The 144,179-nt window shown below is 38.5% G+C and overlaps 1 protein-coding gene across 3 annotated transcripts; it reads right to left on the reverse strand.

Moving 5' to 3' along the window:
- Positions 1-6,657: 6,657 nt before the first annotated feature.
- ARMC3 (armadillo repeat containing 3) lies at positions 6,658-105,378 on the reverse strand. 3 transcript variants are annotated; one of them, XM_064368439.1, is made up of 19 exons: positions 105,298-105,378; positions 101,534-101,582; positions 89,196-89,313; positions 80,648-80,773; positions 77,144-77,212; positions 76,717-76,892; positions 74,260-74,454; positions 71,998-72,181; positions 62,122-62,274; positions 61,914-62,019; positions 44,865-45,114; positions 40,916-41,052; positions 39,550-39,718; positions 36,325-36,422; positions 35,251-35,349; positions 34,721-34,816; positions 14,366-14,566; positions 12,170-12,332; positions 6,658-7,915 (listed from the first exon to the last, which is right to left on the reverse strand). In XM_064368439.1, the coding sequence occupies exons 2-19, from the start codon at positions 101,579-101,581 to the stop codon at positions 7,706-7,708; spliced, it is 2,598 nt and encodes an 865-aa protein (XP_064224509.1). In that variant the 5' UTR covers position 101,582; positions 105,298-105,378; the 3' UTR covers positions 6,658-7,705. The 3 variants fall into 3 exon arrangements, with proteins under 3 accessions (XP_064224509.1, XP_012305546.2, XP_064224510.1); XM_012450123.2 differs by having other exon boundaries at positions 34,721-34,837; XM_064368440.1 differs by lacking the exons at positions 74,260-74,454; positions 76,717-76,892; positions 89,196-89,313 and having other exon boundaries at positions 34,721-34,837; positions 105,298-105,343.
- Positions 105,379-144,179: the final 38,801 nt, after the last annotated feature.

Here is a 144,179-nt window from a genome sequence, read left to right on the forward strand (position 1 = left end):
GAATTTCTGTATTTTGACATTCTATTCTACAAGTTCAAAAGTGACTGTGTGATGCCAGGCACCATGGCTCATGCCTGTAATCCCAGCCCTTTGGGAGGCTGAGGCAGGTGGACCATTTGAGGTCAGGAGTTCAAGACCAGCCTGGCCAATATGGTGAAACCCCATCTCTACTGAAAATACAAAAATTAGTTGGGTGGTAGTGGCATGCACCTGCAATTCCAGCTACTCGGGAGGCTGAAGCAGGAGAATCACTTGAGCCTGGGAGGTAGAGGTTGTGGTGAGCCAAGATTGCACCACTGCACTCCAGTCTGGGCGACAGGGTGGAAAAAAAAAAAGTAACTGTGTGGTCATCATATTTGCTACACTGAAAGGCCAGAGGAAATCAATACCTAATCAGAGATGGGAGTGATTTTCTTTACCACTCAACTACTTTCAAAAATACCCAGAAGAAAATAAAAATGAATTAGAATTCCATTTTAGGCTTTAAGATCAGTTAGTTTAAGGCATTCAGATAGTCAACAAATATTATTCACATTAGCCCTTGCTAGGAGCTCTGATAGTAAGGTGTATGCCCAACATAAAATAGCTTTCCACTTCATTGGGACAGATCAAAGCGCAATAGCTAATAGTTGGCAAATGCTTACAATTAAAGCAAAATAATAAAAATGGAGGCCACCGTTTAGGTATGCCCAAAAGCCAACTGCCCGTAGTTGTGTAACCAAAACTTAACATCATCCTGATCTTCCCAAAACTTTCCCCATAAACACAACACAAATGTAAGCTTTTTGTCCTTATCAGCATGATTCAGTGAAATTAAACCAATAACCTATCAGCAAGTCAGCTTAAACAGTTTGGTTTGGCTTAAAAAAGACTATATGACAGTCGATGATGAAAACGACCAAAACGCTTCCTCCTTCGTGCTCTATAAAATTCGCTGTTACTGCTGTAAAATTGAGACATCATTTGAGGTCTCCCAGTTTGTGGACTCTTCTTTTGTATGCAAGATAAACTCTTAACGTTCTAACTGGATCTGATTTTGTTTTTGACGCTGTGTTCAGCACTGCACGTGCACTTACTTACTCCTGAGAGCAACCTTATGAAGTGTCTACTATATTACATCCCCATTTTAAAGTGGTAGAAACCAAGACAATTGCAAAAGATCCCACCTCTAAGAATGACGTAAGGACACTCCAATCCTAGTCTCTCTGACTCCAAGTATCTGCACGCTTCTAACCATGATATGACATACATGTGCATTAAGAAAATAGCAACCCCAGGTAGTAAGCATATGAAAAAATGCAAAATGAGTGCCAAAGATGCTGATAGAAGGTCATCAGTAGAGCATAAGGCCACAGGGGAAGCCTAGGGAAGAAGGTGAGGCTTGATCTGAATTTGGACTTGAACTTGTAGACAAAAGATTAGCAGGGTGATGTAGTAGGATATAGAGGATAACCACCATACTTTTTCATAAATACTCCTTTGGGGCTGCCAGAGAAAGAAAATTGGCCTTAATGACTTATGAGGCCAATCTGTTGTGACCTTTTTAATGTAATTATAATAATATACATATATAATCAGCTTTTATATATCTGCATAAACATATGAATATCTATATTTATACATACAGGGATACTGGTTAGGGTAAGTTCATATAACTGTGTATGAATCATCTCTATTTTATAGATGAGAGATTCCATAAAGACTGTTAAGAATTGATGAAGCTGTTGGGATACAATGCTCCATGGGTCTCCCTCATTCTGCACATTTTCCCGGTTGACCTTTGTTCTAGACTATCTTTTCAAGGATGTGGTTGAATAGCCTTGGAAAATAATATAGTGTCTCTTTTACTCCTCATTATAAAGGATTTGGGTTCTCTAAGCTCAGAGTTCTTCTGTAACACAAACCACTGCCATTTGTAGGCATCCATCTGGATCTATCCATGTTTTCCCCATGAGACTTGGGAGCAAGGAGATTTGACACCAATAGCCTGGCTCATGCTGCTTGCTGTGCTGTGAGTAATAAAGTCTTGTCTCTGACCCAGATGTCTTATGTCTTATTCCAGCAACAATAAAATTGGCAGTTAGCTTGCAAGTAGGGTAAAATCTCAGACCCTTCACAGTTCTTGACAGAAGATAGGAGGTTTATTTTCTTATGTAGATTGGTCAAATTTATCCTCATCCTATTGAAAAATAAGGCATCTGTGTTGGCATCCATTGGAATAACATCAAGCAGATCCACCTTAGAGCCCAGAAAAACCAGGAAAGACAAATGCCAGGGTGGGAGTCTCCCCTGAATACTTAGCTAAGGTGCCCAAGGATTGTACTAAGTGAGGTGAAGCCTTTCCATGTCCATATCCTCAGAATGCTCATCGTCTAAAGCAAGGGCTGACCAACTATGGTCCATGAGCCAATCTGGCCCCCTATCTGTTTTAGTAGATACAGTTTCATTGATTAGGTATTATCTATGGCTGCTTTTGTGCTGCAATAGCAGAGTTGAGGGCTGCGGCAGAGATGGAATGGCCTGCAAAACCTAAAATATTTACTATCTGGCCTTATACTGGGATCTAAAGAGAGAGATAAACACATGAAGAATGAGGAATTCCCTTAAAACATGCTAAAGGCAAACAGAAAAGAACATTATGTGTGTATAGAATAGAGAGCTACACACACACACACACACACACACGTGCACTCACATATACAAATTCACACACCACCCTCCACCTATTATTTATATGCATGGTCTTATTTCACCCTCCCAACGGCTTTATGAGACACATAGGTTGGAAGCATGGCCTCTGTTTAAATTGAAAGCTTTGCCACTTACTAGCTGGGAAATCTCGGGTAAATTACTTAACCTCTCTGTGCCTGAGTTTTCTCACTTGTTAACTGTAGGTAGTCCTACCTGTGTATCACAGGATTACTCCAAGAGTTGAAACTACATAGAACAGCCTCTGGCACATTATAAACAATATGTAAATATTTGCTATATTTTTCCTTACTTTCCAGAAGACTAAACTGAGGGAGAGAGAGGTTAAGTAATTTTCTCAAGGTCACATGGCTAAAGTGAGAGACAGAACTTAATCTCAGCTCTGATTCTAAAGAGCTGCTATTATATTGCTTCTCAATAATACAGGCTTATTGCATTTTTTATCCCTGCCGTTATATTAATTCTCAATAATAAAGGCTTATTGAATTTATAAGTAAAGTCACCACAAGAAAATTTCTTTACCTTTTCCAACTATGCTTTTTATTTTTTAAATTGTGATTTGTGGTTTATTTATTGGTAGATCCTAACAGGTCTCTTGTACTGTGTGAGTTCCACAAGAACTTCATTTGAATCCACTATATTAATATATTCCCACCTGACACTTTGATGATTGTCCTTGGAAATAAAGTCCACTTTTATTATTAAGCTAATTATATTCATGGCTTTAAAGTGATAAACCTAAGCAAAGATTTTGCTAGTGATCTATATGATACTACTTGGGTAATTTTAAATAAATAGGACTTTGAAGTATTAATCCCTAAATAAGTGACTTGACACTATTGTATTGCACCTAGTATATATCAAGAACAGTGATATTTTTCCATATAGTCTTTAGCAAGTTCATCCTACCCCTGTATTCACTTAAGTTTTAAAAACAAAGAGTGGCTTGGCATGGTGGTTCATGCCTGTAATCCCAGCACTTTGGGATGCTGAGGCGGGTGGATCACCTAAGGTCAGGAGTTCAAGACCAGCCTGGCCAACATGACGAAACCCCCATCTCTACTAAAAATATAAAAATTAGCTGGGCGTGGTGGCAGGTGCCCATAATCCCAGCTACTCAGAAGGCTGAGGCAGGAGAATCTCTTGAACTCAGGAGGCGGAGGTTGCAGTGAGCTGAGATGGCACCAGAGTGAGACTCCGTCTCAAAACGAACAAACAAAAAAAGCATGTAAACACAGCCTCTCTCTAGATAGTTCTAAGGAAAATGTACCACCTCTTGAAAGTCCCCATCCTTTATCTTCAGATTGCCGACTTTGACAGAGGAATACTATAAGAGATACCTTGCTGAGAAACAAGTTACTTGCAAATAAAAGTAATAACAAAAACCATAAATTACCTTTGTACCAACCTAAAATGTATAAGAATTCTGTCTCAATAAAAAGAAACAATTTGAGCTTGGGCAGCATAGCAAGACCCCATCTCTACAGAAAATGCAAGCAGCTGGGTGCATGCCTGTAGTCCCAGCTACCTGTGAGGCTGAGGGGGGATGATCACCTGAGCCCCAGGAGGTCGAGGCTGCAATGAGTTATGACTGTGCCACTGCACTCCAGTCTGCGTGACAGAGTAAGACTCTGCCTCAAAAAAATAATAATAATCCATTTGATTTGACATATTATTTTGAGCTTCTGGAAAAGTATTTCTCGTGGATAAAATCCTGCTTCTTTGGCAAGGAAATAATACATTTGATGTGTACTTATTAAAAGTATCAAACACATTTGATGTGTACTTATGAAAAGCACAGTGCAAACTTGAATTCTCATTTATGATGCTTGCTTAAAGACCGAAGCTTGTGAAAGAATTTTATTTACCTGTCCATTTTCCATTTAATTAATAGCTATTTAAAAAAATTAGATATTAATTTTAATGAAATTTTTTGATTTCCGGAAGTGAAACTCTGGCTTTTGACTCTGACAGAACAAATACAAGTTACTTTATGTAAGTTGGTTTGAGACATCACAACCACAACAGTTGCCAGGGTTTCCAGAGTGTTTAAGGGACACTCAGGATTCTGAGTCAAATCTCTGTAGTTTCACACACTGCCCCATATGGTTCTGACCAAATTACATGTTATTCCAGCCCAAAGCATATAATTCCTGAAGGAGAGACTTAGCACTTTTCCCTCTTGCTATAGCAACTGAGAAGGTCTTGTATTCCAAATGGAGACAGGTACAAAATGGTAGGAACTTTTGTCAGCCTGGGTCCTTGAATCACTGCATGGAACCAAGCGAGTTTCCTCTATTGACCTATGTTTGATATGCAGTGTGATAAAAGACCTAAGCCACTGAGATCTGAGGATTGTTTATTGCCCCTATAGAAAAGTATTGTCATCTCCATCTATTTTCCAAGTGGATTGTCTTTTTCTTATTGATTTTTAGAAGATGTTTACTTAATATTTGCTTGTTAAATATGCTGCATTTTTTTCTCCCTGTCAATAATTTTGCTTACAGTGTATTTTGCTGACAGGGATTTAAGAGTTGCAAGTAGCCAAACTTGTCAAATATTTTTTTTATGACTTCTAGTTTTTTTTGGCATAAATAGACTCTCCCTTGTCAAGATTATAATTTTCCCAACACCAGTTACTGAATAGGCTTTCATTTTTCCACTGGGCAAAAAAGCTACTTTTAACAATGCTAAATCCTTCCTATATGTATGGATTTGTGTCTGAAGTCTTAATTTTTAAAAAAATTTTTATGCCTGTACCATACTAATTTGCTTTTTATTGCTTTTTAGTACATGTTCTGATAAGTGAGACAATTGCTCTATATTTTTCTATTTCAAAACATTCTTAGTTTTTATACACATTCATTTTTCTAAATAAATTTTGCTGTTTGTCAATTTTAGAAAAGAAATGTGTTGGGATTCTAATAGAAATTATGCTAAGTTTATATATTAATAATGGGGGACTGAAATCTTTATACTGCTGAATTTCCCATCAAAGAGCACGCTGTTCCTTGAAAGGACATCTCCATTTATTCAGGTCTCATTAAAATTCTATAGTTTTTCTTGCATAGTTCTTGTAAATTTATTTCTAGGTATTTTATAACTTCTGTTGCCATTGCAAATATATTGTCTTCGTATAAGTGGCTGATGATTAAATTTTATGGCTGTACATTTAAACTAACTAAAACAGAACAAATGAACTTTGAAAACCTATATGAGAATTAAATTTAAACCATCTCTGTTCAGTAATTATCTAGAAACTAGTTGAAAGAGACATTGTACAGAATAGTCTCAAAAATTAAAAAACATTATCTTTGGCATGCACTAGATTTTAAAAAGTGGTGTGTACCCAGGATCTATCCTAGTGGCTCTGCATAGAACATTTGCCTAATTCCACTTTACTTTGACGTTAGGGCACTGGACTGTGAAACTTCTTTTCAGAACTTATTAGGAGATTGTTTTTTGACGATGTTATTTTCTATATAACTCTTTCCCATCTCTATGAATCTACCAAAGAGAAATTTCCCTGATGTTGGTTTTTCCTGAGAAACTGGTCCGTGCTTTTATCTAGTAGACCCTAGTGTAAATCACATCATAACGGATAACATTTCTCCCCCACACTGGCTGCCAGTGAGAATACAGTCAACTTTCCATTCATATCTCACAAATGCATTGCATTTTTGCAAATTCTAATCTTTGAGTTCAAATCTTATTCCTGCTTTGATGGACTTTCCTACACTTACGCCTGTATTTCATTTATTTTTTTTCTTCATTTATCCTATGAATCTTTGTAGTCCACTTTAAATACTTTCTGGATCAAAACAAACTTGAAAATGCAGAGGAAAAACCTACAAATTTTTATAAAAACAGAATTACATAAAAATAGGATTATATCCTATAATCCATGCTCTAATTTTATAAAATTGCGTGATAAATATAATTATCACACCATTTGAAATAAAGAAACTTATTCTGAAATTAAGAATTATATTCTTTGAAATTACAAATTGGTTAATACCAAATAATCTTAGCTTTAATTTACAAAATCAAATTCACTTTAAAACATCTTCTAGGAAAATGACTATACAGGTCAACATTGGACTCTCAGCCTGACTAGGCAACGTATACTTCATGAGATTCATTACATTACTAGTTTTTATTTCTCTTATCATTTGAAATGTGTATTTATTTACTCCCCATTTTGTGCTCAATACTGAAAACACAATTCCTCAGCAAAGACTTGCTCCACCTTTATGCTTCAAAGTTTTCCAAAAAATAAAAATTTTTTAGTTCTGTAAATTGAAAATAATATATTGATGGCCCAGCATTAAAATGTGGAAGAGCAAATCAGAATTGTTTTTAGCCGAAGGTATGTCTCCAAGCTAACACAGACAAGATGAAAACAAAAACATTTTCTGGAAATATATTTTAGAACTACTTTAGATTCACTATATTAAACTTATTAATGATGAATTTTTTTAAATAGAAACACATTTTTAGAAAGCAATTTGTAATACTCAAACAGATCTGTATTTATTCTATCTAAACTATCAAAATCTTAAATGAAACTGAGACAAGGTGACTGCAAATACTAAAAATTCACTGAGTTTACTTAACCGAGCATGCCTGAAGTATTCTGGGCGAGAAGGATGACAGTCATGAGGCTGCAGTGTTGTCCTGGGTGCAGCAGCCGAGAGCTACATGTGATCCCTAAATGACAGAGGTACTCCTCAGGACACAGTGGGCTGGACAAATTTCAACAGCAATCAGCCTTACGTGAGGGTTAGTGAGCAGAAGATGACCTATTAAGACAGAACTCTTGCCAAAAGTCTGAAATCAGAAACGCAGCAAAGTTCACTCCAAGTTTCCTAATTTCTAGGCAGAGAAAACATTTCTAATACTTTTATTTAAAGAGATAAAATCAATTTGGTGAACGTCTTAGAGAGTGTACACAATGAATTTCTTGTTTGAGCCTCTCTTGTTTTCATCTGATGGTTTAAAGAAATCTGTAAAGATCAGCCTCTCGACTTCTCAACTTCATCAGTCCACCTGGATGGAACATGAGATCAACCACGTACAACTCAGGAGGCGGGAGGCTCCCGATCACTCCCTTCTGAGATTCGTTCAGCAGCTTGACTTCATTCCATGCTCTCCCATACTCTCCGCGAACTAGGGAGCAACCGATGCCAATTCTATCTGCCAGAGCCTGCAGGAGAAAACGAGATCTACCAAGGGGATGCGGAAGAGGGGTGGGGAATATCCTATTTGTAATTGCCCACTTTGGTTGAAAGTGAAATACACAAGTCTTGCCAAGAAATGTTTAGATAGGAGGCTGAAAGATAAGAACTGTTGGTATAGGGGCCAATCAAATGTGATAAATTCCCTTTATCAAATGTGATAAATTCACTCAAGATGCAAAATCTCTGTGTAGGTCCTGCTGGGAAGTGACTTTTTCGGGTAGTTACACTATTGTATCAGGTGGAGAAGGCGGTTGGAAAAAAGCTATTCTGTGCGCTCTCAGCACTAGTGCATCTATCCATCTTTCCAAACTTCCGGTCTCCGCCTGGCTGTGAAACGCAGTGGGACTGAACGGAAGCACCACCCTGAGGTGGGAACTGTTTCCAGCTGAATTGCTCTGTGTGCTGTGGAGCAGGAGTGGCAGAACTGTGGGTGCCTGGTCCTAGGGCTCCTTGTTGCCACCTCACCAGAGACCACTTAGGTTCCTTGTAAGTTGTCTCTTTAATTTGCCCTCTGATAATTCCTGATTTTGAGGTTATTTAAACAAAGTATCTTTAATCTGGAGACTACTCGGACACTTTATAGCGAACAGGAGAGCTGGCTCAGCCTGCCTGGGTTTGGACTGTAGCCCAGACCTGAGATCGACCAGCTGCGCACCACAGCCAGGGACATGGCATCTCTGGGCTTCCATGGCTTCATCTGAGAAAGGAGGAGAGCAGCAGTACTTTGCTTATAAGGTGTTAGGAAGATGAAGTCAATTATCTGTCCAGTGCTTACAGCAGCGAACACCGGCAAGGCTGCATACTCAGTTAATGCTACATAGCACCAGAAGGCAGGGATTGTGCTGTCTTAGTACCCTGTATATGTATATATTAATTAATTGATTACTTACAATATAATGACTACATCAGGTCACTGTGTCTTGGGTGGACCATGATGATTAAGACTTGGTTATCATTTTCAGGGCCTTACATTCTACATAGACCTACTGTAAAGCGTCAACTATAACACAAACAGTGTCTGAATGTATGTCACTCATAGGTCAGTGGGGTAGAGAGACAAAAGTAAATATATAATTATAAGATGTTTCCAAAAGTAACACCCCCTGTCAAAGCCTTGTAAATCATCAAAACGGCCACCTCTGTGGACTAGAGGCTGTTGTTTCCCCCATTTTGAAGAGGGTCAAAACTGAGGTCGCATAATTTTCTCAAGGTCACGGTATGTGGTGACCAAAAGTGAGAGCAAGGGAATCTGTCTCTGGAGTCTGAGTTTTTAATGTCAGGGTAACAACTGCTGCTGATTGAGGTGAAGGAATTCCCATATGAAACGTTCTGTTTTCTTTGTGAAGCAGGACACAAGTCACCTGCTTAGAAGGAAGCAGTGCAGATGGAAGGTCTTGGGAAAGGGCAGATGTGGGGCCCAGCTGCTGAAGGAAATAGGAAAAAGCCTGCCACTAGGAGCTGGGAAAGGGTGGCCTATGGGAGTGGCCTGTAGGTGGCATGTAGGAATGAAAAGGATAGACAGTTGGAACAAGGCCGGGATGGGGTGGCAAGGGAGAGGGTGGAAGTATGTGCGGAGAAGGAATGGGGGAAATTAGTGAGTGAGTAAATTATTAGGGCAGTGGTCTATTTGTGTAGTCTGCCTAGGGAAGAAAGTAAAGTCAAACAGGCCAAAAAACTGGAAGAAAATAGAGGAGATAAAGATTTAGGAGGGGTGGAAGGATAACATATTTTATCAGTGAGCATTGGTGTTCAGAATTTCAGTGGTGGAAGATTTCTGGGTAATTAATTGCATGACTCGGTTGAGACGTGAGGGTAATTCCGTTGGAGGCATCTTAATGAGCTTAAGATGCCTACTATGAACTGAATGTTTGTGTTCTCCCTCAAATTGATATGCTGAAGCCATAATCCCTATTGTGATGGTGTTTAGAGGTGAGGGTCTTTGGAAGCTGATTAGGTTTAGATGAGGTCATGAGGGTAGACCCCACAATGGGATTAGTGCCCCTATAATAAGAGACAGGAGAACATACTCACTCTCCACCATGTGAGGATACAGTAGGAGCCCTTTCCCTGCCATAGGAGGATACCAGCAAGAAGGTGGCTGTCTGCAAACCAGGAAGGGAGCCCTCACTAGACACTGAATCTGCTGGCACCCTGATCTTGGACTTCTCAGCCTCCAGAACCATGAGAAATAAATGGCTGCTGTTTCATCTCCCAGTCTATGGTATTTTGTTATAGCAGCTCAACCTGACAAATACAGTGCTTATGAGACACTCATATAGAGCTAGCTGGATAGTAATCACATATATAGATCTGGATTCAGGGGAGGCTTGAAGGATGAAGGAAATGGATCTGTAGATTTTAGGCATTTATGTACTATTTAAGGCCACATGAAGAAAGACCTCACCCTGCAAAGTACATAAAGGGTGAACAGAAGAGTGTCTGGGCCAGACCTTGAGGAACCCCAATACTTAAGAGAGGCCTGTAGGTGTTCTCCAGCTCTTTGACCTGTTAAGCAAGGCAGACAATAAGGAGATCACTAAGGTCCTTATTGAGAGAGTGAGAGCAAAGGCCAGATGGCCATGAGTTAGGACAAAAATGAGAGGCATGCCAAGGAGTGACAAGGAGCTAAGATGACTCAGAATTTTGACCAGGAATGAGAATTCTCTATGGGTAGAATTATCTATGGGTAGGTCTTTTATTCAGGTCAGCATGGGCTCAAACTTCAGCTCCACCTATGGTTGACCTTGGGTAAAATTATTTCTCCAGGTATCAATTTGCTCACCTTTAAAGCAAGGGTACTAATTTCTGTATTTGGCATTTTTGAAACTCTTCACAATTATAGTTATCAAGTCCCTGGCATATAGTTCAAAATAATGTCAGTCATGGTAATAAGATTTAAGGTTGTAATTGTAGCTATTAAGAGAAAAATATTTCTATTTTCTCTTTATATACTGCAGACTTAAGCATGTTTAGATTTTAAAGGGGAAAAGAGCTAAGAGAGAGAAGAGAGTTAAGAAGGGAGAGAAGAAAGAATTGATAGAGCAGTCAGTCCAAGGGAATAGGAAAGGCTGGCCCTTAGATAATAGAATTAGCTCGGAACTGGAGGTAAGATGCATGTGAATACAATGATGTTTATAGGTATTTGGGAAAGGGCAGGAAATTTATGCATTTAGTCTATAGTTCACATTTTCCCAGCTTCCATTACATGCTAAACACTGGGTAAGATGGAGCAAAAGATCACCCCCGCTCTTCAACCTGATCCTTCTCTGATGTCCCCATATGAGGAATTAATGCCATCATTACCAGCTGTCCCACTCAGAGCCCAGAAATCCTTTTGGTCTTCTCATGTACTCTCTCTCTCCATGCCTGGGCAGTCACCAGCTCCTTTCAGTTATGTCCCCTAAATTCATTCCCTCTTCCACATCTGCATGTCAGGATTTAGTATAGATCAACCTCACTTCTGGCTCGGTCACCTTCTAACTGGTTTTCCTGTCTCCAGTCTTACCCCTGCTCTAACTCATTCCCTGTTCTGTTGTCTGAATGGTGGTTCAAAATGATGTTACCCCCTTGAAAGCTGTCAGTGGCTACTGTTATATTTTAGGGTAATAAAATAATACACAAACTTCCATGGTGCATTGTGATCTGGCATCTGCCCCTCCTCTTTTCCTCATGCATATGAACTATTCTACCTTCCTCAAATAGACTACTGACTCTCATCCCTGTATTGTTTTGCATAACATGTTTTCTCTGTTTAAAATACTCTTGTTTTCCTTCTTTACTTGATGAAATCCTATGCAGCCTCTTACACTTGGGTTACTTATCAGTTCTTTCTCTGACATCTTCCCTGACTTCACTTTGGAACCTGCAAGTCTGGTTTAGGTACCCCTTGAGTGCAGGGACTGTCATTTTAGTATCTTTGTACTCTCAGGCCCTGGCAGAGGCCCTTGCCATAGTAGGTACATGATCAATATTGAATAAATATGCTTCTAGTAGTCTGGTGACTATATGGGCAGGTATGTCTGTGTAGGCACATATGTACACATTTGTATGTATGTATGCTTATATGTATATATGTATATATATACATATATGTCAGATACAAGTAAATCTAAATGGTAAAATTAATAATATCCAGTTAAATGTTAGCAACTGGCCTACTCCAATATGATAAAGACAAAGCATTTTTACTTAATGCAAATAAGGCAAAATATCTTACATACCTTGAAAAGCAAAGCTCGATGGTAGAAGATTCCTTTTTTGACATGTCCAATTGGTATAACATTGGATTTAAGTTGAAATTTTAGTTCACTTATGTGAAGTTCCCAGCTGAAGTCAGGTAGTTTCTCTTTTGGAATCTTACCACCCATTTTTTCTGCCACATACCTGTGTCAATTACATTGAAATCAAATCAGTCAAGTTTAATAATTCACTTAGGGTGTCTTGAGTGTAATTACATGTAAATATACATGTAAAATGACATTTGTTGTGATTTTTATTGTGTTTTACTTTGAGAAGGTGCTTACAATAAGTAGGCTACATGCTTACTGTATGTAAATCATCACATATAAACTGAAATGCTAGCGATTTCATTCCATGTGAAGAAGAAAATGAGTGCTAATTTTTCCCAGTGTTTATAACAAGATAAAATCAATGTAACACTAAATATCAGTGCAATTTTAAATTTTTGTCTTTTGAAATGTATTTTTAAATATTTTAATCTGAAATCCAAGGAAGGAGTTGAACTAACATATGGTTCTTCTTTCAAGGAATTTGAACTCAGAGACAAGACAAAAACACAGAAAATTTTCCCATTAGATTTACAAACATTTTCAAGTTTTATAATTTTATTTTTTCTTTTAAAATTTATTTTAATTTAGAGAAAGATGTAGTAAGACAACACTGAAGTCAGAGGAGCAAGAAATAAGAAAAGGCAAAAAGAAAAACAAAGTCACAGATCTGTGGGCAAGGCAGGATAAATGTGGTATACTTGGCTTGTGGATTTCTCCTAATGTTAGGCTCTCACTGAAGAAGTCAGTAAACGCACCTGCAATACCTTTGTCTATGAAGACCACGACATCCTTGGAGTGAAGGCAGAACTGCAATTTTATTTGTTTTTTTATTTGTATTTATAAAGAGAGACGGGAGTCTCACTATGTTGCCCAGGCTGGTCTCAAACTCCTGGCTCCAAGAAATCCTCCCATTTCGGCCTCCCAGAGCCTGGGATTACAGGAGTAAGCCACTGCGCCTGGCCCAAAATGCGAATTTTAAAGAATTTTCTCTTGCTGCATGAGAAACCAAGCAAAGAAGAACAGTGGTTTAAAAAAAAAAAAAACAAAAGAAAGAGTTGGGGAGAAAGCTGTTGAACTGATGCAGTTCCACCAAGGCAGGGGTGGAATGCCAAGGAAACAGAGCCATGGGGACAAGTCTGCATCTCTCTGTATCTTGGTGTGGGCTCAGGTTAAAAAAACAACGATTGTCTGAGAATGATGAAAAGTGTTTCTGATAGGAACAAAGCATGAAGACATTTGACAAATGTTCACATAAGCCAAGGCAGAGTTCCGCTTGAGCCATCACTTCTCAAGGACATCAGGAACACTTCGCTAGCCAAAAATGTTCTCTTCCAGTTCTGGCTGACAAAAAGTCAATGATCTGGCAGCTGTGTTACTTACAGTTGTCACATCCAGGTTTCATGATAGCAACTCACTGCTATTTGGAGGAGATGCAGGCTCCCACGGAGACCGCAGCTGTTGCACAAGCCAGCAGCTTACCTACTGAATGGTGTCAGTCACGAAGCCTGTCCTCACTTCTGGTGATTGCTAACCTCTTACAGCTACCGAGTCAAATTCCAGCCTTTGCCTGGTGTAATTAAGCACTCTAATGAAGAGGGCAACTTCATTGGCTTATACAGAGCCCTGAGCCTGCCCAAGCAGCCATTGCTTAGAATGCTTCCATCCCACTTAAGAGTAACGTGAAACACAAAATATCAGACACAGATCAGAAAAAGAGACATTGGACATTTGCATTAGAAAATATATCAGTTTACAAATAATTCACAGTAGGATTCCTTTAACTTATGAACGCTCCATCCACCTGAGGGATAATTATATTTTCAAACTTTTGACACATTCATAACTTCTACAGAATCACATTGAAATATATGTTTAATGATCTAGCTGAAGAAAATGACAGGCATTTTTCCTGAAGCAATTTCCAGCTCCTATGTCTGATTCTTAGTTGACATATGACCTGAGTAGAAATTAAGGACTTTCCCAATTCGTTGTGTTTCTGTGTCAGAGTCAGAGTGCTTTAAGGTTCAACTTTATATATGGTATGTTTGTCTAAAAAATGGCTATAATATATGTGTCACTAACTTTTTTTTCAGAAATTAAAAACATATATATACATAGATGACTTACTTTGCAAGAACCTCAATCTGTTCCTTAATACTGGTTATGGGCAGTATTGATTTGGTCACCTCATACACATACATAGAGAAATCGGGATCAGAGGGAGGACACCATTCTTTGTCAGAGCTTTCTTCACCAACAAATTTGGGTACTGCCATAACCTCTTCCTCCTCTTTCACTTTTTCCTCTTCTTTTTTTCCTCTGCCTTTCCTTTGAGAGTAAACAAGGGCAATCAAAATCACATCTCCTGCTAAACAAACAGACAAACAAACAAATGCTCTTGCATTTCTGAGAACAGCATCACAGAAATAAGGTACACTGAATCCTTGGGCAACACGAGATTGAACTGTGTGGATCCACTTATATGGGGATTTTTTTTTAGTAAATACAGCTGGCCCTTCTTATCCATGGGTTCTGCATTCCACAGCCAAATGTAACTAAAAATACAGTATTCGTGCTATGTAAAACCCACAGATACAGAGAGCTGACTTTTCATATATGTGGGTTCCATTGGGCTGACTGTGGGTCTAGAGTAAGCATGGATTTTTGTATCCACAGGGCTTTGTGGATACAATATAGTCCCCATGAGGAATGACTATATTGTATACATACATAAAGTTTTCCAATTTTCATTTTCAGTGATGATGAGAGAATTTTACAGAGTCTATATTAGGCAGGATATACTAATTTTCAAGAGAACATTATGTGATTGGTATATCTTATGAAAATCATATATTGGTCTTCTGTACAATCGCCTAGCAAGGTGTCTGGCACATGGCAGTCGGTATGTAACACATACTTATTGAATTGGAAACAATTAGTTTGACCCCTCAGAGTCTAAGCCAGCTACGTCATCTCTTACTTCAGGTAAAACCTTCTGCAGGAATAATTTTGATTGCTATTTTTAAGAAAAATTATTCAAAACAAGAAAATTAAGCAAAAAAAAAAAAAAAACTTCACAAAATAAGAATGGCATATAATCTCCATGATGTACGAGAAGAAAGACTCATCCAAGGTTTATCTAGGGAAATGTACTTAGTTCAGTACTTAGTACAAATATAATTTTAATTAAAAGTTCTGGACTTAGAGAATTACTAGGTAACATGCATATTTTAACACGTAGATATGCAAATAATTTCTGTCCAATGGAAAAGATACCTCAAAGTTTACAGTTTATTGTCCTCTAAGATGTTAGCCAAAGTGGCATGTAACTCAGCAACCTTTTTCTAATATTCCTTAGTTAAATTGTATAGAAATACCTTCCACTCAACTGTCCTTTGAACCGGTGTGAACCTCCTACTGGTTCCCCCCCACCCCGCCCCCAATTAATGAGTCAAACACAAACAGTAACATGGGATCTTATTCCAGGTAGAGTAAGCACATTTCACCCTGTCTGTCCCAGTGAATACAGTCACAAAAGCTGGACAGGATGCATGCAACAGCTATTTGAGGACCCAGAAAAGTAAATAGCAGCGGGAAGAGCAGAGAACAAATTTCAATTAATACTCTACTGATGATCATTTTATCCTTTTATTGAATTCCACAATTCACCATGCTGAACTAAACTTAGCCCAGTAACTGGAAGTAAACATCAGCATAGACAGAGAAAGCTCAAGAAGATGCCCTCTTGAGAGACAAAAAAGAGAGAATAAAGGAAAGTCCCCATTTTAATTTTTTTTCTTTCTAATTTTTCTTCATTCTTGTGCATTCTAAGCCCATGAGGAATCCTGTGACAGTGGTGGCACTAGTGGCACTGGGATCTTTTAAGAGCCTAAAATTGCTTTATACTCACTCAGACCTTCTGCTATTTGGCTGTAGATATGGGTGTAGTCATGGCAAGAGTGCAGTAGATCAAGGTAAATAAAGTTTTCTGGCTGGGGAATCTAAAGGGAAGCCCCCAAAGAATCAGAAAAGGCAATGAAAATCATGGAAAAGAAGGAGCTTAGAAAATCAACCCCATAAAATTATTTATAAATTCCTAGGTTTTTCCTGAGTTGTGGATGCATGGCTTGACCCTCAACAGCACATACACAGACTTTGAGAACTGAACTATGGGATAGACTGCCATCCAAGTCCCAAAGTGGATACTGATTGGCATACATGCAGAACCAATCCAAATAGCACTGCAAAGACTTTGAAAATTGAACTGACATTGTAATGACAATCACAGAAGCCTGGTTAGAATTGGAAGCCTGAACTCAACTTGGTTAACTGCCTACTAAAACACACACAAAAGGAATATTCTTAGAATGTAAATAAAACCCATAAATAAGACCCATAGGACTTATAACTTATTATAATCAAAAATTACTCATTATATGAAGAACCAAGAAAATATCAACTTATATAGGCAAAGACAATCCATAGACACCACTGCCTAGATGACACAGATGTTGATCACACAAAGACGTTAAAAATGCTGCAAGAAGTAAGGTGCAATACGCTTGAAATGAATAGAAGTTTAAAACTCTTAGGAATAGAAGACATAAAAATATAATTTTGGAACCGAAAATGGTATAATCAAAAGCTTAAAAGAACACAACTCCCTAAATGGGTTTAATAGTAGAAAAAAGATAAAAAAGAAACTAGCCAATAAACTTGAAGATAGAACAATAAAAATCATGCAATCTGAACAACACAGAGAACAAAATTTGCTGTTGTTGTTGTTTGTTTTTGAGACAGGGTTGCACTTGTTGCCCAGGTTGGAGTGCACTGGCTGCCACCACTGCTCACTGCAGCCTCAAACTTCCAGTGCTCCAGTGATCCTCCCACCGCAGCCTCCCGAGTAGCTGGGACTACTGGTGCGTGCCACCATGCTCAGTTAATTTGTTTTCTATTTTTTGTAAAGACAAGGTCTCACTACGTTGCCCAGGCTTGTCTCCAACTCTGGGGCTCAAGCGAACCTCCTGCCTCAGCCTCCCAAAGTGCTAAGATTACAGGTTTGAGCCACTGTGCCTGGCTAGAAAACAAAAGATTGAAAAAACAATTGACAGATGCTCAGGGACCTGTGGTAGAATTAAAAAGGTCTAACACTGGTGTCATCAAAGTCCCAGAAAGAAAAGAGAAAGGGTACAGTATAGAAAAAACACACTGAATAAAAAAGGAAAGGCTGAGATGGCCCCCTCAATTTGGGTGAAAACATAAATCTACACATGAATTTCAGTGAATGCCAATAAGATAAACCCAAAGAAATCCACTCTCAGATATATCAAAATCAAACTTTCGAAAACTAAACACAAAGCACATGACATGACTGTCTATGTAGGAACTCCCAAGGAAGCCTCCAAAAAAACTATCATAAATGAGTTCATCAAAGGGTCAGGATATGAGGTCAACAGACAAAACCAATTGTGTTTCATAAAGTAATAAGGAACATGTGCAAATCAAAATTAAAACCAAAAAAGTGTTTGAAGCATTTACGATTGCTCCAAAGAAAATACTTACATACTTTGCAAAAGCATGTTGAATTCCTATATGATCTGTGTACTGAATATTAAAACTGCTAAGGGAAGCAATCAAAGAAGACTTAGATAAACGATGAGACATATGGTGTTCATGGATTTGAAGGTGTAATGTATTAAAGATGTCAGTTCTCCCCCAAAATGATCTCTGGTTTTAATGCAATTCCTATCAATATCCCAGCAGATTTTTTCTAGAGATATAATAGAAAATCTTATTCTAGAATTCATATGAAAAGGCACGGGCTTTAGGATAGCTACATCAATCTTGACAAAGAAAAATACAGTGGGAAGAATCACTGTACTTGATAGTAAGGCTTACTAGATAGCTACAGTAATTCAGACGGAGTGATACTAGCAGAGGGATAGACACATGGATGGATGTAACAGAACTGAGGATCCAGAAATAGAAACCAAAAAAATATGCTCAACTGATGGTTGACAAAGGTGCAAAAGCAATTCAATAGAAGAAGGATGGTCTTTTCAACAAATGGTACTGGAGCAATTCGATTTGAGGGTCCACGTGGTGATGAAACTATTCATTATCTTAACTGCGCTAGTAGAGGCATAAACCTACACATGTGATAAAATTGTGTAAAACGAAATACACTCACAAGTAGAAGAAAAATGAAAAAACTTGAATAAAACCATTGGATTGTATTGATGTCAATATCTTAGTGATGATATTCTATAGTTTTCAAAATTGTGTAATTAGGGTACATGGGATTTTTCTATGTTACTTCTTATAACAGCATGCTATTACCTCACAAAAATTTCAGTTAAAAACTTCCTTGGTCTTACTTTCGTCATCTATTTCTAGGCTGTATTTTGTTCATTGATCTGTCTAGCCCTTCACCAATATCACACGGTCTTGGTTATTGTGACTTTATCGTAAGTCTTAACATCAGGTGGAGTGATTATTTCAACTTTATTTTCCTTTTTCAAAATTCTTTTGACAATCATAGTTTATTTCCCTTTCCATAAAACTTTTTAGAATCGGCTTGTTTATATCTACAAAAAATCCTGCTGGAATGTTACTGGAATTGTATCAAATCTATAGAGCAATTGGGGAAAAATCAACATTTTTACTATTTCGTATTTTCCAATATTTGAGCCTGGTTTGTCTCTTCATTTACTGATTCTTTGATTTCTTTTGTGTTTTTATAGTTTTCAATATACAAGTCCTGGACATGTTTTGTTTCACTTTCATTTTTTATTTCATATTTCATTTCTTAGAGCTATTTAAAATATTTACAAAATATTTGGTTTTCAATTGTTTATTGCTAGCCTATAGAAACATGATTGATTTTTATATGTTGACTGTATTGACCTTATATCCTGATATATTACTGAACTCATCTATTAGTTCTAAGAGTTGTTTTAAAGTGGATTTCTTATGGATTTTCTATTTAGACAATCATGTTGCCTGCAGATAGAGGAATTTTTTTCCTCCCACACTTTCCAATCTGTTTAACTTTTAAAAACTGCCTTATTGCAATGTCTAGGACTTCCAATACAATGTTGAATAGGGGTGGTAAAAACAGATGCTACCTTGTCTTTTTCATGATCTTTGCAGTCTTTTATCATTAAGTATGATGTGATCCATAGATTATTCTGTAGATGGCTTTTATCAGGTTGAGGCAATTTCCTTTTATTCCTTTTTCCAACAGTTTTATTTTTATTTTTATCATATCAACGTCATAAGTAGATGTTGAATTTTGTCAAACGCTTTTTCTGTGTCAGTTAATATAAGTTGGTTTTTCTTCTTTATACTGTTAATATGATGGATTCCATTGATTGACAGGCATGACACAGGCTTGCATTCCTAGGATAAAGCCCTCAAGTTGCTGAGATAAATTATTCTTTGCGTATACTGCTGAATTTGATTTGCTAATATTTCATAAAGGATTTAGGCATCTATGTTCATGATAAATATTGATCTGTAATTTTCTTGTAATGTCCTTGTCTGGTATTGGCATTAGAGTAACCTAATGCCAATAGTTTGGCATTAGATGCTCATGAGTTGAGAAGTGTCCTCCCTTTTTCTATTTTCTGAAAAAAATTGTGTAGAACAGATGTTAATTCTTTAAATATTTGGTGAAATTTGCCAATGAAACTATCTGAGTCAAGAGATTTCTTTTTTGAAAAAAATTTTAATAAATTAAATGTATTTAGTAGTTACAGGACTGTTCGGTTATCTATTTCACCTTTGGTGAGTTCGGATAGTTTGTAGTTCTTGATAAATAATCAGTCCATTCATTGCATCTAAGTTGCTGAACTAAGTTGCTTATAGCATTTCTTTATTATCCTTTATTGTGTTGGCGGAAGGGTTGTAGTAATAATTCCTAATTTCATTCCTTGTTTTGGTAATTTGTGTCCTCTCTTTTTAATTGTCATCTTTGCAGAGGTTTACCCACATTATTGAACTTTTTAAAGAACCAGATTTTTATTTCATTGATTTTCTCTGTTTTAAATTTCATTGATTTCTGACCTTTATTGTTTCCTTCTTTCTGTTTGTGTTGGGAGTATTTTGCTCTCATTTTTCTTGTTTCTTGTGGTTGAAGCTCAGACTATTGATTTGAGACCTCTTTTTGTTTCTAATGTAAGCATTTAGTACAATAGATTTTCCTCTCAACACTCTTTGAAAAGTGCCCCACACATTTTAATATGCTTTATTTTAATTTTCTTTCAGTCCTATGTTCTTAATTTCCTTTGAGGCATCCTTTTATGTCCCACGGATTATTGGGAAGCGTGTCATTCAATTTTCACATGTTTGGAGATTTTCTTGTTGTATTCTGTTCTGATTCTATCATGATTATTGCACATATGTATAATTTTAAGTATTTTAAGTTTCCTGAGGTTTTTTTTTTTTTTTTTTTTTTTTTTTTTTTTTGAGACGGAGTTTCGCTCGTTACCCATGCTGGAGTGCAATGGCGCGATCTCGGCTCACTGCAACCTCCGCCTCCTGGGTTCAGGCAATTCTCCTGCCTCAGCCTCCTGAGTAGCTGGGATTACAGGCACGCGCCACCATGCCCAGCTAGTTTTTTGTATTAGTAGAGACGGGGTTTCACCATGTTGACCAGGATGGTCTCGATCTCTTGACCTCGTGATCCACCCGCCTCGGCCTCCCAAAGTGCTGGGATTACAGGCTTGAGCCACCGCGCCCGGCCTCCTGAGGTTTTTTATATGACTCAGGATATTTGTAAATTTTCACATGCCCTTTTAATGAAACATGTATTCTGCTGTTATTGTTGGCATGTTCTACATATGTCAATGAGATCTTGTTGGTTGCTGGTATTGCTCAAATCTTCTATATCCTTGCAGATCTTCTGCCTAGAAGTCCTACCATTTGCTGGGGGTGGGGGGAGTGTTGAAGTCTCAATTATAATTGTGAACTAGTCAATTTCTCCTTTCAGTGCTATCAGGGCTTTTTTTTTTTTGGCTTCATTTATTTTGAGGTTTTTTTGTTTGGTTCACATGCATTAGATCATTATGTCTTCCTCATGGGTTAATTCATTTGGTCACTATATTAATATAATGTTCCTCTTTATCTCTAGTAATTTTCTTTGCTTAAAATTCACTCCTGCTCCATAAAAAGTTAATGTTTACATCGTATTTTTGTCCATCCTTTTACTTTCAACCTACCTATGTCAAATGAATTTGAAGTGAGTTTCTTTCAACAGCATATAGTTGGATCATAACTTCTTATCCCCTCTGCCAATCTGTCTTTCAATTGGTTTTTATTCCTCTGCTCTTCTTTTCTTGCCTTCTTGTGAGTTACTTGAACATTGTTTTTAGGATGCCATCTTGACTTATTTATGGTTTTTTTGAGTGTAGCTCTTTGTATAGGTTTTTTAGTGGTTACAGTAGATATTACAATATACAGATATGGCTTATCACAGTGTACTGGTATCCACATTTTACTGCTTCAAGTAAAGTATGGAAGCTTCACCTCCTTTTAGGTGTCTTATTTCACTTTAATATCATTGTCTTGAGTATCAGATATCAAACATTTTGTTTCAATCATCAAATGTGACTTATGAAACTCATGAGGAAATGGATATTCTACTGCATGGATCTATCTATCTATCTATTTTTTGCATTCCTCTTTCTTCATGATCCTTCCAGATTCTTTCACCATTTTCTTTAGCCAATCTCTTAGTGTAGGCCTGCTAACTGTAAGTTGTTTTAGTTTTCCTTTACCTGAGAAGGCCTTTATTTGTCTTCTTCGATGCTGAAGGACGGTTTAACCAAATACTTGTAGTTGACAGTTCTTTTCTTTCAGCACTTGAAAAACATGCCACTTCTAGGCTTCTATAGTTTCAAATAAGAAATCCACTGTCACTTGAATTGGTGTCCTCCTACAGGAAATGCATAGTTTTCTTTGGCTGCTTTCAAGAGATTTTTGTCTTTCTATTTCAGAAGTTTAATTATAATAAACTTAGTGTTGATTTATTTGGGTTTATCCTACTTGAAATTTTTTAAATTTCTGTTATCATATTTTTCAGTTCTATAATTTCTATTTAGTTCCTTTTTAATAACTGCTGTTTTTGTTGCTGAGATTTTCTACTCTTTCAGTTATTCCAGGAAAATTTGTAATGGATTGTTGAAGCACATTCATGACTACTTTAAAATCCAGGTCAGATAATTTAACATCTGATTTCTCTTCATGTTGGCATTAACTGATTGTCATTTTGCATTGGTATTGTGATTTTCTTTGTTCCTGATATGATAGGTCTTTTTTTGGTCATAATCTGGATATAATGTCTATTATATTGGGAAACTCTGGATCTATTTATTTAATTTAGCAAGCAGTCTTTCTGGAGTTCTGCATACAGGTCCTGGAGTACTTTTGTAGGCAATGATTCCTATGACACGTCAATTTGCAGAGACTTTGTGTATATGTGTTTTTCTGCTTGGTTTAACTAGGCTGCTGGAACTCCCACTGGTCCCTGCTGGTGTTATCTGAAGGAACACAAGGGGTTTCCCCATTCTGGGACTCTTTGTGAAGGATAGGTATTTCAGGGCTGCAAGGACCCAGAGGCTTCCCTAGGCAGGAGCTTGTTGTGTCTGGTTTCCCCCAGCCTGTGTAAGATAGATAGGCCTTGTGGCAAGATTTCTCCCTACTAATATCCTCCACTCCTTGTCCGTAGGTGAGGAAAGGTAGCCTCGATGCCATGGGGACAAAGAAGTGTCCTGTACCAGGGTACTTATTGTGCTTAGGTCTCTCTTGCAGGTTCTACCCACCTGTCAAATGTTTCTCAGTGGAAGAGGGAGTCTCAGGTTTATTGGGACAAAGAAGCTTCCCAGGCTAGGCCACATCCTAGGCTGAGCAGGTCCCTTCTGGCCACTCCAGTATCTCTGGATGGGATACTGGAGTATCTCTTGGCAGGTCTGAGAGTAGACAGGGGGAAAGGGAAGCCTCTCTGGCTGTCAGCAGAGGCATTTGCTTAACCTAAACTCCTAGTGTTAGTGGGGCTCCAATCAACCCCCTTGTCATTGGCACTGAGCTTGCCTAGTGCTGTCAAACTACTACTAGTTGCTTTCTGTTGCTAGGCTGGGGGACCTTCTGTTAGGTGAGGGAACATAAGATGCCCGGCCATGCTGCGTTTTTCCCCCAGTCATAGGGTCCCCAGCCAGTTCACCTTCTTCTTGCCTCCTTTGGAGTTCTCCTTTGTTTGCCTCTTACATTATTTCCAGGGTTAATAGTTTTATTTAGCAGGGAGGAGCAACGTAAAACTAGTCTATGCCAACTTGATCTGCAGGAAGTCAACAAGTGATTTTTGACAAAGGTACAAAGATAATTCAAGCGAGAAAAATGTTACTTTTCATCAAATGTTCCTGAAACAATTAGTCATTCATATGCAAAGTAAATTTCAACATAAGCCTTATGTTGTATATAAACATTATCTCAAAATTGATGCTAACCTAAATAGAAAACCTAAAAGCATCCAGTATTTTGGAGAAAACAACAGAGGGAATCTTCTTGATCTGGGGTTAGGATATATATATATATGTAAAATATACATGTGAACATATATATATATAAAAACTCTATTGCTATAGTTATAAATATATGTATTTTTTCAAGGCATTCATCAAGAAACAGGGAATTTTTAGACATGACACCAAAAACACAATCTATAAAAGAAAAATTTGACAAATTTGACTTCATCAAAATTAAAAACTTTTGCTCTGTGAAAGTTACTGGTAAAAGAATAAAAAGTCAAAGTACAGCAGAGTGGGAGAAAATATTTGCAAGCGACATGCTCAACAGAAGACTCATACCTAAGAGAAAGAGTGCTCAAGATTGAACAGTAAAAAAGCAAACAGCTTCTGCACAGCAAAAGAAACTATCAACAGAGTAAACAGACAACCTACAGAATGAGGAAAAGTATTTGCAAACTATGCATCCAACAAAGGTCTAATATCCATAATATACACAGAACTTAAACAACTCAACAAGCAAAAAATGAATGACCCCATTAAAAATGGGCAAAGGACATGAACAGACACTTTTCCAAAGAAGACATACATGCAGCCAACAAATATATGAAAAATGTCCAACATCACTAATCATTACAGAAATGCAAATCAAAACCATAATGAGGTACCATCTCACACCAGCTAGAATGGCTGTTACTAAAAAAAAAACAAAAAATAACAGATGTTAGCAAAGTTGTAGAGAAAAGGGAATGTTCAGTCATTGTTGGTGGGAGTATAAATTAGTTCATCCACTGTGGAAGCAAGTTTGGAGATTTCAAATAACTTAAAATAGAGCTACCATTCGACCCAGCAATCCCATTACTGGATGTACACCCAAAGTAAAATAAATCATTGTACAAAAAGACACATGTAGTCATATGTTCACTGCAACACTATTCACAATAGCAAATACATGGCATCAAGCTAGATGTCCATCAACATTGGACTTGATTTTTTAAAATGTGGTATGTATACACTATAGAATACGATGCAGCCATAAAAAAATAAAATCATGTCCTTTCCAGCAGCATGGATTGTATAAGAAATCAATTTTAAAATAAACCTTGCTGTGTATTCACTTTATATTTACATGAGAGTTATTATTTTACTATTACATCAATTACATTGTAACACTATAGATGGAATGCCTGTCTGTATTCACTTTCTGCTTCTCACCCTAGGGGATGCTGGTGTGACCTGATGACCTACACCCCACTTTTTACTCTGCAGCAAACACACCTAAACAGCTTGACACAAACATGAACATTTTCAGTATCAAAGAAGGCAATCATCATTTTGCTAAAATACTTCTGGGCTGATAAATAATGGCTTATCTGTCATTTGTGCCTTGGCAAGGCTTACTTTCTCTTCTTTCCACTGCTAGCTGAGAGCCCACATTGGTAGAACCTGCAGTGAGGCTGGACAGCCCTCTGGGAGAAGGTGGGGAGGATTTCCATGGCCACTCACTAGAGCAGCTTTGCAAGGAACTCAGGGAAATCTGACGGGGAAGATGCAGGGGTCAGGGGAGTCGCAGCCTTCTCACTTCACAGCTGTGCCAAGACACAGCCTATCCTTTTCCTTAATAATTTTTTTCCTTAATAATTACCAAGGTGCAAGTCTAATAAATGATACCGCCATAGATACCTTTTTTGTTTTGAAGCACACAGGCTCTTGGCTGACCCACAGTCACACAGAGAGATCAAGAGGCACCATCTATGGCCAAACATGACCATCGGCAGAGGGGTCTGAACATGAATGAAACGAGAACCTAAGTTTCCAGGACCCCAGACAGTGTGGTGACTCCAGTGTGGACTGGGAGGCTGTCCTATAACCGCAGCCGTGACCACAGACCTGCTTCCCTGCCCAAGGCCTTTAGTTCTTTTGAATGATGAGAGAAGTCTCCAGAACAGGTCTGGGTGGGACTTTGAGGAGGTGGAGTTCCAAGGAGGACAATGCTGTTTCTAACTCGCCAGCAGCTCAGCCGGCCCGTTCTGCTTGACCCTAGCTCTAGAGTTCCATTTTTCCAGCAGAATTTTGTCAGTTAACCAATGATATACAAATAAATGCTTCTGTTTATGATTTAAAAGAACTGTTACCTTATCTAAATATGTACCACACTGCTCTCTGTGACATTTCCCTGAGGGCAGATTTCTTACACAGCCTGTTCATTGTAATAGGATCTGACAATATTAAGATTGAACAGCAGCTTTGATTGCAGCTTTTATTTTGTTACCTTATTGAGAACAAGGAACTTAAAATAACAAATGTGTCAGAGGGTCAAGAAAATCAAGAAAATTGGGCTAGGCCAGACCAGGCAGGTGAATCACCTGTTTTGTTTTGATTTTTGAGATGAAGTCTCGCTCTGTTGCCTAGGCTGGAATGCAGTGGGGCAGTCTTCCCTCACTGTAACCTCAGAGTCCCCAGCTCAAGCAATTCTCCTGCCTCAGCCTCCTGGGTAGCTGGGATTACAGGCATTCGCCACCACACCTGGCTAATTTTTGTATTTTTAGTAGGGACAGAGTTTCACCATGTTGGACAGGCTTGTCTCGAACTCCTGACCTCAAGTGATCTGCCCATCTTGGCCTCTCAAAGTGCTGGGATTTCAGGCATGAGTCACCATGCCTGGTCAACTACTTGTTATATACTCATGAGTACTGAGCATCTGTTACACTAGCAGTAAATTAGGGGGGGTGGGAATAATTTATCTTTAAGTATTACTAGAAGCACAATGTGAAGGGGAAGAATTGGCTGAGGGCCAGATGAATTTTCTTTTTATTTTGAAGAAGAGAATAGAAAAATAATCCTGCCAACTGCTATTTGAGAATTACAAAGCTCCATATTATTTATAAGTAGTAGTAAAAGTTTTATACTTTCTAATTAAATATATTTGCTGCAGCTAACAAGAGAGGTTAGTCATGTATCATTGAATGCACCCACCATACATTATGATAAAATCTCTAAGCAAAAGTTAGTATTTCCCAGAAGGATCATCTTAACCCCTTTCTCTTATTTGTAAATAATAATAATTATAAATTGGACATTGTCACATATGCAGTTATGATTTTAGTAAATTAGAAGCCAATACTAGGAAGGTCAGTTAGAAGTGCAGGAAGCACAAACAGGTTGACCTGTTTTCTAAAATTGCAAGGTAGCCTTGTAAGATTGGAGAGCTCAATTCCAATAGTCAGTCCAATACTCAGGCACTGAATAGAGTGACTATTCAGAGTTACCTACAAAACAGAGGCAGGAGTGTTTCTCACAGAGCATGCTGTCTGGTATAAGAACAAGGAATCATTTGGCATGAAGGAGAAAATATCTGATATGCCTTCGGGAAGGGCAATCTTACGAATGATTAAAAAGAGAGAATTTCCTGGAACTCCTGAAATGCAGTTTCTTATTGATAGAAATAGAAGCATTTCTTTTGGACTTCTTTCCCATGAAGCCTGCCAGGTTATATTAATAAGGGCTTCAGTACTTAAATAAATTTCATTTCATGCTGATGGAAATAAACACTTGGAAATTATAAGATTAACTCTGGCAAAATTAATTCTCAGAAAGAGCATCAGTTTATAGTTAAAGACAGCAGAACTTTTACCTCTCCTGCAGAAACTTTAGCAAAACCACTTCAGGAAACAGGGATTTACTGTGGGATCCAAAGCTGTAAGGGCATTTTTCTACATTCATAGGTGGATGAAAAGGAGAGCAGGTAAACATATGGAATATTTGGCTGGCCCTAAGTCGTGTATTGACATTTTCAAAGTTTAATCCTTTGCTCCTTTTTGATACCATCGACTATTTAAATAGGACAAGGCTGGTGGAAGAAATACAGGTCATGAACCCAGCCCACTTGGGGTTTCAATTTAAGCAAGATTTTATTATGTGGAAAATAATCACAATACCAGGCAGCATTCAATAAATTCCACATGAGTGATAAAGATATGAAAGTCTCCAGGAGTTCAATGTTGAAAGAGATGTTTTCAAACTGGGGATCTATTCCACCCAATCTATTCCAAAAGGATGGGAACAAGGCATTGTTCAAATTAGAGATAGGATTTGTTCTGGGTAGTGTCTGATTGTGTGATTGTGTGTGAGAGAGAGAGAGAGAGAGTGTGTGTGTGTGTGTGTGTGTATTTCTTTGTTGTCTGTCTTCCCACTAGGATGTAAGTTCTGTGAAGGCAAAGGTTTTCATTTACTGCTGGATTCCAGCACTGGAACAATTCCAGGCATATAGAAGGGGCTCAATAAGTATTTGCTGAATGAATGAATGAACTGTAGAAAAGAAGGTGAGAAGGTGTTTATATGTGACTAAGAAACAATATCTGTTTCCGAAAGACTTTAGTAGTCAAGATTTGGGGGATGAAACAGCAACAGTTAAGTTATGGGTAAAAAGAGAGAAGTGGGAAGTTATTTTTAAAACACAAATGTTTTAGGAAACCATTATCCTGTAGATCAGGATTGTGTGAGTAACAGAAACGTTCAAGCATTTGCTGTAAATATCTAAAAGGCTTCAGACACAAGCAGCCTGGAAAGAAGATATGAAAAAGGAGACAGCAAAACAACTGACTTTTAAATGTGTGTAATAAACTCATGTTCAATCAAGTGAACGTTTATGAAAACTGGTCTGAATACAAAAGAACACTGTAGATAGAACTTATCAGACATTCCACGAACAGGTCTAGTGAATGCTGTTTTTAAATGTTTACATTTAAATGTCCTCTATAAGGAAAAGCTTTAGAAGGAATGTTAGATATCTTGGTTTCCGTGAAGACTAAGGAAGGAGGGAGTGGATAAACAGGAACAAATTAATCACGTCTCCTGTGAGTGTTTTGTCGTGAAGGGGAGTACAACTAAAGCCTTCAAAACCAAAAGTAATACGGTGCCTGGTCACCCAGGAGACAGCGATTTGAGTTTCCATGCTGCGTCGTAATGATGCTCGTCAGGAAAAAGAAATCCACACTTTCCCTTTCTCTTCTCCATTTTAGAACACTTCACATGTAATTGATCTTACTTCTTTCCCATCTCCTCTCTCCTCTCCCTTTCAAAAATGTAGCCACTCCACAATTCTCAATGTCTCAGTATTCTTTGTCAGTATCTCACACTCTTTTTATTTTTTTCCTTTATTACCTTCTTTTAAAATTTTTTTTAACTTTTATTTTAAGTGCAGGGATATATGTGCGGGTTTATTACATAGGTAAATTTGTGTCATGGGGGTTTTTGTACAGATTATCTCATTGCTCGGGTATTAAGCCTAGTATCTACCATTCGCTGTTTTTCCTAATCCTCTCCCTCCTCCCACCCTCCACCCTCCAGTAGACCCCAGTGTGTGTTTCTGTTCCCCTCTATGTGTCCATGTGTTCTCATCATTTAGCTCCCACTTATAAGTGAGAAAATGCAGTATTTGGTTTCTGTTCCTGCATCAGTTTGCTAAGGATAATGGCTTGCAGCTCCATCCATGTCCCTGCAAGGAACATGAGCTCATTCTTTTTTATGGCTGCATAATATTCCATGGTGTGTATGTACCACATTTTCTTTATCCAGTCTATTGTTGTTGGGCATTTAGGTTGATTCCATGTCTCTGCTATTGTCTCACTCTTTTTTTTTTTTTTTTTGAGATGAACTTTTGCTCTTGTTGCCCAGGCTGGAGTGCAATGGCGTGACCTCAGCTCACCACAACCTCTACCTCCTGGGTTCAAGTGTCAGCCTCCCAAGTAGCTGGGATTACAGGCATGCACCACCAAGCCTGACTAATTTTGTATTTTTAGTAGAGACAGGGTTTCTCCATGTTGGTCAGACTGGTCTTGAACTCCTAACTTCAGGTGATCTATCCGCCTCTGCCTCCCAAAGTGCTGGGATTCCAGGCATGAGCCATCGTGCCCGGCCTTGTCTCACTCTTTTTAACATAAAATATTCTCAATGGCCTTATCAGATGAATAGAGTTAAAATATTTTATTCTGTTTCTAGGAGTCCAGAGTTTTAATAGTCACAAGACAAGAAGGGTTGACCAGGACAACAGGGCTATGGCTAATCTATCCCTGAATGGACCAAAGGCTAAGCAGGGAAGAGAGAATGGGTGCACACTGAGCCCCTAAGTGTGCCAAGCAGTGCTCAGGCACTTTCCTGACACCGTCTCTCCTCTTACAGCAGCTCTGAGGCAGGGATCATCATTTTCATTTACAGTTCAAAAGACCAAGGCCCAGTTGTGTCTGAATTCAAAGTCTCTGTGTTCTCCTTCAGGGTTTACCGTCAAGTGGGGAGTGAGCTGCCAGAATGTGCAGAGAAAGAGGGAGAGTGAAGACAGTACAGAGAAGGAATAATTATTCTCATTTGTTTATATTTGTTCTCCCTGGGCATATTGTAAAGGAGTCAAACATCTGTTCCTTTCAACAAGCAGCATTCAATAATTGAAGTAATTTTAAATATTTAATCAATAAATATTTCTTTACTGCCTCTGATGTGCCTGACACTATTCTAGGCTCTACGGATAAAAAGATTTAAAAAAAAGGCATGGTCCCAGATCTCAAACAGCTCATTGTTTAGTAAGAAAGACAAATAAATCAACACAAATCAGTGCAGATAGAATCCATTCACAGAGCAGTTTCAGTTTTGTGGGCTGACGAATGACTGTGTTCTGGAGAGCTAATGTATAGCATGGAGACGTTATATTATATCTAACAATACTGTACTGTATACTTGAAATTTTCTAAGAGAGTGGATCTTCAGTGTTCTCACCACAAAATTACAAAAAATGACAGGGAACTCTGTGAGGTGATAGAAGTGTTAATTAACTTAATTGTGGTAAACATTTCACAATGTACACAGATATCAAAACATCATGTTTAAAAGCACATAATAATTCAGTGGTCAGTTTTGCCTAGATAAAGTGAGAAAAAAAACATAGCTAACTAAATAATTAAAAACCTAAATTCACAAAAAAATGGGCACAAAATCAAGGTTTCCCCTGGCGTGATCACAGAAAGCTTTACAAAAACAAAACTAGGAAGAAAATGAAGAATAAATAGGAACTCTAGGCCCACAAAACAAGAAAGGCTATTCCAGGGCAGGCCACGGTTGGAGTCTGGGCTTCCTCTGTAAGATGAGAGGGAACTTTATTTTAGGCAGAATCATATGATCTGACTTTCATTTAAAAAGACGTGTAGCAGCCGGCCATGGTGGCTCATGTCTGTAATCCCAGCACTTTGGGAGGCCGATGCAGGCAGATCAAATGAGGCCAGGGGTTCGAGACCAGCCTGGCCAACAGGGCAAAACCCCGTCTCTAATTAAAAAAAAAAATTAGCTGGGCATGATGGTGAGCACCTGTAATCCCAGCTACTAGGGAGGCAGAGGCATGAGAATTGCTTGAACGTGGGAGGCAGAGGTTGCAGTGAGCCAGGATCGCACCACTGCACTCCAGCCTGGCGACAGAGTGAGATTTGGTCTAAAAAACAACAAACAACAAACAACAAAAATAAGGTGGGGGCGAGCACCTCCGAGGGTGCGTGCATGGAGGACGCGTTTATGGAGGGTTATGCAAAAGTGGGAGGATTTACAGTATAATAAGAAGGTTGCTGTGAATGATATATAACAAAGTCCTGAACTAGGGAAGTAAAAGTGAAAATGAAGGGAAGAAATGGACATAGGAGAGTTAAGACATAGAGTGGATAGGACTCTTTTGGTCATTCTGTATTAGGGATAAATGAGAAGGACTTCAAGATGATTCCTAGGCATAGGTGATTGTACGGGAATATGGTTAACATGAACCAGCACAAGGAAGCGGGGGCGGGGGCTTGGGAGCTGCGGCGAACAATGAGTTCAGGTTGGAACATATTGAACTCGAGGTGCCTTCAGAGTGACGGGGCAGAGGACTCTACCAGGGAACTGGACACACAGGTCTGGACTCGAGAGGGGTCTCAGCTTTGGAGTGCGAGCTAAAACTATGGAGAGTAGGAATCGGAGGAAATGAAGAACCCTGGAGAACACTGGTATTTACGGTATTGCAAAGGATGAGAAGATAGCACCAAGGGCCCAAAAAGAAGGGACTTATCCGTAGAGCAAAGTGACATGCATCTAATGAGATCAAGCTGTGGGTGCTTCACGGTGTTACAGAAAATGTCAGCGTCAAATATCACAATAAAGCAAACCAGAGCTGTGTGGCGATCAGCAGCTTGATATTCACAAGCACACAAAATGAGTTCCCACCCAGGAGGATTGCCCAAAAGATCTAGGATTAAGAACCAGATTAAGCTGTAAGAAAAGTAAGACAATTTTTAAAAGCCAAGAAGAGCAGAAGAACCAAAAATGAGAGCTGATGTTCACCAGGCTGGGAAAGGCACGCTTTAGCTGAGGGACTATATACACACCGGGGTCCTGTGGCTGCTCATCAGTCAAGTGGCTTGTCCCTAGCAAAAGAGCAGAAGGCTGAGTCTTCCCCAGGGCCATAGCTGGGTGGACTACAGGGGACACTCGTCTCAGAGGCAGCCAATGTTCTGGCTGGCCTGTGAAAATAAGATTGTGTCTCCTGAAAACACATGAAGAGACAGAGATTGTACTTGACTGCTTCCAGGCTTTTGAACTGGAAGGCTGCTTTGGAATTGGGGCGCGACGTGGTCCCTTAGCAAACCAAGGTCACATGCAAGCTACAGTTAGAGGTGAGGCTGTAACAAAAAGCCAGCGAGGAAGATACCATGCGGGTGGAGAGAGAAAGAAAGGGGAAGAGAGACGGGCGGGCCCTGCAGTTGTCACCTGTCCCCTTGAGGACCCTCTGCATCCCTGCACTGGATTCCTTTACATGCTTGTATGGCTGGAGTGGGTTTTGGCTCCTTGCAACTGTTTAGTACAACGATAATAATAACAATGGGAGCTGACATTTGTTGACTGTTAACCATGCGCCAGGCACGGCGCTAAGCATTTCACATGCATTGACTTACTTAAGGCTTACAATAGCACTATGAAAATGGTTCTATTTTTATTTCAGTTTTACGGATAAGGAAACAGAGGCAAAGAGAAGGTAACCTATTTACTCCAGATGCATCATTTATAAGTACGGAACTTTTCAGAAATAACCTTTTCCTGCAAAAGTTTGCATTTCTGTTCTTTTGAATAAGTGTGAATGCCTATGAGTGCCAGCCAGGCACGGCGCTAAATACAGGGATGAAAAGAAAGTATTCAAATAAGTACATGTCCTTATTCTTGAGGAGCTTTTAGTCCAGCGGGGAGAAGCTCAGAGAGGCCAAAGGGCAGGGCAGAGCAAAACAAAAAAAGGACAGGAAGAGAAGGACAAGGAATGGAAGGGAAGGAGAAAGGAGAAAAGGGAAGGAGAGAAGAGAAAAGGGAGGGAGAGGGGAGGGAAGGGAGGGAGAGGGGAGGGAAGGGAAGGAGAGGTGAGGGAAAAGAAGGAGGGGGAGGAAGGGGAAGAGAGGGGAGGGAAAGGGAAAGAGGGGTGAGGGAAGGGAAGGAGAGGGGAGGGAAGGGAAGGAGAGGTGAGGGAAAAGAAGGAGGGGGAGGAAGGGGAAGAGAGGGGAGGGAAAGGGAAGGGGGGTGAGGGAAAGGAAGGAGAGGGGAGGGAAGGGAAGGAGATAGAAGAGGGGAGGACAGGGAATGGGAAGGAAGGGGATAGAGAAGGGAAAGAGGGAATGGGAGGGGAAAGGAACGGAGGAAAAGGGAGGGGAGAGGAGCACAGGGAGGGGAAGAACAGGGAAGGGGAAGGAAGGGAAGAGGGATGGGGCGGAAGAGAGGGAGATGAAAGGGAGGGCAGAAAAGGACAGGGAAGGGGAAGGGAGAGCAAGCAGAGGCTAGGGAGTGGAACCACAGGAGCAGATGAGAAGCAGTGATGAGAATACTGAGCACCAGAGACTGTAGCAACAAGAAAGAAAGCCAGAGACAGAAAATGAAGAGGTCTGAGGAGGAGGGCAAGCCACTACGCCTTGGGAGCTCCCCGGAAAGCCGAGGTCTGGTATCCTCCCCACGGCCTCCAGTGCCCCGCGGCCGCCACAGGCGTGTCTACCGTAACTCAATACAGCTTTCCAAAGAATCCGGCAAAGTTCCCACAGAAGTATGTTTTAAAAGTGCGTAAACGTGTAGGGCCAGGCACCGTGACTCATCCCTATAATCCCAGCACTTTGGGAGGTCGAGGCGGACGGATCCCGAGGTCAGGAGTCTGAGACCAGCCTGGCCAACATGGTGAAACCCCGACTCTACAAAAAATACAAAAATTAGCCAGGCATGGTGGCGCGCGCCTGTAGTCCCAGCTACTCAGGAGACTGAGGCAGGAGCGTCGCTCGAACCCGGGAGGCAGAGGCTGCGGTGAGCCGAGATGGTGCCACTGCACTCCAGAGCGAAACTGTCTCAGAAGAAAAAAAAAATGTCAACATGGAGAAGAAAAAACGTTTAAAATACACAGGCCTCAAAAGCACGTTGTAATTGTCCCAACCAAGTAGGCGTGTTGTCGTGTCTTTCCTCCTCCTCGGTCCTTCTCCCATGGAGGGTAGAGACTGGGAGGGAGGCAGGGAGCTCCGTGGAAGCAAAAGGAATGGGGAAAGGGGGCGTGGGACCGGCCCGGGTGTGGGGCTCCCCACCTTCAAAAGGCAGCCGTGGGAGGCAGAAACCCTCACACCAAGTTGGTTACCCAGGGTTGGGCTTTCAAAGGATGGACCAGAGACTGCTGTCCCTTTTGTCATTTTTTAAATTAAAGCGACTGTAGGACCCTGTTGTTCCTACAAGTGATCCAAGTGACCCGAGTTTTCAGCCAGAGCCAGAAGACAATTCTCTCCGGGTAAATTTTAAAGAGATGGTAGGAGGCAAAGATCAAGTTCCTTTTTAATTTCATCTCATGAGTCTTGCCTGGTTCAACACACTGACGGCAGAAGAGAGCTTCCTACTGCCACCAGCCTGGCTGGGTACCGAGGAACTCAGGACACTTTCTTACCTCCCTCCTTTTTCCTTGGTGGCGCTTTTGCTGAGAACAGTATTTCGTCCAGAAGCTGGCTCCGATTTGTCTTCTGTGGGAGACCCAAATCCGGCACTAAAATGGTAACTACTTTTTCTTGTCATTTGAAAAAACACCACAACCAATTTCAATCATATGGAAAATAACAATACATTACATTTGCATTTAGAGTTTACAAGGCATTTTTACTTCATTATATGATTTGATTCCTTTCCCCATCATGAAGCTGGGGACCCAGCATTATTTCATCTGTAGCTGAGGAAATAAAACTCACATAGACACTAAGTCATGTGGCCCAAATCACTGCAGGTCAGCGGTAGATAGAATGTAGAACCAGATTTCCTGGCTCCTTTTCCAGAGAGCTTTCCCACAGCAATGTAAAAGGCAGTTGTGCAATTGTATTACCATAAGAAGAATGAAAATCCAGTTGCCCAAATCTAAAATCTAAAACACTTTTTCACACTCAAAGGGGGAGTTATTTGCGTATAGATAAAACATTCGTTTCTTACTTGGTCTTGTCTTTACTTGATCTTCTTAAGGAAGACGAAGAAGAAATACTTCGTCCATAACCAGCATCTGACTTATCTTCCATAGATGAAGGTGGAGAACTAAAATTTTACACATTTAAAATTATATATAGATTAAAATAATCTATTTGTCAATAGATTATTGTTTTATTCCACAAACCAGAATTTTTTCCTGAAAGTCATAGCTGGAGCTGACTTTTAACAGTGACATACTATTTTTAAAGTATAAAGGAGGAGTTATTTTTTGTTTGTTTTTTTGAGACAGGGTCTCTGTCACCCAGGTTAGATTGCAGGCATGCGATTATGGCTCACTGCAGCCTCGACTTCCTGGGCTCAAACAATCCTCCCACCTCAGCTGTAGCTGAGACTACAGGCATGCACCACCATATACAGCTAATTTTTGTGTTTTTTGTATAGACAGGATTTTGCCATGTTTCCCAAGCTGATCTTAAACTCCTGAGCTCAAAAGATCCACCTGCATCAGCCTCACAAAGTGTTGGGATTACAGGTGTGAGCCATTGCCAAATGACTATTATAAAGCCTTTCATAAGCTAGAACAGAAATTCTTTGTATAAAATGTATCACATAAGTACTATATGGCTATATAGATATACATGATCTTTTTTTTAGAAGACCATGGAAGCTTTCATTTTTAGCTCTACCATTTACTTCTTATATCAAAGAGAAATGCTGGGTGGTAACTGTACTCCAGCACACAGTCCTGGAGAATTGTAAACACGATTCATCTTGGTTTGCTGCTGTTTACACTTTCTTCAGTGACTCCTGGGTAGGAGGCCTTGGCTTCAGAATGTGCTTGAAATTAACTGGTAGTATGGAGTCAAAGGAAGGGAGGAGAGAGCTCATTGATTTGCGGTGGTGGCTATTTCATGGTTATTCCACGTCAGGCTACGAGTTTATAAGCCAGTGTTTATTTTCACGGAGGTGCTAGATACAGGAGAAAGGAATCTGGGAATCTTTGCATGTTCACATGTTGATGGAGAAACAACCACCACAAGTATGTGCTTCCATGCAACCCCTCTGCCTGCAAAGACTCACACGTCAGATTTACTGTTGATTAAGAGTATAGCCCGTAGGTCACTTGGTTCCTGTAAGCAGAGCTCCTTCAAAGGCAGCAGTTTGGTGCCGGGATTTATCTGTAAGATAATTTAAGGGCTAAAAAGTAGTATCTGTATTGGGTCATATTTTTGAAAATGAGTACAGACAGAACATGTTCTCAGCTGTTTGCAGTGTCTAATTTCACGCACACAAACACGCACATGTATAATATGCATATATAAAATTAGAAATAGGAAGCTGAAGCTTGTGGATGTTCTTGCCTTTGGGCAGGACAGATCCAGTTCCTTATCATCTCGATTGCTTTACACTCAGCTGCTTTATGTCATCGTTATCATCCTGGCCCCTGGAAGTATTTGGATTGGCAAATCCATCTATATACCTAAGGGAGAACTGACTGCCTGCAAAAGTAACTGAGTACTGGAACAGATGACTAAAAGTGTTGTGAGTGTATCTAAAAGCAGGCCAGACAAAGCCCTGTGCAGGCAGTTTCGCCAGCCTGGAGGAAGAGGGCTAGACTAGATCAGTTTTGAGGTATTTTTCCAGTTAAGTTATAGTTGAATCCCTTTCTCATCCAAGATACATTTCATGGTCCTTTGGAAAGAAGGCAAAAGTGAGCCTTTTAAAATAAGACTGACCCTGCCATTCTTCTGCCCAGGATCCTGCCATGGTTCCTGTTGCATTCAGAGTAAAGGCCATGTCCTTCCAGTGTTCTCCAAGACTCACATGACCTGGCCTCCGTTAGCCCTCTGGTCTCGGGTCTGCTCTCCTCCCACTTTGCTGGCCCAGCTCTAGCCGCACCAGCCTTCTTGCTGTGCCTAGCACATGCCAAGCGTATATTCATTCATGGCTCTTGCAATGATTGTTTCCTCTGCCTAGAAAACAATCCCAGATTTGCCCAGAACTAAGGCCCTCATGTCCTGCAAGTTTTGGCTTAGAAATGATCATCCTATCAGTGAGATCCACCTGACCACCATTTCTAAAATTGCAACCGCCCACACCTCAGGGGTCCCCAGCATTTCAGAGCGCCTCACCCTGCCTCTGCGCTGTTCTCTTCTCCCTCCCTGGTGACTTTTATTTATTTATTTATTTATTTAAGATGGATTCTCACTCTGTCACTCAGGCTGGAGTGCAATGGTGCAATCTTGGCTCACTACAACCTCTGTCTCCCAGGTTCAAGTGATTCTCCTGCCTCAGCCTCCCGAGTAGCTGGGATTACAGGTGCATGCCACCATGCCTGGCTAATTTTTGTATTTTTACTAGAGATGGGGTTTCACCATGTTAGTCAGGTGTTCTCGAACTCCTGACCTCAAGTGATCCACCCGCCTCGGCCTCCCAAAGTGCTGGGATTACAGGCCCGTGCCTCTCATTTCTACCCTGGGATAGGATTTGTTTCAGTATCACGTTAGGTGTTTATTCTCCGTCCCCGGCACTGGTACCATGGGAGCAGAGACCTTGGTCTCCATTGTTTACTGACGTATTCACAGGCTCCAGTATCAGAAACTTGGAACAATATTTACTGAATGAATGAATCAGAGCATCCCCATTCAGAAAAGAAATTGTCTCACTAAATGTTTTAAAACTTCATGACCAAACACCTTTTGTCACAATTTAATCTGATCAATGGCAAGGTGTTCCTGGTTTTTCTGCGATCGTTTTTTGGCTTTTTCCCTCGGTTTTCTTGTTTGTTTTTCCCCCCTTGGTTTTCTTAAAGCAGCTTTGTCCTGATGCTGCAACATTCTTTTTATCACCAAAGGATCTGGGCTTCCCGGGAGCGCAGTCTCAGTGGTTCGTGTGTGTTGCAGGGTGTTACAGCGCACGGCAGTGGTGGCAGGAGGTCGGGGAGGCGAAGGGAGAGTGAGTGTCAAGTTTTAGGTGAGCTGTTGTGAATTATTCAAATTTTCTCTAGTTCTCCACTACCGCTATCGAGTGTTTCCTGCAACCGAGACTCAGTGATTCACTTTTATGGCCCTGTCTCCTCTGCTTCTTGGAACTGAATCGGTCAAGAAGGCTTCTGCTGTCAGCCTCACTCCCCGTGTCCTGAGTTCTTACACCTGCCTGGAAGACAACTCTGAACAGCTCTTACACTTCTGAGTTCTCCCGTGTCCTCAGGAAGTACACAGCGCTCATGGTGCTTGCTTTCTGAGCTCTGCTTTCATTAGCTCTCTTGTTCCTGTCTGTGATTTTTTTTTTCCTTTTCCTTTTTCCTCCTGCACAGCTTCTGCCTGATCTTGGGAGCTTTTGGCAACTCTTAAAAACGTTTTAACTCTGCAGACCAAACTTCCTTTTCTGCTTCAAATGGAATCTGTGGGCTTTTGACATTTCCTCCATTCTCCTCATTGCTTTCGGTTTCCAGAAAAAGTAGAAAATACTGACTAAACCAGTCATGTAAAAAGTGTCCTCAAGATTCTAATTTCTAGCTTCTCACTTCTCTCAACATTCATGTAATAGAAATAATAGAGCCCCCAAATTTTAAATGCTACTTTCTTTTTAAAGACAGTTTGGAGGGCAGTGGTGTGATCATAGTTTACCACATCCTCGAACTCTGGGCTCAAGCCATCCTCCTAACTCAGCCTCCTGAGTAGATCAGACTACAGATGCATGCCACCGTACCCAGCTAATTTTTAAAAGTTTTTTGTAGAGACAGGGTTTCACTAAGTTCCCCAGGCTGACCTCAAACGCCTGCCTCAAGTGATTCTCCTATCTCAGACTCCCAAAGTTCTGGGATTACAGGCATGAGTCATGTGACCTGCTCCTCCTTTCATATCTTTTTTTTGTTTTGATAGGGTCTTGCTATGCTGCCTGGGCTGGAGTGCAATGGCTACTCACAGGTGCAACCATAGTGCACTGTAGCCTCAAGCTCCTGGGCTCTTGGTCTCAAGCAATCCTCCTGCTTTAGCCTCCCAAATAGCTGGAACTCCAGGTATGCATCACCATGCCCACCCAGCTTTTCTTTTGTATCTTATCTGAAACTTGAGACTGCCACTAGCAAGCTGATTTAATTACAAGTAATCACATTCTAGTTAAAACTGAACAAAAAATGCAAAATCTTATAACCAAAGTTAAGAACGAAGTGCTGATTTTTTAGTTTCTGCCTGTGAAATATAAATCACATTAGGTGATTCTGAAATTGCAATGTAATGGTATCAGGATTAAATAAAAATTATTATCCTACATACTAAACTACAAATAAGTGCTGTCACTTACCCGACCATAATCATAGAATCCATCGTTAATTATGTTACTTGATGACAAATAGCCGGTCTGGCTGTATTTCAGGGAAAGATTGTTGTTGAGCAACTTATTATAAGCTGCCTCGCTGAATTTATTTTTCCGACTTCCTGATAGGTTAACTTCTTCAAGGACATCTAAAGCCCTTTCAATAAAAGCAAAAAGCATCATTTGCTTTATACAAGCCAACCAACACTGAGTCTCCATTTATATACTGACTTAAGATCCTGAAGGCAGAATGCAGATGGAGCTTAAAGCCTCCCCCACCCTTTTAGATAAAGTAATTCTGACAGAATTATAAAGACAAATCTGCCCTTCTTAAGGATACATATGCCAAGTAGTAACTCATATTGAAACAGGTGAAAAGGACACTTTCAGGAGAAAGAGATCTTTGATCATCTAAAAGCAAAATTAGTATAAGACCTCAACTTTTTCATCTAACTAGATGCAATATATGCAAAGAATCCAAATGTTTAGAAATTAATAAAGGAAACCTATCTATAGAAACTTAAAACCTGGGGCCAGATGTGGTGGCTCACCCCTGTAATCCCAGCACTTTAGGAGGCTGAGGCGGGCAGATCACTTGAGATCAGGAGTTCGAGACCAGCCTGGCCAACATGGCAAAACTCTGTCTCTATTAAAAATGTAAACGAGTAATCCCAGATACTCGGGAGGCTGAGACAGGAGAATTGCTTGAATCCAAGAGGTAGAGGTTGCAGTGTGAGATCAAGTCTGGGCAACAGAGCAAGACTGTGAAAGAAAGAGAAAAAGAAAGTAAGAAAGAAAGAGAGAAAGAGAGAGAGAGGGAGGGAGGGAAGGAAAGAAGGAAAGGAAGGGAGGGCGGGAAAAACCCTATTTGCTGATGTGCTGAAGTCAACAAACTCATCTGCTTTTGGTCAACAGAACTCATTGGTGAGGGTGGTTAAATGCGGAATTCTGGTGAAAAGGTTTGGATGGGTGGGGAAGAAAATAGAGGTGATAGTCACAGCTCACCCATTTAATTTTAGCCTTGAAAGTTGGGAGAAAAATAAAATTTGTTTGGCAGTAGCAGAAGAAAGTAGAAGAGAAGCATTTCTCAAGATAAAGGGGTTAGAAAAAAAAATCAAAGATTATTTTTTCAAGGGCAGTGGGGGAGCATTCAGATTCAGTGAATGAGGACCCCTCTGCCTCCAGGTGCTTCCTTCTAGCCAAGGCTGGTCCTGGGGACATGCAGAGCTCCTGAGTGTTCTGCGGACTGACAGAGCAGCACAGACTCTGCTTGAAATTCCTTGGGCCTGAAGAGTGTGGCTTTCCATCATCTGCTCTTCATCTGAGCCAGAAACTTGAGATGGCATCCACTCACCCGAGCCTGCATAATTCATTGGCCGTCAGCTCGTCACCAGCACAGACCATCACTGCCCAACTGGCGTGCTTCCTGACTTCATCATTCTTGGAGCGCAGCAGCTCTACCAGGGGCTCCAATCCACCAGAATTTCTTAACTAAAGCAGAAACCAAAATGTCACACATTAAGAGTGTAGAATGTTAAGTATTTGTGCTTTTGAAAAAATCTCATTATTTGATTGCTAAAAGGTTTTAACTATGTAAAAATACTTTAGAATGTGTCTATCTTTAGGTTTATTAAATTCAGAGGGAAAAAATGTATTGCAATCCCTCACATGCAGGAGCCCAGTTTACTGGCCCCAGGAAAGTATCCTAGGGAGGTTATCCTGATTTTACGTGGGATGGGGACTGCGGCAGTCTGTCTTCTCACTGCCCGCACATGGGATGCTGGGTGCTTATTCACTCTGCTCTTGAACACTAACTGTTCCTTTGGCTCTGTAATTGGCAGAATAACGGTCCCCTAAAGATGTCCTCATCCCTGGAAGGGACTCTGCAGAGGTGATTAAGGGTCTTGAGATGGGGAGATGATCCTGGATTAGCCAGGAGGGTTCAGTGTAAGCACAAGGATCTTTATAAGACAGGAACAGAGGTGTGGGAAGCAGAAAAAAGAGACATGATGGAAGCAGAGGTTGGAGTGACACACTTCGAAGATCCAAGAAGGGTCACAAGCCACGCAAAGCAGAGAGCCCCTGGAAGCTGAGAGGGCAAGGACGTAAGACACGTCTTCAGGCTTCTGACCTCCCAATCTGTATGATATTAGATTTGCATGGCTTTAAGCCACTAAGTGGTGGTCATTTGTCACAGCGGCAATAAGAAGTTAACACCATCTCTGAGGCTGGGGCAGGATGAACCGATGCTGGCAAGGACCCCCCAACGTCACCGTGCACGGCCACCAAGTCAGCAGTGCAGCCAGAGCAACACTCAAGCAATTCTCCAGAGAAAGACCCATCTTTGCTATCCGTACAGTGTCTTCTCTTCCTTTCTCCAAGGACTGAAGAGGAGAAGAAAATAATTGCATAGAACTTCATTCATTACATTATTAAAAGACATCACTCACATATAAAATCATTCTGGCCAGGTGCAGTGGCTCACGCCTGTAATCCCAGCACTTTGGGCGGCCGACAGGTGGATCACCTGAGGTCAGGAGTTTGAGACCAGCCTGACCAATATGGAGAAACCCCGTCTCTACTAAAAATACAAAAATTATCTGGGCATGGTGGTGGGTGCCTGTTAATCCCAGCTACTTGGGAGGCTGAGGCAGGAGAGTCACTTGAACCCAGGAGGCAGAAGTTTCAGTGAGCTGAGATCTCATCATTGCACTTTAGCCTGGATGACAGGACAAGACTCCCTCTCAAAAAAAAAAAAAAAAAAAAAAAAAACTTATTCCAATCAGAAAAAAAGAAAGATTGGGCAGAGTTTTTGTCTCATGTCTGAAATGTAATGCTAAATTATCTATGTGTCTGGAGGAAAAAAAGAATATTCTTATTCTACCAGTTTGAATGTTAGTATCCGAAGGCAAGATCCCTGTGGAATGCATTCCACTTTCAGGCACTCTCATCTCAAACACAGGGGCCCTGGTGGGGCTTACATTTTATCACGTATTACTTGGACAGCTTAGAAAATTCACTTAAATCATCCTAACACTTAGCAAGCCAACTTTCTGATCATTTTTGTATCCGGGTATAATATAAGATAGTAATCTAATACCATGTGTCCTTTAGGCAAAGATTTAACTTATTCATTAATTCCTTCATTTATTCATTCATTCATTCATTTAACAACTGTTCATTCAGCATGTATTATGTGCCAGGTACATATTAATGACATGGACACAGGGACAAAAATATCTCAATTCCTTTCCCTAAAGCCTCAAGGAGCTTGTAGTCTTTTACACAGAACCATACCATTCAGAAAAGGAAGACCAGGTGTGCAATGGGAGCATAGAGAAAGATGCACCCCAGTTTGAAAACTAAGGAAAGGCCTCCTGGGGGACAGGAGGGTAGAGCTGAATTTTGTAGGAGAAATAGGAATTTACCAGGTGGGGAAAAGGAATAAAGCAGAAAAATCAAGCAGGTACAGCTCTGAGAGCAGAGCATTCAGATAGAGTAACAGGTAGTGTGGCATTTCTGGAGTGTAGAGTTCCACCTGGACAGTTGGAGCTTACACCCTTAGGTAGGCAGGTGCAGGTCATGGGGGCTCCTGCAGATGGCGCTGAGCAGCACACTGGGGATTTGCAATGATGTGAAGAGGGTTACACGTTAGAAAGATCAGCCTGGAGCCAGTAAGGGGAATAGGAGGGGAGGGTTGAAAAAAGTAAAGGGTCTCCTGCATATTCCAGGAAATAGGTGGGTGCCCCTGCAGGCTGCACGGATGCATAAAGAGGACCCTTGTTTGTCACTGTGCCCATGGTACCCAACAGAGCACCTGGCACACAGCAGGTGTGTCTACCACTACCTGCATGAGTGAGCACAAATGAAGTGAGTCAGTGGGAACAAAAAAGGGAGGCAGAGTGGACATCAAGGAGACAGACGAAAAGGATTAGGCGGTTGTTTGAGCAGACAGCCTAGTGTGAAGCTTGGACTCTGGACTCAGACGAGTTCTCATATCCCTGACTTGCCACTTACCAACTCCGCTTTCAGTATATTTCTTTAAGCCTCATTTTCCTCATCTGTAATATGAGGATTACAAACATACGTATCTCAAGTGAGGCTTAAATGCATGTAAAATGCTTAGCACACATGTAGCACACAGTAGGTGCCCATAAATGCTGGCTTTGTTATTTTTATGGGACAGAGAAGAACAAAGTCCCAGGATGTTCAAATGAGTCCCATGGTGACAAGAAAATGTGAGAAAATTGAGAGAAAAAAAGAGGGTGATTGTTGATTTAAATCCAGCTGTATTTTTATTCTTTTAGGAGGCAGAATCTTTTTGTAGAGATGCGGATCTCCCTAAGTTGCCCAGGCTGGCCTCAAACTCGTGGCCTCAAGCAATCCACCTGCCTTGACTTCCCAAAGTGCTAGGATAACAAGCGTCAGCCATTGCACTTGGCCTAAATGAAGTTTTTCTGAAGATTTAATAGGATCACCATAAGTTACCAAGGACATTTTTATATCATAGATTTTCAGATAAATGCAATTGTATATTTTAAAAATAGGAAATACAAGAGAAACACAAGAGTACACATCATAACCCACATGCATAATTTAAAGAATTCTGGTAAAAAGCACACCTGTTTGTCTACTACCCTGTTAAGAGATGACCATTTCAATGCCACTGAACCCTGTGTGTTCCATCCGATGACATGCCCCCCTTTCTCCCTGCAGAAGCAACCACTTTCTTGAATTTCAGATTCATCATTCCCTCAATTTTCTTTATAGTTTTAACTTATATGTATGCATGCCAAAACAGCATAGTGCGTAGCTTTGCATACTCTTGAATGTTACATAAATGGAATCGTAAGTACGTATTTCTCTACAACTTGTTTTTCGTTGGCATAATGCTGTGAACTCATCTCTGCTGACATGTGAGGCTGTAGCTCATTCATTTTCACTGACATGAGAGTCTATTTTATGTATACAGCACAATGCATTATCCGTTCTCTTAACAATTGAACAATTGGTTTGTTTCCAGTCGTTTAGATACTATAAACAATGCTTCCTGGTACACAGAGGCAACAGATTCTCTTAGGTATATACTTAGAAACAGAATTGCTGGGTTTATAGGGCATGCTCACCTTCTTTGCTAATAAAACAAAACAAGACAAGACAATGCCAATTTGTTTTCCACTGTTGTACCAGTTTTGACGGACTTAAATGATAGGTTTGTTCAATCACTTAAAAACGTTCCAAATGAATCCACCAGCAGGTACTAGCCAGAAGAATGAGAGAATACATGTTATTAAAACTCTCACCTCTGACCGGGCCTCAGCATCACATGCAGTTGAGGCGACAGTGAGAGCAGCTTTGCTCTGCACGACTGTGTTTGCAGAATGCAGCGGGCTGATGATGGCGTGCATGATGCCGTGATTCTGTATGTTCTGGCGCAGGGGCTCCTGCATGGCCATGTTCGTTAATACCATAGCAGCGTTGGCAATGGCTCCGTCTCGTTTACTAGACAGGACGTTTATTAATGGATCAATACCATCAGCTTCAGCAGCAGCGCTGAGTAAATGAAGGAGAAATGAATGTGATTCATCTGAATTCAAAAAATTATCTTTGGAGCATGCAACTAAGCTGATAAAACAAATGAGTACAGAAATACAATTTTAGAAATAAATTAATTTGCCATGCAATGAACCCAGAATTAAGCACTAGTGATTTAAATGGAGTCTGGGAAATTTTGAGCTATGAATGAATTTAAATAATTCTTTTTCTACTTTTACAGCTTTTGGTTATAGAAAAAAATACCATTACTGCTTCTTAGAAACCTCAGAAATAGATGACTACTACTTCTTAGAAAATGGGACAACCATTATTTTTATTTATTTATTTACATTTAAGACCAGGAAATTCTATTTAAAGAAACTCTTATATGATTTTATACAAGAACCATAAAATTATTAGAAAGTTCTCTTGAAGATAAAATATTCCTAGCTATTAAGAAAACAGAGTCTTAAATAGTAGAAATGAGTGAGCATGGAAACTCCTGATTTAAGTTAAAATTCATTAGCATGTCTTCCTCTTTTTCAAATTAGGTTGTTAATTGTAGGCAAAGGTTAACAGGTTTGAAACCAGCAAATCATTCTGCATGTGAATATTGCTTCTACAAATTAAACATCAAAGATCAAAGTCATGATATGGATATAGATAATTTTAGTAATGTAGCCATATTCAGTTATTAAATTTCCTATCTCTAGTATGAAAAGACTACAGTTACTATTAATATATTAACATTTTTTCACAATTAGATAGCCTAAATCTTTTAAGAGCACAAAATAGTCCTTGTTTTAAAATCAGTTTAAAAGCTCATATGTGGTAAAAATAAAAAAGAGTATTTTAACGAATGGGAGATAATTTAGTTATGTTCTTCAATGTTTGGAATCGCTTTAAATAGGAGATGTTCCAAGCAATAAGATAAAGAGAGCATCCTGATTTTAAAGGGAGACCCAAAATGCTGTGTTCAAAATCCATTTAAATCGTCTTAGTAATAGAAGTCATCAAGGCAATAAAAATACTTGAGATGTCAATAATATGAACATCTCTTTTAAGTTTTTGTTTGACACTTTTTTTATTTAGGATTACATGATAATAACCAAAAAATTAAAAAAAAATTAAGGCTATATGATTCAGTCCATCACCCTGAATTGTGATGAATTAAATTTAATTTGGTATCGTCTCTTCAATTTGCTTATTGTGAAGGAGGACTGACAACCTCAAGAAAAGAAGTTATGGCAGTTGTCCATCAGAGAGGAGGCAAATGAAATCCCCATAAAGAGACTGGTAGCTGTGGGTTTAAGGAGGCTGTGACTGTGGCACCAGCTCTGAAAGAAACTAAGCCACAGTGACTGGGCAGGAGCGTAACGAAGAGGGACAGCAGCTCTAGAAAACGAAGGGCTCAGTTGGTGTCGCCCTCCCAGGACCACCTCGCACCCTCACTTATGTAAACCAGTCCATCAAACACACCACATCCCACAAAGGCAAATGCAAAGCCTAGCTTCATTTCTACTCATTCTTCAGTCCTTGTACGTTTAACTCTTCTTTCGGGATCTCCCGTTCATTCTCTAGGACGACGTCCCTTAACATTTGGTTAGATGACATGTAACCAAAATTGACTTATACAAAAATGTCCAAAGGCCCTGCATCCCTCACTGTAATAGCCCGAGGCTCAGCATTTAATTTACTTTCCTAGGGGATACAATAAACATTCTTAAGCTAATTTCACTTTTCATCCTCTTTCCTATCATTAATTGGCATGGTGTTCATTTGGTTTTGTGAAAGAGGGAAACGTTGGAGGTTCTAATATATTACCTTATCAGAAACATCTCATATTTTTACAATGGAAATATTGAATACTTTTTACAACTGCCAGCAAAAAAGTTAAATTACACATTTTCTAATTAATGATATATACTTAACCTCTTCAAAAATCATTTTTTTCCTTATTTTTCAGGTACTTAATGCAATCAGTCCCTTAAACCAAATACCTTGTATTTTTAAATCATTATTAACACTCCTTGGCCAAATACATGATTCCTTTGTTACTTGGTGGTTTTTCCTTGAAAATATTTACTTTTTAAAACATCCTGAAGAGTTAAGAAAGAGCGTACAATCGCAGCGTACTTCAGTGGCATCCAGGGTAGAAGCAGAGGTGTTTTAAGTAAATGCATGCAATAATTTCTCAAAGACCTTGTCTTTTGTGTGTGCCACGGAGATTTTAGAAAACTAAGAGTTAGTAGGGTTCTACATCATCTTTTTCATTTGTCTTAAAAACTAAGAAAACTCTGTTAATAGAGATACAAGAATTTACGCCAGGTATATCTGAACACTCAGCCTTTCTGCTTTCGCTGTGTTTCTTTCTTTCTCCTCTACAAAGGCATATTTTGACTTGGTTCCTTTATATCTCTACCTTCTGCTCTTTTCTTTGCTCTTCACGGAGGCAGTAAAGAGAAATGCATAAAAACCTAGCTGTTTAAAAAAACAAATATTCCAGTACACAGTGGAATATAGCTTTTACTAAATTGGACATAAACGCCAGCACAGAAAGATGAATCGTGCAGGCACAGCTGGCACAAGGTGCATTATATGTACACATCCGCCCATAATTTGCTATGTGCAGCACTAAGTCTAAAAAGAATAACTGAGATTAACTTATCATGGTGGAAAATTAGGCTATTATTCTAACCTTAAAAACTAATTTCATATATAGAAATAGACTGCAGAATTCATACTTTAAAAAACAAAAAAGAATTGACTATTCTGTTTATTTCGAACCTCAGAGATTCTGTTTTATTTTTCCCTGTGCACAAGCCGAAGCCTGTCATATTTTTAAAACACATTTCGGTTTTCCAAATAGTATAGCATTATCCAAATGAATGGGATGGAAGTCAAACTGCTTTGTTTTAAAATCCAGAATTATAGGGCCATATGTCATCACAATAATTTGAAAATATTTTCTGATATTTACTATCATTAGTCTCCATCCAGTTGGAGTTTAATCAAGTAAGAGTTTAAAATGTAAATTGGGAAAAAAACAAACTAAAAAACAAATATGGGGATGTATAAAAACATCTGTTGATATCATTTGATATATGTAAACAGAGGTGAAGCTTGACATGTCATGTGCCGTCAATCTATTAGCAAATCCTGACTATTTCCTCCTCCACATTTCGCCAATCGCTCCCTTCTCTCCATCCTCCCACGGAATCCAATCCAGCATCCTCTCTTGTGGGTTGATATTAATAATCTCCTAAAAGGTCTCTCCTTACCCACTCCATCTTTCCTCCATCTTACAGCTAAAGTGATCTTTTATAATTATAATCATATCGCTCCCCTCCTTAAAATTTTCAAAATTTCCCATTGCTTAGGATAAAGTTCCCAATTTTTTCTTTTTCTTTTTTGTTATATTTTTAATTTTTTTTTTTTTCTAGAAATGGCGTCTTGCTATGTTGCCCAGGGTAGTCCCGAACTCATGGCCTCAGGCAATCCTGCCACCTCGGCCTCCCAAAGTGCTGGAATTCCAGGAGTGAGCTGCCATGACTGGCCTAGTCCCAAATTTCTGACATGGCCTCTGAGGCCTTGCACAAGTGGCCCCTGATTCTCATGCCAGCCCTATCCCTCCTCCCCCGCCTGCCTCTTCCTGTAGCTCCGTGCTCTAGACCTCTCTGGCAACCTTCAATATTCCAGGCTTTTTCCCACATCAGGGTTCCCCTATGCTGTTCCCACTTCCTGACATCCTCCTCCTGCCGGGACAATGCCCAGCCCTCTTTCATAGCTCAGCACAAATATCTTTTCCTCAAGGAGGCACTTCTGGATCCCCAAACTAGATTTCTTTTTAACATGAGCTCAGAGCATTTGTGTGCTAAATATACACATTTCTTTTTGTTTAAAAATATGATGTTCTGGCACAAAGGTTTACATCAGAGAAAAGTAACAATTTTAAAATGTTATTTCACAGCACTCATGAATGGAATTCAAAAAGCACTTATAGAAAGCACACTAAGAACGTCACTGAGGAAAAATTCAAACACACAAATAGTGTCTATGGCTCACTAAAAATATTATGCAATTTCATGTCCGTGTCTTTGCACTTGTGGTCCCTTTACCCCAAACACTCTTCCCTATCCCTCTGGCACTTGTGGCTGGAGAACTCTACCTCATTCTTCACTATCTGCTTACTTGTCCCTTCCTCTGCAAAGTCGTCTGTGACCATCACAGCCCTCCTTGTTAATCACTCCCTCCTCTGTGCTACGTCTGTACCTGGTACATACTTCTTAGAGGTAATATTTGAGTCTTATGTATATTTCCGGTGCTGAGACAACTGATATATTTTAATTGACTCGAATCAACTCAAGGTGAGTGAGCAGAAATGCGCTGCAGGTATTGAGGAGGAGGGAGGGGGAATGTGCTTAGCTCAGCTTTAAGTTTGCAAGAAGGGACAGGATCCAACAACACTGGGATTTCCAGTTTTATCACTTACAGCTGCTCCTGAAATCGGTTCATTTCCTCCCCACCCTCTTGCTTCTCCAATTATACAGTGAGGTAATTTTTAGATGATATTCAAGAAATAAAATTTTGCACTTTAGACAACTTCTTGGGAATAAATTCATCTCTTTTAGCAAGGGATGTCTCTATTTTGCCTTTGCAGACATTGTTGACTCTGTTTATTTGAGTGTGCACCAGATGACACCATTTGGTACCTTTCAGAGTTGAATCCTTGCTGCGATTTGAGGTTCACATTCAACCCATCTGCAAAGTCTGGTAACACGAATCAAGGGTGACCTTGGGCAGAACAGAAATCTGTTTAACAGAGCCCACATACAGGGTAATATGTGGAACCCGATGGAACAGATGGTGATATTGGCAATAAGAACCTTGTTTGTTAACAGTGATTACAACCATTCCCACCAGCATGACTTTTCATATGTCTCCGTGAGTTTTGTCACACCAAGGAAGACATAGTGGCGGCAGACACGCTGCAAGTGGTCAGGGGCGGTGCGTACACAGCAGCGACTCGGGCTGGCATTTTAAGCCTTGCCGGCTGCGGGAAGTCTGGACAGGTGGAACACTGGCCGTTATGATAAGCAGGTCTCCTGGTTATCACAGCCAGATTTGGAATGCTATAAACAGAATTCCTGACTCTTGTTCCAGCCAGTTTCTCAACAAAGGTAATGATCCAAGAAGTGGAGTGTGTTTGCTAAATCGGTCAATTTCTGAGTCCAAAACAAGGATCGTCCCACTGCAGCCCCACAGCTGTAGGACGCTGGGATTTGTGCCCCCAAACTCTGGCTGAACTCCAGGACTGACAAACTAGCCAAGAGATTGTTCTCCTTTTAAAGAAATAGTATTTAAAGAAGTTTTTCACCATTAAGGGAGAGAAACACAATCAATTGTCGGCAAATGCTTAAAATGAAGCGTTTTAAAGTAATATAATTAAAGTCTAGCCATGGGAAAAAAGATGTTTGCATCTATAGCAAAATCAGAAAAATGCCAAAAAATGCTAAGAAATACGTGAAACCAAATGGATTGCATCATATTGATGCACCTTAGCAGGTTTCATTTTGAGACTTTCAGAATTTCCTTTGATGTTGCCGCCATGGTGACATGATGCTTTCTCAAAGAGAACAGCATGACTGTAAAGAGAATAGTGAGCGCTAACCCAGCACTTCTGCAAAAAGCATGCATGTTTTGCTACCGATTTTGAGGCAGTCAATCAAAGTCTGGGGAAATCATATGTAATTTTCTTCCAAGTGACACGGAGTCTTTATTGACCTAGCTGTTCAATCACAATACTTCACTTCCATACATGCTACCTTCTGTTTCAAAGGCTAGAATGCCCTACTCATAATTAACTACCCGCCAGCTGCAAAGAACAGCTCTCTTTTGCATGGGTGACTTGTATTCTAATAAAATAGGAATGATGGTCAAGGAGTTAGGATATTCATAATAAATGACTTTTGCAGCTAGCAAATGTTTCTGTTTAGTTTGGAAATCAGTCTATTTTTATATCTGTCAATGACAAGGGATACAAGTCCAAAGTAATTAGAGATACCATGTTGCTGATTTTCTTAACCAAATAAGGACACCGAATGCTCTAGTGTGACAGTAAACAAAAAAAGTCTCTGCACGTGCCAGGAACGGTTTCTTCTCAGCAGTTCAGATGTCAGTTCTTCAGAGGACCCTTCCTTGACAAGCCCAGTATCATTCTCTAGGCCCCTTTCCTAACCCCAGGGCCATGGCCCTCTCTCCACACTGTGCTGTTTAAAGTTTACGTATACTGTTATCTGTTCTGCAATTACCTTTCTAAAATTATTCGGGTACTACTGGTCTCCCTGACTGGAATGTAGGCCGGATGCATTCCTTTCCTGTGGTACCCCTAGAGCCTGGCACAGTGCCCAGCAGGCAAAGAATGCCCAGATAATGGTAGAATCATTACCAAAAAAAAATAATAATAATCCCTACACTCAAGGTGGTAAGTTCCCTACCATTGGGAATGAAATGATAACAGCTATAAAGACAGATCACATCTGGCCCCTAGTGAAAGCTGGATTCCACACTCCTCATGATACTGGTTAGGGGGTAATCACTTATCATGCACAAAATAGAGTAGATCATGTAGGTTCATTTTTACTTGTTTGTTTCATAGTCAAAAAAGACAGGATGCAGGGAGACTAAAACTTGCTCAAAAGCAAGTTAATCAGGAAAAAATATGGATTTCTGACTTTTAATTCATTACTTTTTACATTTTTCAACCTTTAGAGCTTTAAAAAGTACATTATTTTCAGGAAAACAAAATAAAACAACAGAATGTACTTGCTTTAGGACATCATTCCTTAGGGAATGGAAACTAAGAAAGAGGAGGCGGCAGAGGCAGAAGAGAGGAGGAGAGGGGGGCCTGGGGGAAGGAACCCGGGAGAAGGGCGGAGGGAGGGTGGGAAGCAAAGAGAAAGGGAAAGGAAGGCAGGAAAGATGTCTCCAAAGGTGCCTGCAGGAGTGAGTACAAGGAGTGCTGACCATTCAGTCTGGAGGAATTCAAAGAGATCATGAATTTCGGCACAGGAGAAGTTTCTGGTGAGGAATGTGGAGAAGTTCTGGGTCCTGGAGGCACTGATGAGGAGAGAATGAAAGAAAAGTTGCCAGGGTGGAGAGTATGAGCTTCAGTGCCTACTGGCTCCTTGGGGACCTATAGAACAGACCACCTCTGTGACCGTGAGTAAGCACCGGGCCTCAGTTTCCTCATCTGCAAAATGGGCATGACAGTAATATTCCTTTCCCCATAGGACTGCTCTGGGATTTCATGATATATTCCACTCAAGAACTTAGCTCAATACCTGGCCCGTAACTGCCAGCTTTCAACAACAACATCATTTTTTTCAGATCATGGAAACATACGATCATATTGCAAAACGTGTGTGTGCATGAAAATGTCATTTTTAGAGAATTTTTAGTTAAACAGCCAAATCTCCTACACCTGCAGGGCTAGAGCTGGGGCAGTTTCCTCAGGAATCCTACTCAAGCCTTTCCACTCAAGTGTAATCAATGAGCCGTAAGGACCATTTCCAGAGTGAAGAAAAATCAAGAGAAATTATTAACGTAAAAAGTCAAGCGTTGGTAAAAATAAACATATATAGGTCTAAGCATGCTTCAAATTGAAAGAGAGGGGGAAGATCACACAATATAAAGATTTTCTCTGAAAATCAGTAATGTTGTAAATTAAATCTGAAAGAGAGTACTAGCAACTTTAAAATGAGGTTATGCAAATATCAGTCTCTGTACTGTGGGTAATAAAAGTAGCATGGATAATGTTCTAATTGAACATTTTATGGGATTCACTTAGCCTCACAAAATTGGTGGCTAATCAAATCCGAACTGTTGGTCAAGGTCAGGTGGGCATCCACTGACACGAAATGGGGATGTGGAATCCACTTGTTCTGTTGCAGAATTCAGCTTTTCCTTCTATGTTTTCCAAATTCACTACGATTTTTTCCGATTCAGCATAACCAATGTTTAGAACAAGATCCCAACAGGCAGGGAGGAATCTAGGCTCTAAGGGGCAGAAATGAAAAGCATCCACTCAGTAAACCTGGACGGAAATAATGCAAGAATAATTCTCAGGTTTACCATGAAGACTTTCCCCATTTGTTTTATCTATTAATTCCAGAGGCCTTTTAAGGTATTAATTAACATGTTAAATACGTTCTTCCAGAGAACGTATTTCCTTAATACAAAATAATACGTTTATCCTTAATACAAAACAAAACCTCCTAAAAATTTATGAAATTAGCTCAAGTTATCCTCCAAAATACTCATATTGCGAGTATTCTAATTCAAAGGATGTAGAATTTTACAACAAAGTGATATAAGTAAGAATTTAAAACAAAATCATCTATTGTACAAAATCAAGAGCAAAAATCAACTCTAGAGAAACCATAATAGCAATAAATCTATTACTTTATGCTGTTCAAGAGTATTACATTTATCCTGTCTGGTTATATAGCACAGAAGATGTCCAGCTACCAGTACAATGAATGCCTCAAAACGTTTGTAAATTGCTATACCTTAACAGGGGACAAAGTCAAACAAAAGCATCTGTCGAACACACGTTTAGCAGTAGAATATTATCTCTAAAATCACCATGTTGGGATAATTTTCAGATAGGAATCTTTTAAGAATGTTTTAAAAATCTCATCTTAGGTACACTGGAGAGTGTTTCAAATTAAATTAATGTTCGTTTCATTAAACTACAGAGCAATCCTTCCATTACTTTTTTGCCCCTCCCCCAACATCCTCCTAAACTGCCACTAGGGGTCAGTATGAAGACGTGGTTCCTTGCATTGTTAGAAGGGAAAATGGAACTCTGAAAATGAAAAGCCCTATGCAACAAAGACAATAGCTGTACAACCTTAGCAATACTAAGTGCAACCTATACATCAAGCCTACAACACAAACTTGTATTTTTCATGAGACTACATTTTGATTTTGTAAATCACTGTGGATTATCTCTATGGCCAGTGCTTCTTCAGTAAAAAGTATTCTAAATGACAGGATTACTTATATAAGTGGGTCTGTGAGTACTGGCCAAGAAGTGTGCTCTAAGAACAGGGTGTTAACATTGATTTTTCAAAGGGTGATGGAACACATGTCTAGCCATTTCATCTCTTCCTGCACAGGGATGGAGAAGGAAAAGTGAAACTCGTGGTTCGTATTTTGCCAACTTTAAGAGGAGTTTTTTTTCCCCCTTCAAAATGATCATCATCATTCACTGCACTCAGCCTTCATTCCACCATGAAATACAGCCAATTCCACCATGAAATATAGCCAATTCTAAGGAATAACCATTAGCATAAAATCAGTAGAATAAAAGAAATGGTAACAATAAATACACAAATACATTCTCTTCCCACCAACTTTACTGAATGGGATAGAATGGGATGTTTTAAAAGGCTTGAAAAGTGCTTTCTATTTTTGCTGGAGAAATTTAACATTCCAGGAAATCACTTAAGATCATGCCCCTCCTTGACAATACTGAAATGATTGATAAGAACTTTGGTCACTGTGCAGTACTGATTTTTCTTGAAGCACTAGATGGAGTACTGACTTGGCTTGAACACTAAGTGAAGTTCTGTATGTGGCGCACGTTTTAAAGTTTTCTCTATGAATTACATGGCATTCTTGGGCATGATCCTCCATAAATAATTCTAATAAGTATTAAAATTAGTCAATGCTTTATTTCTATATTAGCAAAGAGAATGTTTAATATTGATAATGCAAAATGACGAGTCAGCCACATATAACGAGGACATTCTAAGGTTTACCCAAAGTGCTCAAATGCACATCCATATAATTTGGAGGCATTCTAGCTGTTCTTGGAGTCCCTTTGGGGTGTACTGCTTATGTATTTCATGATTCCCCTGTGCGGTGCTGACCATAGAGAACACAATGGCAAGACAGTTTCTGGGGAAGAGCTTTCTGTCTCTGGTATTGTAGAAGTTGGCGATGGACCAGTAATCAATCAATTAATTTTTTTAGTCACCGCTATATGTGCTATCATTTAGAACTTTCTTGGGTCACTGCAGTCATGGAAAGTCAAAAGAAGTACAAAAAATAAAAAATAACAAAAAATGGAGATAAAAGGATCTCTAAGATTTGGGGAAATCACTCAGTTCTTCATGGACATAACATGCAATAATTATGAAGAGTCAGTGTTAGTATGATCTATGTGTAAACTAGGGACTCATGATCATGCATTTGCTATAACAAAACTACAGTTCTCACTTCTCTGTAGGTATTAAAATAATTGTAGTTATTACTGTTTATATTTTTATTTTATTCATTGCATTTTATTTCCTAAGATAATTGCATCTTTTGAAAACTATCTAGCCGAGATTTATACTAATCTTTATTAATTCTGAACATTTATTCTAATCTTTTCATGGTTTACCAGTGGCCAAATGTGGTTAGCATTGGCTAAGGTAAGTGAAAATCACTGAACCCTCTTTCTTCTTGGAAAAACTTAAACTCGAATTCTGATCAGATCCAATAGATGGCAGTGATGTTATAAATTAATAGTTTTAAATATTCTTTTAATATGTAGGGTCTGCTCCTCAGAAGAATAATTCCCTCAGTACTTGCATAAATAATATGGAACTTTGATATAATTAATTGGATAAAGGCGTTCGGGATAAATACGACATGAAATTTAGCTGAAAATAATATTTCCTCTGTCAAAAATTAACAGTTTTCTCATTCCAAAAAGTATAACAAATTGAGAATTGTCAAAGAGATCAGCAGTACACCAGTAAAGGATATGTGTCCAATCAACTAAATGGATTCCATTTTTCTATAAAGGTTATTATCGCTTCTTGGTTTCCATTTTCATCCGTTCTTTCCTATGGGCATTGTTTAGCCTGGTCACCTTTTATCTATTCACTTTAAAATCGTTTTACTTTGCTTTATCCTTCTTTCACCACTAATAAGTGGATCTGGCTGTCCTCTTTCACTATGCCTTTATAAAAACAGTTATTTTTATTCTTATTTATTGCCTTTTCATATTCTTACCCACTTTAAGTAATCTTTATTCCACAGATAATATAGAATTAGAAGTGTCAGTAGAAGGTTCTTACAGGGAAATCTCCACTACTGCTTCTGTTTCCCAAGTTATACGAAACAAACCAGGAAAACAACGCTGATTATTGCTTTCTGTTTTAAGTAACAGGCATTGACTGATTGTTTGACGACAGATTTTGTTTGTCAAATAGACTTTGTTTTCCTCACTGTCAGTTTACATTTGATTGCTTTTCTTTTTTCTTTTTCCTTTTTTTCTTTTTTTGAGATGGAGTCTCACTCTGTTGCCCAGGCTGGAGTGCAGTGGCGCAGTCTCAGCTCACTGCAACCTCTGCCTCCAGGGTTCAAGCGATTCTCATGCATCAGCCTCCTGAGAAGCTGGGATTACAGGTATGCACCACCATGCCTGGCTAATTTTTTTGTATTTTTAGTAGAGGCAGAGTTTCGCCATGTTGGCCAGGCTGGTCTCGAACTCCTGACCTCAAGTAATCCACCCACTCAGCCTCCCAAAGTGCTGGGATTATAGATGTAAGCCATCTTGCCCGGACATTTTTGTGTTTTATTTTTGATGTAAGCCTATTTTCTTCTGAATGCCTAATATGGGATGAACACTATTCTAGATGCTTGGGATGCTTCAGTGAATTAGATAGAGAAGGCTGCTCCCTGCATGGATGCTAGTGGTTGGGGTGTATGTGTGTGTGTGTGTGTGTGTGTGTGTGTGGCAGGGGAGGGCAGTGCAAAAAATAAATGATGACAAGTGTACCAGTGAATTACATGCTGTGTTAGAAAATGATGAGCATATGTAAAATGGGCAGCAGGGAAGGAGCGTTAAGAATATGCATGTGTGGGGTGCGATCTTAAGCCGTGTGGTAACGCTAAGTCGCTTTGCCAAGGTGGCATTCCAACAGAGATATGAAGCGGGTGAGAGACGGAACCACAGGCTGCCGGGAAAAGATTTTCCAGGCAAGAGGGTGGTCACTACAAAGACCTAAGACAAAATACTCCTGAGTGGAATTTACTTCCAGGATATATTTTATGTCCATTTTACTCTACAACATAGCTTCTTTGTAAGTAAAAGGATTCATGTTCATTAATAATTTTTAGACTACCATCTCAAGTATCCATAATTCTAATACCTAGAAATTTCGCATGCCCACAACATACATGAGAATTATCTGCAGGGTAGGAAATGGCCTCTGAGAAGCAAAAAAATGTCCTTAGAGAAGAGGCATCAGGCCCTCCTGTATGGGTTTTCTGTAAAATGTGATAAAGCTGGGTTACCTGGTGTCCAAGTTTTTCATGGACAGAAAGGAAGATTTGAAAGGAACTCTGGCAGGGAGGAAGTTACGGCTCTGCCAATCAGATCCACTGATAGCAGTGAAAATGAAAAAAACCGAAAGTTCTCAAAAGCCTAATAAGTAACCAACAAAATACATCGAAGGTGAAAGGAGTTGCCACCCTAAATTTATTCCCAGTGAGTGGGACAAGGAGCCCTCCTTCCCAAGGGGCCCTGAGAACACCGCCGAGGGTCTATGGCAGCCACTTAGTCAAAACGGCAACCATAACTCTCCCCACCAAAGTTTAATAACAGCGTGATCAGTTTAAAAGGCTGAGAGGGAGCTGGATGCAGAGGCTCACACCTGCAATCCCAGCACTTTGGGAGGCCAAGATAGGAGGACTGCTTGAACTCAGGAATTTGAGAGACCAGCCTGGGCAACATGGTAAGATTCCGTCTCTTAAAAAAAGAAAAAGGCCAGATGCAATGGCTCACACCTGTAATTCCCACACTTTGGGAGGTCGAGGTGGGCGGATCACAAGGTCAAGAGATCGAGACCATTCTGGCCAACATGGTGAAACCCCATCTCTTCTAAAAATACAAAAATTAGCTGGGCATGGTGGCACACGCCTGTAATCCCAGCTACTCGGGAGGCTGAGGCAGGAGAACCACTTGAACCCAGGAGGTTGCAGTGAGCCGAGATTGCGCCACTGCACTCCCTCTTGGTGACAGAGCGAGACTCCGTCTCAAAAAAAAGAAGAAAAATTAACTGGGTGAGATGGTGCATGCCTGTAATCTCAGCTACTTGAAAGGCTGAGGCAGGAGGATCACTTGAACCCAGGAGGTTTAGGCTGCAGTGAGCTATGATTGCACCATTGCACTTCAGCCTGAGCAATAGAGCAAGACCCTTTCTAAAAATAAAAAAATAAAAGATAAAAAATAAAAAAACAGAAAGTTGAGAGGAAAAGATTTTAGATTTTAATTCAAACATCACAAATTTTTTTAAGTTTTTTTGGATTAAAGAAGTAAATTTTTAAAAATCCACTAAACTTGAGTATCTGGGAAACCTCATTCATAAAGAATACCAAATAGGCAAGATTTTTTGGCATCAATTAAGGTGATGATCAGATTACTTTAATAAAGTTGAAAATCTTCCACATAAGGCTATGAATGGTCTGATTATTTATTTATGATTGCTACTAAAATTGCTCATCATCGTACTATTTTATTACATTTGAGTGTGGTTTTTTTTGTTATGAGAAAGCAAGATGTGTGAAAATTTGAAATCAGATACATTAGACTATAAATTAATTTACAGAAAGATTGTAAAATTCTATTTTTAGATTATAAAAATATTTTAAATAAAAAAGCACTTGATAGCTTTACAAAAAGGGTTACCACAAAGTACATTTCTCCTTCCCCAGGCTGATTATTTAATTTAGAAAATTTTGATCTACCCACAACTTTCCAAGCAAAAATCTATTACATAAAGGAATTTGCACCAACGTTACATGTTACCATGACAACACCAGCAATTACTCAATGGGTGAAATGAGCCTCCAATGCCAGAAGATGCCCTGAGTTTAAGAATTGGGTTTTTAAATTTCATTTTAGGCACATTAAGATATGTGTGTAGGAGAAGGGTTACGTTTTAACCTACACACAAAATTGGTATCTGTAGTGCTTATGTGCATTTTTAAAAAGTAGGCTAGCAAAGATCAAATATTCAAACGCTACCAAATGCACCTGGAGAAAGTTATCTGGGTTTTTGCCTCCTATACTACTTACATATGACAGAAAAATAATTAGAAAACCTTGATTCCCACTATCCCAGCAGCAAAGCCATGATGCTTCCTAGGGGAGATGATGGAACGGACCGCTACTAAAAGTGACACCAGAAACACTCACCAATGCTGAGTTTAAGCTAACAATTCTAAAACGACGATCTGAGTAGAAAATTATTTAATTAAAAATAGCCAATCACATTTGTCTCACTTCCGGTGTATTTGGCATTACGTATTGAACTAAAGGAGGTTTCTAGAAGGAGTCCTTCCATATTCATGTTCATTCCTTTTGATTGACTCTAGAATCTTTTGCAACTTCAGTCTTCAACATTTGGCATAAACCTGTCAAATCTTGATTCCATATCCTCCTCAAAAGCATTCATTGTCAATATTTTTTTAACTCAGAAAATCCCAGGTAAAAACTATATAAACCTCAAAGAACATTCAGAAAGCCGCTCTCATTCATGTCCCACTTCCCTTACAAAATATAAAATTAAAAAAAATAACAGAATGGACAGTATATAACGGGTTAAAGAAATGACTGCAATTAAAAATTTACGAGAATAAAATTAAATTACGAAAATAAAGTTAACTGTAGTAGAGAAGTCAGGCGTCATTTAGTCCTGACTAACCTTTCTGTGGTAACCAAAGGAACTATAGAGTCAGTCAGATGACACGAATGTGTCGAAAAGATAATTAAACTGAGAGAGAAGGCAGTCCTCTCTCTGAAGGCAGTCCCTTTTAGAACTACTTACCATCCTAATTTTCTATGATTTTGTATAAAATAAAACAAAAAATATAAGCCAGACAAACTCACATCAAATCAAGATAGCTATGCACTCTGGAGGCCTGTTAAAGTGTTCTAGATAATACACAAATCTAAATGGACTGGAGAGAGAAGTGGTTTAGTGTCTCTGATAAGATTTTTTTGCATTGTGCAACCATACTGGAAAAATCACTGAATATGCTATTTTCAAATTGCTACTTGCAAGGACTCAATATTCCAGAAATGTGGTGCTTTCACCGAGATAACGGTGACCCTTAATTTAGGGAATTACTATGTCAAAGATGGTAGCAACCGAAGGAATACAATTTTGTTTTGACGCTTATGCATTTCTGTTATGTTTTCATCAGGCAGTTAGATTTGTAGTCATTCCATTAGGGTCTTAAAAAATATTTGGGTGGGCCGGGTGCAGTGGCTCATGCCTATAATCCCAGCACTTTGGGAGGCTGAGGCGGGCAGATTATGACGTCAGGAGTTCAAGACCATCCTTGGCCAACATATTGAAACCCCATCTCTACTAAAAATACAAAAATTAGCTGGGCGTGGGCATGCCTATAGGTCCTGGTACTCGAGAGGCTGAGGCAGGAGAATTACTTTAACCCAGGAGGCGAAGGTTGCGGTGAGCTGAGATTGCGCCACTGCACTCCAGCCTGGGCTACAGAGTGAGACTCCATTTAAAAAAAAAAAAAACATATATATATATATATATATATATATATATATATATATATATATTTGTGTGGGAGAACAGAAAGGGAAAGAAAGGCTGATAACTATTACGTATGTGATAGAGGCAGACAGAGATTTATTTCAAGTTAGAAAAGGATAATTTTAGCCACAATATCACAAAGCAATAATAAATGAAAGCTAACTAACATACCAAATGAGATGTAGGGAGGGCAAGTAATTATTTTCTTTATGAAAGTTGCCTGCAAGAAATGCTTACTATTTTATAAGGCAGTCTTATCTCCTGTAGAGGAAAGACTTTGGAGTCTGACAGACCTGCATTGACTTCCAGCTCAGCGATTTTGATAAAAATGTGTACCCAGGAAAATTATGTAACCTCGAAAAATCTCAGTTTCCTTAACTGCTGGCAGACGATTTTGGTAATTTTAAAGTAAGTGTTAGATACCAGAGTGTTTGGGATGCAGAAGGCATTCCTATTCCTTAACTTGTCTTCACAGTATTTGCCCATAATTTTTTTTTTGTTTGTTTATTTGTTTGTTTTTTGATGTGGAGCCTCACTCTGTCACCCAGGCTGGAGTGCAATGGCACGATCTCGGCTCACTGCGACCTCCGCCTCCCAGGTTCAAGCAATTCTCCTGCCTTAGCCTCCCCAGTAGATGGGATTACAGGCACAGGCCACCATGCCCAGCTAATTTTTTGTATTTTAAGTACAGATGAAGTTTCACCATTTTGGCCAGGCTAGTCTCGAACTCCTGACCTCAAATGATACGCCCACCTTGGCCTCCCAAAGTGCTGTGATTACAGGCGTGAGCCACTGACCTTTTAACTGTTTCTCTGTTATCTAATGTTCATATCCTTTAAAAATGGTTCTTTAAGCATTCTTCCAGATGTACCAAATACTCATGCTATGTTCTTTAACATTTCCAGCATTATTCAGTCTTATTTGAGGAAGCTACTACAAGAGTCCTCCTGGTCCCTGAAATCAAATGGCCTGCACATTTTCCCAACAAAGTCAGACATAGTTAAGATTTTTTGAAAAACAGGCCCATCTGATGATTCTGTTTTCATAAGGGATTCTGAAGAATAACCCAAAGATAGACCATCTGGAGAAATTCATAGACTATCTTGAGAGTCAAAATATTAACATTAGAACATCTTGGACTGTGAATTGCCCCACAAGTCGGTGCTGGGGGAGGATCTCTGAACTTACTGTGCATTAGCAGGGTTGCACGTGGTTAGGTTTGCCAGCGCGAGACCTGCTGCTTCCCGTACCTCTTCGTTGTCACTTTTTAGCAACTGAATTAACTGTGGAATACCTACAGAAAGAGAAAGGTAAAAATGTGACTTTTAAAATGCCCATGTGCACTAAAATATGGTAACCTAAAAATGCTCAAAAGAGTTGTTTTCAGTTGGCTTACCCTGATTATTGAAAAAATTTTTGCTGCCTGAATTCTCACACATTGCTGAAATAGCTTGAGAAGCGGCAATTTTAGTTCCATCATTTTCGGAACCCAAAAGGGCCACAAGGCACTTTTCAACCTCTTGTTCGTGGAAAAGTTTTCTATTTTCAGCTTTCATACACCAAAAGGAAAAAAGTTCAGAATTTTAATGCAAACACTGTAAACTATTATTACTTTCTCATCTAAAATCTAATAGGAATTCAGACCATTTGCTAGCTTTAGTATGAGTCTAAACTAGACCAAATCTATAACTATTTAACTTTAGATTACAGCAATTATGCAAAATGAATCACGGGTGTTGCATTTTTTTCCCCCATTCCCTTGTATGAGATCAGTAGTATGGCCAAGGAAATTCTATAATAGGAACAAGGCAAGTTTTTGGATTTAGCAAGCACTGATTTCACACCAGTCATGTACCTGACCTGGTGCTCCGTGCTCACACAGGCTTTCTGCTCACTAAGGACAAAATCCAGCTTATCTGATGGTTCTTTTAAATGTAAAACCCAGTATTGGAAGAATGCCTAAGATGAGCAAACTGATTAGCTGGATGCTTACGACGTTCAGCAGAAAAGCAGAGGAGAGGAGGAAGTAAAAATGAGTTGTAAACTCTGATCCCGAGTCTTAAGAAATGTATAGTCTTATATATCAAACTATAATCATATTTTTTTCTCAAATGACAGTACATACATAAGTAGCAAAAATTTAAATAATTATTTAATTAAAGTTACGACTCTAAGTACATACCATTATATTCATCCCATTTAAAACCCTACGTTTGAAACTGAAGTATTTTTAATGTTCTTTAAAGTATCTTTAATGTTCCCTAAACATTGTTTTCTCTTGGCTTAGTTTGATTTTTTATAAATGACAGTCTCATTACTATACTAATGTAAATATTGCATTAAACTAAATGAGAACATTAAAATAACTTTTTGTTTTGTGTTATATTAATTCTAATTTTTTTATATTCTAGCTGATTCTAAAGGAGTTGCTATTTATTAAAGTATGTTCTAGAAAAAATATATTAAGTCAAACTGTTTTGATGACATAAAGAGGTACCAGAGACTAATATAAAAAGAAACAACTTACAAATAATTCCTTGTTAAATAATTTCGTTCCTTCAAAAAATTGTCAAAGATTCGATTACTAATACCCTTTATAAAGTTTATAAAATTAACCTTTATAAATTCTATTTTTGTGATTAAAATGGAAGAATGTGTCATATGCACTCTTAAGATATAATGAGAAGAATATTCTATTAGAGTAAAAATCTTTTCAAAAAATGTTGATAATAATTTAGATTACAATATTTACGTGTGGAACTAGTTCATTACTTATATGTAATTTAATTAACTTGTTTTTTTTTTTCAGAATTTTTTTCAGAAATTAACACCAACTAGGTTTCCATTGTAAAGTTATGATTTCTCCCTTCCTTCAATGATGACTCAAAAAAAATCATCCTTTTTCGCAGAAACAGCTTTACATTTAGATGGCACCGTATTTGCAAACACTTTTGGCCTCTGTTCACCTGATACACGGATATATGTCAAGCAATCTGGCCATAACTGGCACAGGCTAAGTTATTAACGCTTCTGCTCATTCATTTTAAACCAATCATGAACCATGTCCTGTAATCCTATCATTTTAATCTGTTCCTTTCATTTACCGTTAGAATTCAGGCAGGCCGTAACCTTTTTTCATGAAAAAGCTTCAGTTAATACTTAAATCTCAAGGATGTGGCTCCAAAAATGTTTTAAAATATACATAGTTCTTATTATTTTTCACTGAATAAGGAATATCCAAAACTTTTCTGGAGTCTCTGACCTAAAATGCTTAGATTTATCATTAAGATTTTCCTGATGGCTCTAAATGCAATTTTCTAAACAGAACCCTCTTGGCATGGATTCTATCGGGAAAACTGGCCAAAATGATTAATTTGAAAAGACAAACTTTGGAATAGGTAGTTGTTGCTGTCAGAAAACAGTATATTTACAATTACTGAAAAGATTTTTAAAAACAATTTAAATAGATACTGAGAGCAATTAGTTTCTCAACCTTGCTTCGAGTGTTCTCAAAATGCAGCTGTGTTCACTAAACCTCAAAAGTGCTGACTGCAGTGTGGCTATAATAGATTTAAAAGATGAAGTAACATATTAACCAAATACTTTCATTGAATTGCTACACCAAGAAGTACTTGTGTTTTAATTATGCAGATCATAAAATGGTAAGATAGTTATGCTACTAATAGCATAACGTCCTTTAAAAATAACATTTGTTCAGTATCCTTAAAATAAAAAAGCATGACGTTTTGTTACTGGAAGTAAATCTGTGTGTAATGATGCTTTCATTCATCCATTCTCAGAAGTTGCTGTTGTGCCACTTTTACTCCTGCTGAGATGTTAATGCCAGTTCATAAACCTCATGGCAACACGGTAATTAACACCTTCCTCCTACTGATACCAGGTCAAAGGCATATTTGATTTGGGCTTTCCACAGTTGAGATGCATGTTAAAACTTTACTCAACAAACAAAACTCAAAGAAAGTGTGTTTATGCGTTTGGATGTTTCAACTGCATTTCTGACATACAATGACAATGCATGACCTTGTCTCAAAAATATTCTTTTGATGATTGTAAGTAAAAATAAGTGTTATAAATTGCTATTGATAGTTACATTGTTCTTAATAACAGTATAAGGAGTAATATTTGAAAAAATCTACTTATAAATGGAGTTTTCTAACTGTGGGACATTTTTTACTCTTCTTCATGATTATATGCTTTCAATACAGGAATACTAGGAGATAGCTTTCTTAACCATTGTTAAGTTTTTAGAGTTTGCCACTGTAATTTAAAATAAGACACGTCTGGTTAAGCTGGCTGGGTCTGGCAGATAGAGGTCAAGGCAGGCAAGAGTTGATATACAAAGAAGTAGACACATAATATGGTTTGGCTGTGTCCCCAAACAAATATCATTGTGAATTGCAGTTCTCATAATCCCCACATGTTGTGAGAGAGACCAGGTGGAGATAATTGAATCACGGGGGCAGTTTCCCCCATCCTGTTCTCCTGATAGTGAGTGAGTTCTCACGAGATCTGATGGCTTTATAAGGGGCTTCCCTGTTTGCTGGGCTTTCATTTTCTCGTCTGCCGCTCCGTGAGAAGGTGCTTCCCTGCCACGATTCTAAGTTTCCTGAGGCCCCCTCAGCCGTGCAGAGCTGTGAGTCAATTAAACTTTTTTTTCCTTTATCTATTCCGCAGTCTGAGATATTTCTTCATAGCATGGTGAGAACAGACTAATTTACCAAAAAATACACGTAGGACCTGGGAAAAAGGCAGAACCTAGAATCCATGCAGGAGGAAGAGGTGGATATGGTAGCTCTAGCCAGATAATAAGAGTTAAGAGGTAAATAAATCAACAAAAATAGAGGAGAATAATCAGGCAAATGATAAAGATGTCAACCTATCTCCTAGCCCTGGCCCCAAGATGTTAGTTCTGCCTTAATATTGTGTTCTGGTCAGAAGTGGGCAGTACTGCCCGAACATGTCTATGGCTAAGGCAGATCAGAGTCCTTAGGGGAAATTCTGTATCTGGAATGGAGAGATTTTCTCAAAGCCCTGCACTTCCAATCAGAAGAGCGTTCACTCATAATAATATATTGGGATATGTGAACAGAGAGAAAGTTTGAATCTTTGTGGAATCATCTACCTTTCTAGAGGTTCCAAGAATCAGGCTTTCAGACCAGATACCTCCTAGGCTATAAGAAAATTAAACCACCTCTGCATTCACTGAAATTGACAAAACACCTGGCATGCTTTTTCAGTTTTTGTAAAGTTGCCACAGATGAAAACAATTTAAAAAGAAAGGAGGCTATGTCAGAAGGGATGGAGGAAGATTACCAGTTGAATAAGTTGAATTATAAAATGTAAGTTTTCACAGTAATTGAGGAAACCTGCAAGGTCATGGTGAAAGAGCCCTACCGTAATACAGACGGGCTGTTGATTGAATGATGTTAAGGTAGATATAAGTCTCCACCATCTGGACAATGGAGGATCTGCTCAGCAATGGGAGTTAACTTTTGTGCTGTGCTTGCTTGGTGCTCCAATGAGGATCGGGTTACTTTAGTTCATGCACAGGGTGCTGCTTTAATCTACCATAGCGGGGACAGGTGAAGATCTGGTGTGAGAAAACTGGTAGCATATGTGGAGCAGTGTGGGCTATACCAGGTTAAAGCCCAAGGAAGCAGGTTCTTTAATTTCTTAAGGACAGAAAGAGAAACGAGTTATTTTACTGACACCTTAAAAATTAACAGAATTAGAAAATTTGATTTTTCCTCTAAATCAAGCCATTGGAAGAACATAGATATGAATAGGTCAAAACGGTATTTCCCAAACCAGAATCCAGACAAGAGGCCCAAACCAGAGCAAATGAGTTCAAAATGATGGTCTAACAAAGTTATACAATCCAGAGCACAAGGGGGAGTATATGAGGAAGAACAAATTGATAACTAATGGCCGTGCACTTGTGTGAAATAGACGAATCTCTAATGCCAGGTGAGGCCATCTGGACTTGATCCTGCTTATTTTAGCTCAAGAGTTATTAACCTGGGGTCCATGACTTCAGAAGACATAGGTGGGCTTCAGGCAGTCTATGAACTCTCTGCAATTATATGCAGAATGTAGTGTATTTGTACATTTTCAGAAGGTTACTCTTTGTTCAGATTCTCAAAAAAACTTAACACTCTCCAAAGTAAAGTGTGGGCAGTGCAGTTGGATGTGCTTGGAAGCCGTCAGGAAGACAGGCAGGAATTTAGAAGACAGGTCAGAATTAGAAACAGATTTGGGATTCATAAGCAAATAAGGAGGCAGCTGAGACATTAGTCATAAGTGAGAGTGCTCAGGAAGATTTTCGAGAGAACAAGACAGAAGGCAGGAAGGCAAGTTTAGTATTGAAATAAGCTGAGGAAAGCGGTAAAGGTGAAGGTTGGTCTGGTAATTAGGAGAACAATCAGGAGAGAGGGGTGTTTTGGAAACCGAGGGATAAAAGAGTTTAGAGGAGGAGGGGGAAATCAACGGTGTGGACTCCCACCCAGAGGTCAAGTTAAAAAGGGCTGAAAATGCCTCTGCAGGATTTAGGAGCTGAGAGGTCAATGTCAAATTCTACAAAGATTATTTTGGCAGAACTTTGGAAACGGAAGTCAGGTGCAGCAGGTGACATGATGGAGGTGACATGAAGACATGGGGCTGTTTTAAATGGACTGATCTGTCAAAGAGGATGATTGAGGAGAAAAAGGAGCAAAAGAGGACCCTGGGGGAAGGGCAAGAGAGGAAGAAAGAAATTTCCACAAGTAACCCAGGCCACAAACAGTGAAGGGCCTCCAGAAAGCTCTGAACTTATATCACCTTCCTGTTGTTACATAAACCATTGAGAGCGGGAGAAGGTGGAACTCTGGCGTTGCAATGCCACATCACAGGAAAGTCTCCTTGTCATCCAAAATTGGGCTACAGGAGTACATTGTCCTCTCAATTGATGGGAAAACAGGCAAAGGGCACCCTGTAGGCTTCCTCTATTTATTAAAACCAGGCCCAGGCAGAGTCCTCTGCATTCCATGATGAGTATTAAAAACTGAAATTATGAAACACTGCATAGAAAGAAGGAGAACAGAGATGGTCTAAAAATAAGTATTCATGGGGAAAAATTAAATGAAACAAAAACAAGAATCCAAAGTTTATTAGAAAACACTAGCTTCCTGAATTGAGGGAAAAAACCATGACTCTGGAGATCAAAAGCTGCCTGTGTAGTAAAGACAGTGGAGAAGGGGACTTAGACACATTTTGGCAAAATTTTCAAACTCAGAATAAAAAATTCTACCTTAATACAGGAAAAAAGTCACATATGCAAGATAATGGAAATCAGGCTTGAACTCTACAAAAGCAAGCTTCGTAGATACTTAAGGAGAAATATTATGCAACAATTCCAAACCCAGTTAAATGGTCATATATGTTTGAAGGCCGAAAACCTATTCACAGGTAAGGTCTCAAAGCACATCGCTATTGGATATGCCTTAAAAAAATTTTTTTAACTGAAAAAATAAACTCTGGTTAATTTTAGAAATGAATCAAAAATAAAATAAGGACAGATAAGCTTAACTAGGAGAAATTGACAGCACACACTGAAACAGACTCAACATGCATATAACTCTAAATGATAAATGTAGTTAAAATTGAATGTAATGACAAAGTAATTGCTTAAAGAGAGGCTTTGGGCCAGGAGTGGTGGCTCACGTCTGTAATCCCAGCACTTTGGGAGGGCAAGGCGGGCAGACTGCCTGAGGTCAGGAATTCAAGACCAGCCTGGCTAACATGGTGAAACCCCGTCTTTACTAAAAATACAAAAATTAACCAGGCATGGTGGTGCGTGCCTGTAGTCCCAGCTATGCAAGAGTCTGAGGCAGGAGAATGGCTTGAACCAGGGAGGTGGAGGTTGCAATGAGCCAAGATTGTACCACTGCACTCCAGCCTGGGTGACAGAGTGAGACTCTGTCTCAAAAAAGATTAAAATTAGAATTAAAAATATAATTACCATATGATTCAGTAATTCCACTTCTAGGCATATACCCAAAATAATTGAAACCAGGGACTCAAAGAGATATCTGTATACCCACATTCTTAGCAGCATCATTCACATTAACCAAAAGGCAGACGCAACCCAACTGTCCATCCATGGTTAAAAGGATAAACAAAACGTAGTCTATACAGACAACGGAATATTCTTTGGCTTTAGGAAGGAAGGAAATTCTGACACATGCTACAACATGAATGAACCTTGAGGACATCATGCTAAGTGCTATGCATTTGCAAAAGCACAAATACTGTATGATTCCATGTATGTGAAGGATCTAGGGTCATGAAATTCATAGAAGGTAGAATGGTGGTTGCTAGGAGTGTGTGTGAAGAAGTGGGAATTACTGTTTAATTGGTGTACTTTTAGTTTTGCTAGATGCAAAGATTTTGGTGGATGGACAGCACCACAAAAATGTGAATACATTTAATGCCACTGAACTGTACACTTAAAAATGAAGTTGTTTCACCACAATTTAAAAAGCAAGAATGGAATTGATTTCCTTTTCTTCAAGCAAAACTGCTCCCCTTCTTGAGCTCTCCATTTCTGCTAGTGGCACCATTTTATTACCAGCTGTCTAAGCCAGAAACCTGGCCTCATGCTTCATATTGCCTTCTTCCTCTATCAACCAACATAGTCATTCAACAAATGCTCACACATGTGCTGGTGGTTCTCCTTCCAGAGTACCTTGAGCCCATCCTGACCACCACATCTCTGTTTCAGGACACCTTCACAGCTCACCTAGATTACTACAGCAACCACCCTATTGGTCTTCTGTGTCTGGTCCTAAACACTTCCAATCTTTTCTCCACTTTGCAATAGTTCTCTTTCTTTAAATAGTGAAAATCTGTGAGGTTTCCTCCCTTCTCTGAGTAACTTCAATGGCTCTTTGTTGGCATTAAAATAAAGTCCAAAGTCCTTAACTAGGCTTATAATGTCAATGAGCACTGGACTTCTCACTGTGTCTGCAGCCTGAGCGCTCAGTGTTCTGTGACATTCTGGTCATTAGCCGTGCTGAAAGCCTTTAGTTCTGGAACTTACCATGTTGCCCCTCCTCTGGCCTTTATACACATTGTTCCTTCTCAGAGAATGACTTATCCTCCTCCATCCCAGCTGAACCTTCTTTGACCAGTCAGTTTCTCTTACTTATTCTAGGTCCTAGCTTGTAAATCACTGATTCCAGGAAGATTTATCTGATCCAGGTCTGTGCTGGGAGCCTTCCTGGGTGATCCTGTGTTTCCATCATTAATCACTTTGAACACTGCGTTGTGATTGTTTACTTTTCTGTTCTGGGTAAGACTTTTCTGTTTTGGGTGAGGACTTAATAATAAATCATGAGCAAATGAATTTATACATTGTTCTGGAAAGGCTGTAGTTCACTCAAAATCACACCAGTGGGTCATTGCAATGCCAATAGTGGAACTCCAGTACCAGCAGCTCTGTCCAGTGTGCTTTTCAGTACTGTGGCATATAATGGGTCATCAAACTCACCAACTCAAAATGAGTTAGAACAGACTTAGAATGACCCAGCCACATTTGATACATGTAATACTCTCCAGACAGACGCGGAGATACTCAAACATTTTAGGATTGACATTGTCCATGTCTTAGCATTTTACTTCTCTTTGGGTTTCAATTAGCTAAGAAGGACTGGGATACAAGGAAAATAAAACTGACCAGCTATTGTAATATATAAGTTCCAGTTGATAGAATACTGGAGACACTGTCTTTTGCCAATATTAAAAAACCTTGATTTCACAACCAGTCTCTCAAATAGGAATTTATAATGTAACTCATGAGGCCCCTCTATATACACTACATACTGGATAGTGAAATCCTGCTTACTGAGTTAAAGCTTTGTCTTGAGGAAATCCGGTGTGTGCTGAAAAGGAAGTGTCTCCCATAGTATATACACAGGTAGACAGGTAGATAGATATACAGATGTGAGTATATGTGTTTAGAATATAAATCACTTAAAACAGTCAATGCTGTCATCATTTATAACAGTAGTGGTGCAGAAGGGGAAAAATAAAATCACATCTTTTATTAAATAAGACTCCAAATATACATAAATTAAAACTATGATTTCATCTTCTGTGCTTGTGATGTAATTAATCTCTCATATTTTACAGATTTATGTCAACATAACTTGTCACTGAAATGCAAATACTATTATGTATATAGTATGAGCATATTACTTTTCACAGTTATATAACGTGGTACTACTAGACTCCAGCTGAAACTTAAAAATTACTTTATAGATATTATTGTGAATGTGAATTTCTTCGAAAAATGCTTTCAGGTTCACAAACAATGCATACATTCTATATAATTCCAAATTCAAGCAAAATGAAGGCTTAGAACTTAATATAGAAATGAATTGTTTTTTAAAAAACAGGATGATAATGAAATCATATTGCATTCTTCATATCCTTGACAAATCTCTACTTTAATTCATTGGAAGTGAGATGAATTTGGCCTTAAGTAGTAAATATAGCACTATTCTCATTTTTTTTTTTTTTTGAGACGAAATTTTCCTCTTGTTGCCCAGGCTGGAGTGCAGTTGCGCAATCTCGGCTCACTACAACCTCTGCCTCCCAGGTTCAAATGATTCTCCTGCCTCAGCCTCCCAAGTAGCTGGGATTACAGGCATGCGCCACCACACTTGGCTGATTTTGTATTTTTAGTAGAGAGGGGGTTTCACCATGTTGGTCAGGCTGGTCTTGAACCCCTGACCTCAGGTGATGCACCTGCCTTGGTCTCCCAAAGTGCTGGGATTACAGGTGTGAGCCACTGCGCCCAGCCTCAAATTGTTTTTTAAAAAGCAGACAAATACTCTAGTGTTTGTTAGTACTAATCAAAATTAAGACTACAAGAGGAATTACATGTGCTTAGTTTATATAAAATAAGACATTTTAGGGTATGGTGGCTTATGCCTGTGACTGTCAAGGTGGGCAAATTGCTTGAGCCCAGGAGTTCTAGACTAGCTTGGGCAACATAGCAAAACCCTGTCTCTACATAAAAATACAAAAATTAGCCAGGCATGGTGGTGCACACCTATAGTCTCAGCTACTAGGAAGGCTGAGGTGGAAGGATCAGTTGAGCCCGGAGAGGTTGAGGCTGCAGTGAGCTGTGATGATGCCACTGCACTCCAGCCTGAGAGATAGAGTGAGACCTGGTCTCCAAATAAATAAAGTAAAATACAATAAGACATACGATCATAAGCTGCTTTAGTAATGGCTTTGGCTGCATTCTTCTGAATATCAGGAATTGTAGAGTTTTCTGCAAATGACAGGAGTTTTTTAAGACCCCCTGTCTGCTGAATCTGTACTATAGTATCCATGTCTTCGAGGCAGTTGGCTATCACTGCAAGTGCTTCTATATGAAGGTCATTCAATTCCTAATAATAAAAGCAAATGCAGCTTTAGAAGGTTGTACTAAAAGAAATGTACACTTCCCATATTTCACTACAAGAGGAAATAAAGTCAGTCAGAACACAATGTAATTAATTCTGTTGTGACAGAGGCCCCAGGGAACAGGAGTTCTGCTTATCAAAGTAACATCACCCTTCCTGGCTATGTGCCCTGTCTTTTCTCCTTTCCCTTACTCCAAAATGTTTTATGGATAAAATGTAAGGCTAGGAAGAAAACTTCCAAAAATGGTAGCCAGTGAAGTTGCTCATATAGTCTTCCACCAAAAACAATTTTGAAATCTGGAGTAAACATTTTTTGAAAAAGCAAGACCGAAACTGATGAAAATAGATACTTTAAAATAATTTGTGACTGTAAGAGGGAAATGTGAGTTTGTGGCTATCTTGCCTGAGGAAATCTACTGAATCCCCACAGCTATGGAAAACTTCAGTTACCTAAATAGCTAGAAATGTAAAGGGGAAATCCCAAAACTGAGAAATGCTCAGAAGGGATAATCCATCATGAATGGAAGGAACTCACTTCACAGCAAATACATTGTGGCCAATGTTCATGGAATTCACTGGTTTGACCATGTTCCCACCATCCTTAAGCAGCTGGCTTGATAGAATGGCCTTTTAAAGACTAGTTACAGCACCAGTGAGGTGGCAAGACCTTCAGGGCCGGAGCAAGGTTCTCCAGAACGCTGTATATGCTCTGAATCGGTGTCTACCATATGGTGTCATTTCTTCTATAGCCTGAATTTCTGGGTCGAGGAAGGGTAAACATCACCTAAGGATTCTGCATCCTCTTCTGGGGTAAGCACTGGGAAATATTTGGTTGTATATGGGATAGTTGTATCATGTTAGGTGAAAGTATGATCTCATCATTGTCTTAATTTGAAGATCAAGTATGATTGAAGATGTATATTGGTGCCAATTTGACAAGGAGGGAACTTGATGATGAATTTTTGTCTAGGCCACAGTACCCAGATATTTGGTCATATATTCTAGATGTTTCTGTGAAAGTATTTTTTCATGAGATTAATATGTAACTGTAGACTTTGAGTAAAGTAGATTACCCTCCATGATGTGAGTGGGCCTTTCCTAATCATTTGAACGCCTTAATAGAAAAGGATTGATCTACCTGGCCACAGAGGGAATCCTGCCAGCAGACCACCCCTGGACTCAAGACTACACACTCTTCTGAGTCTTTAGCCTACTTGCCTAACCTGTGGATTTTGGACTTGCCAAGCCTCCAAAAGTACGTGAGCCAATTCTTTAAAACAACTACCCACCCACCCTCCAACACAAACCCACTGGTATGGGTTCGGCTCTGTGTCTCCACCCAAATCTCATCTCAAATTGCCATCCCCAGGGCAAATTAAGTAACATAATCCCCATGTGTCAAGGGAGGGACCTGATGGGAGGTGACTGAATCATCAAGGCAGTTCCTTCATGCTGTTCTCATGACAGTGAGTCCTCATGAGATTAAAGTAGGGGCACTGGATCTGAAATCTGTTTATTACTATTTCAATAAAGAGTTAGTGGCAAAAGACACTGGACATGTTTGGAAGCTATCTGAATTACTCAAGTCAATTAAATGGTATTCAACAAACTGCTAGATGCGGTTTTGTAACCAGGAGATCCTAGAAGGCACAAGTATTCTTAAAGTTTAATTAATTCCTAAGGCGCTTACTAGCAACTATGGACATTTAGCTCCAGTATTATCAAAATGTATGTGTCTGGGAGGAAAATTATGCTTCTTGCTTTATCCTAGAGAAAACCATAATGCAGGTTAAAAGACTCACCCCAGATGTTTCAGGAAATCAAGAGGAAGATAATAGACAAGAATTCAAGCATCTTAAGTCTGCTAAACCAGAAGACTTTTAAAATTAGTTTAAATTGGCCTCGACAATTAGCCTGATTTAAGCAGACCAATAAACTTTCTGTAGCAATAAGCAAATTAATCCATTACACTTAATACGTGTTAAATAGAATAAAATTTCATTTTTGAACATTTGGGAGAGATACATTTCCTAATAGAGAATCAAATGAACGAAACTAAATACCTTAGTTTCTAGGATCTTAATAAGATGGTCCAATCCTTGATGGTCTCTTAGCATTGCTCGAGACTCTTTATCATTTGTAATAACACCTAAGGTTTTGAGAGCCAACAACTGAATAATTGGATATTCTGACTTCAAGAGATCTAAGATAGGAGGTATTGCATTTAGTTCTTGAAGTGTAGTTCGACACTGAAAATCCTGCCACAAAATACAAATGATCAAAATAATAAATTTGTAAGCAAAATACATTCTCAAGAATGGAGAAATTCTGTTTTCTAACACAAGAACGTAAGTTATAATTTTCTCATCTTTTATTCCAAATTCCTTTCCAAAATAACTCAAAAATGAGAAATCTTTCAATTGACATCACCAAAATATTTAACTGTAATACGTACACATTATTTACAACAGAAAATAAACATCTATGACTTTTGTAGTATCTATTATTCAGCAAATTTCAATTAAACAGCATTATAAAATCTATGCATAATGAAATTCTTTTCACACTTGGATATACTTCTTTAAATAGTAATTAATAAAATGAAATTATGGCATTGATTTCTTATCTCAATCAAATGGACTGTTTATGGAATACCTATTAGCATGCAGCACTGTTGACAGGCCCTCTGCATGCAAATTTACAGCAGCTTTATTCAGATACACGACCTTTATTTAAGACATTTACACAATCAAGGGGTCATTATAATCTTGACAGTTGTTGTGCCTGTATGTCTATGATTCTGGTGAGTGAAAAAGTGGGTGGTTAAGAAAACAAGCCACGAAGCCATGGAAAGCTCCCAAACTCTATTAAGACATGACACTTTTAATCAAAACATGATAAATATAAAATGGCACTAAAGGTGAAAAGGCTCCAATTAAAGCTGAGCTTTCCCCTGTCCATCCTTTTATTGATCTTTAATATGGAGCTTCCTTTAGACACAAAATTGTAGGTTGCTTTTTTTCATGGGTTGAATTGTGTCCCCCCAAAATATATGTTGAAGTCCTAACCCCAGTACTTGTTAATGTGACCTTATTGAAAACAGGGTCACTGGAGATGTAATTAGTTATGATGAGGTCATTCTGGAGTAAAGTGGGCCCTTAGTGGTGTCCTTGTACAATTGGTGTCCTTAGGAGAAAAAAATGACAGAGGGAGAGCTTACTGGGATGCAGCCATAAGCCAAGGGACTTTCTCCATCCTTTGATGGATGGCCGCCACCTGAAGCTGGGAAGAGGAAAGGAAGGATTTGATCTGGTCTTGGTGGGGGCGTGGCCCTACTGACACCTTGATTTTGGACTTCTGGCCTCCAGAACTGTGACTGTGTCTAGTTTGAAGCCACCTAGTTTGTAGTTCTTTGTTACAGCAGCCCTAGGAAACTAATACACAGTTTTTAGCTGGTACTGCTGTTGAGAATTGTGGAGGTGATTATTTTCATTTCTGCTTGATTAAAACAATAGGGAAATATTGCTCTAAGGAGTCTTGGGATTTAAAACACAAACACACTTAGAGAAATACTAATCAAAGGAGGTAAAGCCGAGGTGACTGGAGAAGGGAAAAGAGGGGCTAAGCTTCCTGTTGAGGGTGCCTTTTAGGGAGGGAGGAGTGAGGGTGAAACCAGTGAGTAGCAAAGGCATGCTGGGTCAGGAATTTTGCTTTTGCTGCCTTTTGATATGAGCCCATTTGTGTCTCTCTGCCTGGATATGTTGCCTCTCCATTAATCCTCCTCTTCACTCTCATTTTGGTATTTCCTACTCTCTTAATGGCCATTTAAAATTTGTGTCTTTCCATTTTCAGCTGATCTAAAGCTAATCACATGTGCATGCTAATTGTTAAGGAATCTAAGCAGCAGAGAAGGCTGTTCAAAGTGTCAGGAAGCTGACCTGCTGTGTGCATGAGGGTGTGTGTGTGTTCCATGTTCCTGGAGCCGAGGTGCAAAGGACAGGACTGTAGGGGAGGGGAAGGTTGGCAGTTTCCTTCCATTACAAAGGAAAGCATCACAGTGAGGTAGCGTCTATCTTACTATTGTGGATAATGAATTCTGTTCTGCATACTCAAATTATCAGATTTTTAGCAACAAATAAGCCTAAATCAACATCTCAGTACATTGAATAGGGTATATATTAACATCCAATATGCTCAGAGCACCAGGGTTCAATCAATAGTAACTGCCCAGGTTCCACATATTAGATTTCCTGTTTCAGAAGAAGCATGCCATTCTATTCTTTAAAAATAGAAATACATTTCCAAATACTTTTTCATGGGAGACAAAGACTTATCAAATGTGAAAACTGAAAGATCTACACTGCACTTCCATTATTTTTTCTCGGAATAATAAATACTAACCAGTAACAAGAATATCTAATGATGCAAAACTGGTGAGTTTTTAAAAGCTTTTTTTCTATTTTTAATGGGAAAATCTAAAATCAGCTTTCGTCAGAATACTTTTTAGAAATTAATCTTACCTGCACCAAGTTGTAAATGCATTCCATAGAATTCTTCTTTACATCTGGGTCTGGGCTACTCAGTAGTCTGATGAGTGGCTCTAATCCCCCATGTTCAAATATTTGCACTTTACTGGTGTACTCTGCAGACATGTTTGCTAGACAGAGACTAGCAAACTCATGGATAACTACTTCTTCTGTGTATCAAAAATAAATAACACAAGTATGCCAACTGCTTATTATTCAACCACTACCTTAAAATATGCCTTGGAAACCAAAGCTCCACGAATTGTATGTTGCTTACGGCTCACCTTTTTTACAAACTCAAAATTGACCTGTGGTTTGAGAGATTTTAATAACAATATTTCATGAGTGATTTTCAATATATAGTTTAATCAAGCGTAAAAAAATTTCCATTTTTTAAAACAGACATAGAATGCAAAGTTACCTTCTGGAGCGAGCTGAGCAATGACAGAATTCATGACGTCTAACTCCCTTAACAATTTTTTAACATCGTCTACAAAGGAAGAAACAGAATATTTATGTTTATTATTAATAATAATAGACTGGGTGCCGTGGTTTATGCCTGTAATCCCAGCACCTTGGGAGGCCAAGGCAGGTGAATCACTTGAGGTCAGGAGTTCGAGACCAGCCTGGTCAACATGGTGAAACCTCAACTCTACTAAAAATACAAAAATTAGCCAGGTGTGGTGGCATGCACCTGTAATCCCATCTACTTAGGAAGCTGAGGCAGGAGAATCACTTGAAGCTGGAAGGTAGAGGTTGCAATGAGCCAAGATCACGCCACTGCACTCCAGCCTGGGCAACAGAGTGAGACCCTGTCTCAAAATAATAATAACTATAATGGCAATATCTACTGAACAGTCCCTTATGAGACAGGTAATATCATTATCTGATTTTACAAATAAGGAAATTGAGGCTCAAAACCTCACAGCGAGTGGTGGGGCAGGTTTCATGCTCAAGTGGGGCTAACCGCACACATTCTCTAGCCTGCCTGTACTCCTCAATCATGAGCTGTACTTCCTTCTAAAACACTAGAAACAATAACCATGAAAGTGCAGAATGTGCCTGGAACACATATCTGAAGAGTTGAGTTACTGTGCCCTACATTTATTTATTATGTATTAGTAATCTTTTTATGTGTGTTGCTGGGAGGGTATTTTTAAATTTTGATTTTAATCTTGTACAGAGTGCAAATAAGAATTACCCAGCCTATTTCAATTAATACATCTTGGTTGCTTACATTCAATTTGATTATTAGAAATGACAAAAATGCTTAAAAGTAAGTATATTGACTTTCATAAAGTACATTTTTATACTATTTTTGTCAGCCTAATTAAAGCTAGACAGGTATGCCTATGTGCTGTGCTCTAACCTCAGTTCCATTGCTAACCGCCTGCATGACTTTGGGCAAATAAACTAATGCTTTGAGGTATCTTTCCTACTTTTAAAAGAAGGAGTTGCATAAGAGGTATTACAAAGTTTGTGTTTGTGTGTTTTTGTTTGGAGACGGGGTTTCGCTGTCACTCAGGCTGGAGTGCAGTGGTGTGATCATGGCTCACTGCAGACTCAATCTCCTGGGCTCAAGCAATCCTCCCACCTCAGCCTCCCAAAGTGCTGGGATTACAGGCATGAGCCACCATGCCTGGCCACAAAATATTTTTGTTTCTCAAATTCCCATGGTTTGGAAATAGAATAAAACATAAGAAATCAAAAAATTTTTCATTTTTTTAGGTTATAATTTTCCTTTTTTTGTTTTTGGTTAAGCATTCAATATGACACTGATATAGAATTATTACACGGGTATCCTTGTGATAAATTTAGGAAGGTCCATAATTCAATTGATTACTGCCTTATTTCCCTTCTCTGTGCCTCTGTTGCCTCAGATGTAAAGGGAATAATAATAGTACCTACCTCACAAAGCTGTTAGGATTAAATGATTTAGTATATCAATAGCACTTAGTATAGTGCCTGACCCCTTGTCAGGGCTATGTGTTAGCTACTATTATTATGATAGTCGAATTGGTGGGACATGCACTCCACCTTGACTGTCCTCATTCTGCTGCCATCTCTGGAAACACTCCCAAGCCTCTGCTTTACGGCACAGCCACCATCAGAGCTCGAAAAGTCACAGCCTTCCACTAAGGACACACAGAGCCCCAACAGCTTCTATCACCGCAGCTGCCCGCAAACAGTCTCTGTAGCTGAGGCTGTAATGGCACAGATGCCACACAAAACCGCCCTTCCACTTCTCTTCCCAACTTCCACTCATAACTGTCCCTGAACACACTCATACGACAGTCCCTGCTGGACATGGAATAAGGAGGCCTCACTGTCATCACACCAGATCCAGGGAAAAGAGGGTGCAGGGTAGGCAGGAAGACGAGGAAAGAATCCGTGCTTGTGTTTTGCTGAGATTATCGTAAGAGGGTGAAAGTTTGGTTTTACCCATGTGCCATGATAGGCACGTGTTTATTCATAGCAGCCTAAGTTTCATGTTAGAATTCAGTCTCTACTAAGAGTGTCATTTAAAATTTATTATGAGTTAGGCGGGGCACAGTGGCTCATGCCTGTAATCCCAGCACTATGGGAGGCCGAGATGGATGGATCACGAGGTCAGGAGTTCGAGACCAGCGGGGTCAACATGGTGAAACCCCATCTCCACTAAAAAAATACAAAAATTAACCATGCATGGTGGTGTGTGCCTGTAATCCCAGCTACTCAGGAGACTGAGGCAGGAGAATTGCTTGAATCCGGGAGGCAGAAATTGCAGTGAGCTGAGATTATACCACTGCACTCCAGCCTGGGCAACAGAGCAAGACTCTGTCTCAAAAAAAAACAAAAACTGTAAGTTACAGCGTTTTGGTGGATGTCTCAAAAACTACCACTAGAAAATGACAAGGAAAATATACCCTGTTTGTAAGTCAGAGACTGCCTTTATTGGCTTGGTTTTGGTCAAACTGATATTCTAATGGACATAATAGCATCTTTTAACTAATATTATACAATCACATTATTAAATTAATATGTTCTTTAGTATTATATATTGTATATTAATATAATTATACAATATTATGATATAACATAACTGATATTAATTGTATTATTAATCACATAGTAATGTTAATTATGTACATATATGATTAATATTACATGTTATATACTATATATTAATATAATATTAATTATGTGACATAATATTCCAAGCAATAGGTCTGATTTAAGAAGTAAATGCACTTTTTTTAATTTATTTTTTTGAGACACAGTCTCACTCTGTTGTCCAGGCTGGAGTGCAGTGGCATGATCTCAGCTCACTGCAACCTCCACCTCCCAGGTTCAAGTGATTCTCCTGCCTCAGCCTCCTGAGTAGCTGGGACTACAGGCACACACCACTATGCCTGGCTAATTTTTGTATTTTTAGTAGAGATGGGGTTTCACCATGTTGGCCAGGCAGGTCGCAAATTCCTGACCTCAGGTGATCCACCTACCTTGGTAAATGCACATTTAAATTTCTCTTTTGCAAAATATAGTTTGCAGTTTCAAAATCAGTTTATCAAAGCTCTTTAGGTTTTGTTCGCTATGAAATACATCTGAAATGTAACATACATATAGGCAGGCAAATTACATCACACTAACTCAAGAAAAAATGATTTTCATTTTAAGAGAAGATGATTGCTTTCTCAGCTTGTAGGACTACATCACCAACCCTGAGAGGAGTTTTTGCATGGATGTGCTTGCATATATTTTCCTGTTTTAAAATTATCCCTTAAAATGTGAAATCACACATTTGCTGCATTAAACTGATGTCATGTTTTTGTGAACATTAAAGTCAGTTTAAATAAAACTGAAACAAATTCTTTAATGTTAAATTTAAAAGAATGATAATGTGTTACATGGGATTATTTGATGATTTTTTAAAGTTGCTACTTACTATTAGAAGCCAGGATTCCAAATATCATAGTAGCATTTCTTCTTACAATTTTGTCTTCGTGGGTGAGTAGTTTAGTTAAAGGTTCCACAGCTCCAAGTTCAAGGAGGGTTGTTTTATTTTCCTCACCTGACGTCACACGTAAAACAAAAACCACACATGGATATCATTGATCTCAGCAGCATTCTGCCCTGTGCCATTCCAATTTCTTATTTGCCATTTGCCTTTCACATTACTCTTGGCTTCCGCTGGTATTTCCCTCAGAATGAACTTACAGCACAGGCATCCCGGACACTTCCTCCTCTCCCTTCCTGTTTCCGAAGCTGGCTTCATCTTATCTTCAGTTCTGAGCTCACACTGCCCCTCCTTGGAGCAGTCCCCCGCAATCACCCTATCTACTGCTGTTACCGCATCCAAGTGTTTCTTACCTCTCTTTATCCTGTTGTATTTTTGTCATATCACTTGACAACATCTGTGTTTTGCTTGCCTATGCCATGATAACTCTCCATCATGAAGATACCCTTTTTTGCCCTGTTCTCTCATACCCCTGGTGCCTAGCACAATGCCGGTCATGTAACAGGCACTCAGTAAATGCTTCCTTGCATAATTAATTAGTTCTAGCCCCTTTTTGTAGATTCAGTAGAATTGTCTATAGATGTCATCACATTAATTTTATGTGCCAAAGTGACTGAGCTAAGGGATGCACAGATAGCTACTAAAACATTTCTGGGTGTGTCTGCAAGGGTGTTTCTGGAAGAGATTAACATTTGAATCTCTCGACTGAGTGAAGATGTGCGCTCACCAATGTGTGTGGGCAATATCCAATCTGCTCAGGGCTTGAGTAGAACAGAACGGTATAAAAAGGAAAAATCCTCTCTCTTTTTTCGGCTGGGACACCTATCTTCTCTTGCCCTAAGACATTAGAGCTCCTGTTCTCAGGCCTTTGGACTCTAGGACTTTATAGTAGCTTTGGTTCTCTGGCCTTAGGACAAGACTGAATTACATCCCCGGCTTTCCTTGTTCTCCTGCTTGCACATGGCATTATTGTGGGATTTTTCAGCCTCCACAATCATGTGAGCCAGTTCCCATTACAAATGTTTTCATATGTATCTGCATATGTTTTATTGGTTCTCTTTCTCTAGAGAATCCTGAGTAATACAATGCAAAAGATTACTGTAATAATAGAGAAAGCTGAAATGGAGGAGGGGTGTTTATGGGAACTTTACTTCTCATTTTTCTTTTTTTTTTTTTTTCAGACAGGGTCTTGCTCTGTCACCCAGGCTGGAGTGCAGTGGCATGATCATGGCTCTCTGCAGTCTCAACCTCCTGGGCTCAAGCAATTCTCTCACCTCAGTCTCCTGAGTAGCTGAGACTACAGGCAAATGCCACCACATCCAGCTAATTTTTTTTTCAAGATTTTTGTAGAGATGGGGTCTCAGTATGTTTCCCAGGCTGGTCTCAAACTCACGGATTCAAGTGATCCTCCTGTCTGGGCTTCCCAAAGTGCTGGGATTACAGGCTCTACAAGCAACTAAACCTGGCCTCATTTTTCTATAAACCTAAAACTGCTTACAGGAAAAACAGCCTAGAATTTTTTTTAAAGATATTCTACAAATTGTGAGAAAAATTCTGCAAATACATATCTGATACAGAAGTAAAGGATGTGTATCCAGAATATAGAGAGAATTTCTAAAACCAAATAAAAAAATAACCAAATTTTAAAATATATATGAACAAATTATTTGTACAGATACTTCACCAAAGAGGATGTATGATGATGATAAAGTACACTTTTCTCTACATCATTAGTCATTAGGGAAATGCAAATTAAAACCACAATGAGATACCACTTCACACTACAAGGATTACTGTCATCAAAAAGATGAACAAGTGCCAGCTAGTGTAGGGAGAAATTGGAACCCTCAGACATTGCTGGTGAGAATATAAAACAGTACGAATCACTTTGGAAAATGGTTTGGCAACTTCTTTAAAAGTTGACGTACCCCTACCATATGACCCAGGCAAACTGTGGTAAATCCATATAATGGAATAGTACTCAGCAACAAAAACAAATACTATGATATGAATTAATCTCAAAATAATTAGGGTGAGTGAACAGAGCCAGATTATGTCATCTTGTATAAATTAAACAGAGATAGTTTTACCTCTTTTTCTAATCTGTGAGAAAGTTTTTAACTACAAATTTTCTGGATGTCTTTTATTTCTTTTTCTTGCCTGATTGCATTGGCTAGAACCTCCCATACAATGTTGAATAAAGATGATGATAGCAGACATCCTTCTTTTGTTCCTGATCTTAAGGGGAAAGCATTTAGTTTTTTTTTTTTACCATTAAATGTGATGTAAGCCATAGGCTTTTTTTGTAGATATCTTTTATCAGGTAGAGAAAGTTTATATCTATTCCTACTTTGCAGACATATTTTATCAAAAATGTTGGATTTTGCCAAAAAGATCATATGGTTTTTCTTTTTTAAAGATTTATATTTTTTTCTGATTGCTGCTATAATAAATAACAAATCTAGTGGTTTATCAACAACACAAATTTTTTACGGTTTGGAAGTCAGAAGTTGGATACATATCTCAGTTGGTGAAATTCAAAGTGTTGACAGGGCTACCTGTGCTCTTTGGGAGCTAAGCTCTATGGCAGAATCCATTTCCTTTTCTTTTCCACATAGTATGCCTTGCCAAGCGAGCCCCTTTCATCTTCAAAGCCCAATATCACACCCTTCTGACCTCTGTGTCCACCATCACATCTTCTCCAAATCTGACACTCTTGCTTCCTCCTTTGACCAATAAGGGCCTTTGTGATTGTGTTGGCCCTACCTAGATAATCCAAGGAAATCTCCTCATCTCATAGTCAGTTGATTAGCAACTTTAATTCTATCAGCATTCTTATTTCTCCCTTGTCATGTAACATACTATTTTCACAGCTTCCAGGGATGTGATATTTTCTGATGTGATATTTTGGGGTTCTTTTTCTACCTACCACACATGGTAAAATGCCTTGATTGATTTTCATATGTTAAACCAACCTTGCAATTGGGGAATAAGAGTCATTTAGTCATGGTATGTTAGCTTTTTTAATAGATTGTTGAATTTAATTTGCTGACATTTTGTTTAGAATTTTTACATCTATGTTAATGAGGCATATTGACTTGCAGATTTCTTTTTTTTTTTTTGCCTTTTTCTATTTGGGGTTTACAGTAATGGTGGCTTCACAGAATGAACTAAGAAGTATTCCACCCTTTTAAATTTTCTGAAAGTATTTGTGTATAATTGGTATTATTTCTTCCTTAAATGTTTCATAGAATTTACCAGTAAAACCATCTAGACCTGGAGTTTTATTTGTGAGAAAGTTTTTAACTATCAATTTCAGTTTTTGTAATATAGAGCTATTCAAGCTCTCTTTTTTTAAGTGAACTTGGAAATTTAGGTCTTGAAATAAACTTGTTCACTTAATCTAAGTTGTACAATTTATTGGTATTAATTTATTCATAATATTCCTATTATCCTGTTAATATCTGTAGGATCTCTAGTGATGTCCCCTCTCCCACTCCTGATAGTGATAATTTGTCTTCTCTCTCATTTTATTAATCCATTTAGAGGTTAATCATTCTTATTGATCTCAAAAAAACAGCTTTTCATTTTTATGGCTCATCAGTTTTTTCTGTTTTCTGTTTTGTTGATTTATACTGAGATATCTGTTATAGCCTTATTATTACTAACTTTTGGGTTACTTTGGTCTTTTTCTAGTTTAAGATGGAAGCTGAGGATACTGGTTTCAGAATTTTCTTGTTTTCCAGTATAGGTATATAGCACAATAAACTTCTCTCTAAGCAGTTTTATAGCATCCTTCACTGTGTTTTAATTTTCAATTCTGATTTTTGTTTTGATTTCTTATTTGATTCATGAGTCATTTAAGGGTATGTTATTTACTTTCTAACTACTTAACAATTATCCTGAGTTTTCTGCATTATTGATTTCTAATTTAATTCCACTGTGGTATGAGAATATATTTTGTGTTATTGGAATCACTTAAAATTTATTGAGGCTTATTTTATGGCCCAGAATATGATCTATTTTGATAAATGTTCTGTATGCACTTGAAAAAAGTTGTGTATTCTACTGCTCTTAAAGTGTTCTATAAATATTAATTAGGTTAAATACACTGATATTGATTGTCAAATCCTTTATATCCTTATATATTTGCTGGCTACTTGTTCTCTCATTTGTTGAGAGGAGCATTGAAATCTCCAGCTTTAATTGTTGATACCTATTTCTCCTTGCATGATTAGCTTTGTGTATTTTAAATATCTCACATTCAGTACATGACTGTTTAAGATTTTTTGGTCTTTTCATTAACTGATCCCTTTATCATTATAAAATGACCTTCTTTATCCCTGGTACTATTCTCTTCTCTGTTTACTTTTATAATATTAATATTTCTGTTATTAATGCTTGGGCTTTTTTTTGATTCATGCTAGCATGACATATCTGTTGTCATCCTTTTAAGTTTCTTTGTCTTTATATTCTAAGTGCAGTTCTTGAAGGCAGCATGTAGTTAACTCTTGCTTTTATCCAACATATCAGTTTCTTCCTGTTAATCAAGGTATTTAGGACATTTATAGTTAATTTTTGATATGATTAGATTAAATATCTTATTTGTTTTTTATATGTCCCATTATTCCCTGTTTGCATTTTTCTTCATATTCTGCCTTCTTTTCTATCTATTGAATATTATCATTCCATTTTATTTTTTTCTATTGAATATTATTCCATTTTATTTTTTTCATTGGCTTATTTAATATTATCCTTTGTTTTGTTATCTTAGTGGTTGCATTAGGATTGCAGTATACATCTTTGACTTATCACAGTCTGCTCTCAAGTGGTATTGTGCCACTTCACATATGAGATCCTAACAATAGTATACTTCCATTTTTTCCCTTTCTACCTTGGGGCTCTTGTTGCCATCTATTTCACTTATACATATGTTTCAGACTGTACAATATATGATTATTTCTGTTTAAAATAATAAATTTGCTTTTGACGGTGATTCAAATAGCAAGAAAAAACATATATGTTGCCATTTCTAGCTCTCTGTATTCTTTTTTGTAGATCTATATTTCCATCTGGTGTTACTTCTTTCTGCCTGAAAGGCCTCTTTTTATTATAAGTAGTAGTATAGATCTGCTGGTAACAAATTATTGTAGCTTTTTTATATTTGAAAATAAAACTTTATTTCACCTGTGTCTTTGAAAGATTTTTTTCTGGATATGTAGTTCTGGGTTGAAAGTTTTTATTTATCTTTCATTCTTTAAAGATTTTTGCTCTACTGACTTCTCACTTGTATAACATCTGATGACAAATCATCCTTATTTATAATTCGTTATTATCTATTGTCATTCTTTGTTTATTTGAATATAACATGTTTTTACTCATTCTGGCTGCTTTTAAGATTTTCTCTTTCTCTCTAGTTTTGAGCAATTTGGTTATAATGTACTATGGCATAGTTTACTTCATATTCTTTGCACTTGGGTTTTGGCAAACTTTTTGGATTCATGGACTTAGAGTTTTCATTAGATTTAGGGAAATTTCAGCCATATTTCTTCAAATGCTTTTTCTGTCCCTGTCTCCCTTTTTCAGAGACTCCAGTTACACCTATATTGGACACATGAACTTTTCTCATACCTTATTGAATTTCTGTTCATCTTTTTAAAATTTGTTTTTCACTGTCCTTCATTTTGGATACTTTGTGTTACTATGTCTTCAAGTTCATTAATCTTTTCTTCTGAGATGTTTAATCTGCATTTATCCAAGCCTATATATTTTTCATTTCAGATATTGAAGTTTTCATCTCTAGAAGTGGTATTTGGGTCTGTCTTGTAGCTTCCATGTTTTTATTTTCTATACATATAGAATACAGTTGTAATTAATTTTTAAATGTCTTTTCCTGCTAAGTTTAACATCTGGGTCAATTTTGATTTACTGGTTGTTTTATATCTTATTATGCATTTTTTCTGCTTTTCATGCCTGGTAATTTTTTTTTATTGGATGTAAGACATTTTGAATTTTACCTTATTAGGCAATGGCTATTTCTGTATTCTTGATATTTTTTTCAGGGACAAATTAAGTTACTTGGAAACAACTTGATCCTTTCAAGTCTTGCTTTTAATATTTACTAGGTGGTACTAGAACAGTGTACCATCTAGGACTAATTATTTTTCATAGTGAGGCAAGACTCCTCTGTGTATTCTACATAGTGCTCCATGAATTCTGAGATTTCAGTCTGGCTGATGGGAACAGGTACTACTACTAGCCCTATGTGAGCACCAGACACTATTATCCCAATTCTTTGGGTGCCTCTTTGTCTGACTGTTTCCCTCACATGTACATGCTGTTCACAACTCTCCTAAATACAAGAATGGGATCCTTTACAGATCTCCTGAGTTCTCCTTCTGTGAAACTCATTCCTCTCCTTTACTCTGTCCTAAAAACTCTAAATGCTTTTATCTCCCTGGACTCTCAGGTTTGTCTTCTTAACTCAGAGAGTCCACCAGGTTACCCTTTCCAGTGCTATGTCCAAAAAGCTCTCTGAAGTCAAAAATCTGAGGTAATCATAGGTTTACTTCCTTTGATTCCTGTCTCTCAGTGGTCACTGCCCTTTATTATCTGATGTTGATGGTCTTGTCAACTGTTATTTCATATATCTGGTTTATTTTCTTCATTGTTTCTACCAATAGACTAAGTGTACTCTACCTTTACATATTAGGTCTGTTCATACATTGTTTCAGGCAGTAGAGTGGTCCATCTTGGCCAGAAGCCAAAGTCCTATCTTTTTTAACTGTAGAAAATACTACTAGTATAAAACATCAGACTTACAATTATTTCTGTATTTATTTCATATGAAATACATGCCTATCTAATTCTTCATGTCATGCAAAAAGAGATTACACATAATTAGATACATGTGACAGTCAGATGATATATAATAACTCTGTAAGACTGAATGGGATTCATGCTGCCATAGATACACAATCCAATATCTCCCTGAAATTTGACCCAGGATTCTACACCAACCACTCAAAAAGGTATAGTACCTTCCAGAACCACTCTGGTTTACATCTGGATTCCCAATGATGACCTGAGTGACAAAGCAAGGTGAGTATTGTAACCTTGGCTAATTGGAGACTTTGTTGTTCTCTCATTCAAGTTCCAACACAATATTTCAAGTATTGTTTATTTAAAACAAAATTGTTCCCATCTTAGTTTGAAATGTTTTATTTAAAAAAAAAAAAAAAAAAAAAAAGCAGTTACACTAAACTCCCAATTGGGGTATTTTGTACCTGAACCAGGATTTGTCTGATTTTAAGAATCATTAGACTGGGGTTATGGATTTTTAAGGAAAATAACACAGAAATAAAGCGTCATTTTCATCACATCATATCAAAGGCACCTATTGTCAATATGACTTATCACAGTTGATGGTTGTTTGTTTGTTTTTTGAGACAGGGTCTCATTCTGCTGCCCAGGCTGGAGTGTAGTGGCACAATCTCCGCTCACTGCAACCTCTGCCTCCCAGGGTCAAGCAGTCCTCACACCTCAGCCTCCCAAGTAGCTGGGACTGTGGGCATGTGCCATCACACCAGGCTAATGTTTTTATTTTTTGTAGAGGTGGAGTTTCACCATGTTGCCAAGGCTGGTCTTGAACTCCTGAGCTCAAGCGATCTCCCACCTCAGCCTCCTGAGTAGCTGGGACTACAAGCATGCACCATCACAGACGGCTAGTTGTTGTATTTTTTTGTAGAGATGAGGCTTTGCCACATTGCCATGGCTGGTTTCAAACTCCTGGGATCAAGTGATCCACCCACCTTGGCCTTCCAAAGTGCTGAGATTACAGGCATGAGCCAACATGCCCAGATGGTTGATGTGGATTTTCATCACCTAGCTGAGGTAGTGTTTGTAAGGTTTATCCCTTGCAAGATTGTTTTCCCCCATTTCTATATTTACTCTTTGGAAATAAGTCACTCTGTACATCTCCCACTCAAAGAGTGGGAAGTTATACTTCACCTCCTTGAAGTTAGAGTGTCTGCATAAACTATTAGGAATTCTGCATGGGGATTTGTCTCTTCACTTCCATTTATTTATTCATTCATGTATTTATATCAGTATGGACTCATGGATACTTATTTTCCACTTGGATTATAACCTAATACTATTTTACTTTGTTGTTCTAATTGTTCCAGCCTTGACCATTGGGAGTTCTTTTAGCACCTGTGACATTTACAATTTCTAAAACTACAATGAAACCTTCAGAATGACTGTTCTATCCAATGATTAAATTACTCCTTAAGATTAAGCTAGGCACTCAGGGAGAGACACTGCTTTCAGTTAATGCATTAAATAATATTCGGGTTGTCTGAAATAATTCATCTGACAGCAAGTAAGTGAAAGACTAGGAAGAAAAGTGCCCATGATGTAGTAAATATTTTTAAAAATTAATGAAATGGAAATATAAACTGAAAAAAATCCAAACCTTTTAAAGCAAATTTATAAATGGCTTCACATGCTTTAGCCAAAATTTCCTCTTCTGGAGAATGAAGCATTAACACCACAGTTGCTGCTTTCTTGCTTTCAATTATTAATGGATCAAACTGAAAGGCAGAAAGAAAACTATCAGGTTCACAAATGAGCTTTAAAAATCACATTAAAAATGAATGGGTCTTAAAACTTAAAGAGAACAGAATCTTGCAAAAAGGATGTGGTCACTGCCCAATAAGTGCATTGCAAAGTTTTTCATTTTAAAAAAACATCAACCGCTAGAGAAACAATTGTTAGCATTGGTGGCCTTGGAATTCCTGGGGTGTGGTGGGAAGAGCAACATGTTTTGGAAGCTGATGGGTCTAGTTTCTCAATTTAGTCACGTGGAATCCAAATGACTTATGCTCCTTGAATGTCAATTTCTTTTTCTGTTTAAGATAGAGTAGCTATCTCAAAGGAGCAAGGAGAGGAGTAGAGGCATGTATGTAAAGCACTTAGCACGTCATCTGGCTCATGACAGATGTACATCAAATGACATGTTGTTATGCTTACTCAATACACAAAATCCTTGAGCACCTGTATATGTTTGATTTTCTGACCATCTCAATAATCAATACTTGCTTTCCAACCACTAGACTCTAGAAAAGCAGGAATTACATATGTGAAACAATAAAAAGCCAGTAGAAAACAGCATATAACATAATAGAAAATTGAATAAAATCTGGGACAGGGGAAATGATAATACAGTCTAAAGAAAAAGTATAGGACTCTAAGAAGACCTGTGTCCTGAGAATTCAAGTGTAATTAAAATGAGCTATTGTTCATAATACATAGAGGCTTTCTGTGGCTAAGGAGAAAACAAATTATTACACTATTTTTCTTCCATTTCCAGAGACTAATGGAGGATGGAGTTCTGCTTAGGATAAAGTTAAAAAAAACAAACCAGTATTTCAAAGCTTTAGCTGGTTCTTTGTGTTGGCTTTCCTATATGGACATCTTACTAAGATATGGAATATTTTTAAGATTGTTTTATTTTACGTAGAGAATGGAGAAATGCATTACTCTGATTACTCCAAGGATATATAATTTTGTAAGTTTGGAAGAGTAAAGAAGATGGCGAGAAACAATGACCTTAAAGGACATAGCCAGGATAAAACTTCCTCCTTGGAGGAGAAATGGCTGTTGAATTTCAGAACAGCATTGTCTAACATCCAAAGTAAAGCTGCTGTTTTTCTATGGCTCCCTCTATACTAGAAGCTCTAAGAGTTACAAAAGTCTTGTTTGTTCTTAAACCACTTACACTCTTTTAGAGAATACAAATCTTCAGTAAAAAGTCAATTGTGTACACCAGGTTTGTGGCTTTTGTATTTCTAGTGACATGATCCAGTGAGAAAAAGTGGCCTCTAGCTGAGCCAAGAGCAATGGTTGGGATGCTGGCCGCAACACTGATCAAGAGAGCAGAAGGCCCTGGAAATCCACAGAACTCTTAAGGGAGGACTTCTGAATGTAGGTAGGGTTTGGGACTTGAGAACCATCTTATTTAGGTATTAAAGAGTAGCCCCAGAATGTCTGAGGACCTCACATCACCCAGGTGACACAGCTGACCACAGTTTTTTTAATCTAAAAAGATAGGAAGCTGGATTACATGATCTCCTCCAGATAAAACATTTTAGGATTCTGTAAAGTGCAAAACACATGGCAGGGACAATAAATACTATGATGAGAATGGGGAAATTAATTTGAAACTGGGGTAGATAGAGAAAGCTCCATGGACATGGTAGAATTTAAGATAAGATTTGAAGAGCAGATAAAATGGGATGGATGGTAATAAGGAAGGATACGCAAATGGAGAAGACTACACAAGATGCTTTAAAATGGGAATAAATGTTTGTTTATTGTGGATAAAATATTAGCTTGACCAAATAGAAAATATATAACAAGAAGCAGAAATAATATTAAATAATAAGAAACAAAGACCTTAGCAAATGACCTGTACCTTTCCTTCTCCTAACTGTTTATTGAGGATAATCAACAAAGGTCCAAGGGAAAAGAATTGTGACTCTGGAAGTTTATATCTGGCTAGGTTATCGTCTGATGTTTGGGCATTCACAAACTCAAAAAGTGTATCAACCTTATGATCTTAAACAAATTGCTCAAGCAAAATCTCCAGCCAAAAGTGGGGAGGACCAAAATATAAAAACAATTGTGGTGGATCAATAAATACCAAAAAATATATTTTGCTGTTTAGGTTTCTAAATGTAACAAATCATTTTTTTTTTTTTTTTTTTTGAGATGGAATCTCACTCTGTCACCCAATCTAGAGTGCAATGGCATGATCTCAGCTCACTGCAACCTCCGCCTCCCGGGTTCAAGTGATTCTCCCTGTCTCAGTCTCCCAAGTAGCTGGGATTACAGGCACCCACCACCACACTAATTTTTGTATTTTTAGTAGAGACGGGTTTTGTATTTTTAGCAGAGGTGGGTTTTCGCCATGTTGGCCAGGCTAGTTTCAAATTCCTGACTTCAGGTGATCCACCCACCTCAGCCTTGCAAAGTGTTGGGATTACAGGCATGAGCCACCTGGCCTGGCCAATGCAATTCTTAAGAAAGGATTCCTGAAGTGATAATGATTTGCAAGGAAAAAAACAAAAACAAAAACAAACTAATAGTGGCTTGGAATTAAAACTGAAATTTTTTTTTTTTTCAATGAAACAGGTAAAGGAAATTATTGGTTTAAAGAAAAGGAATGTTGCTTAGCTATTATTTATTTTTACATTAATAGAAAAAATGCAGGTTAAAATATGTGTATTTAATAGTTAGGCTACCAACAAGTATACAAAGTTCCATATTGCCAGAAAGAAAGGATAACAAAAGAAAATTGCTCAATTCAGAAAAGTGACGGAAAATACAAAAGAAATTACAAGATGAAAACATAGCAAAGAAAAACCAAAACTTCAAATAAAATAGGAATAAAACCAAATATGTCAATGATCAAAATAAACATCAGTAGGGTAAATAAATCCAATAAATTGGATTAAAAAGAAAAATCAACTTCCCCGTTTATGTTAGTAGGTATTTCTTCCACTTGATCTTCCAGAATATTAATTCAGATCTCTCCAACTAAAATATAGCACATTTTTAGAATCTCTGAAGGTTTCCTCACACTCCTTCCCTAAGCCACCCTGCCCCCATGAAACATAATCTTTATTCTAACTTTTAAAATAATCACTTAATTTTCCATTTTTGAACTTCATATACATGGAATCATAAAACATTCATTCTTTCATGTTTGGTTTCTTTAGCTCAATGCAATGTCTGTTGCAATTCTTTCAGAATTTTGCTTATATAACTAAGTCATGTTTCTTATAGCTACATAATGCATTCCATTATGTAAATGTACCAGTTTGGGTTCTTTTCTTTCCAGTTTGAGGAAATCATAACATAAGCCACAATGAATATCCTTTTACGTGTCTTCTTGTGGATACATACATTCATTTCTCTTGATATGTATCTAGGAATGTAACTGATGAGTCATAGGGGAGACATATATTTCCCTTTGATAGGTACTTTTGAACAGTTTTCCAAAGTGGTTTTTATCAATTAACATTCCCTCCAGCTATGAATGAAAGTTCCAGTTGCTCTACAACCTCACCAACACTTGGTATTATCAGTCTTTTTAATTTGCCTTTCCAAAATTCTTCAATCATATTTTTAAGTTCATCTGCTTTTCATAGTTATTGTAGGTGAAGAAATGCCTGCTGTTACCTGCTACCACTATATCCTAGACAGAAGAGAAATGTTCTCATTACTTTTTGAAAGTTCTCTCCTGTCTCTTTTACTAATTCTCACTCAGTAGCATCCATCTATCATTCAGCTTTGTCTTCTGCTATTATGCTTAAGAACTCATTAATTTTTCTCTGTCTGCCTGCAGATGGGTTTCCTGCAGCGCTCACAGTATTCAGGCTCTGAAGGGTTCTTAGTAGCCAACTAGCAAGTGGTGAAACATACAGATTGATTTTTTCAGTTACTCCCACTACAGAGATTCTTCAATTGCATTTGGATCCCCAGTCCCTCTCCTTTCTCTCCCTTTATCAGCTTTCTCCTTTCTTCCCCTCTTAAGTTGCTTTGATTAGATGTTCTATTATCTGAATAACACTTCTGCTAAACCCTAAACCTCCTTGTTTCTCTGTTTTTTCATCAAATTAATCTTCCAAAACCCAAACCACACATGAACACTAGTATTTTCTTTTTGGCATTTGTACCCAAGTGACCAACCATTCCCAAAAAATGTTTAACTAGAGGAAAAATAATATCACTGTAAATTCATGACCAGCAATTGAGAGGGCCTTACTGCAAACCAGGTTTCTACATTTCTCTTGTAAACTTGATTTTTCTCCTCAAGAGAGCAAAATTTATTTCAAACATTTTTACTATCCTTGAACATTTAACACTCTCACCTCACTACTTTCTTTCCTCTTCACCCAGCAAATTTTTCAGAGAAAATAAAGTTACTAGATGGAAACTCCATCAACTTGTAACTTGCAGATTGAAATCTGCCTATATCTGCACATATTCTTCTATTACATCAGAGAAAATATCCAAGGCCAATTCCTAATAGGTGCTTTGGCTTTTTAACTCATTCGCCTTCATTCATTAATTCATTAATTTAATAAACATTTATCAAATCCATATTAAATGGCAGACACTAAGAATAGCACATTAGATAACTCAGTCTCCTATTCTCACAGAATGGACACATTCTCATCTTACCATATATTATCCCTTTTGTTTCATGAGTAGTCAACTCCTCCCTGTCAACTAAACTCTTCCATTACTTCTTTTGAATCCAGCTTATAGAGGGCCAATTTAGATGTAATGCAATGTAGTTATTTCCAGTGTAAGTCTGATGAGTTTTGAGGACGGTATACATCTGTACAGAATTTTAAGAAACATATACATCTGTATAACCAGCCACTCCAAACAATATGTGAAAGTTTCCATGCCCCAAAACATTCTCTCCTGCCTCTTTGCTGTTGATTCCCCTTCCTAGGTCTGGTCCCAGACAACCACTGATCTCCTTTCTTTCACTACAGATCAGTTTTGCCTGTCCTATAATTTAGTAGTAACAAAATTACTACATAGGGACACTTTGTGTAGGCTTCTTTCATGTGGCAGAATATTTTTGAGATCCATGTTGTTTCATGGATCCTATTTGTTTTTACCTTTCTTTTTACTGCTGAGTAGTATCTCATTGTATGAGTATGTCATGCTTTGTTTATCCATTCAACAGTTGATGGACCTCTGGGTTGTTTCAGTTTGGAACCATTATGTTTAAAAACTGTCATGCACATTTTTATACAAGGCTTTCTATGGACAAATGTTTTCTCTTGAGAAAATGCCTAGAAGTAAAATCTCTGGCTTGTCTGACAAGTGCATGTTTAATTTTATTAGAAATATAATTTTTGTCTGGGTACACTGGCTCATGCCTGTAATCCCAGCACTTTGGGAGGTTGAGGCAAGAAGATCAATTGAGGCCAAGAGTTCAAGACCAGCCTGGGCAAGACAGTGAGAACTTGTCTCTACAGAAAGTTAAAAAAAATTAACCAGGCATGGTGGCATGCACCTGTAGTCCTAGCTACTTGGGAGGCTGAGGTAGAAGGATCACTTGACCCAGGAGTTCAAGGCTGCGGTGAGCTACAATCATACCACTGCACTCCAGCCTGGGCAACAGAGTGAGACCCTGTCTCAAAAAAAAAAAAATACAATTTTTTTTTCCAAAGTAGTTCTACCATTTGCATTCCCACCAGCGATGTGTCTATACCCAACATAGTACTTTCATCTCTTCAGTTATTTAGGTCTTCCTTAATTTGTCCCAGGAATGTTTTATAGTTCTCGGCATATAGGTATTGATTTTATTTTGTTAAACTTATGTCTGAGTCTTTCATAGTTTCTTATGCTATTGCATAGCCTTTTTTACCATCATGTTAATAGGTGAATAACATTTAGGACCATTTAAAAAATAAAGCTTTGTATCATTATAAAATGTCCATCTTTTTCTCAGGTAATATTCTTTGTCCTGCAATTGAAATGTATTTCATCTGGTATTAACATAGGTGCTCCATATTTCTTATGATCAGTGTTTGCATGGTATATATCTTTTTCCATGTTTTTACTTTTAATTTGTGTGTATCTTTATATGTAAACAAGGATTCTTATAGACAGGTTAGAGCTGAGTCTTGCTTTTTTACTCAGTTGGGCAATCTTTCACATTTTATTGGAATATTAGATAATTTATATCCAATGTGGTTATTGATATGGTTGGGTTTTAAATGATCATCTTGCTATTTGTTTTCTCTTTATCACATTTGTTCTCTGTTCCTTTCGTCCTTTTTTCAGGTAATTGGATTTTTTTAGTATCCCATTTTACCTCCTCTATTGGCTTATTAACTGATTTTCTCCTGGTTATAGGCCACTTTTTCCTTATTTGCATACCTAATGATTTTGGATATTGGACGTTGTGAAAATTACATAGTTGAGTATCTAGATTCTTTTGGGGGCTTGGGGAGGAGGAGTGTTCCTTAAAAGATACTGGATTTTGTTCTGGCAGGCAGTTATCTTACTTATGGATCAGGTTGATTGTTTAAGGCCTGTTTTTAAGCTTTAGTAGGTAGGACAGGACTAGAGAAGGCTTTACTATAGGGCTGGGTAGTTTAGCCGCACAATTATTAAGGCATGACTTTTCTGGGTACTCTCCTTCATGCCCCAGGTATTCAATAAGACCCTCAATGCCTTCCAAGCAAATTACAGTGCCTCCCAGACCAGTGTGAGCTCGAGAAAGTTTGGCTTACAGCACCCTGAGAGTCGCTCATGCATGTCCTTCACCATGTGGAGTTTTACCCCGTACAAATTAGAAGTTAGAGAATCCAGAGGACTATTAACCAGATTTCTGGAGCTATTGCTGTTTGTTGGTCTCTTCTTTTTGGTACTCCGCCCTGCAAACTGCAGCTATCTTATCCTCCCTGAACTCTGATTTCTTGCAAGTCTCTTATTTTAAAATGAAAGCCAACTTTCCCTAGATAGTAGTCATCTGCTGTACACCACATTACCTCATTACCCTTCTTTGTCTTTTACAATCAAAAACCTTAAGAATCTATACTTTTCGCACTCTCACTCCTTACTGCACATCTCTAATCTGACTTTCACCCTCATTAACTCACCAAAATAGTTCTCACTAAAGCCACCATCTAGGAACACCATGCCACATGTCACCCACGACTTCTTGAGAGTTTTATTTCATTTCTGATGAAAATAATAAAAGAACACTTGAAACTGTAGAAAGTTATGGTATGTTTAATTGTCAGGCCTCCATCTCTCTGGATACGCTTTTTATTGTTTTTATTCATGGTGATTTGGGAGTTGAAATTCCTTGGGTGAGTGGTCTTGCTTGCTTACTTTTCTTTCTCTTCTTCCACCGCTATTATTTTTCTAAACTTAACACACTGCATTACGCCTTTGATTTACCTGTCTACTTCAGTATGTTGTACTTCCATTCGCTCTGTTGCTCAGGCTTGATCTGTCAACTTGCCCCTTTCTCACGCTCCATGTCCTACCCATCAGCACATCCGGCCAGCTCAACCTTCAAAGCACATCCTCAGGTTGGCCACATCTCATCTTCTTCACAGTGACCTACCTCTTGGGTCCCAGCTGCCATTAGATGTTAACTACATTACCATAACAACCTGCAAACTGGTCTTCCAATTTTCACATTTCTCCCACATTGTAGCTAGAATGATCTTATTTTTCATTTTAAATACAAATCAGATATCACTACTCCTCTCTGTAACCTTCCAACGAATTCTCCTTTTTGCACATTAGGAAAAACTCCAACTTGCTTAATGAACATAGCCTAATGCCCTACATGGTCACCACCGTCTCGCCATCTTTGTGATCCCCTCCTACACTTGCCCACTAACCTCCTACCATACCCACCTTCCTGGAATTCCTCAAACACATTGCATAAGGCTTTAGTTACTGTGGTCTGGCTGGGGTCCTCTCCCAGATATTTGTGCAGAATGCCCCCTCATTTCATTTAAGGTTAAGATCCCACCAAGAAAGCCTGCCCTGACCTAGATTCTATGTAAAGAGGCCCCATCACACTCCTCACGTATCTTACTTTTTTTTTCTTCATCGATCATATCACTGCCTGAATTATATTATTATTAGTTGACTGTTTTTCCCACTATAATATAAGCTGCCTTGGGGCCTGCACTTTGCTTTTTCCCCATCTTTATGCCCAAGATGTAGAAGAACGCTTGCATATGGTATGCACTCTGTATTTGTCCAGCAAATAAATGCATTTCTTTAGGCAAAGGACCATGCTGTTTCTCTGTCTCCATCACCTATGAACAATACCTGGATGATGGAAGTACTTGGAAAATGTCTGTAAAGGAATGTATTAAAGTTCCCCCGGAAATTTTTTCTATGCTTGTGGCCTTAAAGTGCCTTTACTGTGTACTGTTAGCTGATATCAGGAGAGAGGGCTCTAAATCTGAGGTCCATGAGCTATCAGCAGGCTTTGAGCTTACATTCTGTACCTGAAATGATATGCAAAAGTACACTGGAGTACATTTCAGTGTGGAGAGGCTCCACAGTTCCCAACCTACCTTCATAAAGCTCCTTGATTGCCCCGCAAACTCCTAAGAACCACAGCCTTACATCATCTTCACCACATAAGGCACTTTCCCTCATGTCCCAGCTGGCCATCTTCTCCACCAACCCCATCCAAAACAGATTTCCCTTCCCTGTGGAGCTTTCACCCCAGAGACCTCTCATCTTTCTATGTTTTGAAAGCTGATTATGTAAACGTGTGAATAAAGATACTATGGTTAAGCATGGGTATGTTATAATTGCCGCAGAATAAGAAGTCTCAGAGGAGTAGGTAGAGTACACAAAAATACGTTTAAACATAAGCTTTAGTAAATATTTAATAGTCACATGTGGTTATTTAAATGTGAACCTATAATAATTAAAATTAATTTTAAAGACCAGGTGCAGTGGGTCATGCTGGTAATCCCAGCACTTTGGGAGGTCTGGGGGGAAGATCTCTAGAGCCTAGGAGTTTGAGACCAGCCTGGGCAACATAGTGAGACCCTGTCTCTACAGAAAATACAAAAATTAGCCAGGTATACTGGTGTGTGCCTTTAGTCCCAGCTACTCAAGAGGCTGAGTGGGGAGGATCACTTGAGCCCAGGAGGTGGAGGCTGCAGTGAGCTATGGAGGCACACCGGTGTTTGGGAGAGAGTAGAGAAACTTCGCATGGCATTTGTTTCTCCTATACAGCCTGCACCATTATAGTAATTTTTTATTAAAAAGGGCACTGAGAATAAATTGATAGCTATAACAAGAGTGCCACTTGATTAAATAAATAATACTGTGCTGTCATTACATATCCCATCTACTTTCCCGAGAGGAAGTCACAGTCACCAACAAGCTTGTTGAGAAATTATAATTTCATGCTCTGTGCAAAATAAATGATAACATTATGTACAAAAAGAATGAAAGAAAATGGAAGCATTTGGCTAAGCTTTGAATTTTAAGCCCAGTCAATCTGAGTGGCCATAGGCTTCTAGAGAGATTTTTATGTCTCTGTTAAGGAATAATACTGTCTAGAATAGTGCTGTCCAATGGAACTTCAATGATAAAAATGTTCTGATTCTGTGCTGTCCAATATAGCAGACACAGGCCATTTATGCATTTTTAAAAGTCCATAGTACTGTTGTCAGTCTATGACAAAGAATGAAAGGTTGAGTTCTGAGATAAAGGAGGGCCAGGAAAACAAGCCCCAGGAGACCTCACCGTCTTCCCAGGAATTGGATTTGGTTGCACAGCTGAGGGGGGTGTTCTGCTATTTTCCATTGTTCTGATTCAATATTCCCTGCTTAGCTTCCCGTGTGTATTTAACTAAGGAAAGAAAGTCCCAACGCATTAACATAAATGTTCAGTTAACTTGATGCTTAATTGTTACCATGCCAGAGCCAGGTCATAGTCTCTTGGGAGTTTAGATCTTGTGCCTTTATTCACTGAAGCTAAATCACCTCTGAAATATTAAAGGAATAGAATTTCCATGCTTGCAAACTCAAAGATCTGACCATATATAAGTAAGTTTTCCTTTTATTAAAGCATCACAAACAACCTTTTGGCTAAACATGGAAATGATTTGGGAAAATGATTTGGAAAGGAAGAAAACAGTTGTATTGGTTGATCAAGGCATATCTTTTCCTTATGTAGGCATCTCTTAGCTAGTGTCTCTTTTATGAGAAGGAAATACAAATCAATACCATATCTGCATATGTTAATGTTTCAACAAATGAGAATCTTAAAGGGAGCTTTTGCTTTAATCCTATTACCAATACTTTTATTGCTGTTTCTATTACTTATTTTAACCCGTAGAGAAGAGATGATAAAAATTAAAGTCGTTACAACCAACGTTTCTAGGAAACATGTAAGAAGCAAATTAACATTAGTTGACAGAGAAAAGTTTATTTTCTTAAGTAGTTATATTTGTCTTTAAATCTGGTTTTCATTTACAATGTGTAGAACAAACCTTTATTAACTTCAGAAGTATACTCTGGAACAAGTTCTAGGTTAAGGTATTGTAAATTGTGGCATACTGCTTTGAAGTATGAGAACATTTACTGTAGAAAAGGGCTTAGATATTATTTTAATACCCCTCTGTCAGTTTTATTGTCAGAGTAGAAGGATGGAAGTCCCCTGGGAAAGGCAAGGGAAAGTGAGGACCATTGGTCAATGTTACACACACCGTCGGCTACCTCCAAGGCTGTTGTGAGCTGAGGGAGCAAGAGTTCTATTTTGTTAACGCTGGGACTGTGTTTCTCAAGTTCTCCATTGTATCCCCAAGGATTGGAGTCCAGAGGACAACATCAGCAAGACATTATGAAGTTATAGAAAGTGTATTGGACACATACATCTATTGTTTATAAGCCCCTTAATTCTAATTTTAATCAGAATATGTTTTTGCAAATAAGATGCCAATAATGCTATTTGGTAGCAAGAGGGAGGGTAATATAAATCTTAGACGCAATGAAGAAAACTAGAGAATCTGTAACATTTTAGGAATATGTCCTAAGAGAAGTAGCCAGAATGATGAAACATCATCTGATGAAACATCAGAGGTCCACCTCTGCAAAGCCTTCCTGGCCCCGGGAAGACAGGCACTTCTACAGATTTTGTTCCACACGGGTGTGTGTGTGCGCATGTGTGTGTGCGTGTGTGCGCGCATGCATGTGTCAGAAGCAGAGTCCAGAGGATTCTCATGATAATAGATCTTCTTTTCCAAGTGCTACGTGTCAGGCACTAAGAACTTTATGTAACTTATTTTGTTTTAATTCATACAACAACAGCAACGAGTTGGATATTACAATTCCCTTTTAGGAGCTAAAGAAAAACTGAAATAACTTGGCCAAATTTGGCAAATTGGCCATAATATCACAGTTGGTGAGAGGCAGAGCTGGCTCAAGGACCCCAGGGTCTTAATGAGGAAGCGCCCAAGGCTGGGGGCAGATTTCTGCCATTAGCCCAGTTTCCTTCAATCTTGAAATTGCTGTGAGTCTGTGGACTTCACTATTTTTTTTTTTCTATTCCTATTTTATCTGAAGGAAATTACATCAAATGTCTGTTTCAAAATAAGTTTCTAAACTGAAAATTGTCAAAGATCATTTTTTATTTTTAATACAATCTTTCAATAATTGATAAGCTTTAAAGAGAGAAGATGAAATCATGTTTTTAAAGAGAGAGGAGAGCTTACTGTATGGGGAATGAATTACTTAGCATTTGGAATAAAGGTGATGATCCCAGAGCAGTCTCTCGATAGAACTGAAAAGGATAGGACCTCTGATGTGCAATGGTCATCACCACATAACTTTATACACATATCTACTAGCTATAGCAGAACTTCCAGTTATTTTTGAAAATTCACTTGATTAATTAACATAAATGAGAGGCTGGCAACTGTAAATGGAATGTATTTTAAAAAAACAACCCAAACTATTTATTCATTATCTAGGCTATAAACATGCCATCTACATACTGGAAAAGCTAATAATTACTCTCTAATTGTGCTAATTATGTAATGACAATGTTGTAAATGTTTGTTTATATAATGTTAGATTTCTCTGACTAATCTTATCATTAGTCAGACTTTGGACTTCTGCCACCGTGTATTCATGTATATACTGGTACATGCCAAACTGTGTGAACAATTTATTTTTATAACTAGTTGTTAAAGTGCCACTAGTATTCAAATCAGAAACTTACCACATCCTTAGGAGGAGGCTCTACTTCCTTCTTTATCTTTTTACTCATCCTGGAAAAGGATGTAATATACGATTAAAGTGACATTCGCACATATATCTTTCAATTACCTGTGCCCTTGGGAGGAGGTTTATTTTCTCCTTTAAATTTTTACCTCCTAAAACACAATGCAAGACATGTAGAAATTAGCACACATGTAAAAATATGTCACCTACACCCCAATTTCAAACTCTGCAATTTTAAAGAAACTTATTGATAAGATTGTTGAGTGTTAGTTCTGGCCTTCAGTTTGGAAAGGAGGTGAATATATTAGTGACATAACTTCTACTTACACAACAAGAAATCCTTTACCATTTTTATGGCTTGCTTATGATGGGCTTAAGAGACTAAATTCAAGTTCATCTGGGACCTGCAAGAATGTTTGTGCCACAAAGGCAGACGTTTTTGTCTATTTTCTTGTACCGATCTATCCCAAACACCTACAAGTGTGTGATACATAATTGGCATGTGATATTTATGAAACTCATTGACTCCATTTTTCCTAGGACTAATGATCTCGTAAATGGTATACAAAATCTGCCAGATCTGAATCAACATTTGTGTTCTTTCCCTGGATAACAAAAGGTTTTCTCTCATATAAGCCACAGCTCAATAAAAAAGCAATTAAGAATCTGAAGAGATGCATTCTGGGGAAACTGAGTTTACTTCCTTTCCACTCGTCCTCATATGTCTATGTCTGTGTGGAAAAAGTGAAAGGAATGATATTTATACTAATATTTATAGTTAACATACCACAGAGGAGTAACCCAGCAAGGGGTCAAAGAAGTTTTCAAGATGTTAATGTCTATAAGAATAACCCAAGAAATCTATCTAGTTTTCTCCAATGAGGTTTGTGGAATTATGTTCTGCATCAGAGCAATCTTAAACTGTATATCGCAGCCTTAAGGAAATTACCATTGCCTCAATAGAAATCCTAGGACGTAGAAAATCCTTGGGGGGAATCTACAATGTCAGCGTTAGCTCAGACTGCATGTCAAGGGTCAAAAGCAACTCCTAGCATTAGAGATATTGACCAGAATTTATCACATATATTAAAAAGCCACATCTTCATAGAAACTCATAGATACTTCTGGAAGCCATCTATTCCAGGTCTCTAACTTCAGACCACACCACTTTTAAGATTTTTGAGAGCCTGGGAAGCTTACTGACATTGTAGCCAATATATTAAAATGTTAAAATGCTCCTGCATCACCTATTAAATATCATTTGCATCATAAAACCTTTTGAAATTCGTATTTGAAATTACTCAGCAATCAGTACATACACCTGGAAATTCTTGTAAAATGAGAAAATTGTTTTCAAATGTAATAAAAATTTATATTAATAAAACATTTAATTAACATTAATTTTTCAGTTTTCTTTTCATATTTTAGTGCCAATACAAGCATTTTTTTTCAAATCTCAAACATCTTCCTTAGGTACTGGAAAAGTGAACAGGCCCTAGACCTTTTGCCGATAATATTTCAGGCAGACACGCAGAAACTATTCTGGACAAATGAGAATCTATCCTACAATTAATCTCTAGGAAAACATAATGAGTTTATAGTACTCTAGAACCAATTCCAAGACAGAGCAGCCTTTGATTTATAAAAGAATTCCTTATGAATAATATTCAGGAAGCAATTAAATTACACCTGCATAAAGTTGTTTTAAATCATCTGATTTTCACCTAGGAATGAATTTTTCTCACTTCAGGATAGTGTTTTTAAGCAGTTGCATAGTGCAGAGGTTAGCAGACCTAAACAGACAGTATTGCAATGATAGAGCATCTCCTAAGCTAAAGAAGGAAGTTAAAAGTGTATGTGTTTTATCATGGCTGGGCATAGTGGCTCATTCCTATAATCCCAGCACTTAGGGAGACTGAATCAGGTGGATCACTTGTGGTCAGGAGTTCGAGACCAGCATGGACAATACGGTGAAACCACATCTATACTAAAAATACAAAAAATTAGCTGGGAGTGGCAGTGTATGCCTGTAGTCCCAGCTACTGGGGAGACTGAGACAGGAGAATCACTTGAACCTGGGAGATGGAGGTTGCAGTGAGCCAAGATCATGCCATTGCACTCCATCCTGGGTGACAGAGCGAGACTGTCTCCAAAAAAGAAAAAGCCTATGTGTTTTATCACCATATTAGGTATAATAGTTAATGGAGGAAGGACTGAACAGCTGCCATAGGCCAGTGGCAATGAGCAACAGAGATGATCCTTGTCAGGGTAGTGCATTTCATTGCAGAGAAAACAAAGAGCACAATGAATAAAATCAAAATCATCCAAAGATAAGCTTAGAGAGATCAATACTATTTCTATGTGGTTCGTTTTTTATGTGTTTTCTTTTCTTTTCTTTTCTTTTTTTGACAGTCTCACTTTGTTGCCCAGGCTGGACAGTGGCCTGATCTTGGCTCACTGCAACCTCTGCCTCTCAGGTTTAAGTGATTGTCCTGCCTCATCCTCCTGAGTAGCTGGGATTATAGGCATCCACCACTACGCCCAGCTAATTTTTGTATTTTCAGTAGAGACGGGTTTCCCCACGTTGGCCAGGTTTATCTTCAACTCCTGACTCCACCCGCCTCAGCCTACCAAAGTGCCTCCCAAACTCCCAATACCGCCCCGACATTGCATGTTTTCTAAAGTGCTTTTAACATCCTGCCTGAATTTCTGTCCCCTACTCTCACCTTCCCTTCCTGGGTTCATATTTCTACTAAACCTTTTTTTTCTTTTTTGAGATGGAGTCTCGCACTTTTGCCCAGGCTGTAGTGCAGTGGCGCGATCTCGGCTCACTGCAATTTCTGCCTCCTGGGTTCAAGAAATTCTCCTGCCTCAGCCTCCCTAGTAGCTGGGACTACAGGCATGCGTCACCACGCCCAGCTAATTTTTTTCTATTTTTAGTGGAAATGAGGTTTCACCATGTTGGCCAGGATGGTCTCGATTTCCTGATCTCGTGATCCGCCCGCCTCGGCCTCCCAAAGTGCTAGGATTAACAAATAAATTCATGAAGTCTCACTTTCCCTTTATTGCTTCAATCATCTCCAGTGGATCAGCATAACATGCCATTTCAAATATTTTAAAATCCATTAGCTATCTAGCCAGTCTCTGTTGAAATTTGTTTATAATTTTCTGGAAATATGGACAAGGCTGCAGAGAACATCCTTGGACATAAAGTTTTCATCCATATCTCCAACTATTTCTTTAGGATAAATTTCTAGCAGAAAATTAACTGGGTGAAAACTTCAGGGCGTTGGATATGCAAATAAGTCTGCTCTAAAAATGTATCTTCTGGTCTATGAAAGCCATTTTTTTCATGAGTGATTGGTCCTTTGTATTTCTTCTTCATGAGTGTTCAGCCTATGATTTTAAACATTTCCTAATAAGTTCTGCTTTGAAAAGATTTAAAGAGGAGGAGGGCTCGAGAAATCGAGGCCACTTCTTGAGTTGCTCACGGTCAAGTAATAGAATCCAACTTGATCTCACCTCAGACCCCCTCCTGGGGGCTCAGTTTTGTCACCTGTTGAATGGGAAGTAGTGGGATGCTTACGAAACCCACCCCAATCCCCGTCTAACTCTGCGGGCGCGGGACAGAAACCCACAACGCCCAGCAAGGTTGCTGCCTCACTGACCCTAGCAGTCTGCGCCCGCGTGGCACCTTTGCCTTTCCCAGGTTATTCTCAGGCCTCTGCCCTGGACCTCCTCATCCCGTGGGGTTACGTTTACCTGCCAGGAGATCCCGCCAAGTCACTGCTACGCAAACTCAGCAGACACCGCAGACACCACGGGCACGAACCTCCAGTCCCTTGTTGTGCTTGGTTGCTAGGCGACGCCGCGCTGCGCCTGCGCGCCCGGGCCCTGGGAGCACTCGGGGCTGCCGAGGCGCCCATTGTCCCACGGGGGCAACGGTCACTGTCGGAGGAGCCAAGTGCGTCCTCGACTACCTGAGTCCAGTGCTTTCGGAGAGAATGGAAACTGGGGGTGGAAGCTGTAAATCAGGAGGCAGTTCAGCCTCAGTTTCTGGCCCGAGGACTGGCTGTGGGTTTAAATATGCAAATTCTATTGCATTCTTCTAAATACAGGCGTCAGCCAGAATCTCTGTGCAGATGAAACCCACATTAATCACCTCCTGCTCAGACTCCGCTAAGCTGCAGACCTGCACTGCCAAATTTCGCTGCCCTAGGATGTCCAATCCGTTCCCACAGAACTTCTCATGACCCTTCAAAGCCCCGTCGTCTTCCTCTTTCTTTCCTCTTCTGGCCAGTCTTCCAATCGCCTAGACCCCGAAGGAGCTTCAATTTCCCTTCTTCCTCCCATGCCCTCTAACCACAGTCATCACTTCAGCCACCTCTTGGCGGCTTACATTTTGTTTCCTGCTTGTTCCCTTTCTTAGATTCGTACTGTCACTTCAATCCAGCTCGTCATCTTTTGGCCTTCTGGCTGATGACTTCAGTTCCTCACTCTTTCCAGTTCTTTCTACATATCACAGGCAAATCAGCCTTCCAGAAATCATTGTTCCAGTCTTGTCACTTCCCTACTCAAATGTCGGTGGCTTCCTAAGATAAACTTTCAACACATTGGCCTGGTATTTAAGACTGTCTGCTCCATCTCTGTTCCATCTGTGAAACCTCGTTTTCAGCCACTCTCCACCACCCAAGCGCCAGCTGAACTTACTGTTCCCCACAGTTTCCACACTTTTCTCTAGATTTTTTGCTCATCTATTCATCATTTCATTTTTCAACGAATATTTACAAAGTAGCTTCTATTTCCCAGGTCATGTGCCACACCTGGAATATTCTTTCATTTCCACTTAATTAAGCCTAGCTCAAATGCCAGCTTCATAAAATACTTTTGATTGCCTTTAGCAAAAAGTCTCTCCTTCTCCCCTTAGACTTTGCAAATTCTCCTACTGGCCTCCCAGTCCTAAGAAATGACAGATGCTTCTTGTAATTGCTACTTTTATATATCATATGTTCTCTCCTCACCTTTTAAATTGCCTGATAAACAGCTTTATAAAAATGACTATTTCTATTCAGTTTTCCATGGTCTAATATCTGGTGTGATTTCTGTATAGAAAAGATCTTAAGTAATGGTCATGGAAGTAAGAAAAGGATTAAGACCAAACCGTATCAAGAAAACCAAAGAAGGAGTTTCAAGAATAAAGCATCATCAAGTGTTACATGATTGGACCTTGAATAATACACACCTGTATCCTGAGCATCTCCCTCTCTTCCATGTTTTTTCCTGTCAGTATATAATTAGGGTGAAGTCTCTCCCATGCCTCATCTAAAAATCAAAAACAAATAAAATCCCTTTGATCTTGTTGCTCCTTGTAACCATTATTCTATTGTTCTCTTTCTCTTCTTGGTCATGACTTTTCAAAAAAAAAGTCTCCAGCATTAGATACTTAAACATTTTTAACTTCCCATTTACTGTTCAGACTACAGTGACCTGTTTTCATCCCAGCACTAAACTATCCTTATCCATCAGATGCTTCTTAGTCCTTGCCTTGCTTGACGTTGCTGCTGCATGGAACACTCGATGGCACCTTATTCTAGAAACTCTTTTCTTGATTTCCTTGATACTACTTGCTCTTGATCCTTGACCCTCCTCCTACTTTCTTTTATGGCCATGCTTTAAGATCTTCTCTATAAAACAGGGTATCTCTATATTGCCCAGCCTTGTCTTAAACTTCTGGCCTCAAGGAATCCTCCTGACTCAGTCTCCTGAGCAGCTGGGGTTACAGGAACATATGCCCTGTTACGGTTTTTTACAGAATCTTAAATGTTGAAATTTCCCAGATATCTGTCCCCTGCTCTCTTTTCACACAATATGCTTTTTCTAGGCGATCTTATTTATATTTGTGACTTCAACTATTACACATACATAGCTCCCCCTCAGACTCTGATACCGAACTCTAGACCCATATATCCTTCTACTTGCTGCACAGTTCCACCTGGACACCCACAGGCACTTCAGTCATCAACGTTACCCACCTAAACTCATTATTTTCCCAGTATAGACATGTTTTTCCATTTATCTAGGGGTACCAACAGGTGGTCTACGTAAACAGACCACCAAGTCTTACAGGCATCCTAGACTTACTCTCCTTCCCATACAGTTAGTTACTGGATTCCCCTAAAAGTTTCTTGAATTTATTCTCACCTTTCCATTCCCATAGCCCAAGTACAGAAAGTCACTGTCCTTTACCTGAATTCGTCTAACAAGCTTTCTGGCAGGTCTCCCATACTCCAGACTCATCCTATCTTCAATTCATCTTCTCCAAGGCAATCAAAGTAATCTTTCTAAGATGCAAATTTAATTTGTCTGTGTCCTTGCTGGCTCCAATAGCTCTAACACATAAATGATGAAAGGCAACAAGATTCTTAAATTGACACTCAAGATCTCTCTTCTTCTGACTGACTGCTTTCTACTAAAATAGCTTCTCTCATTGTTCAAAAATATAGCAAACTGCTCAGCATTCTCCAAGTACACCATGACATTTTGTGCCCTTCCTTCCCCTAATCAGCCTGAAGACCACTTATTCATCTTTCAAATTTTAACTTAGTCATTATTTCCCCCAAAAAGTCTCTTCGTTTCTTCAGAGTGAAGCATTTCTCATTCATTGCTCTAGCTGTACCTTGCACTTGCTCTATTTCTGTTATTTTCACATGATATTGTAATTTATTTGTTTATATGTATGTCTCCCCACCTAGGCTGTTTCTAAATGTTCTTCAAGTAACTAAAGTTTTTTTAATACTCACGATGAGACAGGCAATCATGAAGTGGTTAAAGTGTGCCATTAAATCCTCACCATAATCCTGTGAGGTCTGAATGAAGTACGGGATAATTAGTAGAAGGTCACTCTATAGTAAATGGTAAAAACAGAACTTGAGCTAAGGTCTGCTTGACTTTTATAGCCATGTTCCGCACCAATACATCACACCAGCCCATCCTGAAATTATAGTTGTATGACAAGTTGTGATGTGTTTCTACGAAATAATTTACTGTTTTAATTCTTGTTTTATAAACTTAGTCTTTGCTGAGTGTTTCAAATTGCAGGGGACAGGGGGTCATGTTTAAACATATACGGTTGGATGGATTTGGACAATGGTTTGCAGTTGTGTAACCATCACCCCAGGGAAGTTTCAGAGACCATCTCCATCACCCCAAATTTCCCTCATGCCCCTTTGAAGTCAAATCTTTCCCTCTATTCCACTTCCCTGAGAACAACTGCTCTGTTTTCTCTCCCTATCGTTTTGACTTTTCTAGAATGTCCTATAAACAGAACCATGTAATATGCTTCCTTTGTGTCTGGCTTCTGTAATTTAGCATAGCTTAGGAGATTTGTCCAAGGCATTGCATTTATCCATAGCTTGTCTCAGTTTATTGCTGAGTGGTATTGCACTGTATAGGTACAACATCTATTTCCTGATTGATGGACATTCTGGTACTTTCCAGTTTGGGACTGTTATAAATAAATCTGGTTAAATATACAGGGTTTTGTGTGAACATATGTTTCTCCCTTCTTGGGAAAATACCCAGGAGTGGAATTTCTAGGTCTTATGCCATGTGTATGAATAATGTTACGAGTACCTGCCAAATTGCTTTCAAAAGGAACTATACCGTATTTGCATTCCCATCAGCAAAAATTAGAGATGCCATTACTTCATATGCTCTACAGCACTTGATGTTGTCAGTCCTTTTAAGTTTAGCCATTTTAGTGGGGGTGTAATATTATCTCCCTCTGGGTTTAATTTGCATTTCCTTCATGACTAGTAATGATGCTTTCCGTCACGACCTATTCTATGTGATTATTAGCCATTTCTGAACCTTCTTTTGTGAAGTACCTGTTCAAATTCTTTTTCTACTTTTAATTGGATTGTTTGTATTCTTCAGTTGTAAGAGTTCCCTGTGTATCCTGGTACAGGTCATTTGTCAGATACATATTTTGGACATATTTTGTGCCCACATGTGGCTATCTTTTTCTTAAAAATACCTTTTTTGTATACCAGAAGCTTTCAATTTTGATAAAGTCCAATTCATTCATTGTTTCAAAGGATAGTCTTGTTTTATTTCATTTTGCTTTTGCCCTACCTAAGAAAGCTTTGCCTGGTCCAAAGGGAAGAAATAGACTTCCTTTTATTTTTTGTATTAGAAGTCTTCCAGTTTTGATTCTTACAGTTGGGTCTATGACCCATGTCAAATTAGTTGCTGTATATGGTATGAGATGGTTTGAGAATGACGATTTTGCATATAAATGCCCAAATGTTTCAGTATCACTTGAAGAAAACGCTATTTTTTATGTATTGAATTACTTTGGCATCTTTGTCAAAAATAAATTGACCCTTTGTAAATGGATCTATTTCTGGACTCTGTTCTGCTTCCTTGATCAATATATCTGTCCTCACACTAATATCACCACCTTTTGCTTATTGTAGCTTATGGTAAGCCTTTAAATCAAATAATAGGAGTTACCAAAAATAGCAAATATGTTATTTTTCAAATTGTTTTGGCCATTGTATGTTCTTTGCATTTTGCTACACATTTTAAAATTAGCTTCTCAGTTTCCACCAGAAAATCTGCTGGGATTTTGATAAGAATTACATTTAATGTATAGATCAATTCAGGAAGAATTGACAGCTTATTAATATTGAGTTTTCCAATTTATTAACAAAGTATATGTCCTCATTTACTTATTTTAAAATTTATTTCTTCATGTTCAGGTCTCACACTTGTATTTTTAAAAGCTGGCACCTGAGTATTTTTATTAGTGTTTATGCTATCGTAAAGAGTATTTGTTAAATTTTAATATTGAAATGGTTCTTTCTAGTTTAAGAAATATGTTTTATTTTTATATTGATCTTGTCTACTGTGATCTTAAGCTCACTTATTAGTTCTAGTAAATTTTTTGTAGATTCATTAGGATTTTTGTGTAAATGATCGTGTTATCTACCAGTGAAAACATTTTTGCTTCCAATCTGGTTATCTTTCTTTTTGGAAAAATAAAAACTTCTCTTGCCTTGTTGCTCAAGGTAAAATCTTTAATACAATTTTGAATAGAAATAGTAAAAGAACATCTTGCCTCATGTTAAATCTTAGGGAGAAAGCATTCAGCCTTTACCATGAACTATAGGCTTTTTCAAAGTGTCCTTAATCAAGTCAAGAAAGTTTCTTTTTTGCTGGTGAATTACTGTATCGAATTAAGTTGAAATCTGTCAAATGTTTTTGTTAACATCTACTTTAATAATTATATGGTTTTTCCTCTATGGTCTGTTAGTATGGTGATATTACATGGAATTATTTTAAAATGTTGAACCAACCTTGCATTCCTGGATAAAGTCCCACTTGGATATTTTGCATTACCATTTTACACAAAACCAGATTTGATTTGGTAGTATTCATTTAAAGATCTTTGCATCTATACTCATGAGGGATTTTGGTCTGTAGTTTTCTTTTCTCATAATGTCTTTGATCATGGTTTCATGATAATGTTGGCTTCAGAAAATAATTTGGGAAGCATTTTCTTTATGTAGAATTGGTAAGTTTTCTTCCTTTGATGTTTGGTAGAATATATCAGTGAAGCTATCTTTTTTTCTGTCGGAAGGTTTTTAATTATGAATTTTATTTTTAGTGGGTACACAGCTATTCAGGTTATCTATTTCTTCTTCAGTGAGCTTTGGTAGTATATATAAGTAGAGGAATTTGTCCAGTTAGGTAAGTTGACAAATTTATTGGTATGAATTTGTTCATAGTATTTCCCCAAGTCACTCTTTTAATATCTGTATTATCTGTAGTGATGTCCCACTTTCATTTGTGATATTGCTGATTTGAAAATGGATTCAAAATTTTTTACCCATATAACAACCTGCACATGAAAAGTTTATAGCAGGTTTATTTATAATCACTAACAACCAGAAGCAACCAAAGAGGATTCTGAATAAATGAGCTGGTATATTCTTACCATTGAATACAATTCCTCAATAAAAGAAATGAGCAATTAATTTACGTAATAAAATTGATGAATCATAAATTAACTTTGCTGAGTGAAAAAGGCCAAACCAAAATGCTACAAAATTGTATGACTCCATTAACATTTTTTAAAAGGCAAAATTGTAAAGACGAAAACAGACTAGTGGTTACTAGAGCTTTTTGTTTGTTTGTTTGTTTGTTTATTTATTTGTTTGTTTTTGAGACAGAGTCTCGCTTTGTTGCCAGGCTGGAGTGCAGTGGCATGATCTCAGCTCACTGCAACCTCTGTCTCCCAGATTAAAGTGATTCTTTTGCCTCAGCCTCTCGAGTAGCTGGGATTAACAGGAACATGCCACACGCCCAGCTAATTTTTGTATTTTTAGTAAAGATGGGGTTTCACCATGTTGGCCAGGATGGTCTTGATCTCTTGACCTCATGATTCACTCACCCCAGTCTCCCAAAGTGCTGAGATTATAGACGTGAGCCACTGTGCCCAGCTGCTAAACTTTTATAGCAGGAAGAGTATTTGACTAGGGGGAGCACAGGGAAACAGGGAATTTTTAGGGTGATGGAACTAATATGATCTTGTAGTTGTAGATCCATGACACTATACTTTTGTCAAAACCCATAGAACTTTACAGCGTAAGAAGTGAAACTAAATGCATACTAATTAAATGAAATTAATCAGGGGGTTAGAAGGGCCTAGGACAGAAAACAGAAGGTGATAAAAGAGCTTAACTGTTACAAATGTATGATATAACCTCACTGAAGCCGGCAGAGAAAATGAACTGATCTAATTAACTTTGGGAAACCTTGTTTTGACTGGAAACTGTAAGACTAAAAACAAATGGAACAGCACATCAATAGTGTATTCTACCAGGCAAAGTTGTTTCTCATAGAGTTTATGAATGTTAATAATTCTGGAGTCATTGTACATTTATTTTAGGGTTGGGCAAATAAATAAATGTTTGTTATTTAGTGGTGGGAGCCATGTTTCCTACTATTGTAAAGAAAAACTACAGATAAGCAAGGCAGAGAACTAGAACAAACTATGTAGGATCAGATCAGGATTAAAGACATCAATACAAACTCATGTTTAGCTTATTATATGCACAGATGAATAGATACAGAAATAATCATAGATGTGTTTCTATGGGTCAACATATATTCATATATTCCCTAACCTGTCTCCTAAGAGGACCTAGAAGCAGTGACATTCCAGTAATAAGTACATCTAGCACCCAGGCCTTTTTTTCTAATACCATTCTCCAATAAAGGGAACCAGGACTCCTTGGAGAAACAGTTTATTCTAAGTCTGCGGCAGGATATATACGAGATGAATCTGAAGCCTCTTGTACTACCAGAATGTAAGAAAGTGCTCAGAAAACAAAAAGATGAGGGCATGTTAGGAGGACACAGGAGCCAACCTGAAGGAGCTTTTAGAGGTCAAAGCTGGAAGCAATTAAGCACTCAAATAAGTAGCAGTACTGGACTATAACGCAAAGTATTAAATAAACACCCATGAGTCCATTTTGATTTAAATAAATAAATGAATAAATAAATGGGGATGAGGAAACAAATCTCCATTACAGAAGACCTCCAAATATTTTATGTAGATAATCCTCCCTCTCAGAGGTATAGCTTAACTCTTCCCATATCCCGACTCTTGAGTGTAAGCTGCTCTTTGTGACTTGCGTCCAAATAGGAGATTCTGGAAAGGAAAGAGGGGCAGTAATTTTAGAGTGGAGAACCTGGCAAACACTGCCTCATCCAGGTGGTCAAGGTTAACGTCATCCATGATAAGTCGTGTATGTAGAATGTAGCTTGATAAGATGTTATGGTGTCTGGGTGCGGTAGCTCACGCCTATAATGCCAGCACTTTGGGAGGCCAAGGTGGGAGAATCACTTGAGTCCAGGAGTTCAAGACCAGTCTGAGCAACATAGTGAGACCCCATCTCTACTAAAAGTAAAAAATTAGCCAGGAGTGGTGGCATGCACCTGTAGTCCCTGCTACTAGGGAGTCTGAGGTGTGAGGATCACTTGAGCCCAGGAGGTTGAGGCTGCAGTAAGCTGTGATCATGCCACCATGCTCCAGCATGGATGACAGAGCGAGGCCCTGTCTCAATAATAATAATAATAATAATGAAACAAAGATGTGATGAGAACAGCACTTCACCTCTGCAGTCTTCCTTCGGAAAACCAATGACCCAAGTCTAACCATGGGAAAACATCAGAAAAACCCAAATAAAGAAACATTCTGAACAAAAAAATCTGGCTAGTGCTCTTCAGTAGTATCAAGGTCATCAGAGATAAAGAAAGTTTGAGAAAATGTCATAGACCAGAGAGGGGTCTATGACATGAAGCTTCCTGCAGGAATGTAAGATCCTGAATGGGACCCTGTAGCAGAAAAAAGACATTGACAGAAATTAGTAAAATCTGAACAAACCATGGAGTTTACTTTACAGTAATGTTGCAATGTTGGTTCTTTTGTTGTGGCAAATGTGTCATAGTAATATAAAATGCAAACAATAGTAGGAACTGGGTGAGGCACATATGGAGGCTCTCTATACTATATTTAAAACTATTCTAAATTTAAAACTTTGTTTTAAAAAAGAGCAATTTCATGCTGCTCTTTGTTAAATCTTGCTATCTATTCCTTAAAGAAATCAGGTAACTTATTTATCCTTTTTTTTTCTGATTGTTTTCCATAATGTCATTTAACACGGTGGTCTGTAGGCTGTTTTATTCTATTAATGGGTGTTTATATCCAGAGATTAATACATTCAGGTGCAATTTTTGACAATAACCCACCGCAGGCAATGCTATATATTTTCTGTTGTATCACATCAGAAAGCATAAAATTTCTGGATATCTCCCTTTTGATGACTTCATGAGTGGGTTCAGGTCTTATTAGCCTGATAATTTTCACTATAAAATTCCACTCAGCTTTTTATCTATTAGCTTGAGTAGCCATTGAGCACAATTTTCTGGGTCCATTATTTCATTAGATTTTTGCAGAATGGTGATCTTCTATGTCCTCCATTACTTCTGAATTTATTAGTTATTGTTCTAAGATATTTTCTCATCAACTATCTGATAACAGGAAATATAGTTCATATTCGAAAGGCAGGATAAATGTTTGATTCTTCCCTTGTTTTTACCGGTTTTTGGGGGTGATGCATTGTTATAACCTAGAACCTCCAAAGGTAATTAATGAGTTTTGGTTCTTTGTTTATTAGCAATACGAACACATGGATTTGTAACAGATACATTAAAATCAATCATAGTCACTATTCCTTCAGATATTCAAATTGTCCTATATTGGCCAGTGGGAGCCCTTTTTAAATTTTCATTTATTTATTTATTTATTTATTTGTTTGTTTTAGAGACACAGTCTGACTCCGTCACCCAAGCTGGAATGTACTAGTGCAATCATAGCTCACTGCAACCTCAAATTCTTGGGCTCAGGTGATTCTCCCACCAGCCTCCAGAGTAGCTAGGATTATAGGCACATAGCTAATTTAAAAAAAAAAAATTGTGAAAATGAGGTCTCACCATGTTGCCCAGGCTGGTCTCAAACTTCTGACCTCAAGCAATCCTCCTGCCTCTGCCTCCCAAAGTATTGGGATTATAGGTGCCCCTTTAATTTCTGGTGTCCTTTTGATGTGACTCCAGCAGCCTTTGATAACTTCCCTGTTCTTTAGTGTAAAAAATGTTTCCAGCTCATCTTGCATATTTTATGTCCCCAAACTGGAATCCAAAGAATCTAGTTTTGCTATACTGGAAAGTGACGTTTAGAGACCATAATCTAGACCCTAGCTTATTCATTGCTTTTGAGTCATTCGTTGCTCCTAGGCCTTTTCAGAAGCCTGGTGAAGCTGTGCATTCAGCACACATTGTACTGAAATTTAGAGGTCCAGACTGTGAATACGAGAGGTAACATACCAGTGTGTGGAAGTCATAGGAACTCTCTAGTCCTGTAGCCATAGCTTCTACTAGGCATTTAAAACGCCAAACCTGTCCTTTTTTGTCTAAGAATGAAGAGGTATAACCAGAAGTAATCTGCCCATCCCATGTCCCTTGTAGTTCTTTCGTGTACCACATTGTGTTATGGCAGTAGCCACTGGGTCTGTCAAAAGTGTCCAATATGGCCTGGGCAACAAAACAAGACCCCATCTCTACAAAAAAAGTTAGCCGGGTGTGGTGTCAAGTGCCTGTGGTCCCAGCTACTTGGGAAGCTGAGGTGAGAAGATGATTTGAGCTGAGGAGTTTGAGGCCTCATTGAGCTATGAACACGTCACTGCACTCCAGCCTAGGTGACAGAGTGAGACCCTGTCTCTCAAAAAAAATAAAATAAAAAAGTGTCCAATGGGTACTTCTTTCCAGAAAACCACAGATAACTTCCAATTTTTTAAGACATCCTCTCAAATTAAGCAGATTCTCACTGTTTTCAAATTCAAGCAGGTCACATGACCAGTCCTGGATTTCTCTCTTTGAGTTTCGAAAGTCAAAAACCACTCTCTGGTTCCACATATTATATTATTCTATTGCAGAAAACAAAATCAATTCTAACTAGCAGGGAATTACACTTGTAGGGTTGTTGCAAGAGCTGGAGGAATAGTTTCTAGGCTCAGCATTAGAGATGAATTTCAGAATAATACTGCAGGAATGGTCAACCAAGAAAGCCAAGAGATCTGGAAGCTTAAGTCACTTACAAGCAGAATAATGAGGATAATCTCGATTTGGCATTTATGTTCACTAATTATTCTCCTCCTCACCCTAATTAGGCTAATTTTTTTTGTCTTGGAAAAGTTAGCAAGTGAAACAGTAGTGCCTAGCAAATCATGCCAGCTCCACCCACAACATTTATATCTCAAAGAGAAAAAGCTTTGAACTTCTTAAAGCAACTGCAAGTTCAAAATAAACAAAATTCTCTTGTGAAATCAGAGTAACCAGGATTACATTAACTTAAATTTCATAGCTAAAGCCAGGTTGCATGCGTAATTGCAGAATCATTCATTTAATAGCCTATGTGAAAATGTGTTTGAGAACAAGGCAAAGTCATAGAAAAGATGTCACTTTCATATAGTAGCATTAGTAGATTAATTTATGACATGAGGTGACACAGAGGAAGCACTAATCTAGAAAATATTTAAATCAAAGAAAGGCTGATGACTCTATGGACATTTCTAGTAACGTGCAGTTAATACATCTAGTTAAGACTGCCTAAAGAGAAATGCTTGGAAAAAAAATATTATTTGTTCTACAAAGAGGTACTAAAACCAAGTTCTTGAGATAAGATATTTAAAGGACTATATAAATATGTCATAACAAATAAGATAAGTTAGAAACACTGTTTAAATGGATATGATACTGCTTCTGTGGTAGGTTAAAGGCTTCATGGAAATAGTTTATTTCAAATACTCTGAGTGAAAGAACCCATCATTTTAATTACACAGAAATGTTAGTGTAAACATTTTTTCGTGAATCTATAGTTCATATTATATGATAGTCTCAAGATGGTGAATCCAAGCCACTATAGTCATACCCGTTTACAGCTCTATAGGAAGAATTAAGACTAAAAAAAAAAAACACCTTCCTGGCACAGAGGATAACCAATGAAATTTTTTGTAATACCTGCACTCAAATAACAATTGAAATTTATAGGAATATAAATTATTCTTACTTTACAGAGTTGAAGATTAGTTGTCAGCTTAAAAAAATGTGTTAACTAACATTTTGAGCATTTTAATACAAATGATCCAAGTTTGGAAGAACCACAAGAAATATGATAATGTGCACTGTCAACATTCATGGATTTAAGACATAACTACCCATGTTTAATTAGTGTTGGAATTTGGACACTAAAGAATTAGAAAGACCAGACAAGCAATATCTATTTTTTCTGGAAGAAATACTTTATTAAAATTTTGAAGTACTTAATAAGAAAACATTTTAAAAGATTCATAACCATTTGTTATCACAAACTATTTCAACGTTGCATTTGTCAAAGAAAGGAGTTATATTTAAAAAGTGATAAGCCTATGAAATACAAATTTTAAAAGTTCAAAGAACAAATGATCTGATAAAGAGCAAGAAATCCATGTTAATTCATTAGAGACAAAGCAAGAATCTGCTACTTTTTACATCTACTTGTGTAAACAGTCTCTGACCAAAGCAGCTTAGTGAAAAGAATTATTAAATATTCTTTGTTATACATTTATGATAAAGAAAATGAAACAAAAATTAGTGTGGCTATATTAAATTCTGATTTCATAAAACATTTACTAACATAAATAGCCACACATTTTTAAATGAGGTCACTGTCTGCCCCTGCAGATATTTTATACACACACACACACACACACACACACACACACAGAATCTAATTTACAACTTGAAATTGCTACATGTAATTTATTTTCTTTTCTTGTTTTCTGAGACAGAGTCTTGCCCTCTTGCCCAGGCTGGAGTGAGCAAGGTGACTATCGAGAATATGCAATATTTTGATGAGAAATTACTGCATCCATAGTCCTAGCTACTTGGGATGCTGAGGCAGGAGGATCACTTGAGCCCAGGAGTTGGAGGCTGCAGTGAGCTATGATAGTGCCACTGTGCTCTAGCCTATTGACTCCCCCAAATCTCTTCCAGTTTGACTGGAAGGCTCAGCGTGACTTACAAATATTATCATTTTCTGTAAGTGTCTTGGTGTGGAGAAGTTTGAGGCACTCATCTAAAGCCTTACTGACCACCGTTAAGTTCCTAGTTCGATCTACAGAATTTTGTTCACAACAGTCCTAGTGTAGCAACTTGCCATTATCCAAACATGCAGAGATCACGAAATGTGTCTTTTATGTAATTTTTAGTGAAACTTAGTCTTACTGTCCCTAAATCAACCAGCTTTCTTTCTTGATATTGAAATATTTGAGCAGAAAATTAACTATGTTGACTTACGTTAATTTTGCAGTGTTATAATTATAGTCGTAGCTGAACATAAACTAGGACTAGAAGAGGTGAGAAATCATGACGGATTTTCCTTCCTACAACAGAAAACACTCTTGCTGCATCTAGGTTCTTATGGACCTTCAGACTCAGCATCTTTCTCCCCTAGACTGTGTCACAGTCAACGTAGCTATTTCCATGTCTGGATGACGTTTTATCTCCCATGCACTACCCACAAGTACTTTGGTGCTGTTAGTGTCAGAAACTAATTAAACCACATGATAGTATCAACTCTTCTATTTTTAGCAACCTGAGAGTCTTAACACAAAAAACTTGATTTGACTCAGTAGATATGTTCTAGAAAATAGGTTTTTAAAAAAAGAATGTCTGAAATCTAATTATACTTTGAGAACAGTAAGAGAGTTGACTATTTAGGGAAATCTGAGAATGAATTACTTCTTAGACAAAAAGCAAAGAACTTTTACTAAGGACTGAATGTTAGTGTCCCTCCAAAATTTATATGTAGAATCCTTAATCTACAATGTGATGGTATTTAGAGGTGGGGCCTCTGAGAGATAATTAGGATTATATTAGGTCATTAGAATAAGGCCCTCATGATGTGATTACTGCCTTTAATAGGAAAAAACATGAGATCTCTCTCTGCAACATGAAGATACATCAAGGAGGCAGCTGTGTGCAAACCAGGAAGAGAGCCCTCACCAGGTACTGAATCTGCTCACACCTTGATCTTGCACTTCTTCCAAAACTGTGAGAAACAAATGTGTGTTGTTTAAGGCACTTGTGGTATTTGTGATAGCAACCTGAACTGACTAAGACATTCTTCAGTAAAGAAAGCAACTTATTTGTCTACTTTTGAAATCTAAATTTGCCTCAAGCAAAAGGGTGCATCTGTACAATACTATACTAGGTGGATGATCATAATACATTCATTTTAATGCAGTCTTTGAATTCATTTCCATCCAAACTGAATTAGTCATATGGTTGATCATTGTAAATCAATTGAAATTAGTTAAAGATAAATAATAAAAATCTAAAGACTTCTGTTTTCTGTAACATTCAGTTCAGTGTTAGCTATGTAAAGAAAGCCATAAACAGTATGTAACCTTTCACCATTTCTAAAGCTTAAGCATACATAGTTTGCCAACATGTACCGTAAATAGTTGCTATTTCTCTCAATAGTAGACTGCCACAAGGCAGTTTCTTCCACCACATTGTGTTATTTAAAAGTTATCTGCTTTGTTGGCTGCTGTTCAAAGGAGCTCTTCGCCTGTAAATCCTCTTTACCTCATGCTATGGGGGAAGCAAAATCTTGGCACAATTTCAGAGTGTTTGTCTTCTTGTACTGGGGAGAAAAAAAAAAATTAACTGCTCCAAAGACTGACACTGCTCTGCAAATGGCCATGAAACAGTGGGAAGCCCTGTTGGCTATTCAGAAGGGTAAGACTACCAAGCGCCCACAGCGAAAAATAAGATCCCCTCAGACTAGAGGCAGCCACTCTATAAAAAAGATCATTTAAAAGCCTGAATGACAGAGTTTCGAAGTAAATAAGGCTCATTGTGCACTTGACTCTGGGCCTTTAAAATCAGCTTAACTTAGTGGACAAGGTCCCTAAGTAGCAGTCATTTACTTCTTAAACAAGTTTTTACATTATTTTGACTCTGAACTTGGCTTCTGTAATTTGCATTGTGGAGATAGCAGCTTGTTTGCTAGTGGTTGTGAAGTTTAAGAGAAAATATGGTACATTTCACTTAGAAAAAGAGTAAAAACAGATGTCTAAGACAACCTACCCCTTTGAGATAACATCTCCTTCTGTGAAAGATGTTCCAAAATGGCTTCTTACAGTGGTGGAAGAAATCCTTCTACCTGGAACGTGTAATCCATGCTGGTGGATAAACTGTAGGTACTCCTGTCAGAGCAACATCTTGATTAAAAAGCGATTCCCGTTGATTGGCTTCTGATATTTAGTTTGCCAGGAAAAAAAGGAATAATTGTGCTTGTTTAAGAAAGGATCCCCTGAACCGCGAGCTGGATTGATCTAAAACCCAGTTCAGAACCACCAGAATAAACTATACTGAGTAGAGTGTGGTTGAGGGGCTTCCCCAAGAAGGCCAATGTGTTGAAAGTAGAGGGAATGGATCAATGAGCACGTCTCTTTGCCTGTTGTGATGAGTTTTAGGTAATACTATAGCACGTGGAACTATTGAGGCCAAGATCCTGGATCTGATCTCTCTAGGGTTTTCTGGCCAAATTAGGCCAGAGATTTTGACTTGATCAAGACTGACACAAGACTACTGCTACAAAAGGAAGGCTGGGCTCCAGTCTTTCCAGTAACATGTGGTGACTATCACCCTAATTAGAGAGGGTCCTATGGTCTGCATTTAGAGGGTCCTTCATGTTTGAAGGCCCAGGCCAGTCTGCATGGGTCTGGGTCCAAGGCAGCATTGTTTTGGGCATAGTAAGTTTTGTTTCCACAAATTATCAGAATTTGGGGTCTAATTTTGTACAGAATTGCCCTCACCCAAATCTCATGTTGAAATGCAATCCCCAGTGCTGGAGGTGGGGCCTGGTGGGAGGCAATTGGATCATGGGGGCAGTTTCTCATTAATGATTTAACACCATCCCCTCTTGGTGCTGTTGCCACGATAGTGAGTTCTCATGAGATATGGTTGTTTAAAAGTATGTGGCATCTCCCCACTCTCTCTCTTCCTCCTGCTCCGGCCATGTAAGATGTACCTGCTTCTCCTTCACCTTCTGCCATATTTGTAAGTTTCCTGAGGCCTCCCCAGAAGCTGAAGCTTCTGTGCTTCCTGTACAGCCTGTAGAACTGTCATCCAATTAACCCTCTTTCTTTATAAATTACCCAATCTGAGGTATTTCTTTATAACAATGTGAGAATGGACTAATACATTTTCATTTCAAAATTATTATATTTTCCATTACTCATTTCAAGATTTTAAAACATATGCAAATACTTAACACTTACAATTAACTAAGGTTTGACTCAAATACTTGTACAATAGAAAAAATAAGCAAAGGATGATGCATGATGATCAGCAGTAGGATCTTTTGAAATAATTGGAAGTAAAAGATTCTCACTGTTTTTTTTTATTGTAGCAGATAGATATATCTAATAGTGAAAAGTTTTAATTATTAAATGTTTAAAGTTTTAATTTTTAGTTTCAAGTAGAGTATTATCTGTGATATTAACAAGTGAAATTATGTAAGGTGATGAAAATTATGACACTCAAGAGATTAGTCGCCAAGTAAAAGGGTTAAAATTTTTTTAATTTTTAAGAGACCTCAACTTCAAGGCATCTTGAAGGAGTTAATAAAGTTTTAACAGTTGATTTCAGACATGGAGGATTTATTTTAAATATTACTCCTCTGAAAGAATTAAAAATTAACGAGGAATAAAATATTCTGCAATGTTTATGTAATGAAAGACTGAGACTAACTTTACACAAGACTAAATAACAAAACAAACTCTTAAACAGAAATAATTTTCTGTATCCCATTAATCTAAGTTTTTCACCAGGGAGCTGATATATTGAAATAAAGAAAAAGTCCAAAAGGAAAATCTACCAAAATACAGAGATTTCATTTTTTGGTACTCAAAATACGGTGAGATTTTTACTTCAACTTTGACCTTTACCTTTTATAAACACATTTCTACCTGTGCAGAAAGGAAAATGTAGTTCTACATATATTCCACTTATTACATACATTTTTTCATTACAGTCACAGCATGACTACTTGGTCCTTATACATGAAACATGCAATACTGGGCTACTGGCTGATACGGTTTGGCTGTGTCCCACTCAAATGTCGTCTTGAATTGTAGCTCCCATAATTTCCCCATGTTGTGGGATGAACCCGGTGGGAGATAATTGAATCATGGGGGTTGGTTCCCCCATACTGTTCTCATGGTGGTGAATCAGTCTCACAAGATCTGATGGTTTTATAAGGGGAAACCCCTTTTCTTGGCTCTCATTCCCTCTTGCCCGCCACTGTGTAAGACATGCCTTTGCTCCTCCTTTGCCTTCTGCCATAAGTGTGAGGCCTCCCCAGCCATGTGAAACTGTGCGTCAGTTAAACCTCTTTCTTTTGTAAATAATCTAGTCTCAGGTATATCTTTATTAGCAGCATGAGTACAGACTAATACAGTAAATTGGTATTGGTGGAATGGGGTGCTGCTGTAAAGATACCTGAAAATGTGGAAGTAACTTTGGAACTAGGTAGCAGGGAGGGTTTGGAACAGTTTGGAGGGCTAAGAAAAAGATGGGAAAATGTGGGAAAGCTTGGAACTTCCTATAGACTTACTGAATGGTTTTGATAAAATGATAGTGATATGGACAATGAAATCCAGGCTGAGGTGGCCTCACTTCAGCCTGGAGGAACTGATGGAGATAAGGAACTTGTTGGGAACTGGAGTAAAGGTGACTTTTGCTATGTTTTAGCAAAGACTCTTGCAGCGTTTTGCCCCTGCTCTAGAGGTGGAACTTTGACTTGAAGGATATGATTTAGAGTGTCTGGCACAAGAAATTTATAAGCAGCAAAGCATTCAAGAGATTACTTGGATGTGCTGTTAAAAGCATTCAGTTTTAAAAGGGAAACAGAGTATAAAAGTTCAGAAAATGTGCGGCCTGACTATGCAATAGAAAAGAAAAACCAATTTTCTGAGGAGAAATTTATGCTTGCTCCAGAAGTTTGTATAAATAATGAGGAGCCAAATGTTAATCACCAAGACAATGAGGAAAATATCTCCAGACATGTCAGAGACCTTCACAGCAGCCTCTCCCATCACAGGCCCAGTGACCCAAGAGGAAAAAACGGTTTAACGGGCCAGGTCCATGGTCCTCCTGCTACATGCAGCCTAGGGACCTGGTGCCCTGCATCCCAACTGCTCCAATTATGGCTGAATGAGGCCAATGTACAGTTTGGGCCATGGCTTCAGAAAGTACAAGCCCCAAGCCTTGGCAGCTTCCATGTAGTACTGAGCCTGAGGGTGCACAAAAGCCAAGAATTGAGGTTTGGGAACCTCCACCTAGATTTCAGAGGATGTATGAAAACACCTAGATGTCTAGGTAGAGGTGTGCTGCAGGGGCAGAGCCTTCATGGAGAACCTCTGCTAGGGCAGTGCACGGGGAAATGTGGGATCAGATCCCCAACAGTGTCTTCACTGGGGCACTGCCTAATGGAGCTGTGAGAAGAAGGCCACTGTCCTCCAGACTCCAAAATGGTAGATCCACCAACAGCTTACACTGTGCACCTGGAAAAGCCACAAACACTCAATGTCAGCCCATGAAAATAGCTGGGAGGTGGACTGTACCCTGCAAAGCCTCAGGGGAGGAGCTACCGAAGGTCTAGGAACTAGACCTTCTTGGGAACCCACCTCTTGTATCAGTGTGACCTGGATGTGAGACATGGAGTCAAAGAAGATGATTTTGGAGCTTTAAGATTTGACTGTCCCACTGGATTTTAAACTTCCATGGGGCCTGGAGACCGTTTGTTTTGGCCAATTTCTCCCATATAGAACAGCTGTATTTACCCAATGCCTGTACCTTCATTGTATCTAGGAAGCAACTAACTTGGTTTTGATTTTACAGGCTCATAGGCAGAAGGGACTTGCCTTGTCTCAGATGAGATTTTGGACTGGGGACTTTTGAGTTAATGCTGAAATGAGTTAAGACTTTGGGGGATTGATGGGAAGGCATGATTGATTTTGAAACATGGGAGGGGCAAGGAGTAAAATGATATGATTTGGCTGTGTCCTCACCCAAATCTCATCTTGAATTGTAGCTCCTATAATTCCCATGTGTTGTGGGAGGGACCCAGTGGGAGATAATTGAATCGTAGGGACAGTTTCCCCTATACTGTTCTTGTGGCAGTGAATAAGTCTCATCTGATAGTTTTATAAAGGGAACCCCTTTTGCTTGGCTCTCATTCTCTCTTGCCTGCCACCATGTGAGACATGCCTTTGCTCCTCCTTCGCCTTCCACCATGATTAGGAGGCCTCCCCAGCCATGTGGAACTGGGAGTCCATTAAACCTCTTTCCCTTATGAATTACCCAGTATCAGGTATGTCTTAATTAGCAGCACAAGAACAGACTAATACACTGGTCTTACTGTTTAACATTCAAATTCTAATAGTCATCAAACAACACTTGTGAATTTTTTCTTTGAGTCCATTAATGCTGATCGTATGCATTAGTTTTCATGTGGGCCTTCAATTTTGGATTATGTTCATTATATTGTTGAGCTTTTTTTGTGTGTCTCACTATTTGCCCAGACTGGTCTAGAACTCCTGCACTCAAAGGATCGCCCCAGCTCACCCTCCCGTACACATCTTTGAGCATGTCAGTGAACATAATGCAACTCAAAAAATATTTTTCTAAGGTTGGCATTACTAATTGCATCACTTGGAAACTAATTTGAATAGAACACATACTTTATACTTGTGTAAATTAACTGTGTTAAAGAGTATTAATTTTTGTGAAAAGAAATATTTGTAATTTCTATTCTATAATTATAAAATCTTAAATCTTAATTGACTCATCAAAATGGGCAATAAACAAGTGATTCTAGAAGTTCCATCATCCATTAGTTCTGAATAGAGCAACGTAGGATGTGAAGGGTCTAAGATGGTCCTCCAAGTATCTTCAATCAAGAGAAAATTCACCTTAAGAGTTAAAGTCAAAACATGATCCATATCTGCTAAAGTAATAAGCTGTCATTTATTATTTTGGCCTTAAAACCAAGGCCACTAGATTCCATTTCCATGGCAATTTGCCCCATGACCCAAGCAAAGCATCCAGTATTTCAGAGATACGTAACTAGTAGAAATACTTCAAAATGTAGGAAGCATGAATGTAGATTTGCCAGTGTTATAACTATTAGGAAAATTATATGATGGCTAAAACTACCTTATAAAGTATTGTTGTGCAATACCAGCAATATTAGTAAAGAAGCCAAAATTCTTTAAAATAATATTTATATTCTATAATTTATAGAGATTTCTGTCAAGATAAAAGAGCGGAATTTTGAAGATTTCGTATAAACATAAAAATACTAAGTAATGTATAAATATTTTTCTTGACAAGTAAGAAGTGATAAACGGCAAGTTTAAATGATCAAGAGAAAATAGAGTCCACTGGCTGACTCTTAGATTGTTAGAACTGCTGGTCTGAATAGATGCTGAAAATGCAGTTGCTGACCCTGTGTTTTGCAGGCTGTTGTTGATTGCTCTTTTTTCCTTTTTTTTTTGAGACAGGGTCTTTCTGTGTCACCCAGGTTGGAATGCAGTGGCACGACCACAGCTTGCTGCAGTCTCAACCTCTCAGGCTCAAGTGATCTCCCCACCTCAGCCTCCTGGGTAGCTGGGACCACAGGCGTGTGCCTCCACGCTTGGCTTTTTTTTTTTTTTTTTTTTAATTTTCTTGTAGAGATGGGGTCTCACTATATTGTTCAGGCTGGTCTTGAACTTCTGAGCTGAAGCAGTCCTCCTGCCTCAACCTCCCAAACTACTGGGATTATAGGCATGAGCCACTAAGCCTGGCCAACCCTGTTTAAGTAAAGGATATATCAAGTATAAAGAACTTTCAGATAATACGAATTACTGTAGAACCAAGATGCAAGTTGCAAATGGTCATGAGAATAATGCCTAAAATGCACAAATTAAAAATTATCTGAGTATTTCATATGTTCCTATTTCCATAGTTTATTGGTATACAATTCAGGAGAGGTTTACTGGCCCCTTCATCTATTCTAGCAGTCTGATACTACTGGATCGTAGGAAATAGCTGAAATCGAGGAAATAACTAAAAAAAAACCCCAGAGAGAAAAAGCAATGAAAAGCCATCATATTTTTTCAGAAATTCTTTTCTGATTTCATTCAGAAACAACCTTATTTATATAAATTAGAGAATCAGTGGTTCTCTTTGTTGGGAACCTGAATCTTTCATCAACTTATTTTCTGCTATTTATATTTTTAATGCTGTGTTTGTTTCTGTTTTTATTATTTTAAAGAAGATTGCAGTTGCATCTCTTGTTCTTTTTTTTTTTACAAGAGTTAGATTTACTTATGTAATAAATTGAGCCCACAATTTTTTAAAGAGAGAATTAATCATGAGTTGTTTCAGTAGATACAAAACTGATATTAAAGCCATTACTTACTTCAATTTTAAAACTTTATTCAACTTAATTCTTGGGTATCCCTACAACATATCACATGCAGAAAGGTGCTGTTTTATATGTGAGAAGTTTACTGTTGTTGAAACTCTAATTCAGATATACATCTCAACCCCAGCAGTTACGGAGTAGAGAACCTTGACATGGGAAATAAATTTTCTTTGTAGAAACACAAATATTTATGAAGGGAGAGAGTGACAGGATATTATCATTCAGATTGTCCTGTTTATTTACTCTGCCTTTGCCTTAGAAAGAAGAAATGCAAATACAGAGGGACTGGAATGCCCTTCACCTCAGAAAGTTGAATGCTAACGTTTCCTTACCCTTGGAGAATGGGAAATCTGTTTTTTGGGGACTAATGATTCAGGATCCAGTCTTAATGGATCTTCAGTGTCCTCTATGAAACCTAAAGTAAAATTAAAAAACAAACAAACAAACAAAAAAACCAAGAGGGCAGATTGAGTTTAAAGGGAAAAGCAGAGTCTCTGAAAAATACAAGGTTGGTCAGGGACTTCTCACAAACTGGAAGGGGTCTCCTTCTCACTAATATCCTCTGTTTTTGGTCCACTATCCCATATTGCATTTAGTTGCCAAATTTCCTGAGTCTCCTTCAAAATAAACATTTCCCCAGTCTTTTTCCAGTCTTTTTTTTTTTTTTTTTTTTTTTTTGTCTTTTGTGACCTTGACTCTTATGAGGAGTATTGACCAGTTATTTTGTAGAATGCTTCTCAGTTTGGGTTTGTCAATGGTTGCTGATGATTAGGTTGGGACTGTATTTTTGGCAAGAATCTCACAGAAGGATTGAGGTGCCCTTCTCAGCACATCATATCGGGAGGCACATGGTGTCAATTTCTTTCTATGCATGGTGTGCATTTTGATCACTTGTTAAGGTGGTATCTCCACTATCACGTTACTCTTTTTCTGTTTGTAATTACTAAGTACCTGTTGAGAGATCCTTTCAATCTGTGCAATATCCTGTTTCTCATCACAAGTTCACCCTCAATTTTAGCACCCAGCTGTGATTCTTGCCTACAATTATTACTGTCTTGTTTGCCTACCAGTACTTTGTTTCTATCATTTCTTCTCCACAAACTAATTGGACTTGTACTGAAAAAAAAAGAGTTCTCCTTTTTCCTACATTAACATAAGAATATTGGAGAATATTTGGAATCAAGGAGAGCTTTCTAAATAAGGCCCAAAATAAAAGTAGCTATAAATGAAAAGATTGATAAGTTTAAACCTACAACCAAAAAAAAATAAACCCTCCATGAAAGCACTATACATACACAAAATCAAAATACAATGAATTAGAAAAATACATTTCAAATGTATACTACCTATATGGTAATATTATATAATATATGCAAAATTCCTATAACTTAAAAAAAATCCAGAAACCTATAGAAAGTATATAAGGAATATGCCAGTTAATAGCAAAGGAGCTGCTACATATGACTTTCAGTCTTGTGACATTGACTCAGCTTCATCCTCACACAGAATAGGGCCACTGTTCATAGTTACACAGATCGGACATCAAGAATTTGAGAAGGCACTATTCACATCGGGGTGTATTTAAAACTATCTTCCCAGATTTATGCAGTGCACAACTTGCACAACCATATGGCAGCCCTGCACATAAGAAAAATGCAATTTGTCACCATAATGTGATATCATTTTTCACTCATCAAAGCGTCAAAAATCAAAAGTTTGATAATGTTCTCGTATGGGGAAACAGGCACTCTGAAGTTCATGGAATTTTGAATAGGTACAACCTCTGTAGAATAAATTGCTAATATCAAAGATCAAATACACATACCTACACATATAGGAAATGGCATGTGTTCAAGAATATTCATGTCAGCGTTATTTGTAATTGCAAGAGAACAAAAGCAACATAAAAATCTCTAAAGAGGAGACTGATTAAATAAATGTTGATTTATTTACTGATGAAATACTATGCACCCATTTAAAAAAAAAAAAAAGGAATGATAGGCCAGGTTAGGTGGCTCACTCCTGTAATTCTAGCACCGTGGGAGGCCGAAGTGGGTGGATCACTTGAAGTCAGGCATTCGAGACCAGCCTGGTCAACATAGTAAAACCCCATCTCTACTAAAAATACATAAGTAAGCCTGGCATGGTGGCACACGCCTGTAGTCCCAGCTACTTCGGAAGATGAGGCAGGAGAATTGTTTGAACCTGGGAGGCAGAGGTTGCAGTAAGCTGAGACTGAGTCACTGAACTCCAGCTGGGTGACAGAGTAAGACTCTGTCTCAAAAAAAAAAAAAAAAAAAAAAATGACAAATGACATATATGTATTGGTTTGAAATAATCTCAAAGAGCTATTAGGTTAAAAACACAAGATGCGGACCCATGTGAATATTACGCTACCATTAGTGGAGAAAAAGCTCAGGAAGATAAACAATCAGGTAAATACAGCTGTCCCATCTGGGGAGGAGAGTTGGCTGGCTACAGAGGGTAGGAAAGAGACTAATTTTCATGATATATTTGGTACCTTTTGTGTGACAGATGATTATATTACCTATTTAAAGATAAAATAATGTTTAAATTGAAAATTAAAGCAAAACAAAGACTAATGAATAATGTGTGTAGGCAGCCTGTACCCAAAATGCCCCACCAGTCTTGACAAAACCAGGGGTGTATCCAGTTGACTCAATAATCCAGGGATAATGATCTTCAGCTGTCAGAGCAGTCTGAGGTGATAGGACACACAGCCAGCCTATTCTTCTGCTGCTGAGACCGCCATGCCAATGTTCTCCTGATCCAACCATTAAGAAAGACTGTAATTCCTTAGAAATCTATGAATTTTGGAAACAAACCTATCCCTACTTCTCAGCTGCCAGTGGGCACTTACCCTATCCTGCATTGTAAGAAACTTGAATGTTCCACTGTCTATTTCATCAATGACCTTTCTTGTTTTTCCCCTCTGCATCTCAGGAGGATGAGAAGAAGCAAAAAACCTACTTGTATTTTGCCCACACTCCATCTCTGGGACTAGAAAGTTAGTCTAGTCCTTCATTAGACAAATAGAGATTCAGAAGCAAAATTTTGATAAAACCAAGAAAGAGACTCTTGAAAATTTATATTTGATTAATTAAATTTGTCCCTTCATTTCTCTTCCAGGATTTAGGCCCATCGTTTATTTCTGAACTAAATAAAGACTTCCTTTTTCAGTAATATATTTTAAAGAGTATAGCAATGAGAATGTTTATACCACTGCTTTGTTTCAGTAAGGTATTTGATATGGTTTGGCTGTGTCCCCCACCCAAATCTCATTTTGAACTGTAGCTCCCATAATCCCCACATATTGTGGGAGGGACCTGGTGGGAGCTAATTGAATCGTGGGGGTGGGTTTTTCACATGCTATTCCTGTGATAGTGAATCAGTCTCAGGAGCTCTGACGGTTCTGTAAAGGGCAGTTCCCCTACATACTCTCTCTCTTGCCTGCCATCATGTAAGAGATGCCTTTGCTCCTCCTTTGCCTTTTGCCATGATGGCGAGGCTTCCCCAGCCATGTGAAACTGTGAGTCCATTAAACTTCTTTTTCTTTATAAATTACCCAGTCTCAGGTATGTCTCTATTAGCAGCATGTGAACAGACTATTACAGTATTTATTGAAGAAGCATCGTCATTTTATGGATGTTTTCTACTTCATTTGAGTGATAGGAACAGGGCTAGAGATACATGTACCATATTTACAAGAAAATCTTAGTCTTTTATATAAACCCTATCACTAAGTCATCAGTGCTCAGTCTAGGTGATTAGAGGAGAGAAGAGTCAGAGGAGAAGACAGAAAACCGTCAGCTTCAGGAGAAACAAAGAGTCAGCTCCCAGGACAACTCTTAGGACGAGGTGATTTAAGCTGAATTCCGAGAAACATTTTAGCCAGATTGACAATGAGTATATCTCATTTCAGGTAGAGGAAATAATATTGACAAAATACATTTTGCAGACTGCAGGAAAGTTATTATGACATGAGCTGACAGAGCCCATGAGAAAGGGCAGGACATGTGGCTGGGAAGATAGCATAATACCTTATGCCCAAGGGGTTTGTGGAAACATTTTGAGTTTTATGAGACTCATCTTTCAGACTTTGGGAAACTACTTTATAAAACAAGCAAACAACCGAGGTTCATAAAATTAAAATAGACCAGATTGCACCAAAGAAATCCTGCATGCACAGACAGGCATACATATCGCCAGTACAACGAAGGCCCCTTCTCCTTCCATCAAACGTGTCCCTTTTGGGGGAAGAAGCATTAAGAGAAATAAGGTTGGAGAGTTGTTCTCTCCATTAATACAAAAACTCAATGACCAGTCAAGTGCTAGGAACAGAAGCAACCCCTTTCTAAATACTGCCATGTGTTTTTCTCCCCAGATTAAACCACACTGAACTGGGCTGACGTAAAAGCAACCTTTGAAAAAATAAAAATATTATTACTTAGGTATTCTAGTAAACATCCTAAAGTAGCACAGCACCAGAAAACTGTTGGTTGGGATTTTGGGGGCTAAGATCTCTTTATATGGCCAATTTAGGGGAAGTTAATTATCCCACAAGATCAAAGAGCCTTAATCTCAGGTCCTTTTTAAGCTTATAAAATCTGCCAACAAAAACCTCACTTGAGTGTTGATGGGTTTTCCTCTGCCCAGCTGTGGCCTGGCTCTGAAGGAAGAAAAAGAGGCAAATGTTGAACAAGATCATTTGGACTCTTTCTCTCCCCAGGGATAGATCACAGCTGGCTTCCTCTGACTCCACTGAGAATTCATATTCTTCTGAAGACTACATGACAACACTTTCCTCCTATTACTATGACTTAGGCCATTTGTCTTACAATATAATGCCCCTGCTAGGGTTTGGGTGTTTGTCCCCCGCTCCAAACCTCATATTGAAATTTGATCACTAATATTGGTGTTGGGGTTAATGGGGGCCATGTAGATCATGGGGGCAGATCCCTCATGAATTGATTAATGCTTTCTTTCAGAGGTGAATGAATTCTCACTCTCTTAGTTCCTGTGAGAGCTGGTTGTTAAAAAGAGCCTGGAACATCCCCCCTTCCCATATGACCTCTGCACATGCAGCTCCCTTTCACCTTCTTCCATGAATAGAAGCAGCCTGAAGCCCTCACCAAATGCAGATGCTCAATCTTAAAGTTGGCTTTCATTAGAACCATGAGCCAAATAAACCTTTTATTTAAATAAATTATCCAGTCTTTGGTATTCCTTTATAGCAACACGGAACAGACTAAGACAGCCTCTTACTATGCTAAATGAATATTTGCCTCCTACCTAGGCCTGTTTTCATTAAAAGGTGCTCTCAATTTAGTGTAAAATACTTCTTTGTGAGCCAAAAAGTGGCAAAATCAATTTGTGTAACTTTGATTTCCAAATTCCTTCCATGATGGTGGGCTGAAAAAGGAAGGGACATGTCACAGGTTAGATTCTCCAGGAAGTAGTTGTGGTGACACAGTTAGGGTATAAACATTTGATTGTGAAGTAAAAGTTAGAAAAAGGGAGAAAGCAGGACTGGGCAGCAGGGACCATTAAACCACCGTACAGACAGGGCAGAGTCTTTGCCACTGAAAGTCATAACTCTGGAGCAAAGACTACCCTTCTGAAGAGTTCTGCACTGGGGACCATACTGAGAATGGTGTGACATTGTCTCAAAAGCTGAGGCAGATCTTGGATGGCAGCTGTCCTGGAGATCTCCCAGAGCCTCAGTGAACTTTGTGTGCATGAGAAGTAAATCTTTATTGTCTTCAGTCACTGAGACTTAGGAATCTTGGATATGTGGGTTCATGACTTTCATCAATTTAAGGAATTTTTGGCCATATTTCTTCAAATATTTTTCTGCTCTGCCTCCTTGTCTAGCTTCTCCTGATTGATACAAAGTACCTAGATAAGAATCTATTATCAGGTCCTTCTAATCCCTCCTAGCAGCTGCTTCTTTACTCTGCACTTCCACTATTGTACTTCCAGCAAGTACTCTGTACTTCCACACATTGTACAAAATTGTGTGTTTGTTTTCTAAGGCCATTGTGACAAAGGGGCACAAACTGGATGGCTTAAAACAAGAGAAATGTATTCTTTGATAGTTCCGCAAACTAGAAATATGAAATCAAGGTATAGGCATGTCCTTGTTCTCTTCAAGGCTCTCCAAGTCCTTCTTTTGGCCTCTTTCTAGCTTTTCCTGGTTTCTGGCAATCTCTAGTATTCCTTGGCATGTAGATGCATCACTCCAATATTTGCCTCTGTCTTCATGTGACCTCCCTTGTATGTCTCTGTGCTTTTGCCTCCACATGGCATTTTCCTCTCTCCATATGGTTTTCTCCTCTCTTCATCTGTGTTGAGATTTCCCTCCATTTTGTTAGAACATTAGTCATTGGCTTAGGACCTACCCTAATCCAGTATGACTTCATTTTAACTTGATTACCTCTGCAAAGACCCTATTTCAGAAATAAAATCACATTCACAATTAACAGAGGTTAGGACTTCAACATATCTTTTTTGGCAGATGTGATTCAACCCAAAACAAACTGTACTGCTTTTATTTGCTTATATGCAGATTTTCCTTAATAAACTGAGAGTGTCTTGAGAGCAGGAAGCTCTTTACCCTTACTCTCTTAGTTTTTAGCATAGCATCTAAATTATATTTAAGTACTCAATAAATGTGTGTAGAAGGTGACAACTAAATTAAAGCAATGCTTACACTGATATAGATCAATTTTTTAAAAAAAAGAACATAGGTAAAATTGTCGAATAATAAATATCTCCATTTTTGGCAGTGAATCCAAGTCATTATATAGAGTCCCACTTACACACAGTGTGGTTGTAGGCAGGAGAAAAATCCAGCTGACACTGTCGTAAAATAAAGAAGAAATTTATTGAATCATGTATCTAAAAAGCCCATGGTATAGGTCATTTTTATGTGATTCTGTGGCTCAGTGATGCAACCAAGAGAAACTATAGATTACCTCTTTCAGCCATGAAAGAGGACCTGATACTGAACTAGCCATAAACAACTAGAAAATTGGACAAAATATCTGAAACAACAGCTTCTATTTGTGGGGGAGATTCTTTTCTTATTTCAATGAGTTTTTGGGGAATAGGTGGTATTTGGGTACATGAATCAGTTCTTCAGTAGCGACTTTCGAGATTTTTGTGCACCCATCACCTGAGCAGTGTACACTGTACCCAGTGTTTAGTCTTTTATCCCTCACTCCCCCCAGCCCTTTCCCCTGAGTCCCCAAAGTCCATTATATCATTCTTATGCCTTTGGATCCTCATAGCTTAGCCTCCGCTTGTGAGTGAGAGCATACAATTTGGTTTTTATTCCTGAGTTACTTCACTTAGAATAATTGTCTCCAATTCCACCTACTTGCTGAGAATGCCATTGTTTAATTCCTTTTTATGGCTGAGTATTCCGTGGTGTATATATACGATATTTTCTTTACCTACTCATTGATTGATGGACATTTAGGCTGGTTCCATATTTTTGCAATTATGAATTGTGCTGCTATAATCATGCATGTGTAAGTATTAATATCTTTTACGTATAATGACTTCTTTTACGCTGGGTAGATACCCAGAAGTGGGATTGCTGATCACATTGTAGTTCTCCTTTTGGCTCTTTAAGGAATCTCCACACTGTTTTCCATAGTGGTTGTGCTAGTTTACATTCCCACCAACAGTGTTAAAGTGTTCTCTTTTCACCGCATCCATGCCAACATCTATTATGTTTTTATTTTTTGATTATGGCCCTTCTTGCAGGAGTAAGGTGGTATCTCATTGTGGTTTTGATTTGCATTTCCCTGATAATTAGTGATGTTGAGCATTTTTTTCATATGTTTGTTGGCTATTTGTATATCTTCTTTTGAGAATTGTCTATTCATGTCTTTAGCCCACTTTTTGATGGGATTTGAAACAACAGTTCTTAGCCATTGCAAAACACATACAGTGACACTGATTATCATTATTGTTTTCACCTAGAGGCACTTTACAGATTACAACTATTATGTTTAGCAAGCAGTACCCCAAAATACCACTTTGACCTGCTGGCTGAATGAAGGAAGCAGCCTCAGGTCTCTCTCTGACCTTTCCCTGCTTCCCTGTTTCTCGATTCTCTTACTTTCCCCAAGCACCAAGAGTGACTATCTCTGGAATTTCCCTGTCTGATTAACAAAGCTTCTTTCTAAAAAGAATACAATTGTCTTAAGACCTTCTTCCTAGGAATCACATCAAATAACCAGGAAGGATTAACTACCAGAAAAGAGAAGAAACTGGAAGTTACCATTCCTAAACAAACTTTTCATCTGTTTTCCTGAGGGCAGCTCTGAGAGATTACCTGGGAGGCTTTATCTACATAATAAGACAATCTTTGTTCACAGTGAAGTTCCATTCCTCACTTTCCCAGGAACTCCCCTAGAGCCCAGAGGAACTTTCTTTCAGGCCATTCTTTTTTGGGCTTACTAATTTCCCCTGAAAAGCATTCACTTCTACCTCTCTGTCTCCTCTTCAACTGTGAAGAGTGTATAACCTCACTGGGTTACAGGGTAATCATTCTCCTGCAATTCCCCCCATGCTATGAACACTAAGTAAATTTGCATCCCTCTTTCTCCTATTAATCTGTCTATTGTCAGTTCATTTTTCAGTGAGAGGAAACCAAGTGGACCATGATGGTTTCATTGAGCTGACAAGAGAGGGATTGGAGTTCGGGAATATCAAGGTGAACGGAGTTTGCAGGGCAGAATACTGGGGAAGAGCTCCAGAAACGTACACAAAGATCTATTCAGCTTTTGGCTGAATACTAAGCTGTCCATATGGTGTGCAAAACTCCATGAGGCCTTGCAACAGAGCTGTAAGCTAAAAAAAAAAAAAAATCCCAGAGCATAGATGAGGTTGAGAGATGTTTTGATTTTTTAACTAGCTAGGATGGAGAGAATGTATTGAAAACATTGAATATTTAAAAGGTCCCAACTTTTAAATATTCATGAAATAATCTCCACTGGGGCACGCTCCCTTGGCCAGAAGTGAGGGACAAGTGGAAAGTGTACTGCAGCCACAGGCAAAGGAACTGGGCACCCCTGCTTCCTGGGCGCACCGGCAGGGGTGTGGCCTGAAAGCAGTGGTTGCTGTCTTCCCCAGAAAGGGTTATGGCCTGGGGCGGTTTTGAGTTCTTGAGTGCAGATTGCCTTGAACCTAGCCAGTTGTTTTTAGTGAACACTGCAGGTGTAAGATCTCCCTTGCCAAGTGTGTGGGAGCCGGGTGGGGCTTACTGCCATCCTGCTACTTCCCACTTTCCACACAGACTCTTCTGTGCAGCCCAGACAACTGTACTCCTTCCTGGAACATCACCCCTGCCTCCAGGATTACCCTGTAATCCCTACTGGGGCCAATGCTTGCACCTACCTGTATGTATGTGGAGAGCCAGCGTGCGAACTTGCCTGACCCAGTTACCATCCAGCTTTGCCCTGCCACCCACTCTGGTAGCTTAACACAAAAAAACTGAAACTTTTGGGAGTTCTATGGCCCTGCCCATTGTGTGAGTCACCAGAATATCTCCCTTGGGTAACACAAGGCAAGCACAAATCCCACTGCTAGTACAGTAGCTGGTGCTCTTTTGCAAGCACTGCCTCCTGGCTAAAGACCACCCAGCACACAGCCCATCACAGCAAGGGTCCCCAGTCCCGGGCCATAGACCAATACTGATCGGTGGCCTGTTAGGAACTGGGCTGCACAGCAGGGGAGCAGTGAGTGAGGAAGCTTATCACCTGAGTTCCGCCTCCTGTCAGATCAGCAGCAGCATTAGATTTTCTTAGGAGCCAAACCCTATTGTGAACTGCATGTATGAGGGATCTAGGTAGCATGCCCTTCATGAGAATCTGGCTATAGTTTCATACCAAAACCATCCACACCCCCTACAGATCCATGGAAAAGTTGTTTTCTATGAAACTGTTTCCTGGTGACAAAAAGTTTGGGGACTGCTGCATTGCAGCATCTGTAGGCACAAAACAACACAGCATGCAGGAAGGAGAGAGCTTGTGCGTGACCTCAACTACCCCATTGCCTGCATCATTCTAGCTAACCAGGAGGCGCTGAGTCTGTCTACATGACCACTTCATTACTATTACAACTGGCATTTGAGAAAGTCAACACACTAAGGCTTTTTATAATGAAGGAATCTCACAGAGTCTATGTCACTCTGCTGCCAGCCCCATCAGAGCAGGTGCTGATATTCACAGCTGGGAGACTTGAGAACAGGTCACATCACTGGACACTTTGCAGACATTTCCCAGCACCAGTGTCGAGTGTGGCAGCCCCATTGGGCAGCTAGGTCCAGAGGAGCAGCAGCATTCACAGTAGTCTTGCCTTCAGGGACTCCTATTCCTGGAAGAAGGGAGAGTGGACTACATCAAGGGAGCACCCCATGGGACAAAAGAATCCAAACAGCAGGCCTGCAGTCCCACAACTTGCCGTTTGCGGGAGGTTTCTTTCAGCAGAGGCATAGGTGCAGTGCTGGGCTCAGCAGAGAAAGTCTGCAGCTCCACCCAACAGTCAGGCAATTCTGGTGCTTGTGAAAGGTCTTGAAGAAGGGGATTTCGTCTTCTCTGTGTCCACCACTGCAGATATAGCTGGGGCTTCTCCCACAAGAGCTCAGCAGGGGTGTACCTACAGACATTCTTTCTGGAACACTTCAGGGTAACTGCATTCCCACAAGGAAGAATGCCCTCCAGGCTAAGGCTTGTATGAGGGTTAGACTCACAATCTTTCTCTACATTGAACATGAGCATTCTTGCAGATGAAAAGAGGTGCTTGTCTAATCTGAACAGCTGTAACACTGGGTCAGGAGTATGACTGGGAGGTGTATTGCTTTCCTGCTAGCCTAACAGGGGAACTGAGGTGGCTCTCTGTCTTCGCCTTGAAAAGACCTCAGTGCATTTCACTGAGATGTCCCCAAACTGGCTCTGTCAAGGCTGGGCCCTCTGCCCATCACTGGGTATTGCGTTTACCAACCTGCTTTAACCACAGCTGGTTTTTATCCATAAACATCTCCCCTACTGGCCTAAAGCCTGAACTATTCAACTCAGTAAATGAAACACTGAGGGAAAAAAATAAATAACTGAATACCACTGGAGAAAGAGATAAGCTTCAAGAGACCTCTGCCATTCCAACCCCATAGGAGACAGTGAGCCTACACATACATCAAGCGCATTGCTACTACAACTGGCATCTGAGAAGGCCACCACACAAAGACTCTATATAACCAAGGAACTCATACAAAGTCTTCACCCCTAAAAGCACCCAAAGCCAAATTAGGTTACACTAAACTATAAACATTAAAGTCACATCCTAAAAACTGGGGGGATGGGAGGGTGAAAAATACAGTCAAATAAAAAATCAATTTTAAAATAGAAGAAATAGTCACCCAAATGAGAAGGAACCAGAAAAATAATTCTGGCAGTAAGAAAAAAAACAGGGTTCTGTAACACCCCAGGAGATCACGTTAGCTCTCCAGCTATGGAGCCAAACCAAAATGAAATCTTTGAAATAATAGATGCAGAACTCAGGATATGCAAGAGAAAAGTAAAAACCAATATAAAGAAATTTCAAAAGCAATTCAGGATATGAATGAAACATTTTCTAAAACAGATATTCTAAAGAAAAACTGATCCAAATTTCTGAAAATGAAAGACATATTAGGTAATTACAAAATTCAGTGGAAAGTTTTAACAATAGACCTACTAGACCAAGTAGAAGAAAGAATTTCAGAGATCAAAGAAACGTTTTTCAAATTAATCCAATCACACAAACCAAAAAGAATTAAAAGAAATGAACAAAGTCTCCAAGAAATATGGGATTAGGGAAAATGGTCAAATCTAAGAAGTTTTGGTGTTCCTGACTGGGGAGAAAAAGTAAAAAGCCTCAAAAACTTATTTGAGATAATAATTGAGGTAAAATTCCTTGGTCTTGCTAGAGATTTAGCCATCCAAATACAAGAAGCTCAACTCTTAGGAGCTTCATTGGAAAGAGGACATCACCAAGTTGTATAGTCATCAGGCAACCTAAAGTCAACACGAAGGAAAGAATTCTAAGAGCAGTGAAATGAAAGCATCAGCTAACCTGTAAAGGAAAATTTATCGACTAATGATAGACTTCTGAGTGGAAACCTTGCAAATCAGAAGGGACTGGGGTCCTATCTTTAGCCTTCTTAAACAGAATAACTGTCAGCCAAGAATTTTGTATCCAGCAAAACTAAGTTTCAAAAATGACAGGGAAAAAAGTCTCCTTCAGGCAAGCAAATGCTGAGGAAATTTGTCACTACCAGACCAGCCTAAAAGAAAAAAGAGTTCTAAAGTTCGAAACAAAAGGTCGATATGCACTAAAAAAGACTGGGCCTATAAAACAATAAAGCAAAAACTCACAGGGCCTATAACACAGTGAAGAGAACAAAATAGGTAACAATCAACATGATGACTGGAACAGTACCTGACACCTCAATATTAATATTAAATGTAAATGATCTGAATGTCCCAACTGAAAGATACAGATTAGCAGAATACATTTAAAAAATTGCAAACTAAATAACTGCTATCTTTAGGAGACTCACCTGACACCTGAGGATTCCTATAGACTCAAGGTAAAGGAGTGGAAAAAGATATTCCATGCAAATGGAAACTAAAAGCAAGCAGTAATAGCTATTCTTATATCAGATAAAACAGACTTTAAAGCAACAACAGTATAAAAATACAAAGTAGGTCATGATATAATGATAAAGGGATCAACCCAACAAAAAGATATTATAATACTAAAAATATATACACCTAACTCAGGAGCTCCTGGATTGATGAAACAGTTACTACTATACCTAAGGAAAGAGAGAGACAGCAACACAATAATAGTGGGGGACTTCAACACTTTGCTGACAGCAGTAGACAGATCATCGAAGCAGAAAGTCAGCAAAGAAATGCTGGACTTAAACTGAACTCTAGAACAGATGATTCTAACAGATATTTGCATAACATTCTATACAAGAACTGCAGAATATGCATTCTTGTCATCAGCATATGGAACATTCTCTAAGATAGACCACACGATAGGCCATAAAACTAGTCTCAATAAATTTTTAAAAATCAAAATCATATGAAGTACATTCTCAGACCACAGCAGAATAAAACCAGAAATCAACTCCAAAAGGAACCCTCAAAATTTTACAAATACATGGAAATTAGTCTGCTCCTGAATGACTTTTAGGTTAACAATGAAATCAAGATGGAAATTTTAAAGTTATTCAAAATGAATGATATTGGTGACACAAGTTATCAAAACTTCTGAGATACAGCAAAAGCAGTGCTCTGAGGAAAGTTAATAGCACTAAATACCTATATTAAAATGTCTAAAAAATCACAAATTGACAACATTACACCTCAAGGAACTGGAGAAAAAAGAACAAACCCAAAGCTAGCAGAAGAAAAAAAATAACCAAGATCAAAGCAGAACTGAATGAAATTGAAACAAAAAATACAAAAGATCAATGAAATAAAAAGTTGCTTCTATAAAATCATAAAGTTGATAGATCATTAACTAGATTAAGAAGAGAGAAGATTCAAATTAGCTCAGAAATGAAAATGGAGACATTGCCACTGACATCACAGAAATACAAAAAATCATTTGAGACTACTATGAATACCTCTATGTACATAAACTAGAAAATCTAGAGGAAATTGATAAATTCCTGGAAACATACAACTGTCCTAGCTTGAATCAGGAAGAAATAGGAATCATGAACAGGCAAATAATAGACAATGAGATTGAATCAGTAAAAAAGAAAAATGCCAACAAAAAAATCCCAGTGCCAGATGTATTCATAGCCAAATTCTACTAGACGAAAGAATTGGTACTAATCCTACTGAAATTATTCCAAAGGAATTGAGAGAGACTCCTCCCTAACTCTTCTATGAAGTTGGTATCACCCTCATACTAAAACCAGGAAAGGACATAACAAAAAAAGAATACTACAAACCAATATCTGTGTTGAACGTAAATGGAAAAATTCTTAACAAAATACTAATGAACTGAATCCAACGGCACAACAAAAAGATAATTCACCATGATCAAGTGGGTTTCATCCAGGGATAGAAGGATGGTTCAACATATGCAAGTCAATAAATGTGATACATCAAATAAACAGAATTAACAACAAGAATTATATGATCATCTCAATAGATGCAGAAAAAGCATTCAGAAAAATCCAGCTTCCCTTTATGATAAAAACCCTCAACAAATACCTCAAAATAATAAGAGCCATGTATGACAAACCCTCGGTCAACATCATACTGAAAGGGCAAAAGCTGAAAGCATTTTCCCTGAGAACTGGAACAAGACAAGGGTGTCTACTTTCACCACTTCTATTTAACATAGCACTGGCAGTCATAGCCAGTGCAATTAGGCAAAAGAAATAAAGGGGATCCAAATTGGGAAAGAGGAAGTCAAACTATCTCTGTTTGCTAATAATATGATCATATACCTAGAAAACCCTAAAGACCCCACTGAAAGACTCCCAGATTTGATAAGTGAATCCAGTAAAGTCTCAGGTTACAAAATCAATGTAAACAAATCAGTAGGCTGGGCACAGTGGCTCACGCCTATAATCCCAGCACTTTGGGAGGCCAAGGCGGGTGGATCACGAGGTCAAGAGATCGAGACCATGCTGGTCAACATAGTGAAACCCTGTCTCTACTAAAAATACAAAAATTAGCTGGGCTTGGTGGTGCACGCCTGTAGTCCCAGCTACTTGGGAGGCTGAGGCAGGAGAATTGCTTGAACCCAGGAGGCAGAGGTTGCGATGAGCCGAGATTGTGCCATTGCACTCCAGCCTGGGTAACAAGAGCGAAACTCCGTCTCAAAAAAAAAAAAAAAAAAAAAAAAGAAATCAAAGATGACACAAATGGAAATAGATGCCATGCTCATGGGTTGAAACAATTAATATGAAAATGACCATACTACTCAAAGCAATTTATAGATTCAATACAATTTCTATCAAAAATCAATATTATTTTTCACAGAATTAGAAAAGCAATCCTAAAATTCATATGTAACCCACAAAAAAAGCTCACCCAGCCAAAGCAATCCTAAAACAAAAAGAACAAATCTGGAGGCATCACATTATCCAACTTCAAACTATACTCCAAGGTTATAGTAACCAAAACAGCATGGTACTAGTATAAAGGTAGACACATAGATCAATGGAACAGAATAGAGGACCCAGAAATCTAGCCAACTATTTACAACCAACTGATCTTTGACAAAACATAAATTGGGGGAAGGACACTTTATTCAATAAATGGTTCTGGGAAAACTGGATACCACACATAGAAAAATGAAACTGGGTTTCTATCTCTTGTCATATACAAAAATCAACTCAGGATGGATCAAAAACTTGAATCTAAAACCAGAAACCATAAACATCCTGGAATAAAACCTAGGAGAAACACTCCTGGACATTCGCTTGGCAAAGAATTTATGACTATAACCCCAAAAGCAAATGCAGCAAAAGCAAAAATAAATGAGACCTAATTAAGCGAAAAAGCTTCTTCACAGCAAAAGAAATAACAGAGTAAACAGAAAACTCAGAATGGGAGAAAATATTTGTAAACTATGCCTCTGACAAAAGACTAATATCCAGAATTTACAAGGAGCTCAAACAAATCAGAAAGAGAAAAACAAATAATCTCATCAAAAAGTGGGCAAATGACATGAACAGGCATTTCTCAAAAGAGGATATACAAATGGCCAACAAACATATGAAATAGTGGTCGACATTACTAATCATCAGGGAAATACAAAATAAAACCGCAATGAGATACCATTATACCCCAGCCAGAATGACCATTATTAAAAACAATAGGCGTTGACATGGATATGCTGAAAAAGGAACACTTTTATACTGCAGGTAGGCTGCTAAATTAGTACAACCTCTGTGGAAAATAGTATGAAGATTTCTCAAAGAACTAAAAGTAGATCTACCAGCAATCCACTACTAGGTATCTACCCAAAGGAAAAGAAGTCATCATACCAAAAAGACACCTGCATGCATATGTTTACTGTAAAACAATTCACAACTGCAAAGATATGGAACCAGTCTAAATTCCCATTAAATGATGACTGAATAAAGAAAATGTGGTATATTACACCACGGAACACTATTCAGCCATAAAAATGAATGAAATAATGTCTTTTGCAGCAAGTTAGATGGAGCTGGAGGCAATTATTCCAAGTGAAGTAACTGAGAAATGGAAAACCAAGTACCATATATTCTCATTTATAAGTGGGAGCCAAGCTACGGGTATGCAAATTATGCAGAGTAATTTTAATTTAATGGACATTGGAGACTCAGAAGGGGAAAGAAGGATGAGGGATTAAAAAGTACATATTGAGAACAATGTATACTAGTCAGATGTACTAAAATCTCAGACTTCACCACTATGCAATTCATCCTTGTAGCCAGGAAGAGCTATTAAAATGAAAAGAGCTATTATAATAAAAAATATGTATTTTAAAAAATTTAAAAACTATCAAAACCCTATGATAAAGAGAAAAATTATAAAGCAGTCAGAAGGAAGAAAAGCACATTAGAGGCAGAGGAACAAATATAAAATATACTGACATATATAGAGAATTTTTATACCGTCTCAAAAAAGGACATAATGGAATCTCCATTCATTTAGGAGGGAAAAGGGCAAATACGCTGCTTAAATAGAAAATAGCTTCCTTCTGAGAAGAAAATGTTATTGTCTCCTTCACTTAATTTTTCGTATCACACTGTTTGATTTTAAAGAAAAAACTGACAAAACCTGCTGTCTATCAAATTTTAAACTTTCAAGTTTGTAAAATATCCTGAAATGTATTAACAAAGCATTGTCGCATAGCAGATTTTCTAGATGAATCTTAATTAGCATATCGATTGTTATGTAAATGATGCTTTTTGCTGTGCTAGAAAAATGAATTCTAGCACAATGTAATTCTTAAATAAGCTGAGCAACCTTTTTGCTCTGTTAATTGCCACTCAATTTTTGCATTCTTTATTTATACTCTTTTTGCACTATGTCTTTAACACTTCAAGGGATAGGGTGTATGAAGAACTTTGTAAACTATAAATCACTGGAGAAAGGTAAAGTAAAATTATTGTAATCTTTGGTTTAACAAAGCTCTGCTACAGTGATTTGGGGTGTTACTTCTCATTCGTATATATCTAGTGATATTTAATCTTCCCTATCTCTCTGCCTTTTACGTTTTTTAGTAGGGAATTATACCATGAGGTTTAAGAAACCAAAGACAAAATAAAGTATGCCAATGGCATTCAAGTCTGAAATCTTCCTAAGAACCAACCTGCTTTTTCTTGCCCTTTGGCTTTATATATACAGTTAGAGAAGGAATGACGTCTGTCTCTCCTAGGTACTGCCAGCTCTAAGAC

The sequence above is a fragment of the Aotus nancymaae genome, unplaced genomic scaffold (assembly GCF_030222135.1).
Source record: "Aotus nancymaae isolate 86718 unplaced genomic scaffold, 86718_ANA_hifiasm-v0.15.2.pri h1tg000077l, whole genome shotgun sequence".
Classification (NCBI taxonomy): domain Eukaryota; kingdom Metazoa; phylum Chordata; class Mammalia; order Primates; family Aotidae; genus Aotus; species Aotus nancymaae.

What these genes read in the sequence shown, in the direction of transcription:
- ARMC3 (XM_012450123.2), bottom strand. Translation starts at nt 101,581, where the DNA reads ATGAGTAAAAAGATAAAGAAGGAAGTAGAGCCTCCTCCTAAGGATGTG. An exon ending in TTATAAATTTGCTTTAAAAG is followed by an intron (nt 80,774 to 89,195) that starts GTTTGGATTTTT and finishes GTGTGACGTCAG; the next exon opens with GTGAGGAAAATAAAACAACC. An exon ending in AAATTTTTTCAATAATCAGG is followed by an intron (nt 62,020 to 62,121) that starts GTAAGCCAACTG and finishes CTCTTTCTGTAG; the next exon opens with GTATTCCACAGTTAATTCAG.